General features: G+C 42.9%; 7 protein-coding genes across 8 annotated transcripts; 4 read left to right on the top strand and 3 right to left on the bottom strand.

Moving 5' to 3' along the window:
- Nucleotides 1-43467: 43467 nt before the first annotated feature.
- Nucleotides 43468-44677, bottom strand: rps29 (ribosomal protein S29). The gene is made up of 3 exons (XM_061091465.1): nucleotides 44579-44677; nucleotides 43971-44070; nucleotides 43468-43589 (listed from the first exon to the last, which is right to left on the bottom strand). The coding sequence occupies exons 1-3, from the start codon at nucleotides 44638-44640 to the stop codon at nucleotides 43581-43583; spliced, it is 171 nt and encodes a 56-aa protein (XP_060947448.1). The 5' UTR covers nucleotides 44641-44677; the 3' UTR covers nucleotides 43468-43580.
- A 2311-nt stretch (nucleotides 44678-46988) lies between these two features.
- mgat2 (alpha-1,6-mannosyl-glycoprotein 2-beta-N-acetylglucosaminyltransferase) lies at nucleotides 46989-51583 on the top strand. Its single transcript, XM_061091278.1, has 2 exons — nucleotides 46989-47132; nucleotides 49790-51583. Exon 2 carries the CDS (start codon nucleotides 50033-50035, stop codon nucleotides 51443-51445), a length of 1413 nt encoding a protein of 470 aa, XP_060947261.1. The 5' UTR covers nucleotides 46989-47132; nucleotides 49790-50032; the 3' UTR covers nucleotides 51446-51583.
- A 4659-nt stretch (nucleotides 51584-56242) lies between these two features.
- On the bottom strand, nucleotides 56243-63399 carry wdr20b (WD repeat domain 20b). Its single transcript, XM_061091705.1, has 4 exons — nucleotides 63138-63399; nucleotides 59936-60118; nucleotides 58318-59781; nucleotides 56243-58022 (listed from the first exon to the last, which is right to left on the bottom strand). The coding sequence occupies exons 1-4, from the start codon at nucleotides 63384-63386 to the stop codon at nucleotides 57966-57968; spliced, it is 1953 nt and encodes a 650-aa protein (XP_060947688.1). The 5' UTR covers nucleotides 63387-63399; the 3' UTR covers nucleotides 56243-57965.
- A 2777-nt stretch (nucleotides 63400-66176) lies between these two features.
- hsp90aa1.1 (heat shock protein 90, alpha (cytosolic), class A member 1, tandem duplicate 1) lies at nucleotides 66177-70626 on the top strand. Its single transcript, XM_061091573.1, has 11 exons — nucleotides 66177-66316; nucleotides 67185-67334; nucleotides 67425-67791; nucleotides 67910-68043; nucleotides 68166-68471; nucleotides 68569-68734; nucleotides 68837-69027; nucleotides 69137-69284; nucleotides 69403-69671; nucleotides 69779-70112; nucleotides 70193-70626. The coding sequence occupies exons 2-11, from the start codon at nucleotides 67185-67187 to the stop codon at nucleotides 70300-70302; spliced, it is 2175 nt and encodes a 724-aa protein (XP_060947556.1). The 5' UTR covers nucleotides 66177-66316; the 3' UTR covers nucleotides 70303-70626.
- A 338-nt stretch (nucleotides 70627-70964) lies between these two features.
- hsp90aa1.2 (heat shock protein 90, alpha (cytosolic), class A member 1, tandem duplicate 2) lies at nucleotides 70965-76609 on the top strand. Its single transcript, XM_061091572.1, has 11 exons — nucleotides 70965-71054; nucleotides 72596-72745; nucleotides 72958-73324; nucleotides 73446-73579; nucleotides 73721-74050; nucleotides 74151-74316; nucleotides 74470-74660; nucleotides 75096-75243; nucleotides 75336-75604; nucleotides 75703-76036; nucleotides 76147-76609. The coding sequence occupies exons 2-11, from the start codon at nucleotides 72596-72598 to the stop codon at nucleotides 76257-76259; spliced, it is 2202 nt and encodes a 733-aa protein (XP_060947555.1). The 5' UTR covers nucleotides 70965-71054; the 3' UTR covers nucleotides 76260-76609.
- A 1036-nt stretch (nucleotides 76610-77645) lies between these two features.
- Nucleotides 77646-101604, top strand: ppp2r5cb (protein phosphatase 2, regulatory subunit B', gamma b). 2 transcript variants are annotated; one of them, XM_061091021.1, is made up of 16 exons: nucleotides 77646-77744; nucleotides 78273-78332; nucleotides 80526-80688; nucleotides 93463-93662; nucleotides 96652-96762; nucleotides 96893-96985; nucleotides 97088-97218; nucleotides 97311-97370; nucleotides 97515-97623; nucleotides 97722-97775; nucleotides 98252-98422; nucleotides 98528-98655; nucleotides 98767-98868; nucleotides 99086-99158; nucleotides 99483-99599; nucleotides 100364-101604. In XM_061091021.1, the coding sequence occupies exons 1-16, from the start codon at nucleotides 77718-77720 to the stop codon at nucleotides 100496-100498; spliced, it is 1734 nt and encodes a 577-aa protein (XP_060947004.1). In that variant the 5' UTR covers nucleotides 77646-77717; the 3' UTR covers nucleotides 100499-101604. The 2 variants fall into 2 exon arrangements, with proteins under 2 accessions (XP_060947004.1, XP_060947005.1); XM_061091022.1 differs by lacking the exons at nucleotides 77646-77744; nucleotides 78273-78332; nucleotides 80526-80688 and adding an exon at nucleotides 88035-88226.
- A 20851-nt stretch (nucleotides 101605-122455) lies between these two features.
- On the bottom strand, nucleotides 122456-123650 carry LOC133024530 (thyroxine 5-deiodinase-like). The gene has a single exon (XM_061091672.1). The coding sequence runs from the start codon at nucleotides 123641-123643 to the stop codon at nucleotides 122837-122839; it is 807 nt and encodes a 268-aa protein (XP_060947655.1). The 5' UTR covers nucleotides 123644-123650; the 3' UTR covers nucleotides 122456-122836.
- Between the last annotated feature and the right edge of the window lie 20529 nt (nucleotides 123651-144179).

Raw genomic sequence — 144179 nt, 5'->3', positions numbered from 1 at the left:
GCCAACGGTGCTGCACCGCCACAGCAAGAAACACAGAGTAAACAGAAAACTTTAAAATCTGTATGGCCACGCCATGCATACTGAGTTTCATCCTTGGTGTAAACGAAGCAAATGGAGCTTGATGGAACATTGTACATATCTGAAATACATTGAGAGGATTTGACTTCTAAGCTTCAGTCACACAGATGCACACATGTGCTGAACATTGATTTGCTCAGGCTTTACAAGAATCTAGCAATGAATACATGAATACTAAACCTGAATGAAAGTGTTTTTATAGGTTGTAATTTATTTTAATTATGACTATTCAACAACCTAACCCTGCTTTGGCTTAACCACAATGTCATAGGTCTTCTGACATTAAAAAAGTTATTTCTGTGCTTAAACCTATAACCACATTGTGATTGTTTCATAATCTTGACTACATAAGGTACATAACCATGGTGAAGGTCGGGTACACATGTTGCTGTCGGGTCGTATGACAGGGTGAAGATCATAGACTGTTTGGAAATATAGAAGACAAGACTTCTCCTTAAAAGTGGAACCAAAACATCTAGATCCCAAATGCATTTCAATGTCCCTGATGTATGTCTAAGTGTTCTTTATATTCCATCTGTCAGATGGCAACATTCATATCTAAGGTAATTTTGGAGATGCGTTGTCCATCTTTATACACAGTCTACGATGGGGACATATAACCTTTATGGTGTTTTCAGGTCAAAGGTCTTGTTGCACTGTGCCTGTTGCACATCTGACAAATTCCCCATCTGGTCAAGTTCTTGCTCAACTATACAATTTGTGGTCTTAAAAATGCTAAATTGTTTAATAAACAGTAATATAGCTGGCAATATACATGTTTCCATCAATTTGAATTTATCAGGCTAAATTAAAAACATTTGAAACCCAACTTAATTGTATGGAAAGTAAACTGTCCAAAAGCTAAACACAAGGCTGGTTAATTTGGGGAAATTATTTTGGATTTCAAAAGACGGCATTGTATGAAATGCATACATTGTCTGAAACGATGCTTAACCAGAAGAACCAGATTCGGGTCTAACTAGGTCACAAACAACAGCTATTTCAGGGACAATTTATTCACATAAGTTGGAGTGTATTATAGAGGCCTGCTCAACACAAAGCAGATATTAAAACATGTGGTTTGTCCATTTGTACACAGATCGAAAGAAAAGAACATAAATGCACACTGCTGCATTTTCAAGCATATAAGAATACAGTGCTAAGGAACAGGCAAGTCCCATGGGACAGGTAATTAAGATTGTATGTTAACCACTTGATTCCCTATTGAAGTTAAGATTGGAGCTTTGGAACAAGCCATTCATAGAAAATATATTTGCCAAAGAATCTTCCTCGAAAAGCTTTCACTGCACATTTGCCATTAAATCAACCTCAACATCTAACTGTTAAATCGATACATCATCAATACCGGGACAGGAGACATTTCATTAATGCAGACAGCTTGTGTCCTGATAGATCCTCTCACTATCATAGCAGGATAATTTAATGCATTTATGCACCGCTGTGTGATTGGTATTGTAAAACCGGGGCTGGTGAACACAGGAGCCGCACATATTCCAACTGACATTAATGAGGTATCACAAATTTATCTACACACAAATGCGTTAGCGACAATCGATCAGGGCTCCTGATGGCTGTGGGACTTTGATGAATTTGTCTTGCCGGCTCAGCTGATTATCAAGCCGAGAATTGTGTTCTGCCAACGTGTCGGTGAAAAAGATGTTACTGGCGCCATGGTGGGATAGCGAGGGACGAGGAACATCTATGAACCAACTCACTATGCTAAACGTCCAACTTCACTAGTCTCATGTGTACTGTTAGCTGTTCAGTTGAGTTGAAGTGTGATACTAAACCATTGAACGTCTCATCGCTTGCCGGCCACATTAACCCTTAAAAAAATAGTTTGTTACTGCACAATGAATTCTCGGATAGGTATGCCCTAGAAGGATCGCTTGTCGGAGTCTTTGTTTCTTGAGGATTGAAGGACACATTTGTTGGCTTATTTGAAGGGGCCTGCGAAAATGGGACGGACAAAACAAACGCAACCAATCGTCGAATGCAGCCTTTGAAGGATGAAGCCAATGAATTGAGACGCAGCTAAAGTCTCAGCAGATATGAATAATTAGCTAAAAGTTAGCAGTTAGCTTAAACTTTCTTGAAAACAAAGGACATGACTTGCACATTCAATAATTATAATAAATGATCAACTTTACCAGTGTTTAACATGTGCATGCTAACAATAGACGGTTGACCAGTTAGCAAGCTCAATGAAAGAACAAGCATGTGGATATATATATATATATATATATATAATAATAATTGACCAAGTTGTATGGACTCCACTCACTTTCAAGTAGCAGACGTTATTCAGATTCAGGTGGTATAAACTGAGCTCAGATAACAGCCTCGTCTTAACTGGGAATTGACATAAGGGCTACATAAATGGAGGCACCACTGGGAAATATTTAGTATTCTATACTTTACAAATATCACCTGAAATAGATTCGGTCCATGTTTAATTATTAATTTAAAACCTTAGGCAAGCAAAACTAACTCAGCACACACAAATTACTGTAATAAAAGAGTGAGTGGAGGGTAGTAAGCAAAACTTTAAAACAACAAAGTGAAAATATGTCAATGATCCTTAACTGGTGCAAGGGTGAGGGATTGGACCCCGATCATGTTATTGAGGTTGCCAATATACCCGAAGATGCTGAAGTGGAGGATACTGAGAAGACCCTTGCGACTATAAAGGTGCTGGGGCGAGTTAAATTAAGGATGAAGCTTTTCGAACCAGCCACTGGACATTTTACTGCATACTTTGAATGCAAAGAGAGAGTAAACCTAGACACCATTCCCCCTGAAGTTGTACCAGTCAAAGGGGGGCAGCCATGGCCAATATGTGAGATAAGAAGTGCTCCACATCCTGACCAGGGTCAGCCTGGGTCTGAAGAGCCATCAAGTTCAACAGATTCTCTCATAAGAGCCATGGGGGAGTTTTTTCGAAAGTCCATGCGGCCAGCACAGGACGGAAATGCCTTTAAACGTTTGCGAGCTTTTTCTGGCATTGTGCCAACACCGGCTGGTGAAGAAAGTCTTGATACCTGGTGGGAGCAGGCTCAACTTATGGTAGAGGAATGTGATTGCTCCGACAAAGAAAAACGGAAGAGGATAATCGAGAGCTTACGGGGGCCAGCCTTTGAGATAGCACAGGCAGTAAGGTCAACTGAACCAGATGCTTCCCCTCACCACTATCTTGATGCCATGGAAAGAGCATTCGGCTGTTCAGAGTCAGGGGAAGAGCTGTACTTTGCCTTTAGATTGCTGAGACAGAATACTGGGGAAAAGCTGTCTGATTTTTTGAGAAGAATAGAGCGTCAACTTAACAAAGTGGTCCACCGTGGTGGAATATTGCCACGCCAACGAGACCGTATCCGCGTAGATCAGCTTTTGCGTGGAGCAGTTCACTCAGATCTCATGCTTTTGCAGCTACGGCTACGAGAGAAGAAAGACAACCCCCCATCGTTCCTACAGCTCTTGAACGAGATACGTGAAGAGGAACAGCAGCAGTCTCTGCGACAAAAGCCGAGCGCTATTAAAACAACTGTGAGGCAAGTGCGCACTACAGATGATGATCTGGTCACCCCTGAAATGGACTCTTTAAAATCAGAACTAGAAGAACTTAGAGCTTGTGTGTCAGCACTCACTGCCAAGCAGAAGCAGAATTCCCCACCATATCTAGAGTCCCCCGCATTTAGCCAGGCCCCTTCTAATGGCCCTGAGAGTGAGGTGCGGAAACTACAAAAAGAAGTGTCCGACTTGAAAGCTCAAATGCAAGTGATGACTGCGAACCACCGAACCCCACGGCCGCTGGAAGAGAGAGAAAGGAGGAATAGAGATGACCGAGTGGACGGGGCAAGTAGTAACAGAGCCAGTCGCATAAGATCCGAGTCAGGCACTAATGATGAGTTTTTCTGCTACCACTGTGGGGAAGATGGGCCTGTAGCTCCCCGCTGCTCAGCACCTGAAAATGCAGAAAAAGTTAAAACCAAATTGATCCGGTCACTGAAGAAACTACAAAGTGGAAACCGAGATCCCAAGAGAGGAGACATGGACTGCATAGTAAAGAACAATGATGCACAATCCTCTGGTCCCACCTGCCTCCCTGCTGGTCTAGTTGGGGAGCCCTCTATAGGTAGAACAATCATTGAAGGGCATCCCTGCTCGGTTCTGATGGACAGTGGTTCAACAGTCACCCTTGTCTTTGAGAGTTGGTATATTAAATACCTATCGCATCTTCCCATACACCCTATATCTAGTTTATCACTCTGGGGACTGAGCCAGTCTTCTTACCCTTATAAAGGATATATTGTAATGGAAGTGTCTTTTTTGGATGATGGGGAAGAGGCAGGAACAAAGACAGTCTTGGCATTAGTGTGCCCTGATCCATGTGGACCAGATCAAGCACCTGTGATTATAGGAACCAACGCCAGAAGGTTTCATCGCATACCCACTAAGGAACAAACCTCTGTCTCTAACAACAGAGCCCAGACATGGAGAGTGCAAGCAGGATCACATCAATCTGCAGTGAGAGGCAGTTATTCTGACTGGGCTGAGGATGAAGTTGGCCTATTAAAGTGGGCTGGACCAGGACCCCTCACTATTCCCCCCGGTGGGGAACGGCAAGCCATATGTAGAGCTACAGTGAGGGAATCCTATAGCCCTGGAGTGTTGATGGTAGACGCCCCGGCCAAGCTTCCAACAGGAGTTGCTTTATCCCCTTGTGTGCTGCTACCTGCTGACCTAGAGAGTGGTAATGTACCCGTACTGTTACGGAATGAATCATTGAAAATGAAAGCCATACCAAAAGGTGCCGTTATTGCCAGGATTCAAAGAGCCGATATTGTTACAGAGATTCTGAAGAACTATCCACCATCCAGCCCAATTGACCCCAACCGGTTCAGTTTCGGAGATTCACCAATACCAGAGGCCTGGCGGAACAGACTAGCAGAAAAGCTATCTCAACGCACTGGAGTGTTCTCAGTGGAGGAGTGGGACGTGGGCCTGGCTACGGGAGTCGAACATTGCATTAGAATGAATGACACAAGGCCATTTCGAGAACGTTCTCGACGCCTGGCACCCGGGGACCTTGATGACCTACGACGGCACCTGCAGGACCTACTTGCCGCCGGAATTATCAAGGAATCCCGCAGCCCATTTGCCTCACCCATCGTAGTGGCCAGGAAGAAGAGTGGAAAAATCAGAATGTGTATCGACTACCGTACCCTGAATGCAAGGACCGTTCCAGACCAATACACTGTGCCGAGAATAGATGATGCCTTAGACAGTTTGAATGGGAGCAGGTGGTTTACGGTGATAGATTTGCGAAGTGGGTATTACCAAATCAAGATGGCAAATGAAGACAAAGAGAAAACTGCCTTTATTTGCCCATTGGGATTTTACCAATTCGCATGCCTCAAGGTATTACTGGAGCTCCCGCCACTTTCCAAAGGCTGATGGAGAAAGCGGTAGGAGATATGAATCTGCTACAATGCTTAGTATACCTTGATGACATTATAATTTTTAGCCATTCCTTGGAGGAGCACGAAGAGCGCCTGTTCAAAGTGCTAGATCGATTGGAAGAATATGGCCTGAAACTCTCGTTGGATAAATGCCAGTTCTGCCAACCGAAGGTTAAGAATGTTGGCCATATTGTGTCTGAAGCTGGCATAGCCACCGATCCTGAAAAGATAAGAGCAGTTGCAGAGTGGAAGCAGCCTACTGACCTCAAGTCCCTACAGTCCTTCCTTGGATTCTGTGGGTATTATCGACGCTTCATCGCGAACTATTCTGCCATCGTCAGCCCTCTGACAGACCTTACACGAGGATACACGCCTACCCAAAAAACTAAACGTCTCAGCAAAGGGACAACCTATTTCCGGAAGTCTGAGCCATTCTCTGATCGATGGACTTCGGAATGCTCAGCAGCCTTTAACAAGATTATCCACTGTCTTACCCATGCTCCTGTTTTGGCGTTAGGGGACCCCTCAAAGCCTTACATTTTGCATGTTGATGCAAGTTTCGACGGATTGGGTGCAGTACTTAATCAACAATACCCTGAGGGTTTGCGTCCAGTGGCATTTGCAAGTCGTAAGTTGAGTGATGCAGAGCGCAACTACCCAGTCCACCAGCTTGAATTTCTCGCCCTGAAATGGGCCGTAGTTGATAAGTTCCATGATTATTTGTATGGGCTTCGATTTAACGTGAGAACAGACAACAATCCCCTCACGTATGTGCTTACATCAGCCAAGTTGAATGCCACAGGTCATCGTTGGTTAGCTGCCCTTTCCATCTATGAGTTTGGCATTCAGTACAGACCAGGGCGGGAGAATATAGATGCTGACTCCCTCTCTCGAAACGTGGTTGAAGAGGAGGGATGGATCTCACCTGAAGGGGTGAAAGCAGTCTTTAAGAAGTTGAGTGTTCCGGCACAAACAGAGACACTGATTAGTTATGCTGAACAATTAGGGATACCTCCCCAAGCCATCCCTGAGGTGTATGCATATCCGATGAAGCTGGAGATGCCTAGCTTGGAACGTCTGAGTGAAGATGAGCTTAGAGGTGCTCAAGATAGGGATGCAGCTATAGGGGCCATTAAACGTGCTATGAGAACAGGCAAATGGGCCCCTACCACCAGACTGGGTAATAGCCCAGAGGTGGTACATCTTCAGCGGGAAGGAAATAAACTGGTCTTGATGAACAAACTGCTGTACCGTAAGATTATGACAACAGCTGGCAAAGAGATTTTTCAGTTAGTCCTCCCAAAACAATTCCACTCAGTAGTCCTCAGAGCACTCCATGATGATTGCGGCCATCTGGGTACAGAACGCACCCTGGCCCTAGCCAGGGACAGGTACTACTGGCCAAGAATGGCAGTGGATGTGTCCCAGTATGTCCAAACGTGTGGACGATGCGTGACTCGGAAGACCGTGCCCCGAAAGACAGCCCCCCTTAATCAGATTACTAGCCGGGGTCCGCTGGATTTAGTCTGCATCGATTTTCTTGCCATTGAACCAGACTCCAGAGGCATTTCGAATGTTTTGGTAGTGACTGATCACTATACCCGATATGCACAGACATACATTACAAAAGATCAGCGGGCACCTACTGTGGCCAAAGTGTTAGTGGAAAAATTCTTCGTGCATTATGGGTTGCCATCTCGCATCCACTCTGATCAGGGGCGGGATTTTGAGAGTCGTCTGATAAAGGAGCTGCTGAGTATGCTGGGAATCCGAAAATCAAGAACAACGCCTTACCATCCCCAGGGCGATCCGCAGCCTGAGCGATTTAATCGCACACTCCTATCCATGTTGGGTACACTCGACTCTGCACAAAAACAAAGATGGAGCCAACATGTTGCCTTGATGGTGCATGCATATAATTGTACCCGCCACGATGCAACAGGATATTCCCCTTATTACCTCATGTTTGGGCGGGAGGCCCGTCTACCTATCGACATCTGTTTTGGCACACCCATGGAGCAACAAGGAGATCGTCACCATCAGCAGTACGTGGAAAATCTGCGGAGGGAATTGCGACGTGCTTATCAGCTGGCCGTTGATGCTGCAAATAAAAACCATCAGAAGAACAAAAGGGCCTATGACTCCAGAATACGTATTCAGCACCTTGAAGAGGGAGACCGAGTGCTGATCCGTGCCTTTGGGGGAACTGGGAAGCAAAAATTGAAGGACAAGTGGAATTCCTTCCCCTACACAGTAGTTGAGAAGTTGCCTCACTTACCTGTATATCGACTGAAACCTGAGAATGGAGTTGGAGGAGTAAAGACACTCCACCGTGACCACCTCTTACCAGTTGGCCAATTGATAAGGTTACCAGAAGTGGTTGAGGAGGCAGGTGTTCCACGCCCACCAAGGACCAGAAGAAATAGAGAAATGGAACGAGAGCCAAGGGAGGATAAAAGGGATCTGATGGATCTAGAACAGGAGACTTCAGAGTCAGAGGATGAAGAACCTTTCCAATCTTAAGTCACAATGCCAAACTTGAGTCCAACCCACACAAGGGCTCGACACCGACATGAGTCCAAAAAGCAGGAGAGTTGTTATGACCCAACTCATGCAGTGCCATGCGATGAGGAGATGTCAGAATCTGAAGAGAGCACTGAGACTGAACAGGCTCCTATCCCTCCTCAGGACATGAGGATGGACAACACCTCCTCCCAAGCAGATGATCTTGATGTGGACACCGGGACTGGTGGGGTGGAAGTGGCAGCTACCCACCACAGCAGTGATGAGGTGCAGTCAGGTTGCCGGGTTAGCAAACGGCAGGTCAAACCTGTGATTTGGTTAAGCTATGACTTACCTGATCAGCCCTCCAACCAGCCGGTGGTTGTGGTCCATAGAGGCGTTAGGATCTCCATCACCCCAGAGAGCAACGGTACCGATATATCGTGTTTCACAGTCTACCTAAAGCCCGTAGCACCAGGGCAAGGATGTATAGAGTTAAAACTAAACGAGTAAGATCAAAGGTTTAGTTATTGTAGCAGGGTGTACTTAGTGTTAAACCCATAATTGAAGGGAGTAGTATACTTACCTGTGCGTAGTGGCTTACTCGCACAATCACGTCTATGGGGACATTCAGACGTTTAGGAGGGGGAGAGTGAAGCCCGGGTATAACCTGAGGATATATATGTTCTATGGTATTAATGATGTTTTATCTAAGGTGAATAGATGCAAAGAAAATAACTGTTAATGGGGCAATAGAATATGGTTGTGCAATAATTTGTCTACAGAGTTTCAGTTATGGGTTTAAAAGAACAAAAAAGGTGGGAGTGTAGTCAATCTGGCATGCTAGGTAGGTGAAGTGGTCAGTAGTTGGTGGGAATGTCAATCACTCAAGAATGGTGACTCCTTATTGGATGGGAGGCGGGATCAGAGAGGAGACACGGGAGATGCAGGAGACAGAGAGAGAGTAGAGGAGACAGAGAGAGACGGAGTTGAAGAGACTTGAGATAAAGTGAACTTAAGAAGACGACAACAGCAGCAGTGGACAGTTAAGCCACTCTTAGATTGAGTGTAACTAAGGCTGTAGTGTTTCCTTCAGCCACCGAACGAGCACTTTATTTTATGTGTTGTTCAGAAACTAGTTAGCTAGCTCAGCACTGTAAACTGAGAGCTAGTGCTAGATAGCCACCGGGAGCAGCTCCATCAAGCTAAGAGGGACGAGTGCCGGCCAGCGACGAGGGGGTTGCTAAGCAACGGACGGCAACGGACGGCAACATCAACTGTGCACGCGGCACCAACGTGGTGGTTGTGAGTAGCCCTGGTGGGGCTAAGAAGGACACAGTAACAGGCCTGCAACGGGGGGTTTAACTGATAGTTTTTTATTTGTTATTTTCCATGCCGGCTGTTGTATTTTCTTTTATACCTGTATGCATGTCCCTGTTGTGAGAGTTGCCTGTAATTTCATGTGCCACATTGTCTAAAGTTTGTTATCCTAAGAAGAGTGTTTTGAAGTTGCTATTGTGTATGGCCTAGTTACAAATGTGAGGTGTTGTTTTATTATATTTCATTGATAAGGGAGATTTCTATTTTCATTATTGGTCTAGTGCCCATATCCATTGAGTCTGATATATAGTGCCTAAATATAGTTTCAATAGTTTTAAAACTACTAAATCTTATTTGTTGTAGCGAATCATTATTATTTAAAATACATGACTGCTTGGGTTAAATAAATCATTTGTAAATAATTGACCAAGTTGTATGGACTCCACTCACTTTCAAGTAGCAGACGTTATTCAGATTCAGGTGGTATAAACTGAGCTCAGATAACAGCCTCGTCTTAACTGGGAATTGACATAAGGGCTACATATATATTATAACAGTACTGTAATATATGAATAGAAATATTCTGCCACACTAAACACAGCAATGACTTCTCTTGGTATCATATTTGGCCAAACAAATGTTGCAAGAGGTTTTGATAACTCGTGCCTGTTGTGGTCAAAACCGATGAATTAACCTGTAAATTTCAGGCCATAAAAACAAAAACAATAGGTTGAAGAAACACTCTGCAGAGCAAATAAAGATTCCCTGCTGCATTATCACCCCCAGCAACCCCTTTCACTTACTGTACAAGCAGTCATGCGATCTATGAATATGAATATTGATTATAGCCACCTTACCATCAATTGAATTGATTCACCCTCACGACATCAATCATTCAAAGGGGCCTTTCTTTTACGATCAGGTTTTTGTGTTATCCGCACAATATCGTGGCTAAAGAGTACATGTGCTGCTTGTTCTGTCCTCTATTTTATTCTTCTATCGCTTTTTACTGTCTTTGTTTCTCTCTTTGTGCTCTTCCTTTCTTCCCCATTGCGGCTCTCCCCCCCAGCTCCCTGCTGACAGCTGGATTACCATGTATCAATGCAGTGCCAGAAACTGGCTGCCAGACAAAATCATGTTTTGTCTCATCCTTGGCTCCAGCAGCCTGATGAAGGCCACCGGCGTATGACATTGGGAACAAGAGAGAGAACGCCAGGTGTGACCGGAGACAGGAGGCCGATGTTTCCCACGCACACATGTTTGCAACATATAAGTGTGTGTGTGTGTGAACGTCACGCATTCGTCTGTATGAATACATTGTCACGATAGAAAGTGACCAGTTTTAAATCAATGAAGTGAGACTCTTATTGGCAATGTAGGATTCATTCTAAAGCTACAGCAAGTTTATGCAAATGCTAATACAGTACATCAGTATCTACATTTGTGCTTGTGGAGATCTCTGTGTATGTGCTCGCATGTGATGTCTCTTCGAAGGACTTATAAATGCGTATTGTCCCAGAGCCCAGGGTGAAATTGCACTGCGATGAGAAAGATTCTCACTGGCTCGCAGGCAGAATATTGGATTTTCCCAAAAGTCAATAAAGGGCTTGATCATTAGCGAATAAATATTCTCTTCCCTCAAAGCTATTTCAAGACTTGCAGTGTCCCTTCGCCACTGTTGCTCTTTTATTATTTACAGTGTTGTGCTGACACACACACTCTTACTGCATGTATGAGATGGAAAAGAGGTGCAAGGAGGGGGAAAGTTGGCAATAATATAGAGACAGCTCTATTAAAATGGATTACTCCCCCCCCACACACACTCTCACTCATCCTCTGCACCCCCAAAAAATAATGTATAAGATTTTTCTGCCCAAGCTTTTGCAATAGATTGTTTTTTTAATATATATAATACTGTCTCTCTGAGGAGTATGAGAGGTTATTTTGAACCATTTGGTAGATGTGAAAGAAGCAATTTGCTGAGGCGGTAAAAACTGTATCATATGGGAATATACAGTATTGCATTCATTATTTGCGGCTCATATAACCGACTCAATCAGTGACTTCTTCCTGCTGCAGCACTCTGACATAGGATATTTAGTGTTAATGCCCAATTAATGACCTACTGTGTTAAAAGTTAACACGTTTCCTCATTGATTTTTACGTTTAAACAGTATTTTGTACAACTTTGTAGTAAATCCATTACTATTCTCAACCCATAGTTCCTAGATTAATCTGTTATGAAGTTTTTTCAATTGTTCATGAATTTGTAATGAGGAAAACTTGCACACAAAACCTCTAGCTGCTGTTTATCGCCTCTGCTCTGGTGACAGACAGTGGCCGGGGGCATCATGTTTTTGGGTTGTCCATCCAATTCTTGGGAACTTAATTTCTCTGGAACGCCTTGAGGGAATCCTTTAGAATCTGGCAGAAACATTCACTTGGACTCAAAGATGAACTGAGTTTAGCTGTCAAAGGTCAAGATCACTGTGACCTCACAAAACCATTATATTGCCAACATGTTATCCTAAGAGTGCCTGGAGAGAATCATCAGAAAACATGGTTTTGTACTTTTGAACATGATATCTCAAATCTACTTATAGGGAATTCATTCAAATTTTGACCAGTTCTCAGTTGGTGTCAAAGATTAATGGATTACATTTCAGTGGTTAAAGGTCAATGGTCCCAGTGACCTCATATACATATGCAAACGAAAAATGCAGCAGTTGGCAGAGGAATAAAACGGCAGGGCTATGATTCTAGTTTTTAAGAACTTGAATGAGCTGCTGTTATTTGATTCAGATGCTCTGCAGCTCTTTTCCAATGCCCCGTGTAGCCATCCCTCTGGAACTGTGTAAAGTAACTCTGGACTTTCAGGGTCCTTCATATGAAGACATAGCCTACAGTAAAAAGCACAAATATTTAGTGGTAGAATATCGTCCTCCCTGTGGTTGAAGTAGGAGTTACAGTGTGACCTCTGCCCACTAATGACGCACGGCAACACTAGAGTTCCCCAAGTGTTTTTTCCCCGTATCAGTCGGTCTTTTGTGATTTCTCTTCTTCCATTTGCTCGGATATTGTTTCTGCTTATTTACCAAGCTCCAATCCCCTAAACCCAGACAGGCAGGAGAGGACTGATTTGTAGTCATCTGGACTTCCACACAACGTGACAGGTGTGGAAGGAAAAGAGGAGTGAATGGGAAAGAATACTTGAGTGCCTGTGCGTTTGGGATTTATATACACAGTATATACATATATATATCTGGGATATGTGCATGTCCAGCTGTGCACATCCATGTGAATATCTGTGTGCATGTGTGGGTTAGTTTATTCCACCTCTACACACCCAGCACTTTCCCAGACCAAGTTAATTGGTTTATTTATGAGGTGAGTGGCAAGAGGAGGCAAATGAAGACTTAGTACTGTTACTTATCCTGACAGAGCAGGATAGTGGAGAGATTAACTATGGGCCCAGGATACAGCGCCTGTGGATTGATGACTACTGAGCAACTGGGAGACAGTTTCAACAACTCTTAATAACTAACAAAGTCCCATGAAAAGCTTGTTACCTCCCATGAGTGCCCTCCAGTCAGAATAGCACACATCAGTTGTCGATGCTACCCACAACATGGACATCGGGAAAGTGGACGGTTTCTGCAGTTGGGGGTTTAAATTTAAAATGTGCCGGTGTGAAATCGGTTTTCTGCTTGATATTCGGAAACTCTCGTACATAATCTGCTTTAATGCCAACGTTTCTCAAAGACCTGATTACTCTATTAAAGAGTGAGGTTGTGGGTTAGAGTTTCTGCCACCGCTCTCAGCTCATCCAGTTCCTCTCTAATGGGAAACGATAATATAAAATGCTTCTCTGTCGACTGCTGCTGAGTCCCCTGAGAAACCATCCGTGGGCCAATATTGTTGTCTATATATAGGCTATGTTACACTTGGGTTACATCAACAGTTCATCACAACATCTCAAGGATTTGGCTTTACAGTTTTTCATTTTGTGCAGAGGACACACATTTGTACCTTTTAATCCTAATATACCATAACAGTCTATTGATTCTCCATGACCGTCTTTAATTTCTGCAATTAAATGGGTTAAGCCTTCAATTACTCCGGATCAGGTTTTAAGTGTCACATCATGAAACTGGTCCCGTGACGGGATATGATCTCCAAATATGATATCAGACTGAGAATCTCAGGAGACTGATAAAGTCATCCTTCTTAAATTCCCAGTTCGACTGCTCTAAGGCTTATTTCAATATATAAATCACTGATCTCCAGCTTGTTGAATGTATTTTTTTATTGTTCTATTACCATTTTATGTATCTTACTATGTGATTAATGTTAATCTAATGTAATGACTAATGTTGAACATTTCATGTTTCGTGTATATAAATACATTTGTACGTTTTTTGTAATTATAATTTCTAAGTAAGACTCAAACTTTAATGCTTTGGTTATCAATTAGAAATTATACTTATACTTTGACATCCTTTCATGGTTTAATTTGAATCTTTAATGGATCTTAAAGTGCTTCTGTTGACATATGCAGTGCTGGAAATCATTACATCGGCTTTCCTCACACCCCATCATTCAGCCTCTTCACCCCTCACCCATTCCGCCGACTCCAGTTGCAGGATGTTGTTAGCTTACTGAATCAAGGGGAGAGGGGGGGTCTGCAAGCAGCAGAGCATTTTCCTCCCCAGTTCCTCATCTCTGACTTCAAATTCTGATGCAGTTAAATAATTGTGGAAACCCTCAAATCCAGAATCAAACACAATTATTCTCTCTGTGCTCACATTATTGGCTCCAGTGCTGTATAGTTTAATTTAGATCGAATAGATGTGGAAACCCAGTGTTAGTCATGGGCAGGGTTAGGATTCTAGTATTAACTTATTGTTCTTTTCTGCTGCTGCATATTAACTGATTCATTTGTTTCTCTCTTGGTAAACCCAGACAGGTAAAGCCCTTTGAGACGTGCTTGTGATACAAATCATAGAATTGCAGAAGAAATATAGGAAATTCTGTCTGTTGATAAGGAAACTATCTCCAAAAATAAACAAGCTGAAAAACCTTTTCAGAAGCAGTCTTCATGAAGGAAGCCGTCTTTGTGGGCTGCATCGCTCTGATCTACAGACGCCTTCTGTGATCGGCATGTCCCACCCTTATTGATGTTGCTTGGCAACACAGCGAAAGTTGGACACAACAAGAAAGTTTTAACTGTACCAAATTGGACGTCTCATCGCTTGCAGACACCATGACTTGCTGGGATAGGACGGGCCAGCAAAGGATCCACCTTTTGGAGTCTTCATTTCTCCTGGACGAAAGATGCATTTTAAGGAGTCTTCAAACTGGGACATTATGACGCCGTGATGCAATTGGTCTTTAATTGCAGCCTCCGAAGGATGCAGCCCCTGAACTAAGACACAAAGGCTGTATACTTAGTCAGAGTTTTTGTGATGGTCAAACAACATCTAAAACACTGCATGTATTAATATACATAATTGCATAAACCATTTGGGCGTTTTGCAAAAGCTCCTTTTAATTTTTCCATCTTGTTTACAGCCAGGACATGCATCATCATCTGTTGGTAACCGCTGGGTGGAGATGTCACCAAATGCTGTGAAAACTATAGGATGCTATGCTGCTATTAAGATGAATACATAATGCACCTAAGATCGTAATACTCCACATGTCTTAGTTCGATAATTGGTTGTTTGGGTATGACCTTATTAGGGTTATGGTAATAATATGGTAATCGGAGACTGCAGTTTATAAGTCAGTGTCCTATTGTTTTTATCAGGTTATTATCAGAATAATGGTGTTTCTATAAACATCAGTGGGGGATGTTGCCATGGAATTAGCCCACTGGGCCACAACATTGGATGAAAATGCAGGTGACACCTTTGCTGTTTCACTTAGTAATTGTTTTTTGTGGTGCGAAAAAGGTCGGCAGTTATTTTAATATCAAAAACAGCCCCACAATCGAGCCGGGGGGGCCAGTACCAACTTTTCCCTGTTCATAATCCAGCCTAGAGGAGATCATACATCAGACCACCTGCTCATTTGACTACATGCTGCAGCAGCGGGTAATAAATAACCTCTGCTCCTGCGGTTGAAACTGGGAGTTTGACTGTGACACAAGTAATATAATGCTCCCGGGGAACCAGAGTGTCCCGGTGTCTTAATGTTTTAATGGTCCCATAATCTTTGACCATATTGTTTTAGTCGTAAATGTTACTAAAAGATATAACAAGATAGATCTTCGCACCGCTGGACTAATTTTAGACGCATTTTACGAGCTCTGTGGCATTTTATGAACTTTCAAGGGTGCTTTGCCCCGTAGGCCCGGTGCATGTCCAACCTTGACACGGACTAATACACACACTGAATTCAGTATATTAGACGGTTCATTTACAGTCCCCCGAACTGCACTTTCTTACTCGAACAAACGGCCAACAAATCAGACTCAACACTAATAAGAGTGCTTGTGGCGTGATTGAAGAGTTCCCTTTTTGAAGCGGACAACGGCAGTGTATTTAAGTTAATGCTGTTGAATAATTACCTACCCTGGTGAACAGACTCGATAGCGACCGGCGCTGTTTGCATTCAAATGATTTGCCGGCCAATTAGTCATTATGCAAGGACTTTAAGCACAGACGCTCTGGGTGAAACCATCGATCAATTTATGTCCTCGCGACGCACGTTTGCAAAACGAACAGCAGACTGGATACCAGTGGTTTACAGATGGGCGAGTATCTGAGATCTCAATGAGTGATTCGGCTGTTTGCCGCAGCGAAAAGAAAAATGGAGCAGAAGAGAGCATATCTCTTTTCACGACACTATAGTAAGAAATCTCTTTTAAATGCAGAGCCCGTCTCATCTCTTCTTGTGATTTTGTGCAGCTTGTCTTTCCTGTGCTGGAAGCCTCATCTGCATCTTGCTCCACTCAGTTGCTCGACGTACACGTTGCACGCTTGACCTTTTTGACATTTGGCAGGCATTGTTGTAACTTGTACACCTGTCACATCGTCAGTGTGCCGCAAACATCAGATGATGCACGAAACTAAACTCCCTGTCTACACTAATCTGGATATTTTGCTAAACAAATTGATTCCCTCTGCGTTTGCGCCTGTCGTCCACACGACGCAGTGCATGCACCTTTGCTTTGTGTGATGAGCTAGCTCCAGCAACAATGGCCGCTACATAATGGCTTCTCTACGTCTGATTTCCACTACTTAGTCTAATTACAAAATTGCAGTAATTTAGCCTTACCTCACCACACCATTACCCCACACCAAATGTTTCTTTGACCACAGAATTCTTTGCTAGTATTTGACGGATTGTTGTTGTAGACTATATCGCCACCTATTGGCTATGGTTGTCTATAAATATGCGTACAATATCATAACTGATCTCAAAACAACGAAAACATGTATTCGTATTTTATAGTGCCATTTATAGCAAAAATTGCGTCTTACCCCTCTGTTTGACAAGCCCTAGCCTCGACCAATGATAGACTGATATGCCAGCAATCAGAGACAAACGGAATATTGTGGCCACTAGAGGGCAGTGAAATACGACATAAGAGCAAACAGGTGATATCAGATCCTTCATGAGACAGTGATGTTCTGAGACGTAAGTTACGACATCGCCTCCATTCATGTATTATTGTGATCTTTTTTTACTTGTAAGTGGTTTCCGCCTTTGTCCTGGCAAACCTTTCCAAAGCTGCCAGGAAAGGCCTTTTGTTCAGATGCAGCCATGTTGGTGAAGTCGATGTATCAGAGTTATGTTCCTTTGTTGAGCTGCGGGAAAAGCAAGTGCTGTCAGTGCACTCTATATTCATAATAGACCAACTGCATTCAGGCGGTATAAATACACACATACACACACACATGCACACAAACACATGTACAAAATCCGGCACTTAAGAATGACACACACTCTTCAAAATATACCAAACCAGTGTCACAGGCCTCACTCATTTGCTACAAATGACTTTATAGAAAAGGTAGAGTTAGAGAGAGTAGTTATCCTCCCACTCCCTGTTCTAATGGCTTCTGATGGCTGATACATAGGAGCCGGGTAATGACATGCAAACTGCACACCGCCGAGCCAAGGTAATGGATCAAATCTATTTCCTTGTTTCATACATGCCAATTTGGAGTTGCTGGAGTGGGCTTGTTTGGCTGGAGCCAGCTACAGTAGAGCTGACAGTAATGAGCACATCAATAAGAAAACCTAAAATCTGCCCCCTCAGCCCTCCTGTCCCACACTCCTGATGAATCGAAGCCTCCCTGCAGACTTTCCCACCTCGGCCAATTTATACCGTGTGGAGCCGGAAAAGTGTTGCATCCACACGGACACATAATGGCCATAAAATGGATTTGTTTGATAACAGAGTAGGATGTAAAATTTGTAGCCTGGAACATCCCAGACATTCACGAGGCAGCGGGAAAGAGCAGTCATGACCAAGCATGTAAGTGTGTGTGCGTGCGTGTGTGTGTGTGTGTGTGTGTGTGTGTGTGAGGTACAGACATGACGCACAGACAGAGAGCCCTGTACACACAATCTGTCGTCGCCATGCAAATAATGAGGGAAAGTGACATTTCATTCCAGAATGGGCTGCCAACGGAGCGGCGGTGGCAATAAAGTCACGGCGATAATGAAATCTCAAGCAAGGGCTCAAACTGAGGTTTTGCAGCTGTATATGTGTGTGACTGTGTGCATTCATCCGCTCATGCACTCGGGCCCACTGTGGGCACATCTGAGTGAAATTAATATCTAGCCGGCGAAGCCTCCGGTGGGTTACGGCTGGGTCGGTGTCGTTCAGGGAGGCATATGCAATCAAACACACTGTAAAGGAGTGACATTTCACCTAAGCTCGCTGCCGCGTGGCCGGCTGGCAGATACAAGCACGTCAGATGGCACCTGTCAGCGCGCTCGACGGGGGAAGCAATATCACTACTTCAACTGTGCTCTGATAAATGGATTAGCTCAGATTAGCTGCTGTCCACCACGCCGGCGTCACATGGGGCGACCAAGTGCATCGAGCCTCGGGGAGGAGTTCCGGGGATGTGCTACTGGATTGTTGCCTCCACCAAGGAAGTTATGTTTTCAACTGAATGTGTCAGATATTTAACAGGATTACACAGAAGTTGACAGATTAGCACGGACAAAGTTAACTTTAGGTGAGGGTTAGGGGTGGATCCAGGACTTTTATTCCAACTTTGTTTAACCAGATTTTCTTCATTTTTTAAAGCTTTATGAAAAAAATCTGCCTGATTATACGGACTGATATTTATGAGTGTGACAGAGCGTTTGCCACCTGGGCCTACCTGCCCCTCTGGAATGGTTTTCTGGAAGAAATAAGGCTGTCTGAGATGGTGACGTCTATTAAGTCTCAGCTAAAAAGGAAAGGCATATTCCTGAATTTACTTGGGCTGTCAGGCTATTTTGGTCTTTATCTCTTTTATTATTATTATTATTTATTTAGAGTCAGGGTCTGTATTTTAACCATTTGTTTTACTTTTACAGAAGCGTGCACGCTACTGGCTGTGTGATTCTTGTTCAGTTATAGGTTTTACCACATAGTATTAATATGATTTTAAATAGGTATAACATGTATTGTTAGGATTTCAAATTTTTAACTATAGTCTGTGCTGACAGAATTCCAACCAAATAAAGCTAGAAGTAGTTTTAGCTAGATATTAGGCTTCATACAAATGATTTAATAATAACCTTAGCTGTTTGGTGTTAATAATGTACGTTAACGTGATCTCATTTCTAACTTCTGTATTAAAGCATAATTTCCTTAGCTGCATTCGACATCAGATAGAGTTCCAGGAGCTGTCCCTTCAAGGGCAAAGTCAGTATGACATTGTTTGGGTTCAGTTGTTGCAATGTTTACACAGTCAGGGTTGTTTTGATATAGCTGAAACATAATATTCTTTGCTTCCCTGGACAACAGTTTTGGCCCGTCATGGCATCTGCTGAGTCAAGGCCTTTAATGAAGTAAACAGGTTGCCTAGCAACTATAGCGTCATTGGGAGTGTCTCCCTGTTCTACTTCAGTAATCCAAATGCCAGGAGGATGGACTGCGCGTGCGCACTTCCGAGGAGGGAGGAACGAAGAACTACTGTTATAAAATGGACAGACGCCGGATGTTCGTGGCGCTCTGATACAATTAATGTACTGTAAGCCCATTGCTTTGCTGTAACCTGTTCATTGTCTCCTAAATAAATACTTTGATTGAGCAAACCGAGTTCGGCTCGTCTTCTCTTAAAGGATAAACGAAACACGCTTTAACAGTATGCATGTGATTTTGTGCTATTCAAAGAAACTTGATCGTATTCTATGCCTTCAACTCACTGTCAACCAACCTCTAAATGGAGCCTGTGCCATGGTTGAAGCTGCTCGCCTGCAGGTGACGTGCAGCATCAGTTATCATCTGCCGTCAGCTTAATGCAAATGTGAAACTTATCTCTCTTTTTGGTTGTCCCCACTTTAATAATGAGAACAATTAGGGATTCCGGTCAGGTGGCTGATTGAGCTGTTGTTATCTCCATTGAGTAAACAAGCTTTCTTTCTTCTCATCCCTCGGCTTCATTAGCAAGCACAACACACGGCTTCATCCTGGCGCTCACAAAGGCATGAATCTATACCTCAAAGTGGAGTCCAGCATAAATGGATAAACCCCTCGCGGAAAGTAGGCACAAACACAGGCTTTCATTTGGATAAAGGTTTTAAAAGGAGTGTTTGTCCCGCGGCACTGCGGCATGTTTACCCGCCTCAATCTAACTTGAGCTGAGTGAAGATCTAATCGAACTTAATCATAAAGGGATTTGAAGGATTCCTCCAGTGCTACTTTTAAAGTTTTTATAAAACACACTGAATCTCCCTGGGAATGTGAAAGAACCGGCATTTATTCACAGGGTTAGAGATAAATTATTCTCGTGCTCTACAGGGTCACATATCTTTGATTGTTCTCTATCTCTCACATGCAGAGCAACAAATAACCCCCTATGTGTAGAACAAAGCCACGTAGTCGCATATGTACAGTGTATTATATGGATGATAATCAGTTGACACAGCTTGTAGTCAGCGCTGACAAAACCCTCAGGATGTGAAAGACATCAGGAGCAACGATGAGGTCTTTATGATAAACATGAATGATACTCAGCAGAGCACATACCTCCGACAAGGCCCAATAGCCTGTTTAAATTCAATCAAGCTGCACTAAAGTGCACAAACTCATAGATATCAGTCCCCTTAATGCTCCTGAATCTTTTCATGATCCATGAATCATTTCCTGAAAGAAAAAGTGGGAAAAAGCCTGGGTTCGCCCTCATGTCCAGATCCACAGCTAATTTTAACGACTTCTCTCTTCGCCCACGTCTCATCTTTCCACCAAGTTCTGTGGGAATCCGTTCATTTACGTTATCTTGTTGACAAACCAACAAACTATTCCCAAGGAAATTATTGAAAATGTAAAAGAAAAATTGTCCAGGTTCTCGCTTAACCCATGTTGCATCTTTCCACCATTTTATATTATGTTGCTGACAAGCAAAGAAACAAACAATTTTGTTTTTCACGATTGCATTTTCTTATTTCCTGTTGTATTTTCCTATTTGCCATTTTTTACTTTTTTATTCCCGTTGTTTTTTTTATTTGCATCTTGCTTTCCTATTTCTCATCGAGTTTTCATATTTGTTTTTGTGCTTTACTATCTGTTACAGTGACGTGTGTTAAAAACCCAAATGATTTCATTGATATTCATTCAGATGAAATAAGAAACAACATTTTACCCTCACTGGCCATTTTCCACACATATGACAACAGACGTGGCTTCCTCTTTCATCACCTCAGGCCCCCCTCCCACTCTCTCTCTCCCTGTGTAAACTGGGAATGCTTTTCATGCTTCATTAACACGAGCAGTGAGTTTCCATTTAAATCCATTACTTTATTAACCTCAGCGACACACAGCGGTGATGATGTTCTCATAACCCCATTTAAGATTTCATTGCTGCTGAAATGAGCTCTGGTGTAACTCATAATGACATTTGGACCACTGTCTCTACACTTTTGGGCCTTTTTCCCCTAACGTCTGTGGCACTGATGCTTCGTTGCAGCCTGATTCGCAAACATCAGCGTTAATTCTGTATAACACAAGAGGACACCAATTCTGTATGTTCCTCATCGAGGGCTGCGAAATTGCACTCGTAAAAGAAGCAACGGCAACTCCCAGAAATGAGCAGATTTAATATCTCCAGTTGTTCGCCGGCGCCGACGATGTGAAGTCCATTTGGACGAGTCAAGGCGCAGCGGTCTCCCTCCTGATGGAGCTTGCGGAGGAAATGGCTGTAGCATTTATTGGCGGTGATAAACCTCTTACCTCTGCATTTGTGTACCCCTCACCTCTTAATAAGCTCCGTTCCTCTGAATTCCATTTGGCCACAATCAGCCACGGCGATTTCTCTCCCTCTCCAGGCTAAATTATGTCTCGTACATCATCATTTCCTTGAGCCACAGCAGAAGCTCCGAGCCGAATGAGGTTTGGGGAGGGTGTATCGAATTAATCTAAATTATTGGTTGTAGCTTGTTTGAGAAGGACTCTCACGCTGATCTCAGGTGGCGTAATGAAGTTGCAGAACCCCCCCCCTCTCGCCTCTAACACGAGACAGGACAGTTGGCAGCAGTTCATGAGTAGCATGTGTCACGGGCCCAGTTGCGTGGTCACATCCATGGTGAGGAGAGATGTGTACGTGGGTAACCCCTGATCCTCGCCCTCATAAATCTTGAACTCCATAATGTCTCCCTAATCTCGATTATAAATAACACGCTGGGGTCCACAGAGGATGAATTATTCATGTTTTACTAATGGGAGTATTTAAAGATAGTGTGTGCTGCCTCACATGTATAATGTTGACACTTACCACGTAGGAAACGTTTGGAAAAGGACTCCTGGGATGATTGCAGACAGGACTTAGCAGAGGATAACAGAACGGTCTCTGATAGGAAACAGTAATAGAGAAAGGCCAGAGCTGCCATCAGGGGAGAACATGACATGATGCTTTTTTTGTTTTACAGAACAAACTGTATGTGTAGTATAATCATTACTGTGTCATTAGGACATAATCTGTTTTCAACTGGGGGCTCCTTCTGGTTTATTCTTAAGTTTATGTTACTGGTTATGGCAATAAAGTAGGATTTTAAATGAAACAATATGAGTTGTTTTGTTTTATGACATGTTGTCCCAGGTTATACAGCCTCATGACTTTATCCTTGTAATATTACAATGTCATGGTAACAATATGACTTTTTCCTCAATAAATCATAACTTTTTTCTCAGCTAATTATGACCATATTTGGATAATATTATGATTTTAGTCTCTTTAATATATATGACCTTCCCCTCCTTAAATTCTTACTTTATTTTCATAATATTGTGACTTTTTTCAAATAAAATTATCACGTCAGTTTTTTTCATTAGTTTATGACTTTATTCTCATACTATTTATTCTTGTGATATTAGGACTTTATTCTTAAAACCGTTTTTCTACAATATGGTCCTAATGCTCTGTTTATTGTTGTTTATTTGTTTATTTAGAAGGATCCCCATTAGCTCTACCCTAAGACAGAGCTACTTTTAGTGGGGTCCACATTTAAGACATACAGATATCAAACATTTAAAACATACATTACAATACCAATATCAAAGCGTGCAGCCTTGTTCTGTACTAGCTGTAATCATACAGGTCTTTCATGGTGGCATTTGCCCATACTATCTGGCAATAATCCAGCTGTGACAGAACAAGAGATCTAACTACCAGTATTCTTAGATCAGGTGTAAGATGATTTCTACATCGTCTGACTACAGCCAGTGCTTTGCCTATTTTATTGACAATAGTGTCAATATGCTTTGACCAGGAAAGTTTATCATCTAGGGCAGGGGTGGGCAAACTTTTTGACTCGCGGGCCACAATGGGTTCTAAAATTTGACAGAGGGGCCGGGCCAGGAACAGATGGATGGAGTGTTTTTGTGAACTAATGTAAATGACATGGAAAAATCATTACATGAAAGGATTTGGCCTTTACCAAGTACCAAAGCAATTTTTTGCAAGGCCATTTAACAAAAAAACGCCTTCAGAGAAAGGCTTGCTAGCCTTTGCTATTTCGAATGCCCCCCAAAAAACATGCCTTGGTAGATGACTCTTAAATCGCAGTTTGTCTGTGAAAAAAAATGTTGCTGAGTCTGTAAATTAGTCGCCAACCTCTGAGCTGCAGCCACCCGTTCTTGCGTTGACTGCTTGCTAGCGTAGTTAGCATGCTTTGTAGCAAAGTGACAGCTGATGTTGTACTCCCTGAAAACTGCGACAGTTTCTCGGCATATCAGGCATACAGCCTTCGATTGGACTTCAGTGAAAATAGTATTTTGTTGTCAACTGCGTGTTAAACACTCGGCACTCATTGTCCACTTTTCGTTTCCTTGATCCTCTCATTTTACAGAAGGGCTCACAGGGCAAAGGGGAAAAAGGGAAGGGAGATCATGTGCCCTTTCAAGCCCTATACACCACACTCCCGGGCAAATTTAATTTAGCTGACGCTTTTATCCAAAGCTACTTACAATAAGTGCATCAACCCCGAGGGTTCAAACCCAGAACAACAAGAATCAAGAAAGTATGATCTCTTCCTGAATAAAGCAAAACTACAAACTGCTATAAGTACGAACCATTTAAGTGCTACTAAATTGATGGTTTAAAAAAAAAAAAAAAATTAACATTTTTTTTTTTTTAAATTACATTTTTTTTTTTTTTTTTATTAATTTGGAAAAGTTCGGCGGGCCGGATTAAAAAGCCCAACGGGCCGTATATGGCCCGCGGGCCGTACTTTGCCCATGTCTGATCTAGGGTGACTCCCCATAGCTTGGTTACCTTTACTTGTTTGATGGATGTTCCATCTATGAACAGTCTAAGCTCTGGCTCTGCTCTAAGAGAATGATTTGACCCGAAGATGATGCTTTTTGTTTTAGCTAAGTTGAGAACCATCTTCTTTTCAAGGACCCACTTTCCAATGGAACTTAGCTCCCTGTTTAGGATGACTGTCAGTTCTTCTGCTGTACGTCTTAATACTTGAGGTAAATCATTAGTGAAGATACATAAGTGGGCCTAGACAAAATCCCTGTGGAATTCCACTTTCCACCAGCACACTGTCCGAGTGACTTCCATTAAAGAAGACTCTCTGAGATCTATTTAATAGATAACTTCCCATCCAGGTAGCTGCAGATGGTTTAAAGCCATAGCACACCAGTTTTTCCAGAAGAAGCTTATGTTCAAGGAGATCAAATGCTGCTGTAAAATCCGGACTGCTCCACATAGCATTTTGTTGTCTAGATCTCTGTACCAGTCATCTGACATTTGCGTCAGTGCTGTGCATGTTGAGTGTCCCTTTCTGTAAGCATGCTGGTACTTTGTTAACAGATTATTAACTGAGAAGTATTCCTGTATTTGATCAAATACAGCCTTCTAAAGAATCTTACTCAGTGCTGGTAACAGGCTTATTGGACGACAATTCGGGCCACTAAATTATGTTTTCTTATCTTTAGGCAGGGGAATCATTTTAGCTTCTTTCCAGGCTTGAGGAAAGATTGATAGTTTCAGACTGGTGTTTAGTATATGACAGATTGGCTGTGCAACATAATCTACAGCTATTCCAATCAGTTTACCATCTATCCCATCCATCCCTGGTTGTTTGTCACCACATGCCACTTTCATCAGCCAAGCCACTGTTTCCACTGTTAGTTCACTAAACTCAAACTGGCAAAGTTTGTCCTTCATATAGTCTTGGATGTTGATAATGGTTGAACTGTTGTCAGCCCTCTGTGATGATTCTTTCCTTAATGTATTTACCTTGCTTCTGAAAAAATTATTCAAGTGATCTGCAATTTCTTTGGGTTTTGTGATAAAGGTACCCCCACTTTCAATGAATGTAGGTTGTGGAGAGGTGTTTCTTCCCATTATACCATTAAGCACACTCCAAAGCTTTTTGGGGTCATTCTTTGTCCTGATTAATTGCAAAGCATAATATTGTTTCTTTTTCGTTTGATTAAGTTTTGTAACTTGATTTCTCAGTTTACAGTAGTTTTCTCTGTCTTTAGTACAACCACTATTCTGTGCCTTTTCCTTGGCCTGATTACGCTGAGACATATAGCCTTTTAGTTCCACATCAACCCATGGCGCCCTACAAGTCCTCACTGTCACTTTTCTAACAGGTGCATGTTTATCAATCATCTGGTTCTTTTGCATTGTAGACCTTAGACCAACATATATTTCTGACCTCTTCCAGGAAGGCTTCCTCAGAAAAACCTCTGTAGGACCTTTTATAGATAACTCTAGATCTAGCTTTGGGAACCTTAATTTTCCTTGCTACCACTACAATATTGTGGTCACTTCATCCTATTGGGACTGATACAGCCTTGGTAGATTAGTCATCTACACTCAGATAAATGGGATCAATACAAGATGCTGTGTTGATGCCCTTGTTGTTTGTGCTTAGTCGTGTTGGTTGTGTAACCACTTGTTTCAAACAGCATGCATCAGTTATGGTGGCCAGTTGGTTCTTTAAGGAACAGTTGGGCGATAGCCAGTCAATATTTATATCTCCAGTAAAAACAATTTCCATACTCAAATCATACATCTTATCCAGCATCTCACCCATGGCTTCTAAGTAGTGTTGATCTGAACTTGGTGGCCTGTAGCAGCAGCCCACCAAGATAGGTTTAATATGGGGCAGGTTCACCTGAAGCCATAGCACCTCAATTTCATCATACATAATATCCTCCCTAACTTTCACTGGAAGATGGTTTTGAACATAAAAAGCAACACCTCCCCCATATCTGTTTCTGTCCTTTCTTTATAGATTATACCCTTGTATGCCCACAGCCTCATCCTCAAAAGTGTCATCCAGATGGGTTTCTGATATTGCAAGTATGTTAATTGAGTTTAACATCAACAAGTCAATAATTTCATGCACTTTGTTCCTTAAGCTACAACTATTCAGTTGAGCAATCTTCAAACTTTTCTTTGGGAGTGAAGCAGCAATAGAGATGAAATATGTGTGCCAACTCTTATGTCTCAGATTCTTACAGCTGTTGCGATGAAGAACATTTTACAGCAGTGGCGTCCTCATCGATATATTCTGATTAAAAAAAACAGATTTTATAATTCACATGGTTTTGTCTATAACATTTCTTCTCTAATCAAAACACCCCTTCACCATATTTCTTCTCCTTGACTGAGCAAGAGAAAGAACAACCCCTCCAGCACATGGTGCTTGGAGCATGACAATTGGGTTTGGTTGTTATCTTCTGCTGTGTTTGGCCAATTGGCAGCTCACAACCTAGCAGAATGGATGGAGATGGGGACCTCATGTGACTGTTGAAGAGCTCTTGATATATTTCATGCACGAAACATATATCTGACCTCTTGCAGGGAAAATCCAGGGGGAACGAAATAGGGGGGGAAATTGCCTTTATGTGAAGAAAACCTCCTCTACCATTGCGTCTCGTCGACTTTCATTCAGGCACTTTTGGGGGTTGATTTCATGGAAGAAAACTTCCAGAATTTCACATTTTACACAAACTAAATGTACTGTTGGGCTCCAGATGCTGCTGAAAATCATTGTAGGAGACAGAGCAGAAATATGAAACTCCAAACTGAAACAGAAACATGAGGGTTGATGAGAGTGGAACACGAGGATGGAAATACCTTGAGGGCAAAACAGATCAAACTGCCCTGATGCCTGAGATCTCAGGTGCCCCAAAAGACCCAACTTCACTTTATTAGATTAATTCAACGTTTGAAGGACACATATACAATAGGTGTATTTATATATTATACACCATAATCAAAGACTGCATATAGAGATGGAACCTTCGCAAAAGTGAAGCAGAAGTCCCTTGATTGCCCCCTGGTGGCTGACTGCAGTAAGAGTTATCAACCACCTCCTTTATGTTAGTAGGAGAAACATTAGCCGAACTAAAAAGATGGTTTGTAAGTTTGGTTTTAACATTAACATCTTGATCCCACCTCCTGCATGCAAGTGGCCGTCCCAAAAACCGTTTACATATCAAATGCCTTTTCTATCCCACTGATTTACGCATATTTTTTAATTTTGTTCTGGTTTGGCTTTAATTGTTTGTGATTGTTCGAGGGTACGTATCAACGCGACCTCGATACTTTGGTTCCATCCCCAGATTGCTCCTGCCCACATCGGCGCAAGATGGCGGCATTCGTATGGAGGAGATTTTGGCTTCATTTGTGTAACAGGAAGTATAGATATGTCGTCCATCTTTATATTCAGGTTGTAACAGAAAGAGTATGAAGGTATGCGATGATTCAACCTTTATCTAACATCTTGTGCTATCTAGCTGAATTTATATAACACAATTATGCAAATCTAACTTGTTTCTATCTCAAAGTCTGCGGCTGTCATGTTTCCGTCTCATACAGCACCATTTGGTCAGGGAGTGGAACAAAACTCTTCACCTCAGCTATTTCTCTCCATGGGAGCAGGATTACTGCGGATTGTTTCGGGCAGGAAAACAAGACTCTCCCATCTGGCTCGGATCTTTGTCAGAAATCAAACTGCGGCCTCAGCGGAGGGTTTGTGCTTCTGTTTTGCCCCGAAGCAGCTTTGAGGAAGTGTACATAAACCGGTGATTGATATGGAAAGACCGAAGTAGTGGGGTATAGAGCGAGAGAGCGGCGAAGACAAACCCGGATTATCAAAGCGGAGAGTGGGGAACAGGCTGTACATGCGTTGCTTTTCTTTAAATCACTTACGGAAATGAGACTATAGGAAAATTCCCTGAACCTTTAGTCTCTGGCCCACGGTGATCCTCCCTGACATTTATGGAATTATGAGAAGACTGCAGAATGTCAGACTATCTATTTGTAGGTTTGCCCAGAGTGCATTTGTGTACACTATACTCACCCGTTGTCTACACGTAACACACATGCATTTAAAACATACACACTTCCACAGTAGGAGGAACACACACACATAGACTGTTCCTCTTTGCCCTGCATAACAAAAAATGACCTATTTTGTTTCGTGCACTGTGAAGCTGCAGACAGAGTTTGGATGAATGGAGGGAGCTCTCACTGTTCTTTGAGCCGGGGCGCAGGAGCATGCTGAGCGTTACCGTGATTTGCTGTGACAGCCGGGCCTGAGTGCAACATTCATTTAAAGCACGAAGTGGGCTTTGTCCATTTGTTTCTGTTGCTGTGGGTGTGTGTGGGTGGGTGTGTGCCGGATACAAGATTAACGTCCTGTGCGTTTCCCAGCCAGGTGGACAGTGTCTTCTTTGAAATGACAGATGAGCTCAGAGAACATCTACATATCATGCTCAGCCCGACTGATGAGGAGTCTGAGTGGGAGCGAGAAGGAGAAATCCCTGTAGCTCGGGATCTTGGACTTAATAATTTCATGAGAGGCTGAACACTGTGAGAATTACACCCGACAGACAGGAGCGCCTGTTTATTTTCAGCACCAGTCAGGTGGGGTTTCGCTCGCCCAGGCATCACTGTCTCACTGCTTTTTCAGGGTCAGACAACACAAGAGCTGTGTTATTTTCTCCATTTTGTGCCCATCTGTTTAACATTGAACATTACTTACACCGTCAGCACATCCTGGCACAGTGTGTTTCCCAGGCACCGGTGGAACTATAGTGCCCCAGAAACCTGTGTATTTACACTGCTATCTTCTCTCATTTGTCCACAGATCCATTTAAAGGTGTTTATACTCCTGTTGGGGCTGAACAATATATTAAACCTTTGATTCGTTCATGGTTTTATATGCAAACAACTGGAGAAATGTGGAGGTGGTTAGCAAACACAAAAATGAGAAATCTTGCATTTTGTGAGCTACATGCCACATGGGTGTCAGTGTTTGCTAAATTCGTATTTATTTGAGGTTACAAGTGTTGTTTTCTCTGTTCAAATCATAATCTGCCTGTTTGGAAGGGTTTGTTCTCTTGTCCTGTGTGAAAGCTCCAGAGCTACTCTAGAATTATTCCTTGTCATTAGTGAGTCCTCCTCAAACTGTTCTACAATATACTGTCACTTGTTATTGTTTGTGTGTTGGACGTCGTGTGAAGAGCTAAGTTAGAAAACGTTGTGTTCATCCTACCTGGTTTATCTACAATGAAGTCTTAGTCTGTGTTTTGTATAAAATCAAACAGAATTTGCTTTATTAATGTTCACTTGTGTGGCTTTTGATCGATGTCTTCAGACCCAAGTTAACACGTTTTCAAAATAAAAGCTCAGTAATCAAGCTCGATATAAAGCTTTACAGCAAAACAAGTGTTGTGCTTTTACTTCAAAGGCAAGTTAGCTAAAGAGGGAGTAACTCTTTGAAAGTTGGTGCCATGACATGAATGTCTGTGTCCGCCGGTTTGGTGAAATAAAAATAATCCAAGTGATTAAGTGGGTCAGCTATCATTGGTTGCAGGCTGCCAGCTGCCAATGATATCAACTCGGTCCACAGACAAAAGGTATGTTGCTCCGCCCCCCTGACATTTACAGAGCAGTGCTGGTCTGTTTAATAACATTATTTTTATTATATTGAACGTATACCATGCATAAATCACACCAAAATCAGCACAGTACTTCCCCGGGCAATCTTCAATACACGTGCCAAGTGTGAATCGGATAAGATGAATGGTTCATGAGATATAAGTTCCACATACAAACAGACAGACGTTTGTGGGATTAGTTGGAAGATGGGTGGGAAATCTGTGATCAGCGTTATGTGAGCTACAAGGCAGTCACACCCGGGTGCAAATGTTCACTAAATTCCTATTTACTCTCCCGCCTCTTGTGTCTCCAATCTCAGTCTGCCTCATATGAAGCACTTTAAATTGCCTTCATGTTTGAATGCCTCTCTATAAATACGATTCCCTTGCCTGCCCGGCTTTGTTTGTGCCAGTATGTCTGAATTCTTCAACCTTTCTATCTCTCGTGGCACCGACCGTGTCCGCGGCTACCACAGCCATTTGTTATGCAGGTTCACGAGATCAAGTGGGTGTTTGTCATTCGCCGACACACTCCTTCACAGTGGCTGGCTGCCTGTCTCCCTCTGATACCACGGCGAAGACAGAGCGGCGTGACACAGGCCGCGGCCGTCTGCCGAGCGGAGAGGGAACGCACAGAGGGCCGCTGCTCGTATGTTGCTCCGTTTTGCTCCAACATTACATTGATTCGATGTCGAGATGGTCAGGCAGAGGGTTTTTGCTACAGAGGCTCGGATCCTTTGTAAGTCATGCGGAGGCTGCTCGTGCAGATAAGGGAGGAAGAGGACAGGGTTTTCTCACACACACACACACACATACACACATACACACTCACACACTCACACACTCACACACACACACGCATTGACAGTCACGGCAGGCGTGAGAGTGACCTCACAAATGGTGATGAGGTCATTACAGCTGACACAGCCCGGGCCCGGAGCCAGGAGACTGTGGAAACAGAAGAGAGTACAGCGTGTTCTTTGGAAAAGGCCAGAGGTCGGGACGTGCTCGTCCTCGGCTGCGGATACAGAGGAACGGGGGGGGCGGGGGGGCGGGCGGGCGGATGACATCACGGCGGGCCACTCGCGGTAACTCACAGACACTAATTACGGTTTCCACCTCCTGCTCTCACTCAGTTTGACTCCTCTCCACCTCGCCGCTGACATTTCCACCTGGCGACATTTTGACAATCTCTCTCAAATCTCTCGTTCTCTCTTGCTTGAACTTTTTCTCTCACCTCTCTGTGTGTTGGCGTGTCTCCCGCTTTCTCTCTCTTACACTCACTCACACACACACACACACACACACACACACACACACACACACACTGACACACACACACACACACACACACACACACACACACACACACTCACACTCACACACACACACACACTCACACACACACACGCACACACACACACACACTCACACACACACACACACACATATATCTTTCATGCAATAATTAAGTACTACAGCAATAATTTACTCTCACCTAAGTTGCCGTCATCTTTCCCCTCAGTGGACCCTTTTCCTTTTTTTGCAAACCAAATTCTCAGCTCCTGTCAGAGCACGGGAGCAACTGTGAACTGTGTCTGGAGGAAATGGACTCGATAACACGCTGACACTTGAAGGGACAAAAAGGCATTTGGGTAAATCTAGGCCCTGGTGAGGTGAGGTCTGTTGAGGGGATGATTCGCTCCTCATCCAGAGGTGGAGCGGTTTCACGCCGGAGAAGCAGGATGTGGAAGGATGAGGCGGCGGCGAGAAGCGGAGAATGCAACAAGTAAACTTTGAGGAGAGAGAGGTGAGCAATGGGGGGGGGGGGGGGGGGGGGTGGGGTGGTTTCTGTTTACACTCCCGGTTGGCTCCTCTCGGTTTGCCTGATATGAAGAAGCCTTGGCAGAGCAGTCAGCCAGAAGCCGGCACACCTGAGGAGTAAACATGACGGATGCTGATAGACCCTGACACCGCCTGATAAGCACTCTCCCCCCCCCACCCCCGATCCCCCAGCGCTGTCCACAGTGGTGCAGAAACCTTATCACGCCATGCACCATGCCAGGCCTGCCTCTCCCCCCCCTGACAGCGCCACCGCCGCACTCACCACTCGGCCACCCCCCTCCTGTAGCGTGACGCGGGGCCAGGCGCACTTGATCCCAGTGGGGGCCTGGAAACCACACTTGACTCCCACGATTATTCATTTTATCTCGGTAACCGGCATGTTTTGTTAACATCCTGCGGCTTGATTGAGCATCGCTCCGAAGCCGAGAGCAACGACGTAGGAGGAGATCGTAGACAGAGAGGATCGTGAATGATAAGATGCCAACATTACACCTGGTATATATGGAAATTGGCTAATAAAGATATCTGTATAAAATGATGTATAGGTTGATAAATACTCAGATCAGATCAGCTTGTCTCTGTGAAATATTAAGTAGAGAGGCAGTGGAAGTGTTACTCCTACTACCTGTGCAGAAAACTGAAGAAACACTTCTGGAAGAACATGCAATAGTGACCTAACCTGTCAGTGGGTCCGTTTTACCGAGGACCAAGTTCCTGATGCAACTCAGAACCAAAGGTGGTTTGATAAAAGTGTGTTTTTATGCTTCTGCAGACTTGACACCCACCTGCTGTACACACTGCCAGGGTTAATCCAGTGTTGGACCACAGAGACCAGGTCTGCTGCACGGTTATAAAGAATCAATTTCATTTGCAGTCCTCGTCTTTATTCTTACCTCTGCCAAAGAGATACTTTTTTCCCTCCTGTCCATTTGTTTGTCCGAAGGATTGTGCAAAAGTTGCAGAAGAAATTTTCAGGAAATTTGTTGGAAGGATGGGACATGAGCCAAGAAGGAAATCATACAGATTTGACCAAAGGGCTTTCTGTGTGTCTTTGTGTACAAGTAAAATGGAGCGCTCACTTTGTGCGTACTCACTGTTGCCTTGTGTAATGAGCAAGCAGCAGGAACCAAAAAAACAAAGGCAAAACCAAACAAAAAGGTTTTGTTACCTTGAATGAAACAGTAGATTCTCTCTGGGTTTGAAAATTGTTGGAAACCTTTTGAATAATGTACGTGCACAAGTCAACAACATATATAACACAGATCAAGTTGTTTTTAGACATTTTAATGAAGAAATATTACATGTTATTTCTTAGACATTGCAAGCTGTTTAGACATTTTCACTAATTTCCCAGGGAATAGTTCATGCATCGAGATGAAATAAATTAAGGAAATATTCAGGGAATTAAAATCTTTGAGTGTGTAGAATTTGGTGCAGCTTGATTGAATAAAAGGAACACAGTTTTAAAAAGTAATAAATGTATCTTGTTGACTGCATTTACTGTAACTGGAGAAAACCAGTGGCCGCATCAATTATCTGGTCGTGAAAGTTTAAACAGACTTTAGCATGAATCCATAACATCTCCTAACTCTTGGTGTTGCTCACTGGTCCTCGTTAAAATGCTTATACCTTCCATTGGCCGGTCTCCACTGATGCCTCTATCTGTTTTTACACACACACCGAATCAATTTTGTACCGGGATCCAACTGATCCCTATCGCTCTCAATTACCAATCAGACTGTGGTGTGCTGATACCCTGCAGCCTCTAAATCTGTGGACTCCGCATCGTGTTAACTGGTATCGGATCCTCCGGTGGGCGGACAGGCTGGAATCAATAAAGGCAGAGAGGATCCCAGAGCAGCGGTAGCACGCGGCAGAGAGTGGGCAGGTCAGGCCGCCGCGGGCGAACAGACGGAGGAATCCACTGGGACTGACGCGTCTCCGCACTCAACAACAATGTGCTTTCAAATCCTTTTTCTGCGTGACTTCTTAATCCTGTCCTTCGCAACGCTGTGGGCAAGAAACCACTTTGCTGTAACCGAGTGATTTAACCCCTCCAGATCCCTGAAGTCGCCGAAAGTATATAAAGTTATGAGCAGTTTCTGTCAATAAAAAATGCCCAAAGAGTATATACCACGGTGTTGAGTAATAAATAGAGGAAGTTTACGTAACCTCTCATCTAAAGCACTGTTCTCCACGAGAACCTGTTATTACAGCTTTGAAAATGCTCATGAATCCTCTCTGACAGGCAGTCTGTGGAAAGACGTCCTCTCAACACATCCATAAAGGGAGGCTTTCATTTAAAAAACACAAACATCATCAGCGGTGAGTGCTGTGAGGTCAAAGTGGGCCGTTCATGCAGAGAATGTACCCGAAAAAAACACTTGTGGATCTGCATTTCAAATGCGGCTCTGAGTGGCGACTAGCTGTGCCTGTAAAAAAAAAAAATGTAAACGCTCGAGCAAAGGACAAAGGTGAGAAATCTCATAACGACGCTCAACTTCCTGTGCGTCTGCGTCGTGAAAGGCAGCGGTTGGATCGGGATTTCTAAAAGCAGAGCAGGGGAGAGGAGGCAACTGTGAAACTTAGATGACTCAAAGTCTGCATTAGACAAAAGAAATCCATTCTGCACCACCCGCTATTTCACTCAAGAGGAAAATGGCCCTCACTGCAGCGAAGGATAAGGACTGTGTGTCATATTTAATGCCAGTCATTTTCTGACATGTTGGTCGGTCCGCAGAGATGTTGTGCGTAATAGCCAGAGGCGTAATGGTTGTGGTAGGAGTGCAGTTAATAAAAAAAGTAAGTGAGGAGGACCAGAGCTGGAAAAGTCTGCTGCTCTCTGTGGCTGGTATCACTCGCTGTGATCAGCTCTGGCTCGCCCGCGTGTTCATCCCCCGGGAAACAGAGCCGCATCCGTCACATTGTCACGCGGCAAATTGTCCTGCGTCTGAATTACCTTCGTCAAACGTTGAAACCGGGGGATGACGGATTAGATGGAAACATACAGCTCCACCGGCAGACGTAGTTGTCACGGAAACCAGCGACCAAACACGTGTGACAGCTCCTTCGTCCCGTTGTGGCGTGAGTGGAGAGAAAGCTCGGCCGGGCTGCGTCAGAGCGTGGCGACTGGCAAAGAAACGCCTCAGAACCGGAGGCACAGCAGAAAGAATTAGTGACTGCTAATAAGATCAGTAGGTGGCAGCTGCTCACTTGCTATCTCAAACATCTGTTTATCCGATCAAACGACGCAGGAACCCAGAGGAGGGCGAATCCTTATCGTGCCCCTGTTACCCAAAATGGAAATTACACATCAATCCCTCATCTCGGCATCTTCTTCCTCTGCGGCTGACGTGAGACCCCCGCTTCTTAATGATATGCACTCCGGTACAATGCGCATGCAAATTGTGTTAAATATTCATATTCCACTCAGGCTGTCTCCGATATTTCATAAATGGGTTCCTGTGATAGTGTTAGCGCGGGTCATATGCAGGCCGCGCATTGTGATTTTAAAAGGTTAACACCCGAAACCAGTGTACGGACGAGATTGGCAGACGTGGTTACGGCCGGATATCTCCACACGGCATTAAGGGTTATGGTTATGTGTGTTCTCTCTCGAAGGCATATATGGAAACACGCCGTATACTGTAGGTGCATGACCGTAATGGGGGATTACGACGAAACAGCAGAGCGGCAAGGTAAAAGTATACGGTGTGATTTCTCCGGCTATGACCTGTGCGAGAAATAAATTACAATGCTGACAGAACATCACATCCTCCTAGCCCGGGGAGAGCCGCGAGACGAGGTCCCTCCGTGACACCATTTCTCTGCGGATTGTTAAATGCCACTATTTGATCTTTTCCATTTAGGAGTAGTAATTTCTTCCACCCCCCTTTCCCCCCTAAGCGCTGTGCTGTGCTAGGCTACGTATGGCAGAGCAGTCAGACAGCAGACCTCCACCGTCGTCTTCATGCCGTGAGTCACCCGGGCCGAGTTTGCCGTTGTTTAACCTGCTTTGACTTTCAAACGTGTGACTAATGCCTTCCTCTTTTTTCATCATTAGGTAATGAAAACAGACTGGAAATGAAGACTGATAATGGTTTTATCTGCAAAAATGCCACCGTTTTCCCTCGTTCTTCCTTCACCTTTCATGTATTGCCTCGGCCAACTTGACTCCACAGACTCCTCCTCTTCGTATTCACCCAGCCGACAGCCGGGAGATGTCGAACACAGAGCAAAGATCAGGGCTATCGGTTTGAACATCTTTGTGTTTGATTTCTTTCTTATGTGTGCCTGTGTGTGTGTGTGTGCGTGTGTGTGTGTTTGGCGAAGGCTGCTCTCCCACTGTGTCTGCCCTATGCTGGGCTCCTTTTTTTTTCACTTCAAATGGCGCGGCGGCGTGGCCTATTCAATTAGATCTGCCTGCAGCTGACAGCCTGATCAAGGTTGCTTCTTACCATTCTGCATCTCTCTCATTTCTCTCCCCACTGGGACTGAAGAGCTCCCTCCCCAGAGAGGCCTCACGTCTCATCACCTTCCTCTGCTCCTGCCTCCTCGCTCGCTCTCTCTCTCTGCCGCGTGACGGTGCAACGCTGCCCCTGCAGGCGTGAATCGGTTTCGCAGCGTCTCCTCACCGGGGTGTAGGCAAAAGCAGACAGTGATTTATCGACTGCGCTATTCGACTGGAGAGTGATGGGGCCATATATGAGATGTTGAATCCCACCAGCTACAGTGAGGAGAACTATCAGGCGTCTGCTGAGATGACTGAAGTAATAAGTGATGTTCGGGTTGCAGCTTTCATCTGTTCATGTTAAAAAAAAAAACAATACTCGCTGCAGCCAGTGCTTTGAAAGAAAACATCCACCTGTCTTTTTAATGGTGCATCAGCTGTGTTTGATGGATTCAGTTGCATGCACGGCGTGATCCAGGAAATTAACTGATAGCATGCGGGATCCTTTGATCTATCAGTCGGATTTGGAGAGCAACGCTCGTCTCTGGATCACAACTCTCAAACCCTCAAGGATCAGCATGTTTTTATCAAGATGAAACCTAGAGATCGTAAGTCGGGCCTTCGTATTCCCTCATTTGGATAATTTCGGATCTCTTTTCATCTTTTTAAGACAACAGAGTCGACATAAATCAACACGGCAGCCAGACTCGTCCACGAATCTGATAAAAGAGAGTATATCCCTGTAGTGACTGTGGCTTCTATTCATACACTTCCACTCGATTTTAGAATTGAGTTAAAACATTTTATTGCTGACTATGAAGGCCCATTCTGGACTTCAATCCTTTGACCTGATTCCACAGAGGCTCCCACTCTTTGGCTCCATCTCCCTGAGGAGATTCGTCAGTTAAACTCCATATCCTCTTAAATGAAATGTCCCTCTTGAAGACACATTTTTATAGGTGTGCTATAATATAGTTCTGATCATACTGTCCATTTCAATCATTTTATAACCTATATCTTATATTGTTTTTACTCTTTTACTCGTCTGTAAAGATCATTTCAGATTTCTGATCTTCCAATTGCTTTTAAATGGTTTTCATTGTTTCCTCATTGACTGTTTCCTTTTTAACTTGCTAATCGCCTTGTAACTGTGTTCAAAAGTCGCTTTAAAGATAAAGTTTTCTGTCATTACTTCACTTGTGAGAATTACACAGTTGCTGAGAGGTATTTGAGTGCAGATACTCCACCTGACTCTGAAGTGAGGTGACACATTCTTCAGTCCTCGAGCAGATCCCAGCTATTAATATTCATTATGTAATTTCTTTGTTTATACAGTACAGCTGTTTGAGCTTCAGGGTTCGATACACTGCTCTCAGGTCTGTTGACTCCGAGGGTGTGATCAACATACAGGCGAAGGGAATTAGGTCCATTCTTCACCCAGTGAGCTAAATTCTGATTTATTCTTTTTTATAATTTATATTAGCTATTAGGCAATTTTACTTATAATCCATGAGTTTCTTTCTCATTCTCTGTATTTTTCATAACATCTTTGAATGTCATCTCCAGGAACTTCATGTTATCTCAGTTCCTGAAATGTTTAAACATTCATTAAAAGCTGCGGTTCCAAGTCTGAGACGCAAGACGAGGCTGGTTTCAACTTTCATCTCGTTCTTTTACAGGCAAATACCAACGGAAGAGTGTAGGCGTTTTGACAAAGTTCTCCTTAAATTAAATTTTTCCCATTCTGTACATTTATTGGTTTTACTTCATTGACTCTCTTTTCTTTTGTTGGTGGTGTTCCTGCCTGCCATCTTCTTGCCATATCATCACAAGTAGTTTTGCTATGATCCAGTGGAACTCAGGGTTTTAACCTAGAATAGACCATTTATATTGAAATACTATTTACATCAGGAGCGGGTCCTCTGTACGGAGGCAGCCATGTTTTCTACAGTAGCTCACACTGGACAAACTAAACACTTTTTGAGTTTTCATGACAACTGAAGGCAACCAGAGGTTTGGAAGGGGATGGTCAGGAGAGGGGTATTCAGCTGCAACCTGAAACTCTTCACCACTAGGTGTCAGTATATTCTGCACATTGACCGTTTAAGTTCTTGATGCAAGAAAGTAACAAAAAACACTCACTGAACGGATTTCAACCTCTTCTGGACTAGAAAACACATCCTAGTAGATCCTCTTACACGGCAGCCATTTTGACCTGTCACAGCAGGTAAAGAGCAAGTGTAACTAACAACACTAATAGTGGCTCTGTTCCATGTAAATGTCCTTGTAAGCTTCATTGAGCCAAACTGCAACAGGACGACGGAACTAGCTCACCTATAACGTAGAACAGCCACCATGAGTGTTATTAATAACACGTGTGCCCGTGCCGCGACAAATCAACCATGAAACAGTCATATGCTTTTACTTTGGCGAGTCTTTCACGGGCTGCTGGCAATACCGACTCTTCATCATTTCACGTGTCATTAGCCCGAAGATAGATGGACTGCACGTTCCTCTGTGGTGCGATATGGACCCCACAGTCGACTGGGGGGGGAATAAAGTCCGGACCGTGCTCAGCAGCTGGAGCGAGCCTCTGTTTTCCTGTTCTTCCCTTGAAATCTTCAGAGAAATGAATGTTTGCTCAAGTCATCTAAAGCTAAATTCAGGAGGCTTATGCCACGGCGGTTTGAGAGTTAGCAGCTACTTGACTGGAACAACTGAGTCAGCCAGGTGCTCTGTACTGGGCGGTAATAAAGCGTCTGTGCCGTGCACGTCTAACGTCTCAGGGGGGGGCCTTAGAAACAGCGGGAAAACCCTGCAGTCTGCTAATTTTTGTGGCTAACGGCATATTACTAAAAATAGAATAAATGGATGTATTTTTTTAGATTGTTTTAGCCATCATACTCACTAATGCCCGAAGGGGCATCATGAAGAAAACATCGGGTAATTACTAAGTGCTGCTTACACTATAGTCTCTGTATAATTTCACAATGAGAATAAACTGCTCCTTTATTTACTGATGCTCATTTTTTAAATGAAACTCTCTTTCCGTTATTCGTTCTTCCGCTGGCTGCAGAATTTGTTTTATTCGATTTTCTTTCTTTCTTTTCGCTATGACTCAGTCGACGCTGACCCCACTCAATCAAAACTAATGGAGAGCTTTGGATGAGGCCTGTGTTTGTTCACAGCACTTTTTAGGGAACCTTGTTCCAAGAAGTAGCTCTTTTGGTCCAACAATTGAAAACAGGCAATTCCACGGGGATGTTTCCATGCCAACTGTGCACCACAGCATTTGCGGCCCACTTATTTTCCCTATGATCTTGGAGATGGATGTGAGCCCTCGGCCTGAGCAGCGCTGAGACGTTGGGTCCAAGGCCTTCACATGGGCGGTCACCTCTTATTGCTCGGACTGTAGCGTCTCATTCAGGTTCGCTTTCTATGTTGAGATGTGCTTATAACCACAAGTTGAGCACACAGTAATGTGATTATATTAGGAAGCTTGTTAAAGCTCAGCATGAGCAACTGATGGTCCCAACATGGACGTCCCCCCTGGAGCTTGTTATTCACTCAGGGCCAAAAACATGGGAGCGCTCCTGTCTCAACAACAAGGACCAACCAAACTTTATTATCTGTATTTGAAAATTAACAAAGCCATATTATTTGTGTTGAGAAAATCTCAAAAGATGATTTACCATGTGACCTTGGTAGCTCACTGGTTATCATGTTGTTAGCCCACAGCTTTCAGCTTCGTGCTTTAGTCTAATGGCCTTCACACTTACTGATGTCATTAGTCTATCCCTGGCTGAGCAGGAAATTTCAAAAGTTTAAGGGAACATATGAAAGAACATAAAGTACATAAAAGCTTCAGTCAAGTTGCATTATGGGAACTGTGGGATCCAGCTTTTGGCACTTATCATAGACTAAAGTGACCTCTGCATCTGCTGCCTCAATATCCACCATCTTTTTGTTGTTGGTGTTTTATTTGCCTCTGTGACCCCCCCGACCTTACTGAGTGGCTGTGCTAAATCACTGGAAAACCTTTTAAGCCCTTTTCCTTTTTAACAGGTAAAAGCTGTTTTCAAAAAAAAAAACTCTGATAAACTAAATGTATAACAGATCAAGTAAGTGAAAATGGTGAAAAAAAGTCAACATATTTGATCAAGTCATTGGCAAAATGGCTGAGTTTAAATTTGGATTATGATAAGAAACATAACTGTTATTAAAGCTCATGTAACTACATGTTAGGTTGGTGTATAAATACGCAGTGATTGTATGTGAATCATGTGTATCTGTTAGCAGGCTGAGGAGTTATTCTGCCCCCATGTGGCCAAAACAAAGACGTGTTTATACAAAAATGTGTTACCATTTTGTTTATGTTTTTCTATTTATAAAGACTTGCCAGAGTTGTGCGCTCTGAGGGCCATTCTAGTATTTAGACAGCGATGGAAAACATAACTTTAAATCAATGGCAATATTACCACATGTCAGTAAGATTTATAAATAAGCATGTGTCTCCAACTTATCAAGGTGATAGTATGTATGCATATGCCAGTTGAGGAGTTCTCCTGCCCTCATGTGGCAAACAAAAGTCATATGTTCATGCAAAAATGTGGTTAGAAACAGAATTTGCCTGTTAAGAGACTGATGTGTTGCCATTATCTGAAAGTTGGATCCAGCCTTGATTGCGTCTCAGAGGTGGAACTGTAGCTTTTAATGAATGTTTAAACGTTTCAGGAAGGAACGACTGTCATAACAAGTCGTTCCCCAAGATGATTCTGGAAGAAGATTTTGGACAAACCTACTGAGAAGGAGAAAGAAACTCAGAGTTAATTTCACATTCAAACTTTAAATTTGATTTGACTGGTTCCTTGATTTTGTTCATCTTTTTTTTTCTTCACAAGTGGCGTATGTCAATTGCAGCAAACTGAAGTAGCAAATGCAATCATGACTTGGGAAATTGTTTCATATATTCTTTTCTTGCAACACATAGACTAGCTTTTCCTCTGTTATTTAAATACAGCAGTTTTTTTATAGAAAGTTCCTAAAAGGGCTGAGTTTGGATGAAACAAACGTCTCATCCTGTCTTATCAGTCAGTTGTCTTGATGCTGTCGCTCCGAGGAGGCAGAATAACAAGAGCATTAATACACAGCTGGGACTGAGACTGAGGCGAACATCAAAGACAACACCTTCCACCCGCCTGCAGAGCGGACTGATGCAGCACTCGTGTGTTCAATTCCCTGTCCAAACAGATGCAGCCTCCACCAGCCTGTGTTCACACCAACTCCTTTTTATGCATATGAGTGAGTGCTTACACAACACAATACATACATATTTGATGCACACAGACATCGTGCACCCAGCAAAGCACCCAGCCTCACAGACTGTGCTTCCATCTCGAGCTTTTCATGGGATAATGAAATTTGACTCCTCACATTATGAATAGCTTGCTGGATCTAATATGTAAAGTACGTCCTCCTCTGCATGTCATATGTATCCGTTTCCTGTTGGTTCATCATACATGTCATTTCCTCAGCACTTGTTATTTTTGGACACACATTACTTCTTCTGTGCATCATCATAAAAGATACTGCCTCTGCGATTCTGCACACCTGAGATTGTACGCCTATGTTTGTTAAACCTCCCCTTTGCTGTACTTATGGTTCATTTGTGTGGCCTTGGTTTAAACAGGAGAAAACATCAAACCTGTGACACATGATTTAAACGTATGAATCAAAATAAATGTCAAATTATTTGTAAAATTAAAATCCTATTAACAGTTTATATAGATGACATGAGTCAAATATTTTCATTTTCATTATTTTCACATCATCTACCTGTGAATTAATTTCTTAACTGTTTTCCATGTGGCCAACAAGCCTTTTAATTAAACTTCCATAAACATAACTGATAGTGGATAAAACGAAATAGGTGATTGCAGTAATGCCATTTCTAAGTGCTATTGTGCAACACTTTCCATTGTCACCAGCCCTGCATCATGAATGTGAAGTCATGCTGCCATCTAGTGCTTCAACCTTCTGTGTTTACGCCAGAGGAAAAATAAAAATGACTTCAGTAAATCCTCAACAATGTCTATATACGGATCATCTGCAGAATCCCACCTGCCACGCTGCTGCTGCTGAGCTGATTCATTATTTAAAGTTTGGTAACCCAAGTCACTGGCACGATGCAATTAGCCACACTGCAGGGGACCTTCCGATTTCATTAATTTTGAATGAGACCAATATCTCAGCGTGTCGCCAATTTCTGGGATGTAAAGGGGGCCATGTTGTTTCATGTGGATCCACGCTGACTTGGAAATGAATCTCTTTATCTAATAAAAGTTAATCAGTTCTTTCGTGCACTGCAGTTTATATTGATGCAGTCTCCGTGATCAGTATCACAACTTAATTTCTTGTACAGAGTCAAAGCAAATCAATTTGTAAGACTTGTGTATGAAATATGCCTATTTGATCACAAATTTGAGATACGTTTAAATATTGTATACTGGTATGGATTGGTTCCAGTTTTATTGGAAGAAACTATCCATCTCTTACTTGTTCTTCTGTGTAATACCCCTTACGTATTCTCTTACTTGAGTGCCCACAGAGAGCAGCTCGACGGTGTGCAGACCCTAAATAGTGTCGCTGCTGAGTAATAAGAGAAAAACACCTTTTAAGATGTGATGCTACACAAGTTTAAAAAAACACCCTGTCCTTAAAGTAAAGCTATGTGGCAACAGGCCAGACAATGTGCCGTCATTACTATTTATATGCATCAAGACCCATCACAGCATCTAAATCAACACCATTAACAAATAGCTTAGTAGAAATATGTGGACCAGGTCAGGTAGATAGAAATGGAACCATAGACAAACTATTCCAGTAGCACCCATGTTTTGACTTTCACGTACAGTGGTTCTTCTAACTTATTTTCTATGATCTAAACCGTATACAAATAGACCCATCAAGTTACGTATAACTTCTCAAATTGTTGTTCACAGCACACTCATAACATCCTTTAGGAATTTTATGTCTTAGATATGTATATCTCTATCAGCGATTCACATTTTTAGTATTTTAGATAAGTCACTACTTTTATATTGTGACACTCAACTATATCCTCAGTTCCCATCTTTCCTGCATTTCACCAACCAGTACCACCATGTCTGTGTAACGTGCAGAGAGCGATGCATAAACACACAAAACAATTAAGGTTTGGACAAAAAAACACATTTATTTTCAGTGCTGAATTATCCCCATCGTCTCGGCCGGTGCTCCAGAGATCCGATGACCCATCTGAGGACGCGTCGGCACAAGAGATCTAGTCCATCTGCGTGAACAGAAGAATAAAGGCATCAATAATGACATCAAAGACGGCTGTTCCTAGAAATTCATAGGATCAGACAATCTACTTTAGACTGATAATCAGCCAAACTCTTTACTAGGAGGCTGGGTTTTAGCAAATGTACACACAAATCAATTCTCAAGAGCAGATTTCCAACAAATAAATTGTACGTTTCAAAAGGTTTCTTACAGTCAAAGATTTTACAAATCAACACTACAAAGGAACTCGAGATGTCACTGTTGACAGGGAATCTCTACGACTTCCTCAAAGCTTGGCGGCAGCCTTCACCAACCCCAATGACGACAGATGCTGCTTAACGTAACACAGAAACAGATCATACGTTTTTAAATGGTCAGTAGTTGTTACCTTGACGAAGCCGATGTCTTTAGCGTACTGCCTGAAGCACTGGCGGCACATGTTCAGCCCGTATTTACGGATGAGACCGTGTCTGTTCGAGCAAACCCGGCTGAAAGAGAAAAGGAAACAAGGGATCGGTTAATTATTCATATTAACAGTAGAGTTATGACTGCAGCTTCCATTCATCCAGCTACACAGAGGGATGTGCACAACAGGTCGACACCGGGTAGGATCGCTGTGCTCCAGCCCGATCACAGAGGCTAACGCTAGCTTAGCTCAACTCAGAATTTGGAGTTTAACAAGTTAGCAGCGCGGTGCTAAGAGACCGGATGCACATTGAACACCCGCGTCTCTTGGTTTTCACAACACACACCGACTTAATTTCAGCGGGGGAAGCTTCATTTCGACTACCGTGCGCGGCGGCCTCCACACCGCTGTAGCACCGCTAAGCTAACTCGATGCTAACGCAGCCTCCGCCGCCATGTTGGCTGTGTATCCGCTCCCATGCGGTGGGAGTCCGCGGCTAAATTACCAAGTATCCGAGTCAACAAACACATTCAACCCGGATATTTCCTGTTCATAAGAGGATGTTTAACCGATTCACGCTCAGAACTGACCAGGAACGGGATCCCTGACCGAACTTTCTGGGGTGACTCCAGTACAGCTGCTGGTGGCCCATCTTGTCTCTTTCGCTCGGATTTCGGAAAGGAAGAATGAAGGCCGCGCATGCGCCAATGAAGGGTCCACGCGAGCTGTTTCCGGCTGTGCAGTCTGAGTATGCCGCCCCCTGCTGGCGGAGATGACAGAGACAGCCTTTAGGGGGCGCTACATGCTGCTGTAAACACAGAGTCAGTGATGAAAGGAGGATTTTAGTTCATCCAGGAATCAAACTGTAGTTGCTGCTGTCGTCATCCTATCCGGGGTCAACTGATTATTTGTATGACTGTGAGAGAAGATTAGAAGTAGTGAATTAACATTTATCTATAATAATATATTCACAACTCAGTTTAAAAACCCAAGTTAAAGGTATAGTTTAACGCCCAAATGAAAATTAACTCATTATCTACAACTAGACCGAGGGAGGGGTGAGTGAAGTGTGTGAGTCCAAGAAATACTTTTGGAGTTTCAGGGTTAAACAGCATTACAGCCAAATCAAAAAATTGAAGTAAACAGTAACCCATTCTTCAAAGGTAAAATGCCTCCATACTACAATGTGGTGTCATCCAAGTGTTCAGAACCCCGACATTTAAATTAGAAACCATGTTTTTGGCCTACATGTCCTCTGATATCCTCTGGAGCCAGGTTCGTGCGTAGTTCTCAAAGGACATTTAGGCTACAAACATGATTCAAATTAGGCCTTTTGAATTTGAATACTTCATTGTGTTGGATTTGGGTGTTCTCGTTTTAACAACAACCTGCCCGGGACTGCAGGTGAAAATTAATCTAGGAGACTAATTCTGGAACATTTATATGAACCATGAATTAATCTACACTGTCCCTTTTAAATGAAAAACAACAACAAAGAAAAACCAAGAAGACAAACAAAAACTATATATTCTTCATACATTTAGATCTTTAGTAGGGCTGATTTGAAAACACTGTGACTTGTGTTTTTGACCATTTTCAATTTGACAATATAAGCAACACACTCAACATCTAAGTAGCACAACGTACAGTATAAGTACCCAACATATTAAATGCTCAAGTGACGTATAATTTAACATAGTACGCAGTCAAAAAGCAGAGGATAGATAGGTATGAACTGCAGGGTATGATTTGACCAAATTGTATTACCCAAACTCCTTCAGGCAAAAGTAAAAAATTCTAGTGTCATGACGGATGATTCGGAAAAATTTATTCATTTATATTGTTTTTGTGAAAGATTTAATCTTTTACAAATTCACACAAACACACTTTACGAGTATTAGAAGTAGCACAGCTGGGGGAGAACAAGGCAACACCTGGAGCAGCTCCATAGACAGTGAATAATGGACCAACCCCCAGGTCACTGTGAAAGCACCCATGGAGATTTAAATAGGAAATAATTTCTCATTCACAGCTGTGAACCCAATAAGATTTAAATGTTAAATGTAACTTGAAATTGTCCTCCATTTAAAGTACTGTTGCTCTGGTTTCCAGTTTAGGTGAACAGCTGTTGGTACTGACCAGCAGCTCTGAAAAATCATGTGTGAGTATAGCTTTCGTGCTGTCTTTCAGACTCATAGGTCCATATCCGTAGAAAAAATAGAAATGCATAAATAACATACTGTTACTACTACTACTGAAGAACAGCACAGTATACAAAATAAAAGACAGTATACGTCAAACATCCATCAAAGCTTTGCGATAAAATATTAAAAGAAAGAGATTCCTATTGACTACAAATCAAAATTATTTATTGAAATATGAATTTATCCTGTAATTGATCTTGTTTGAACTTTGCTTTGAAAAGAGTGTGTTATTGTCATTATCATTATTATTATTAAAAGTGGGATATGTATGAAATCCCCTTGTTGTGAGGATCAGGGCTTGCTCTTGGAAGCTGAACCAAAATTCCCAGTACATTATTACATATCATTTTTATTATTAGCATATGGCACCTGAAGCTTTTTTAATTATTAAAAATCTATTTCAAACATGTTAATAATAAAAAGGACTCATACAAACAAGTGAAAAAAGTATTATTCATAAACTGACGAGGGAAAAAAATCAAGGGCTTCATGGTTTAATCAACATAATCGAAAAGGAGTGAGAAGAAATAAAACGTATTCAATCCCACCCCTTCTCCATAACTCATGAAAAAATAATTATGTTATACTTAATCCAGTTTCCTTTAATACAGTAACTAAGTGAGCTCTGAATGGGTCTTGACTCTGTTTCAGGGCTGGTTTCTTATTTAGATATACACCAACCCTTGTTGTGTGTGTGTTAGTGATCAGACAGGAAACACACGACGTGATGGAGGAAAAATCCTGAATCATATTTGGGTGTCTCGGGTGCCCCCCTCTGGACCGGTGCATTGTGGGACAGCGGCAGGAGCAGGCAGTGGTTCCGTGTTTGGGGGTCTGAACAGCGGCTAGCTTCGAGTCGCGTTCCCCGAGCAGCCCGCCGGACGGAATGGAGGAGAGCGGGAATCCAGCGTCCACGTTCCAACAACTACTCCAGTTCTAGGTAAATATGGCGTTTGTGTGCCCGCAGCTGGGGTCTGGTCGTGGGGGGAGGAGGAGTTGTTGACGAGGCTCGCTGCGCGGTGGACGGAGGCTGCCAAGGCAAGTTGCTAACGGAGGCTAACTCACAGCTAGCATCTTCATGGATGCTCGTCGTGGGGTCTTCTGAAAAGAAAGGGACCGACACGGCTGCTTCTCTCCGGCTTCGTGTCGGTGACGGTAACGGGTTGTCACGTTAAAATGGACGGAGGCTGTGTCCGTGGTGTGTGTGTCTGTGGTGTGTGTGTGTGTGTCGGTACTGACAGCGGCACATCCAAGACAGTAGACCTCAGCGCTGCGGGGGCTTCAAGTGAAACATGACAGATGTAAACGAGCCGAGGAAACACGACTGATGCGGACAGAGAGAGGATAAAACCCCTGGGATGATGGTTAAATAAAGAGTGGAGACAACCGCTGACATCCCTGCTGCAGGATGCACGTTTCAATCGATCCATCAAGCTGTAAATATACAGATAAAACATAAAGGCACAAGCTGTGAAGGTCTGATTGGGTAGATCTGGAATCTAATCTACAATACTCCTTAGAGAGAGAGAGAGAGAGAGAGTCTAAATCAAGTATTTCTATGTTAAAGTGCATGTTAGCTTGTAGCATTAGATTGTCTTTGTGTTAAATAACAGCCATCAGGAAGGTTTCTTATTGGGGCTGAATCATTTGTTCAAAAATGGCATCAGGATATCAGTCGATATCGATAATTATCATGATAAGATGAGATAATCCTTTATTAGTCCCTCAATGGGGAAATGTGCCGTCATACAGCAGCAAGAGTCATAAATAGGCATCAGTGAGTAATTAAACGTCACTTAAGTGTAATGGTAATGATACTTAAGTTTATGGAAACATACAAAATATGAATGGAATAGAAACGAATGTACAGAGTGTAAAAAACAGAAATTTGTCACATTGTTTTGTTGAGTTTAAAGTGGGGCTGTGCAATGAAGCAATATCAAAAATGATCAACAATATCTTTCATTGATGGCAATGTAACATAGGTTCACTATATATCAAACTAATGCTTATGCATAGGAGTATAATGCACATGATTAATCAAACTCGGATTTGTTAAATGTTTTGCTGTTTATCGAGTGTTTGTCATTCTCTGCTAACAATCTGTTTTTACCTTTAAAATAAATAATAATGTGAAAGTTATTGGATATCAACCACAAGCCCTAGTTTAAAGATGGATTTTTGCTCCTGAGTGAAGGTTGTGGTTTTAAACTCTTCTTAATGTGAAGAAAATTACAAACTTGATCAACAGCAAAATATTTAACACATGGGAGTTTTGTGTTATACCTCCTCACTGTGCTTGCACGATGCGATACTTATTGATATTTTATGGCCCAGCCCCAGTATTTATTCATGATATCCCAGTCTCCTTTGGTGTGTCAGGCCTGCACCAGGCAGTGTTGGATCCACACTCAGAGCAGTCAGCTGAGGGGTGTGCAGGCAGAGAGGAGGCCGATGATGACCGGGGGTCAGAGAGGAGACCACTAACTTTATAACAAATGAGATGTGGAGGCTTGTTCAGCTGATCTGAGCAGAAAGGACAAATCAATATTTACAAAGCAGTCAACAACAGAGATTTACGCCCAAGGAAATAAGCATGTATTGAGCTATTATCAACATTGACAATAAGACTAAAGAGTGAGAGTATTGTGATGGTTGGGGGGGGGGGGGTTTAGCAGTAAGTGAAAGTCCAGCGTGATTCATGCGTTGAATAATTTATGGTGTTTTTTTTTAATATTGGATTTTCGTGCAAAATGAAGTTAGAACTCTTTTTGCTTATGCACTTCCAGTAAGGATGGACAATTATATGTTGTTTATTTTAAATTAAATCATATAAACCTCTATTGTTAACATGTTGTCATGATACAAAATATCAGTTTTTCAATATTATGACTAAAAGAAAACTAAACTTAATTAAAAATATTTATTGTTGAACAATGTTGTACATCAAATGATACTATTTACATGCATTAATTGAAAACTTCAGGAAGCAGCAGTTTGAGGAAATAATCGTAACTTGATGGCCAATAACTTCCCTGACATCTCATGGTTTTCTTCTCTGAATTAAGTTAGTGTTTCAGTCGTCATGGAAATGGGTTAGTCGTCGACTTAGTCTGGGTTGTTGAAGTAAGATTATTCATCAATTATCTGTTGAAAAACAAGTGCCACACCCTTTTCCGCCATGAAATGTTCAGACTCATTTAATGTATAAAACATCTCTGACACCAAAATAAGAGAGTATATGCAGTTTTTTTAATATATGGATTAATCGCAGAAAAAGTTATATTACTTTTCCTATTGCTAGAAGAGGAATCTGCCTCTCTTTTCTTTTCCATTCCTCCGGTTCATTGGTGATGGAGAACCAAATGAGAAAGACGTTCATCCAGGTGTAGCGTTTCCATCACTGCCGATCAGTGCCGATAAAAACCTGTGTCTACTTCTGAGTCATTTGACCCGGGAGTGAATGCTGATTGAATCAACATCAGTTTTTTTTACATGTATGTAATTTGCCATGTTATGATATGATGTGTAATTAGAAAACAATGCTAATGATTTAGGCCATCACTCTAAGTTTTTCCTGTTTTATTTTTCATCCAGGTGGTTCATGCACACTGCAACCCTGCTGCCTCCCAGCACCGGTCACGCCTTATGGAAGATTCATTCACCACCAATGACATTCCAGTGGGAAATCCATGTTTACAGCAACTGTTCATTTTGCCAACAATTAGCCTCATCACAGCTTCTGTTTAATCAAGCCTGATTCCCGTGCAAAGCACCAACACCTCCACGCAACCCTCCACAATCAAGTTCTCTCCCTTCGCAAGAGGCTGAGCCCCTACCATGAGATTCCGGGTCTACAAGAGGAAGGTGGTGATACTGACTCTGGTGGTTGTCGTCTGTGGCCTAGCTTTCTGGAGCAGTGGAAGGCAGAAAAAGAACGACGCTGCATCAATCCCCAAGGAGGTGGAGACGGCGAAGAAAGGCAGCAGCAGCAGCAGCAGCAGCAGCAGTAGCAGCATCAAAAACAATATCCAGGTGCAAGTCACGCCCGCAGTGAGCCGGGCACCTGCTCCACCTCCTGTTGTACAAGTAAATGACACACATCCGGAAAAAGTAAAGGATAAAGAGAAGATCCCCAAGCCAGAGGTAGATAACGCCACTTTAGTCTACCGTGGCATCGTCTTCCAGCTGAACTTTGACCAGACAATAAGAAATGAGGAGAAGTTTAAGACCTCGCGACAGAAAGACAGTCTTGTCGTGGTGGTTCAGGTCCACAATCGACCAGACTACCTAAAGCTATTAGTGGACAGTTTGCGGAAAGCTAAAGGTGTGGACAGCATACTGCTGATATTCAGCCATGACTTCTGGTCCCCTGAGATAAATAAAGTGGTGGCTTCTGTTGACTTCTGTCAAGTCCTTCAGATCTTCTTTCCCTTCAGCATCCAGCTGTACCCACAGGAGTTCCCAGGTCACGACCCCAAGGACTGCCCCAGAGACATTTCCAGAGACGACGCCTTAACCCTGGGATGCATCAACGCAGAGTACCCCGACTCATTCGGTCACTACCGCGAGGCCAAGTTCTCCCAGACCAAGCACCACTGGTGGTGGAAGCTGCACTTTGTATGGGACAGGGTCCGGGTTCTCAAGGACCACAAGGGTCTGGTCTTGCTGATCGAAGAGGACCACTACGTGTCTCCGGACTTTATCCACCTCTTAAAGCTGATGTCCGCTCTGAAGCGGGAGCAGTGCACAGACTGTGACATCCTCACACTTGGAAGCTACAGCCACATTGGCTACTCCAGCAAAGCAAACAAGGTGGAGGTGAAGGCGTGGAAGTCCACGGAGCACAACATGGGGATGGCTCTGTGCAGAGACACATACCAGAAGCTCATCAAGTGCACCGACACCTTCTGCACGTACGACGACTACAACTGGGACTGGTCCTTGCAGCACTTGACCGTGTCCTGCCTGCCCTCTTACTGGAAGGTAATGGTGAGCGAGGCGCCACGGATTTTCCACGCCGGCGACTGCGGGATGCATCACAAGAAGGCTTCGTGCATGCCCCTCAGCCAGAAAACCAAGATAGAAAACATCCTACAGAGCAGCGGGAACCAGCTGTTCCCAAAGAGCCTGCTGATCGCGAAGAGACTGCCAGCCAACGGGGCCGGGGGGGTGGCGCCGCACGTGAAAAACGGGGGCTGGGGAGATATCAGGGACCATGAACTCTGCAAGAGTTACGTCCGATTACAGTGACCTTAATTGCTACTAATTATATATTATTGTCTCTTTTGCATCCTCTAAAGAAAAAAGCCTTTTAAAAGTAAATCTTTATGGAATATTCTTCATATTGCCTGTTTTATTGGACTGTTCTAAATAAAGACGAATGTTGGATTTTTGGCCTCTTGAACAGAAATATGACTTAACAGTGAATTATTTATGCAACTCTGGGAAAATCCACTTTGGTTTGCAACTAGTAATCGACAAATATATATTAAGCAAGGCTTTCAGATTACAATATCAGTTACTTCAAGTTGACAATAATGTAGAACATGGTAAATCAGAAGGAGCAGGCAAGAGCTCATTAGGGCAGTCATAAATTTGGGGGGAATCTGTGGACTTAGGATTCCCACTGCGCGTGCATAATTCATTTGAAGTTATTCATATCGCACAAATTTGCTGAGATCAAAAGAGATCCCCGGAGACACCTTGTTCCATTTAAATAATCCCCCACTTAGCCGATCTTGCAACAGGTTTCTCCACCACAAGGGTCTCATTACTCCTGTGGCTGCAGAAGGACACAACATTTATACACACCGGCGATATTTCAATGACAAGACAAACAGAGGAGTAGTGTTTTCATCATGTCAGGTTCCACATAGGGAGCATCATTATTGGTTTTATTTTATCGCACTGTCCGTGGTAATAGGTCTTTGGTGCAGAGGTATTTATTTCACAGAACCCGGAGAGCTCCCAGGACACCAATACAACTTCGTCTTAGCCGTTGTTGCCACTGCAGACACATTTTCATTGGAAGTGTTTGGACCGCAGCTCAGTATCGACACTTTCCGCCGAGGCCCGAGCTCAGTGGCTGCTCTGAAGCTGCATTGATTCCCCATCCCCCCCCTCCCAGCCTGCTCCGCCAACGTCTAACAATCGGTTCTGCACACTGTTCACAATCTGGAGCATCTGCAAAGTTATCGCTGACTGGCCTCTCCGTACAGTACATATTAAATATCTCTGGCAGACTCTGCTGCAGGCCCTTTCTTAATATAAGGCATACAGTATATCCCGAGCACTTAACTGAGAGCTGTTTCCACACCACAGCGGCTCACACTGACAAAGCCCAACAAAGCATCCTCTGTGAATCTCTGCCGGGCAAGAAGTCCCGTTTTATTCTCCATCTCGTGAACTTTTAATTCCTAATGCGTTGTGAAGACGCGATGCTGGGCCCGTTCAAGCTGAGGTCATGTGACAAGTCAAATTGTGCAGCTGCTCCCACGATGGAGGCTCAGTAATTGGGCCTGCACCTCGGGGGACGCGGCCCAGAATAGAATTGAGAATAGGAGGAAGTGGCACGGCGCTCTCGTTCCTGGTGACGAATGGTTAACTGATGCTGGAGCCCTTGAAACAGTAGCGTGCTGTTGCCACTGAAACCACGCTCTACTTAGATTGTTTGAGGTCAAAGGAAAAGGAAAAAGAAACACAAAGACGTGTGTGTTTAAAATGTTTTACTGGGTCAGTTTCTGCACTGTCCATTCATCAGTGAACCTAAAGCTATGGAGCTCATTTAGTTAGGGAGACAATCAGAACATATTGAACACTGACAAAGATAAATAAAGCAATAATTTCAGTATAACAAAGAAATATATTCACTATTTTAATTGTATAAAACTGTAAAAAAGCACAAGGTATCCTCTGTTATAATATCTACTTAATCATTGACTAGTGATACGCCGCAGTTTTAATTTATTTTTCTGAATTAATTAATTCATATTTACATTATACTTAGTTCCAGTTGTCGGAAATAAGCTACTGGATTTTTTTATTAGGGGTAAATTGAACCATGACTTGGCAGCGACTCTGGTAGATTTCATCTTTTCAGACCGTGAGTGGAGTTAAAAACTTGGCTTGATTACATATTTTAAAACACACACACACACACACAGACGTCGGCTGCTTAGACAATTATTTTCCATCAACCTGGACGTGACTTTAACTTCAACTGCAGACAGGTCTATCGTGACAACAGCAGTGCGTCTGGCAGCTGATGAGAATGACTATTTGTGGGTGGAGAACAAAACTCGAGCTAAAAGTCGAAGGAATACCGGACCTGGTTGCAAAATCATGACTCCAATAACTGGCTGGTTTGCTTAAAAGGTAACAATGTAGTAATAAGTGTAATACTCCCTAATTAAATAGCCAATAAATCAGTTGAAAAGTAAATGCCCAGTTGAAGTTGATTTAGCGCCCCCTGTGGGTTCCAGACATCTGTGCACCTTTAAACCCTCTAATAATTTTGGCCCTATCTCAAATTATTTCAAGTTTTTTAAGCACCAAAAATGAATAAGGAAATTAGACTGAAGTACAAGCTCCCCTGTTTTCCAGTATCATCTAACACAAGTCATTTCTTTGTGTCTGATCTCACTATTAGTCTGGCAATTTCATAATCTGACTAATGCCTATTTGTTCCTTCCATCGAATCCATCAGTGACGCATGCTTAATTCCATGCATTCATTTTATCTCCATCCACTATCTTAAACCCTCACTTTTTTTCTTTCTTGCAACACATCAACTGCAGCTCATTCTCCAGGCTTTTAGCTGTTGTAGCATATCAATCATCATCATAGCAGACATTTTCCTACGTCAACATATCTCGGGGTCAATATGTGGAGGCATGCAGACGAGGGAATTGCATCACACCGAGAAAATGATTAAAGCGGGCCTCGCACGAGAGACGGGATTCTCTCTCTTTCTGCGTCTATTGAATTCCTGTCGAGTGGGACCCGTTTCCCCCGAGGATGGCAGACTAATGCAGCCGTTTCTGTGTACGCCATGGCAGTTATTCAAACGGCCACCGGGATGAGAGGGGGGTTGGCCGGGCTTGTGAAAATGAATAAATGTGGTCATCAAGGTGTAGATTAGAGGAAACAAGACCAGAGAATATATAGGATTATAATCAGTATGATGGTGCTTTAGAAGACATCTCTCAAAACACTGATCTAATACCAAGATGGCGCCTCAGACAGACGCCTTGGTGCACACTGGTTCTCGTTTTCCTGAACACCTCCGGGACTCTGAGGCGAGCTGATTAGATTGTAGCCGACCCCTCCGACCCTGGATGGATAACACCGAAGGCCACTTCCCTTTGGCAGGCGGCTGTGAGCCATCAGGACCAAAACCATTTATTTCCCCCAACTGCTGCTGACCTCATCAACGAGGCCCCGGGACCCCATCACTCCCCGGTATAAACATCCACGCCCAGGACTTACCTTGGCCAAAAGCGGCCATAATGTACATACTTCAAATTTGTAAACAATAAACATCCATCATTTTTATTGCACAATCCTTTTTCTAAGCCTGATTCTGACACTGATCCTGATTGATGGCCGCTCCACACTGATGCGAGCGGCCCAGGGGAGAGCAGAGAGTCAGTCGGAACCTGTCCAGGGTTGAGTGACACCCTGACAGGATGAGCCTCTCTCTCTCTCTCTCTCTTTCTCTCGCTCTCTCTCCTGATCACACCTCCCACCCCTCACGCTGAGGCCGCAGGCTGCTAATGGCCGTGAGTGCTAGTGTTTCTTCCAAAAGTGACTCATAAATTATGGAGGAGCAGTTTTACTTCCCGCTTGGAGCATAAAGTATATATAAGGGAGCAAGATGAAGCGGTGGGAATACATTTATAAAGGGGTAGGGGTGGGGGGGGGCAGGATGTACATATAGACATATGCATGTTTTCCCTGTTTGATCCAGTGAAAGCTGATCAAATGTAAGTTAAGTGCTTGCATTTGTCCAAGCAATGCTGCACCCAGCTGGCCAACAGGAGCACTAACATGCAGGGATGCTGAGACAAAGTTGATGTTATGACATCATGATAAATGCAGAGCTGCAACAAAATCCACTTTTATGTATAATTTTAAATGTCTACATCTTGTAGCAGACTTCACACAACAATATACATTAAACTTGGCTTTAAGGCTATTAGAAAAATATCTAATCGATTATAACCTCCATTCAAATCTTTTCACATCACAGCGTGAAAGTTCATTTAATAAGGAAGGGGCATAAAACAGTCAGAAGCAATTCTTGCTTAGTTTAGTATCAAGTGAATAATATATATATTAGATTTTAACATATTAGATTTCTTCCATTACTTGTTATTGGCCTTGGTTGCATATTGAGTAAACCCAATTTATTTCAATAGTTTAACAACTCAAGGTGAATGTTGTATTCAGCTGTACATAGAATGAAGTCACCTTTAATAGCTCGTCACTGGTAAACCACTACAAAATTTCCCCTTAACCTTTGCACAAACCACACCTGTGTCTCTTGTTTAATCAAATTCTGTGACTCTGTTTACATGGACACCGACATTAGTCTGAATAAGAACCTGTTATGTAAAACAGCACTATCTGATTGTTTTGATAAGGTCATACTCGGAATAGGCAATAATCAAATTAAGTCTTCTGGAGTCTTTCAATCTTAGTTGCATTATGTCAACATGTAGCTTTTAGGTCTTTAGTAGAACAGCTTAATGGAATATTCCCTGCATTTCCGACAATGACGTTTAATGACTTCATTATCAGACTCTGTTTGAAAATATCAGCAACTCATGGAAACCTAATTTAAATGGGTTATTAAGAATATGGTAAATAGTTGGAACATTGGTGTCTATTTAACATAGTCATAGTCATAATCTTGTGTGTTGGATGTGACCTCTGCTCTCAATTGAAGGGAAACATGGAGGTATATTCACAGTGTAACACACAAACATGGTTTTCATGTGGTGATTACTTTATCATCACTCTGAAATAATGAACACAGTCAGAACTTTTAAGTCTGTCAAAGCTGTTTTAATAGGCGTCACATGGAGGAAAAGGCTCCTACTAGTTTTAAAATCCTCACTCTTCCTTTTGCGGGTGCTTGAAACAAACCACCCCCCCCACACACACACACTCCCAAGCACTCATCTACCATCCGGTGCTGAAATCAGTCAGTCGCTGTTCAACACAGTGTCAAAAAGAGCTTTGTTCACAAGTTCAGCATCAGTTCAGTTAATTATTACTCACGACGACAGGAGTCACAGAGTTCAGCCCTGTCTGCAGAACATGGTTGTCAGTCTTATTCGTTAGTTCAAGTGAATTCACACGCACGTCGATAGATGGGACTAGTGCTAACGGGCGAGCGTTAGTTTTCCTGTGGTTTACCTGAGCTCAGAGTGATGGCTGAATGAGACCGCTGCGTCTGCGCCGACCCGCCTACGTCGTGAAAGGAATCTGCAGCGACAGGCTAGCTAGCATTCAGCACTACCTGTTAGATAAGATTTCATAGATCTCTTATACCAAACGTTTCATTAATAAAAAATACACCTGAATTCTCTTTATGTACAACAGAAAAGAAACATTTTCACCTGCATATTCAAGATTCTTTAATATTAGGTATAGATTTTTCTGTATTAGAAATATCACTATTTTCTGAAATGAGGGTCTTTCAACTAATGTCATGATGGTTTCACCCAAAAAAATCATTGAAGTACAATATTTACATATAATACAGGGCCCATTTAATCTGAAACAATATTAAAATAAATGTTCAATAGATACAAATGTTTTTTTTTAAATTCTATTTATATTTCAACCTTGTCAGGGGAGTCCTTACACACTCCAAAAATGTAAAGCCATTCTCCTCTAACTATTAAGTGCAAACAATTTTTTTTTCCACGTAAAAAACTAGGATTGCAGGATCCAGCGTTGAGACAGGAGGCGACAACGCGCCGTTTCCTCAAGTGCTTCCAAAACTGTCCAAAAAACTATATCGCTCATCCTCCACTGTCATGATTTCAATAATGGGGAAAAAAAGAAAAAAAAAGAATCTGTGCAAAATACACTTTTTAAGTGTGATACCTCTGACTGAAATATTTCATTTCTAAGGGAAGTAAAACAAAAAGTTTCAGTCTCTCTTGAGCAGGTGTTGAAAGGAATGTGGCTGCACGAGGGATCACCCAGGAGGTTAGAGAAGGAAAGAGACCTGATGTTGAGGATATGCTGCTGCTCTAAAAACAACCCCTCCTCACATTCCCTTTATCTGTGAATGCAGGTGAAGAAACAGGTACGACCAAATTAAACGCCACAGGTAAGGTTGAGGCGTTACCACGATGCTTGGCCGTCTTTTCAGAACTACAGGCACAAAGCCTCGGGTACATTTGTTAATTTCAGATTAGATAGGACTAGATATGACCGTGGATGTAACAGTGAGTCCCTTTCATAAACCTCCTGGATGATTTAGAGCTCGCCCTCCTACTTCCAATTACACCCTTTCCACCCCCCGACACACTAGGAGGTCAAGTTTCTAACCCTGGCTCGGCCCACGTCGGATAATCTGATCACAAGCAGGAACACAAAAGAGGGCATCTGGGTGGTTTAAGGATGAGAATGAGGGTGACACTGGAGGTCGTGTGGTGTGTGACAGTGTGTGGAGAAGCGCTGCCGGGGCCGTGGCCTTGGTCATCCCCGTCTCGGCTGCATGGAGCTGTCATTAGCAGCACCAGCACTGGGGCTATACTACTGTTCCACTGGGGGAGTTGGCTGGGTTGTTTTGAGATGATTGCAATCCCTGCGGAGAGACAGATAACACACAATGATAACAAACAACAGCGTAATGTGAATGTCATACAAGCGGCAGAATTGTGAGGCCATGAGGTTTACTGTCGGAAGAGGATGTGCGCGCGTACTGCGATCTCAACAAAGCTGAGGTTGTTTTTTTTTTAGTGTGAATCTGAAATAACCGAGACCGAAAACACAGTGGCGTTAACGGCTTCGGCCCTGCCGCGAGGAAAATTCCTAGTACTAGAAGCAATGTGAGTCGAGAGGTGTCACATGACAGTGTCCTCGAGAGGCCTGTCACTCACCACTTTCCCCGGCCTAGCCCATGTGCAAACGAAACCCTCCTGACAGGCTGTTACCAGACAGTCCTCAAGGAAGATTAACACAGTGAGTCTCTCGTGAGCGATCTTCTTGCACACCAGCGGCTCGAGCAGTGGCACCTCGTCCATGCGCGGGCACAGCGTCGTGCCCAGAGTCTTGGCCGCGTCGGCCTTCGCCGTCCGCGTGGAGCTGAGCTGGTTGAGCTTGTCGCTGCTCTTGCTGCTGATGTGACCCATGCTGTGGTTCCGTTTGTGGTCCTTCTCGTGGCGCTCCTTGCGCGAATCGTGCAGCGACAGCGTCGCGAACTTGCTGACCCCGGTGGCGATGAAAGCGCTGTCGATGATGCTGTTGCCCTTGGTGGATGCGGTGGTGGTGGTGCTGCTGTTGCTGCTGCCCGTGTGACTGTTGGGGGTGCTGCCCCCTGCCGGGTTGGAGGAGTGTGGCAAGCTGTTGGACCGAGGCAGGGTGCTGGGGAGGGAGTTGGGTGTGTTACCACTGGAGCTGCTGTTGCTCACATTGTCTTTACCATTGGTACCACTGGGATTAGTGGTGGTAGTGGCGGTGGTTGTGGTGGTGGCGGTGGTGGGGGTGGATACAGTAGTAGTAGTAGTAGTAGTAGTAGTAGTAGTTTGTCCAGTGGCTGGAGGGCTTGTGGCACTCATAACATTAGTGTGAGTCCTTGTGCGAGACAAAGGAAGGTGAGGGAAGAGGATGTCCTCTGTGAGGTCCCACAGACACAGCTGAGTGTCCTGCCCCACTGAGCCGAACCTGTAGGTCACACTCACAGGCCGACTGTCTGTAGAGTTCCTCTTAGAGAGCCGAGAGTGAGCGCTGTTCGCTCGGTCCCTGCCCGCACCAAAGTTTATCTGCTCATGAAACTCCTCGTCACTCCCGCTGAACTCGGCGGGGGGGTCCCCGTCCTCCACGCTGGTGGTACAGTGGTCAAACGCCACCACGCTCACCCACGACTTGTGGCCGTGCCCCCGTGCGATCACTCTGCAGTCTGAAAACGACCACACCGTCACCAGGTCGTCCTCCCCTCCCGCCACGATGTAGCGTCCGTCGGGGCTCCAGCACACGCACAGCAAGCCACCGAAGTAGCTCTTCATCGTCCCGTGGAGCTCTGCGGCGTCGAAGCCAAACACCCGCAGGAAGCCGTCCTGGCTCGCACAAGCCAGAAACTTGCCATCCGGGGAGAAGGCAAACTCATTGAGCGCACCTTCACCCACTGTCCAGCGGAGTAGCGGGTTACGAGCCGACTTGCTCTTGCAGGTGTGCACGGCATAGTTTTCACCCTGCTTGAGGAGCTGGTAGTGAGGCGCCGTCGTGCCACAGGTGTTCTCCACGTTGTACAAGTACAGGCTGCCGCTGGAGTGAGCCACCAGGAACAGACTCTCTGAACCAGGAACCCATCTTACACACGTTACTCTCGACTTGTCTATAAGTCTCTGGGGGGGAAGAGGGAGAAACGAAGACAGAAAGAAAAGAGACAAAAAGGTCAGCCAGTTATTCCATCACTGAAATAATAGTAGTTTGATTTGATTAATCAAACCATAAGGTAATGTTGGTATTTGCTCTTTGATAACGCTGACTAAAACCCACCTCTTCATTGAAGAGTTTGCTGGTTTCCTTCTTTATTGGGTCTATGAGCTGCACCTGACCAGCTGAGAAGCCCACCAGCAGGGAGACGCTCTCTGCTGTCGCTGTGAGGGGGTTGAAGTCATGACACGTGGGCTGCGTTCCTTTATATATCCTCTTGTCAATGGGCTTACTAAGATCAGCGGCCTGGAATGATAACAAATGCAAACAGATGAGTACATTTTAAAATAATCATTTTTTGATTTGCTGCAGTAGACAAAAAACACAAAAGGTACACCACAGGTTATGTAGATTGAAACTAATCCTGGTCGCGATTTATTCAATAAGTGACTGAGGTTACATCTAGTTAATGTAGGGCCGGGCGATATAAATCAAATCACATTACTCCTTGCAGGTCAACAAGTGACTGATCCTCTGATGTTTTCTCATCACTCCCACTTAGAAATGATCTCTATAAAACCTGCTTGATTCATATTTATGTTCCTGTATATACGTTGCATCGCTTCTTCTGCAACAATGAAGTTAAAACACCTTGTGTCATCATCTGCAGGAGGAACTTCAATCATGTCTGCAGGAGTGTGTGTATATGTTTGTGTGTCTGCTCATCTCTGTCCCTCTTCAAACACAAACTGATAATCACATTTATTTAGTTATTAATCAATGGTGACGCATCATGACTCGTTGTGGTCACTTTGTCCCCGATTTCCTGACTGTGCGCGTCACGTTAGGTCTCATGTTGTGTAGCAGGTTACAACACGTGCTTCCTAAACTATCATGAACTAAAGCAAAGCGAAAATCACAAGCGAATCAAACAAACACAAACAATAAGCTTCAGTGCTGTTTGTGTCCTAATAACTTCTGATCAGTGCTGGTGTGTTTTGTTAAAGTGTAGTGTGTGCAGGTCAGAGGGGGAGTGAGGAGGAAGCAGACTCCGACAGGAGACACAGACACAGGACGACCAGACCTATTAATGAGCGTCTGTCCTGATCCTGAAGCAGCACTGGTTAGAATTATTCAGCAGTGGACAACCGCTAAAACAGTGAACGTAGCGGAAAACATCAATCAATTAGGTTGAGTAACTGCATCGATGCAGAGTCGTCCACCTCTGTGCGGGAGCCAAACATTAACACGTGTGCTGCTGCTTCTCCATCGCTCTCTGCTGTGTGGGTCAACCTAACTTGACGTGGCTGTAACTCTATTCCGGACACATGATTGGGTCGGCGCGGTGCTATTCTCATTATCATTGGCTGTTTGTGCTGTCTGTCAAAACATGGATGGAATGAGTTGTATCAACGTTGTATCGACCATGTCTTATATTTCTGTCAAGGAAAAGTTATATCACGATTATTATCTTCATCGCTTTATCGCCCAGTCCTAAGTTGATGTAAATCAAACATGACACTGTGAAGCTTTAAGAAATTAAAATGGTGTTTTAAGTTTGTCAAAGGAGTACAGCAGGATATTATCCTTTAAGTGTGTGCCACCAAAAACAATATTTGAACAGTAGTGTTAATCGGAATATATGCAATACAAATTTGATTCTTGCTTTTTATTGCGGCAACTCTCTTGTGGTGTATTTTTGGAACATTACAGAAAAGCTTGTAAGTGTTTTCAGAGCAAGACAGCTCTAAATAAAATAAGGAACTTGGACGGATTTCAAACAGGCGTGCAAGAAATAAGTTAATTCTGCTTAACAGCTATCTAAGCTCTTTTTGTTAAAGAAAAATAATTCAGGAACAGTTAACTCTTCAAATGACCTGAAGTGTAATTCAAGACATCGATATTTGTACTTTGCACAAATATCTCTAGGAAGCTGCACAGCACAGATAAATGTATGGAAATCCTCAATGAGGGGGAAAGTTATTTGAAAACTATTTTGTGCCATATTTCACTACACTTCCGTTCCCCTCAGTTAGCAATTGAGTGATTATTTCAGCATGTCCACAGTTCAACCCCCTGGCAGAAGTGAATTTGTGAATAGTGAACTATTAAGCTGATATTTCATTTTAACTCTCTTTCTTTTTAGAATGTTTGGGATTCAAACCAGTGATTCTTGGGGGCAGCTCACAACTCCCAGGCTCCTCTACACACATATCAAAGTGTATTTGAGTATGACATTGAACACTAAATTGATCCTAGTGTGTGAAAGGGTGAATAATAAGAATAAGAAAAATAAAAGTGTTTTGTCCAGGCAATTAAAACTGGCTACGTAAAACTAATTGTGCTTGAAAGGTGTCAATTTTCACGCAGTTCTTCAGGGTATATACCATATTTTATATATAGATAAATTAGACAATAACTTACTGTTTTGTCAACTCATATTGTCCTTTATGATATTTACATAGATAAACTTGTACAGCAACATTTAAATAACACTCTGCTACTCATCAGCATTCAAAACAACCCTGGACTAACTTGTACAATGCTTTTGAAAGCAGATGTTTACTGTATTTTTACTGTATCAAATGATTTCCAACCACTGTCTCGGGCTGGTTTGACACCAGCTCTACAAAAGGGAGGAATGTCAAATCATTGGCAGTTGTTCTGATCGTTTCTACGATTGGATAAGATCGTATCTCACAGGATTTCAGGCTTCGGGGGGATTGACCACAACATCATCACCGCTGTCAATGCGCTGCCACTGCAATGGCATCACCGCTGTGTCCGAGCCACAGAGTGGATCACACTGCACTACATTCATACCCCGACAGTAGACTGCTCTCATTGTTACATCACAACTGTCTTCCAGTGTGAACTATCGGGGGGGAGGGAGGGGGGGACACTGAAGCTGTCACCGCTGCTGAGCACTGTTGACAACTTGTGCAGATGTGGAACCATGCAAAGAAGGAGGGTAAACAAACGCATCATGTACGACATGACACGACGAACACCCCCCCCCCCCCCCCTCCCGGTCCCTCGGGTCACTCGTGTCACAGATGGTCACACACCGACCACCCCGAACCACCGGAGGGACCGTGAAGTGCACACGAGTCCCACCGAGGCAGAGACAACAACTGTGGCGATGTTAGCTAACGAAGCTAATTAGCTCCTAACTTAGCTAGGTCTGCTACATGGCCTTGCCTGCGCACTTCAATGACAGGAGCCCCGGGGGTTGACAGCGGCGGGGCGGCGCGCCGGGAGACCCCGAGCGGGCCGGCGGCTCCCGGGCACCGCGGGCTCCGTGGCCCCGGTGGAGGGTGTTTACCTTTCTCACGCCTTTGTAGATATAAAAGTAGAGTTCCCGGCCCACATTGAAACAGATCCTGTCGCCGTTGCCGGACTGGTCGTTCACGTTGACGAAGGAGACCTTGACGGGGTTGGAGCCCTGCGAGTTGAAAGGCACCCGGTTCGGCCGGCTGTACTCGGAGTGAGTGAGGAGTTTGTAGACGCCTTCCCGAGTGGTGAACTGAGTTTTAATTTCGTTCATCTCCTTCCCTCCTCCCTCCGCCGCCATCTTGGAAACTTGCGTTCATCCTTGTCCGATCCCCGGATGTTGGCGACTGCGCATGTGCGAGAGCGCCGGAGCCCAGCAGCCATGCGTACAGAGAAATAAAGAGTCCGAGTCAAAACTATAAATGTAAACATACTTACCCTTCATACACGATCATAATACAAATGAATAAAATTAAAGTAGATAAATTGGCAGTAAAAATACACCTATTTTTTTGTATATTAATAAAAATTAAAAAATATATAAGAATCTGTAATTATGATTGAATGGCATGCAAATTGTCTACGGAATTTTATCAACCATGTTTTTTTGTACATTTTAAACATTGGTGAAATAATAATAATTAAAATTACTCCAGAATACGTACATATTCACCACTTTCTGATTTTCTCTCCTACCGTTTGGTGTTCAGGCTCTTATAATAATAATAATGGCCCGAGCACATGCTTTTGTGAGAATTTGAGGGCTTTGATCTGTTGTTGAATACTTCGATGTTGTCACTGCAGGAGTGGGGTTGTTTGTTGACGGCTCAGCATCAAAGGATTCATGGTCCATGTATGTCTGAGATACAGAACATCGTGTTTTGATGGCGTGTAATCAAACTTGGACGCCAAGCCAATTAATTTGCCAGAAGAAAAAAAATGAATCCTTACAATTTCAATAGGGCCTCCCACGGTTTCCTACTGCTCAGTGCTCGGGCCCTAATAATAACTTTATTTTTACAGCTCTTATCTATAAGTGGGGCAGGGCAGTCTTCCTCTAACCAGAAGGTTGGTAGTTCGATCCCAGTCTTCCTCGTCTGCATGCCGAAGTGTCCTTGGGCAAGATACTGAACCCAAAATTGCCCCTCATAGAAAAAAAGAGGTGAATGGCAAAAATAAATATTGTAAAAACGCTTTCAGTGGTCAAGACTAAAAGTGCAATATAAATACATTTCGGAATTTTAAACAAGGTTATAAAGTGCTTTACAAATTACATGGCAATAAAAACAAATGAAAAAAAAGGCAATCAAATATGATGGATATATTCAATTTAATTAATATTATAGTCCAGAACTTAAATATTAAAGAAAAACAAGAATTATATGTGAATTTAAGAACACAACTCCCCGTAAATTAAAATGAATACATTTTAGATGACTATTATTTAAATTTTAATTATAATAGACTAGTAGGCTATTATTTATGTACCTACAGTCTAAAGTTAAGCCTCCTAAAGACCAAATCTAGTTCAATAATAACTAAATAAAATAATTAACAGGGGACATAATGTTCTAAAGAATTGTAATTGAACCTCAGAGGCCTTTGCTGTAATCAGATTATTGAAGAGTTGTCCCGGGATACAACCTATAAATGCACCATCCATCCTAAAATCCAGAAATATCCATTTGTTTATGAACACACATCTCACACATGCACAGTTCCCATTTTAATCTAGCAAACTATGTAAACTATTGGGAATGTGTCTCTCTGTGTCAGAGAATATCACCTTGCAGTGATTGCGACAGTTCTCCATGTTTCTCACTTACACGGACAGTCAAGCTTCTAGTAGTGTTTGCTGTCCAACTGGAAACATTTTGATTACGTAACAGTTTTGGCAAGTGTCACACACTGCCACCTTCTGGCCAGATGAAGTCACCATCACCCACAGTGGACCAGAGAGTTCTAGTCTTGTGTTTTACAGAAGGCTGAGTTTACTGCGTGGTGAATTCATTTAGGTACATGGCAAGTTTCATCAAAATTATTATTCACAAATTCACAAAATTTAGCAACGTGCCATTTGTATTCCCTGTATGATAGAATTCCCCAGGTTCCCTTTTATAGCCGTACCGTACACAAGTGCAGAAAGCTCAGTCATGTTTCTTTTAACGAAGAAATATCCGCAAAAGTATTTGGTAATACTGATACAGGGTTCATGCCCTCATGTTGTCCCCAGATTCCATCACTGTAAAGCCATGTGCCATACATGTGTAGCTTTATTGTAATGGTCAATAGAATTCCTCTTGTACATGGTATCTGGCAAATCCCCCAGATAAGGGCCTATTTCTGGGAACTTTTAAAATATCTTATCTCACCTTGTCAGTTGTCAATGGACAACTGCAAACTGAATATCAGATAAGCTAAGCATACATTTAAAGAGAGAACATGCTTTTGTTACTGTGGCCCATTTACTGTTTAACATGTTGTGATGGCTATGTTTGTTTTGTATAATCTCCAGTCACTGATGCCGGCCATGAGATTATCAGAACCACCTAGTACAAATAAATTATTGTCAAACCGGGATAATAAAGTTTCTTACTCTTCTCAGGGTTTAGTTTCATTCTAGGTGAATCTCGGCCACTGTTCGATTTGCAGCACATTAGCTGTTCTCTTCCCTGAAACATTTCAGCCCAATTTTGCACACCAAAAAAAGACCAGAGCATGCCTAATGGTCTTTATATGTGTGTGTCCTGTGGGGCACAACGACAGCAGCTGATAGCAAAGCCAATGCACAGCTGTGACGCTTACGAGCGGGGGTGCAGGGCCTACCAGCCGGACAAGCTATCAGGGAAGCTCTCATTGTGATTGACAGGCACTCCTTGTGACTCTGCGGCCCTATAAGGACACATAAACTTTAGGACTCTGCTGTCTCACTCACCAACACCCCCACCCCCTTCCAGGCCTTTCCCTGAAACCCCCCCTTACTGTCGCAAATGTATCTTCTAGAAGCTTCTGAATGGGAGCTTCGAGAAACCACCCCCAGAAGTATAAAAAGACACCGGCAAGTTGTGTTCTTTTCAGACAATCACAAGTGACTCGCCAGATAACACACCAAGAGAAACTTCCTGCCCTCAGGAGAAGCAACGTGCACATTGGGGACTTTTCAAGAAGAGAAGACCGGCTCAGTGATTCATTTGACTGCCAGAAATCAAAGGAGACAAGATCACCCTCAAGGTAATTACAATCGACTGCTGATCTTTCTTTGACATTACACTTGTGCTTTAAATGAGAATTGCAAAATATGCGTAATATCCGGTATATTTGGTGTGTAATCGGTGGAAACACAATGAGGCAGAGAGGCATAAACATTTCCTACTCAATCAGGTTACATACGAAATACAACAATGACATGATAAAAAGCGCAAAAACGAATTATATTTAACTTAATTCAGATGTTTAATGCAAGTTATTAATTTGGAAGTATAGCGTCTTTACCAGCAGGGTCTTTGTGAGTCTGTGAGGCGTAAGGAGCACATGGCAGGAAGGGTGACCCTGAGTGTGAGAGTAATGGCGAATGGGCAGAAGACCAGTTGGCACAAAGAGTAGATGCAGCACATTTCCATCTTGGAGCAGTCAAATGAGCCTTGTTTAAAAAAACAAAAAAAAAAACAAATTCATTTGAATACAGTCGAAACCAAATGTATCACAGTCTTGAGTGGACTGTATGTAAAACCAAACTTAATTAGTCTTTTATACTTTTAACTGCAAGCCAATACTCATTCCTTTCACACAGAGGTGTAAAATGACACATGTTGCATGTAGCCCTTTTGGGGGGGGGGGGGGGCATTGGAGCTCCACCCATTTTCCCAAATGGCAAGTCCTTGATTGACAGAAGAAGCATGTGTTCATCTAGCACCCCACCCCCTAACGCCATGAGGCTGTCTGCGACAAAAGGGGGAAGAGATTTCAAATATCACACTTGGAGATTATTTCCAAGATACTTAGTAGTAATAAATTAAAACTTGATTTCAGAGCAACGTAGCAGAATGAGATGAGAGGTATATTTAAGATTTTATTTAACTTAACATGTGTGTTCTGTTAGATGCCTGAGAAAGCTGGGCACGTGATGGAGGAGGAAGCCGAGACCTTCGCCTTCCAGGCTGAGATTGCTCAGCTTATGTCCCTTATTATCAACACTTTCTACTCAAACAAAGAGATCTTCCTCAGAGAGCTCATCTCCAACTCCTCAGATGTAAGTACACTCAGCATTTTATCACCACTGTAAAAAATATGTATATCTTGTGAATATCCAATTTTTAACTCACTTGTCCTTTCTTGTTAGGCCTTGGACAAAATCCGATATGAAAGCTTGACAGACCCCAGCAGAATGGAGTCCTGCAAGGACCTGAAGATCGAAATCAGACCTGACCTGCATGCTCGCACCCTCACCCTCATGGACACAGGTATCGGCATGACCAAGGCCGACTTGATCAACAACCTGGGCACAATCGCCAAGTCTGGCACCAAGGCCTTCATGGAGGCTCTGCAGGCTGGGGCCGACATCTCCATGATCGGCCAGTTCGGCGTGGGTTTCTACTCCGCCTACCTGGTGGCCGAGAGGGTGACAGTCATCACCAAGCACAATGATGACGAGCAGTACCTTTGGGAGTCTTCAGCTGGAGGCTCATTCACAGTCAAAGTTGATCCTGGTGAGTTTTATTTCCCTTACTGATATATTTCTGCATTTAACAATTTACATGATTAATCTTATTAGACACATTTCCTGGCACTGCTCTCATCAATGATTATATCTATTTTTTATTTTAGGAGAGTCCATTGGCAGAGGCACAAAAGTGATCCTTCACCTCAAGGAGGATCAGACAGAGTACTGTGAGGAGAAGCGCGTCAAAGAAGTTGTGAAGAAGCACTCGCAGTTCATTGGCTACCCTATCACACTTTTTGTAAGTTCTTCGAACAGCCCTAAATGTATTACCAATCAAATTTAAGACCTGATAATACATTTTTAACCGTGATAGTGACACACAAAAAAATCTCAAACTCCCTTTCTTTTTATGTACTTAAGGTGGAGAAGACAAGGGAAAAAGAAGTGGACCTTGAGGAAGGAGAGAAGGAAGAAGAAGTCGAGAAAGACGCCGCTGAGAACAAGGACACACCAAAGATCGAGGATGTCGGCTCTGACGAGGACGAGGACTCCAAGGACGGCCAGAACAAGAGGAAGAAGAAGGTCAAGGAAAAGTACATTGACGCTCAGGAGCTGAACAAGACCAAGCCTATCTGGACCCGAAACGCTGATGACATCACCAATGAAGAGTATGGAGAATTCTACAAGAGTCTCACCAACGACTGGGAGGACCACCTGGCTGTCAAGGTGAGCTAAATTTACTTACGACAAAACAGTGCAGTGTATTTTATTGTTATAATCGCATATTTTCGGAATAAATTCAAACCTTTTTATCTTCACTCAGCATTTCTCAGTGGAGGGTCAGCTCGAGTTCCGCGCCTTGCTCTTTGTGCCCAGAAGAGCTTCATTCGATCTCTTTGAAAACAAGAAGAAGAGGAACAACATCAAGCTTTATGTGCGCAGGGTCTTCATCATGGACAACTGTGAAGAGCTGATTCCAGAGTACCTCAGTAAGTCATGTATTATCACTACATTTGACTGATTTCCCGATATGAAAACTAGGCATCCTCTTCACGTCTTTCGGTGGCTAAACATTTATTATCTTCATTCAGATTTCATCAAGGGTGTGGTGGACTCCGAGGATCTGCCCCTGAACATCTCCAGAGAGATGCTGCAGCAGAGCAAGATCCTGAAGGTCATCCGCAAGAACCTGGTCAAGAAGTGCCTGGACCTTTTCACTGAACTCTCCGAGGACAAGGAAAACTACAAAAAATACTACGAGCAGTTCTCCAAGAACATCAAGGTAATTTGATCCATCTTCTTCATTCATTTCTTTTACCTTCAGATGAAATATTTTAAGGTCACGTTTAAGTTGATTTGCAATTTAAGTAACACACAGTTTTGTGTTTTAGCTTGGCATCCACGAGGATTCACAGAACAGGAAGAAGCTGTCTGAGATGCTGCGCTACTTCACCTCCACCTCTGGAGATGAGGTGGTTTCCCTAAAGGACTACGTTTCTCGCATGAAGGAGAACCAGAAGCACATCTACTACATCACAGGTGAGCTATTCAAATTCACAGATTTCTTTTCTTGAGCTTTTGGTTAATGTTTCTCACACACTTGGTATTATAATTATATTAACATATGGATGCAATGAATTCAAATCACCGTTCACAGGCGAGACCAAAGACCAGGTGGCCAACTCCTCTTTCGTTGAGCGCCTTCGCAAAGCCGGCCTGGAGGTCATCTACATGATCGAGCCCATTGATGAGTACTGTGTCCAGCAGCTGAAGGAGTACGACGGCAAGAGCCTGATTTCAGTGACCAAGGAAGGTCTGGAGCTGCCTGAGGATGATGACGAGAAGAAGAAGCAGGAGGAGCTCAAGAATAAGTTTGAGAACCTCTGCAAAACCATGAAGGACATCCTGGACAAGAAGATTGAGAAGGTAACGGACAGGGCAGATTAATTATATCATCTAGGTTCCAGTAAAAAAAATTCTATGGCTAATTTTGTATGATCGTGACAATAATACCAAATTTTCATTACTGACAGGTCACAGTCTCCAACCGCCTGGTCTCCTCCCCCTGCTGCATCGTTACCAGCACCTATGGTTGGACGGCCAACATGGAGAGGATCATGAAGTCTCAGGCCCTGAGGGACAACTCCACCATGGGCTACATGACAGCCAAGAAGCACCTGGAGATCAACCCCATGCACCCGATCGTCGAGACCTTGAGGGTGAAGGCAGATGTTGACAAGAACGACAAGGCCGTTAAGGACCTGGTCATCCTCTTGTTCGAGACCGCCCTGCTATCTTCAGGATTCACACTGGACGACCCACAGACGCACGCCAACCGCATCTACAGAATGATCAAGCTTGGTCTTGGTACGTTTTTTGCTTTTACTCGTCTTATTGTACAATAATCAGAGTCTTTGTGTTTGCTAACTAATGAATTTCCCTCTCAGGCATTGATGACGATGACTCCGCAGTGGAGGACATCATCCAGCCTGCCGATGAGGACATGCCAGTCTTGGAAGGCGACGAGGACACATCAAGAATGGAGGAAGTCGACTAAAAAAAAAAAAAAATGACACTTGTGTCTCTTTCCTGCTTTGTTAATTTTTATTTTTGTAAGATATGTTGCGTCTTCAAACTGACATTTCATCCTAACACACCTCGAGCAGTAGCCTATTAACGCGTCAATAGGAGTTAATCACTGGAATTATGGAGGCCACAGTGTGGTTGACTCATTTTATCAGCTGCTTACATATGGAACTACTGGAAGCCATTAAGAGTCATATAAAGTCACTGTGGATTTGACTTGTGTCTCTTTTTGTTACAGGCACATTTTTTTAATGATATGCATTCAAATTTGTAATAAAATCTATTTCAGAAATAGGATTTGTGATCTGACTGAGTCTGTTGTGATGGATGTCGTAGTTTTGTTCGGTTCCTGCAAACTAATAATTCCAATATTATCATTATTATAGATTCAGAAGTAGTGAATCTAATCGCAACTCATCCTGTTGATCTGGAAGTTTCTTAAATTTCCAGTGAACACACTCATGCCGGTTTCAGTTTCCAAACCCGGAACAAACAGGCTTCTCCATCCTTTAATCCCGCCTCCTCAAGCCAATAAGCAACAGGGAGGGCGTGTTCTCAGTCGTGATCGACATCTCAGCGGGCCTATGGGCTGTGCGGGGAAGATTCCAGATGGTTCTGGAAAGCTCAGGATTTCTCGACAGCTCGGGGAGAAGAGTATTAATCCTCTTCCTCCGTCGCCACTAGAACCGACCTCCGCACATTTCTCACTCCTCCAGGCACAAGGTAAATGATACATTTTTATGATGCCGGCTCAATAACAGAGATACTAAATATGACTTACTCTGACATCCATGCTAGAATAGTTGTTTTGTAGCTGTTCTCATCGAAGCTTGTACTTTGCAATATGACGATGGCGTGCATGGAATTAAATAATGTAGAGGTTCAGATTAAGACTGTCATAAACTCGGGTCTGACATTTTTAGTTTTTCCACATTTTGACATGTCATGTGAATGTCAGAGATTTATAATTGACGTGTCAGCTTTATTGGCACGTTAGACAAACTTCTCCCAGCTTCATCCTGGAGACAGTTTCCAGCCTCATCACCCTGAGTCTCCCCCGGCAGCAGCCACATGGACCACATGCTGCACTTGTCAGGCAGGAGCTCCTCAACCTAATGAATCCTAATCAGATTTCCTGAGCAGATTTGTCTCTGATCTGTTCATCCATCCATCCATCCATCCGTCCGGTGTAGTGTAGGTCAGTCAATTCTCCTCGGATAGTCAAGAGGAGGAGCTTGTGATTCCTGTGGAAGCTTCTAGAGAGCTGTTTTTGGTGATGGTACCTTCTAGAAACTTGCATTTCGCCTCGAAAACCGACAGGTGGAGTCGTTCTGTTCCTGCTGATGTCAATATGCAATTCAAGCCCCGTGCTGATCCCTGATCGAACGATAAATAATCGTGTCAATAACATCTATTAACGACTGAGGTCCCAGCTGTCAATCTCCTAATAGTGTTTCAGACTTTCTATATAACAGACTGCCATCCACATGCTTTTTATTTGTATTGCATTTGCGGCTGTCCAGAAAAAAGAAAAAAAAATGATGTACGCATTATATAATTTCCTTGAAGGCAGAAGCAGGGGGATTTAGTCAAAGATGGATTACAGAGAGGTGGAGGGGTGACCTGCACAGTCTGTCACACCACCTGTCTGCAGGAGCAACACATGCTCACACTTAACCTGACATCAGTGAGGAGCACCTCAGTGCAACTTCCTGTAACTGATATTAGATTAGATATTACACAGTGTCAAATGGATGCACGTTCTGTAACATCCGAACCATGTACTAACGACAAGAGGCATTGTATTAACACTAAGGCGATTAGTGAGATCTGTGGTTCACGGTGACATTTAGTCCATTATATAATATTGTAGGGTACAACTCTTCACGACTTGAATATAACCTGAGGGGGATTGGCACGGCTCCTTAATGGTCTGCCAGTGTGGTGACTCACTGTGCCGCAGCAACGAATGAACACGGTCATGCACACAGGACCTTACAATGTCTGGTTAATGGCAAAAATGAGACGAGACCAGACAGAAGTAGGTGGTTCAATTTTAGTCTCATGAAAGCATGCAGAGGTGGTATTGATTATGGCAATGCAGTTAGCTTTCTAATCTTAGTTCAAGAACTGTGCAAGGATAAAATTGCACTACAGGCAGAAAGCTGATAGGAAGTACTCCTGTGTTGCAGGTATTTTCATTTGTATTCTATGATTTATGCACATTATAAAAAGCTATATATTTATTTGTCTTCTTTTCTCAGATGCCTGAATCACATGACCAACCAATGGAGGAGGAGGCTGAGACCTTTGCCTTCCAGGCTGAGATCGCTCAGTTGATGTCCCTGATCATCAACACTTTCTATTCCAATAAAGAAATCTTCCTTAGGGAGCTCATCTCCAACTCCTCAGATGTGAGTTTGTCATAGTATTAGTCCAAAGCCTAATATCTTAATCTAATGTGCAAAACATGTGGGTTGAACTTGTTTTAAGAAAGTAAAGTTAAATGTAAAGGCATAGTAATAGGCTGATAACAAGGAATTAAAGATGATAAAAACTTACAAACAACTTAAAATGCACTTAACATTTAATGGACAATATGTCTTTTTCTTTTTTTAACCTCCAGGCTCTTGACAAAATCCGCTATGAGAGTCTCACTGACCCCACCAAGCTGGACAATGGCAAGGACCTCAAGATCGAAATAATCCCCAACAAAGAGGAACGCACCCTGACCCTGATCGACACAGGCATAGGTATGACCAAGGCCGACCTGATTAATAATCTTGGCACAATCGCAAAATCTGGAACAAAGGCCTTCATGGAGGCTCTTCAGGCTGGAGCCGACATCTCCATGATCGGCCAGTTTGGTGTGGGTTTCTACTCGGCCTTCCTGGTGGCCGAGAGGGTGACGGTCATCACCAAGCATAATGATGACGAGCAGTACGTCTGGGAATCCTCTGCTGGCGGCTCATTCACAGTGCTAGTGGACAACGGTAAGAAATGTAGCTCCCATTGTTTTGTAATGAATAAACAGTTGTGTTTTTACAATCCAAGGAATAAAAGGTGCTATGGTTATCTCTGTACCTTGCACTAACCTGTCTGTTCTCTGTGCAGCTGAACCAATGCTTCGTGGCACTAAGGTGATCCTGCACCTGAAAGAAGACCAGTTAGAATACATTGAGGAGAAAAGAGTCAAAGAGATTGTGAAGAAGCATTCCCAGTTCATTGGCTACCCCATCACACTTTTTGTAAGTACTCATTGAAACTCATAAACAGATTGCGTTCTTACTTAAATTGACATCTAAATTAACTGCTGTTTTAAATGACATTGTTTTAACAACAGATGTCTAAAAATCTGTTTTTTCACGATTGAATCATTATTTCTTTAGGTGGAGAAAGAGCGAGACAAGGAAGTGAGTGACGACGAGGCAGAGGAGGAGGAGAAGGAGGAGAAGGAGAAAGAAAAGGAAAAGGACGAGGACGAGGACGAGGACAAGCCCGAGATTGAGGACGTTGGGTCAGATGAGGAGCATGACCACGACAAGTCTTGCGACAAGAAGAAGAAGAAGAAGAAGATCAAGGAGAAGTATATTGACCAGGAGGAGCTGAACAAGACCAAACCCCTGTGGACCCGAAACCCAGATGACATCACTAATGAGGAGTACGGAGAGTTCTACAAGAGCCTTACCAATGACTGGGAGGACCACCTGGCTGTCAAGGTAGGTTTTCACTTGAAAATGCAAACGTTTTTCATGTTTTAATATAATAATATTATCGAATGTGAAAACTGACAGGAATATCAACTGATTTCCCCCGCAGCACTTCTCAGTAGAGGGTCAGCTGGAATTCCGGGCCCTGCTCTTTGTGCCTCGCCGCGCCCCTTTCGACCTCTTTGAGAACAAGAAGAAAAAGAACAACATTAAACTGTACGTGCGCAGGGTCTTCATCATGGACAACTGCGAGGAGCTCATCCCTGAGTACCTCAGTGAGTATTAACCCAAGGCTGGAATGACTAATAGCTTGAGCACTCTGTTCAAAGATCAAATAAGCAGCTGATATTATTTCTCTAATGAATAAATACATCATCTTAGAAATGTTGTTGTGTTGCTGACGAGGTTGTTTGTATCTATCCCGGCAGATTTCGTTAAGGGTGTGGTGGACTCCGAGGATTTGCCCCTGAACATCTCCAGAGAGACGCTGCAGCAGAGCAAGATCCTAAAGGTCATCCGCAAGAACCTGGTCAAGAAGTGCATGGAACTTTTCACTGAACTGGCCGAGGACAAGGACAACTACAAAAAGTACTATGAGCAGTTCTCCAAGAACATCAAGGTCAGCGTCCTCCTCTTGCACTGTGCAAGCTGCATGTTTTTTATAATCTTTTCTCTTTAAAATATTTGCCAGCAACTTAGTGTTAAACCCTGCACTGCCAGGGTTTGATACTTTGTTAATGTGATCTGAGAGAAACCCAAATATAATTTGAGTTAAACCAGGGTGCCTGCTATTGCTTCAAGTGCAAAGCTTGAAAGAACCATTGGAATTTCAGCTAATCGTCACCTTTGTTCGTCTGACCTTTTACTCATTAGCCATCTGTCTGATCCTTAGGCCATATTGTCACAGTGAAAAGACTTGAATGCAGCCCCTCACTGCTATCCTCTGTTTAAATGTAGGCACTGTGAAAGTCAATGATTACACCTAATAGGCCTACAATAGTAATTTGCTTCTAACTGCAGGGTGCTAACAGTTACGTGATTTCTTTATTTTTAGCTTGGCATCCACGAGGATTCACAGAACAGGAAGAGGCTGTCTGAGCTGCTGCGCTACTACACCTCCGCCTCTGGAGACGAGATGGTTTCTCTGAAGGACTACGTCACACGCATGAAAGATTCTCAGAAACACATCTATTACATCACAGGTGAGGATGAACTCTAATTTAGTTTCAAATCAAGTCAACTGAGTGCTTGTCATATTAGATTATATTACAGCATTTCCATATCTGTATTGCAGGTGAGACCAAAGACCAGGTGGCCAACTCCGCCTTTGTGGAGCGGCTGCGCAAAGCCGGCCTGGAGGTCATCTACATGATCGAGCCCATAGATGAGTACTGTGTCCAGCAGCTGAAGGAGTTCGAGGGCAAGAACCTGGTGTCAGTGACCAAGGAGGGCCTGGAGCTGCCTGAGGATGATGACGAGAAGAAGAACCAGGAGGAGAAGAAGTCGCAGTTCGAGAACCTGTGCAAGATCATGAAGGACATCTTGGAGAAGAAGGTGGAGAAGGTGAGCAGATGAAAACATTAAAAAAAAAAGTCATACAACCCATATTGCTGTGCAGTAAAATAAGATGATGGCATTAATTTTTGTTGTGGTCCACACAGGTCACAGTCTCCAACCGACTGGTCTCCTCCCCCTGCTGCATCGTCACAAGCACTTATGGCTGGACAGCCAACATGGAGAGGATCATGAAGGCCCAGGCCCTGAGAGATAACTCCACCATGGGCTACATGGCTGCCAAAAAGCACCTTGAGATCAACCCTGACCACCCCATCGTGGAGACCCTGAGGCAGAAGGCAGAGGCTGATAAGAACGATAAGTCGGTGAAGGATTTGGTCATCCTGCTCTTCGAGACCGCCCTGCTCTCCTCAGGATTCACTTTGGACGACCCGCAGACTCACTCCAATCGCATCTACAGGATGATCAAGCTGGGTCTCGGTTAGTGTCTATGTTACAAGTTATGGCTGCTAAACTATCATTCAATGTGTTTGATATTCTTATTTAATATAACCTGGCTCCACTGACTCATCATCCTCTTTTTCTTCTAGGTATTGATGAAGATGACCTGATATCAGATGAGCCCACTGTTGCTCCCACCGAGGACATGCCGCCTCTGGAAGGTGACGATGAGGACACATCCAGGATGGAGGAGGTGGACTAAGTCTGCTTCTATTGCCCGCTATCGTTAAGAAGTAGTGTACTTTAAAATAAATTACAAGTTTAATGTTGTAAATGAGCTTGGAAAGTCCCCCTCCTCAATCTCTTTTTGACCAAGTTCACTTCATTTCCCCTCAAATTACCATATGCAGTTGAGAGCCATTCCCTTTAGAACTTAATTTTCTAAGTTGTCAGTTTTTGTATCTTAAGTTTTATCGATGCGTTTCTTTTTTTTTTGTATTTATTGACATTCCAATGTTCTTTGTGTGTTCTTTCATTAATTGTAAATAATGCAAATTGATACGGTTCTTTGCAAAAGTGGGACCCATAAATAAAAGTTTATCATGTTAACAAGCCCTGTTTTGTCGTACTTAGTGAACATAAAAATAAAAGGTACTTATTAAGCGATAACATAAACACACTGATGAATATTAGTCCCTTAAATATACTTGGATTCTTTCAGCTAGACTTGTGTATTATTCCTATTGGTGAAAATGTCAAAAGAAATTTCCTATCTCACAATGTTCAAAAAATGAGAATAAAATCCTAGACCTGCCCCCATATCTGGATCAGAACACAAATGAATGGTTTCTTCCCTGACCCATACCACATCCTGTCACCAAATTTTTTGGAAATGTGAAAAAAAAACACTGATGATAACGTTACCTCATTGCTGAAGGTAATGCACTACATATAATTGTGTTCAAATAAAATATTTCCAGCAAAAATAAATTTAAGGGATAATTCCACAAACAATTTAAATTCACTCGTTACGTTCTCACCACTATGCTGATGGAGGGGTGGGTGAAGTGTTTGAGTCTACAGCTACAGTGGTGGCCATTTTATTCAATTGTTATTGATTTGGCTGCCCCGCTGTTTACCACTGAAACTCCAGAAGTGTTTTGTGGACTCAAACACATCACCCACCCCTCCCTATCCATCGGCATATTGGTGAAATGGGGGAATTTTCATATTTGGGGGACTATCCCTTTAACACAATTGCACTGACAAATGTTTAAAGTGGGATGAAAGATATGGTGAATCAATCTGTGGAGCTGCCCTGCAGGGGGTGGGGCTGATTTTATTCTATACAGAAGTAGAGATGATGTTATATATAAAGGCTGCACCCCCCTACAAACCTTAGTTGGCATGATCCCCCCCCAGCCGAGTCATCTCCAGAGCTTTCCCTTTTTATTATTTTTTTACAAAGGTATCGCCCAGTGCCTAAAACACAGCTTGAATGCCTGCTGTCACGTGTTGTAGTAGCAGCTGCCGCCAGCAGGGGTCCCCCGCAGCGCAGCGTGTAAAACCTGTGACGTCGGGGTGGGTCAGCTGACAGGCCGCAAGCCAATCACGGAGCGAGGAGGGTCTGAGCCGCCCTGCGGTTCGGTGCCCGGAGAGTTGTCCAGGTTTCTGGTCGTGGAGGATCCGAGCGAGGAGCGAGGGCGGAGACGCTTCTACGATGCCGAACAAAACCAAGAAGGACAAGGTGAGAGTCCCCGGAGCCTGAAGCACCGTAGGAGAAACTCTGCCTGCGGTTTTTTCTCACCGTATTTATCCATGGGTCGGTGTCAGTAGGAAACATTTTAGCTGCAGCATCACATTAGCCGAGGAGCAGCTAGCCGCAATCTTACAAACATGTTAGCACCTGGTGCGCTAGCTCAATTAAGAAACCGTTATGCCGGTGTGAGTTCACTTTGAGTGAATGTGACAGCACGGGTGAGCTGGGGTCGCTCTGGGTTGTCTCCCGTGTTGTCAGCCCGGGGTTCGGAGCTGAATTCCCGGGTAACGTGAGCTAGCTTCCAGGAGAATTGCTCATTGAAGAGTGAGAGACTGGGTGGGCAGGCGCTATATTTAGCCGGGGATTTGTGCACAGCGGCGGCGGAGGCACACTTGCAGACTGCTGGTTGATGTTGTCAATCTGCTTATGCCAAGATGACCTCAGCACTTACACTTTTCTTTTTCTCTCTTTCTTTCTCTCTTTCTTTCTCTCTCTCTCCCTTTCTCTTTCTTTCAGGAGACCCCTAAATCTACCAAAGTGGGCAAGAGTGGAGGACAGGAGAATTCCGAGCATGAGGTAGGCTGATGCAGGAAAACCTCATGAGGCACTAACCATAGAACAGTGGGTCAAGTTCAAATGCCTCCGATGCTGCTGCACCATAGACAGCCCAGTGTGTGTAGGGCATCGTGGCTGTTTGAGGAAGGAGTGCATTGTCAGAATCAACACGCCCAATCCCTGCGTTATCAGTAACCACTGCAGAGCTCGGATGTGATTCTGTTCAAACATGGGGATGTTCAGATAGGATAAGATCATGCCCTCCAAACCTTAATGTATCATACCCATGATTTAACGTCTTGGTGATATGGTAGAAATACCATATACAGTTATATTTCATAGCTTATATGACCTTGCAATATCCCACAGTAGTAGTAGCTAAAATTGGGTCAAGACCCTGGACTGATTGCAAGTGTATCACAGGGCCAACAACCGTTCACTTAATCATTTACAGGTATGGTCAATTCAAAGCCTCCAATTAACAGAATCAACCTCTGGACTTTAGGAGGAAGCTAGAGTACCTGGAGAAGACCAATAAAGACAAGGGAAGGACATTCAAACTCCATTCAAACTCCATGCAAAAAGGCCCCTTGGCTAAAAAAAACCCTCGTTGTGTGGTGACAGGGCTAAAATGTAGTAATTTTCCTTGAAACAGTACTCATGTTCTTTAGACTATAGTCCGTGCCCTTATGACAGTGTTTGGCTCCTGTGCAGTTTTCCACCATTAACAAACCCCAAGTGGGGCCTCATTTCTGTTGTCCTGCTCCTGGTAGCCAGTGATGAACTGTTCCACCTGTCCCCTAGTGGAGTGGGTTCTCGCATAGAGGATAAACAATCTGTGGGATTGGCAATGTTGCCCACGCACGAATATGTCTTGTAGCTTTAATTCCATGTAGTGAGGAAGGATTATCACATGTACAAGGTTGGTGTCCTCTTAATCCCAATTTCATTTGTAATATCCTGTTTGTTATCAGGCCTCTGGTGGACTGTACAGGATTCATTGATAGGACTGGGTTGTACCCGCACCATGGTTTTCCTTCTCCTGCTGTTTCTTGTTAACATGGTGCTAAATGATTTGTGGATGACTTGAGTTGACGGGAGCCAGCCAATCAAATTCACGAGTGGCTCACCGCTATTTGAATTGCCAGAAGAAAAATAACAGGCATCAAAACACTTTATTTCCCCTAAAACATTTATCTTATTTAAACACTTTGCCTCAAAGCAATAAAAGTTATAAAGAATTTGGATAGGTCTTGTTTCCTTGTTGACCCTTGCTTTGTTTTCTCTCCGAAGCTTTGTTATCAGCTCCCTGCCCGGTTCATGCAGGGCAATAATCCTGCATGATTTATTCCGAGCAGCCATGTCGCAGATCCACTAATGCAGCAGCCTTGTGTCAAATTGCAATCAGTGGGCTCTGAGCTGTTGACACCACCTCCCACCATTTATATTGTCTCATATACAGTGTTGTATGAAACTGAAGGGAAGCAGGAGGGCTTCATCTGCTGTGTTAGGAAGCCACAACTGTGATGAAGTACAGTCTGAGCATTGAATTAGAAAATAATTGACAGATGTCTCTTTTTTTTCTTAATGAATTTATGAGTACAGAGTTAATTCCTGTCTTTGTATTACATTAGTATGTAATCTAGTCCATAACAGCTTAGCTGAGCGTGATTTCCCACTTTGCCTCGACAGCTTGCTCGCAGCCCAGCCTAAGCTGCTGCCTTGCAGCGCTGCAGACTGTGGCCAACTTTATCTGGGTCTTAAATGAATTTGATGAAACTCCTGTGACGTAGACGGTGACAGCTCCACAGCTGCATCTGCTGGAATAAGCTCTGTGTCGAAGTGTGTTTTTCAGGGGATTTTTTGGAGAAACATGGTTGGATTGCTCAAAGGAATCATGATAATTTACACTGTATAGATATATATATATATATATATATATGTATAGTGTCTGTACATTGGGTAAATGGAAGTCTATGACCCTAGTTACATAATGCAAGGTTCTGTCTTATTGAATAAATGGAGACACATTGTATATAATTAAAATGCCGATAAAGCATACAGCAGCCAAACTGCTTAGCCGGTGGCTCCGTGCACACAGTTTCATCAGATCCATAAAGAGATACTCTTTCACACTGTGTGCGCCACAGTTCAGCATGCGCCTGCTCTTACCTCACTGTCACTAATGTGCCCTTTTTTTTCCGGTTTCAACAGAGCTCGAACAGGAAGGCTAGCAATAGCGTTCCTCCCACCACTCAGCTGCTAAAGGGGAAACAGCCAGGTTCCCAGACGCCTGTCAAAAAGGACAAAAGGCAGAGCTCCTCTCGCTTCAGCTTGAGCAACAACAGAGAGCTGCAGAAACTGCCAGCTTTCAAAGGTATTTACCTGTACAATTCCTTGGTTCTGTCACCTAATCACCTTATGAAGTAATTACCCAGTGCCCTAGGATTTTGAGTTGTCGTCTGCACGTATTGTGCCGCTGTTTCCAGGCTGGAGCATTTTGTGGTTGAGGAGTTTCAGACAAAATGCTTTTTTTGGGTTTAGAAGCCTTGAGGAGGACTTTCTTTAGTTAGGTTTATAAAATAGATGAGTTGGGTGCGTGAGTAGGTAAGAGAATACTGTTCTCTCCACAAAGTGCAATGTTCACATACAACAACACACTCAGCTGAAATGAATACTGAAACGTCTATGAACATCCCCGTCTGCATCACCCTCATTTTAATACTAAGCTGAGCATGACATTACGCAATCCATGGAAACAAACAGAGGACGTACATGGGATGGACTTTGCGCTGGATTTAGCCCAAGTGTCTATATTTAGTTGTAATCCATGAGATAAAGCTTTAATTCCATGGTCCTTGTGTTTCAGGATGTTACCAGTGACCAGACAAGCAGTGTCTGTCCTTCCCTCCCCTTCCCTTTTGTAGAAATATTGGGTGGATCTTTGCAAATGCATATTGTTAATATATCATTTACTTTACTGTGAGCTCGGTTTCAGCAGAGCACCAGATTGAAAAGCAAGGACTGGACACTGCTGCTCTGCCTCTGGCCATATTGTCTATGCATGTGTCTGTGTATCCATGCATGAATACACACAACGATGCCGGCCACTGCCCTTTCCCAGCTAACTTGGCAGTGAACTGAAAAAACTCATTACATTATGGTCTGTATTTATATAGCCATTCACCCAGTCACACACACATTCATACAGTGCGTCTATGGGCGGCATTTTTTTTTCTATGAGGGGCAATTAAGGGTTCAGTATCTTGCCCGAGGACACTTTGGCATGCAGATTGGGATCGAACCGCCGACCTTCTTCTACCCCCACTCAGCCACAGCCGCCTGCCCCCAATGGAGTATTAAATACATGTACAAATACAAAAACTGTTTTTCTATATGACAGTGGCTACTTGACAGAGTCAACTGCTTTGTGGAATAACGTATTTATCAGTGCAATATATAGTTATATTAGTTCTCTGTCTAGTATAAATTATGAAAACTCAAAGGAAATGAAGAAAAAACAACCAGCAGCACTTTTCTAATCGAACAAAGGATACAAATCTCTCCGTTTCAACTCCCATCATAACTTTGCATTTCAGTAAGCGAAGCAGAGTTAAAAAGCTTTGTCACTGGCAGTGATGCTTGGGAATTTCATCTCAAAGACGAATAATTTGAAAAAAAACAAGTTACACAAATACCCCCATCTCACAAAGAGATAAGGAACTTGTCTGTGTTAGCCTACTGTTTCCCATTGATTAGTTAGACCATGGCAGCCTGTCGCAGTCTAATTTGTCCCACTAATTCATTTTATTTTATACTTCTCCTAATAACATAAAGATCTCTCACATAGTGTTCAGCGCTGTTTCTTTATTGCTGAATCTTGCGCAGCATATTTATTTGCTCAGTCTCTCTCGCCCCCACCGCTCTCGCCCCCTGCTCGCTTTCTCTCGCAAATTTATTAAATGAATGTGAACAATATCACAGAAAAAAGGAAAATAAAAATAGTGTGTTTGTGAGTGGGTGAGTCTGTGTGTGTGTGTTCTGTCCTTCACCCTCAGACTGAGAAAATAAATCCCAGCTCTTACTTTTCACCACCGCCGTTACTTGTTTGCTGTATTTTCTACAGCCAAGCAACCAACTGCAAATAGAAAATCTGCCTTCTTTTTACACCGGCAGACACATGACCATTGTACACGACTTGTCATGTGAAATGCATTTTCGCGTGTGTTAGTATGGATAGAGATGACTTGTGATATGGAGCTAAAACGCTTGTCTGGACAGAGAAGGATCTTATTTAAAAAGCGTTCTATAATGATCGCATATACGTGTGTATGTAGCCTTGGGCTGTGACATGCAGTAACATAACTTGCTGCTGCTATAGCACTGACCCTATTTTCTCCAAGCAGATTTAGCATTTTAGTCTCTTTAATGTTAAACTATCAAATCTAACATTTGAAATTTATAAGAAAATCTTAGTTTTAACATGCTGCTGTATCTCCTGGAGGCAGCCAGGTCTGTGTGTGTCTGCCAGTCTCTTTGTTCAGGCTGTGATCCCCGAGTCTGTACAGTTTCTGATCAGTGACGCTAGTCGGATAATCTACTACCGTGCCCTTTCTGTTTAGAGCCAAATGGCACTGTGGGCGGCTGTGGAACTAACCGGAAAGTCAATAATTCGATCCACAGCTCCCCCAGTCAGCATGTGGAACTGCATGTCTAAACCCAAACTGCCTGATGTGTGAATGGATGAGCGACAGAGAAATGCTATATATAGAGGCACTATATATAGAAGCGCTGTGCGAATGTGTGTGTGAATAGGTGAATATGACTCATAGGGTAAAGTGCTTTACTTGGTTGAGACTAGAAGGGGAAATATAACTGCAGGTTTTGTTGAATAGTTAATGTAATAATATCCGTCTCTTCTAAAGCCTGAAGCCTCAGGATCAGCTGACTGAGGGGACTCTCGCTCACGCTCTCATAAACACATCTATCTATCTTGTAATTCCGGAAATCTCCGTCTCCCATATGTGGAATGCAAATATCGAGAATCGTTCATCTCATCGGCTTCACACTTTGATGTGTGTTGTCGAAGCCGTGTTGAAGTCTGTGGGATTTGGTTTCACAACCTAATAAGGCGCAATAATGAGAATGAACTGAGTAAACAGGAAACCAGCGCTCTGTAGCAGCAGGGGCCGGGGCTCATCAATGCGAGTCACGTAGTCGATCATGACAACAGCGCGTTCACCACAATAGCAGCAGCAACAACTGATTCTCCAGCTCCGGGTTTCTGCATACTGAGTCTAGCTTCACTGGACTTTGAATAAACAGGTGAACACTTTAACAGTTTCAAAAAGAAAGCTGTAACAAGCATTACCACAGGCCAAGCTAACAGCCCAGTCCAAACATGCAAGTTTAGAACAGGTGCTGCACAAGTTGACTACAGATCCTGCTGCATCAGTGGCCCGTTGCATCACACAAAAAGTCCCTTCTTACCGTCCTCGGCTGGAACACAGAAGTTTGCAAAAAGCAGTTTTCCATTTTCACACCCACGCCCTCCTTTTTCTTTATTTAGTTTTCTTTGCAGCTCTTTAAGTGTGCTTACTCTACTTCCAGTGAGCCTCCTGCGAGTTAAGGATGCGATCCTCTTTAGGGATCATTGTTGATGTTCAAATATTCGATCGCTTTTTTTTTTGAGACATGGCTAATGGAGCAAAATGTAGGAACTGTAGCAGCTGTGGTGTTATCGTGAACCATTGAGTTTTTACTTTTGGTTTCTAAATAATGGACACAAGAAGAACTATACCTTTGCCTTGGTCCTGGTTAGCCATTACCCCCGGGCTGCGGCAGGCATAACTTAATTTCTGATAAAGGCTGCTCACTTCCCACACCCCAGTGAGAACTTTGATAACATTCCTCAAAACATTATCCCACAGTGGCCCGGTAGATGTTATCACTCAGTCCTGTCCAAACAGGCTTCGCGCTTGGCCTGTTTTTATTCCAGGCATGTTCACCTCCTCCTGATGGAAACACATGTCCGCGAGCCTCTCCCGCAGAGCCACAAGGTTGAGGTGAGGATGAAAAACCCTGACCATAAGGCAGGCCTTTCCCATGAGTCCACCAAATGGACTTGTTGTGACTCCAGAGTACATTTAAACTCCTGCAGCTTTCGGGTTTGGACGCACAACAGTTTAATTGCTTTCTGTCGAACGCTTCATATGGCGAGAGCCTGTTTCAGACTGGGTTTTATAAGGCTTAGGAAAAGTACACAAATCAGGAATTTTGTGTACTGGTTAAATGTTTGCTGGAGATTTTCTCACCGATGAAAGTAAAGAGAAGATAAGTCTTCTACAGGTGCCTGTTGATTTCCTTCTGGTCTCACTCTAGAATATTACTTGCCAAAAAGCACAGGACGACAGTTGTTCTCTGTATGTGTTCTCTTTACAGCAGGAGCTGTTCTGCACGAACCCTTGGCCTCAAAGGGTTTGTCGCCATCTGGTGTTTAGAGAATGAGAAATGATTTTTCCTCTCTGGAACTAAATATATCAATAATTTCTAAATACACCATAATTTAACCCTTTTATTATCACTGTACTAAAAAGCAGCGTGAGATGTGAAATCTAGCTTCTAAAGTCACTCTGTCATTTGTGGGTATTGATTTAATGCTGATTTTTAAAAAGGGATGAGCAGCACTCTCCTATCCGCTGTAGCTCTCTTTCACACACACACACACAAACACATTAACCCGTGTGTGAAAATCAGATTGACCAGAGGCAGCAGCAGGAGAAATCTCCTCTGTGCCTATGGACAATTATAACTTTAAATTTATTTTACAATCTTTGACAGGCGGCAGAATATGGCATCAATTCAGCAGATACCACTAACATCCAGTTGTCATTAGTTGAGGGAAAAGTTAGGAGCCCTTGTTTGATGCAGCTGATGCAGGGTACAACTCCCTATGTCTGGTTCATGCAACAAGCAGTCGTCAGGTCTCAGCAGACAGGCAGTCCTCAGCCTAACACCGGCCCTACTCTGCAAGGGTGTACAGTGTTTGAGGTGCTCTCTACAATATCTTTCTTTTTGTGAGTAATAACAGAGTCAAAAGAGGAATTATATACAGAACAAATAGTCAATGACCTCATCTGGTTGACTTGAAGAGGAAAATTTGTGTCCCAGAATAATACTGCGGATATGAAGCCAGGAATCTGTTTTTCATGTGAAAGTAGTAAAGTAATGCCTTAATAATAAACATGATGTCTCATTTGATTTGATCATCTGCTGTTAGTCAGCAGATAAATGATAATTAATTCAGGATAACGTTAAGCTGTGTTTCTGCCATTGGAAGCTGCTTAACGGGAAAATTAGGTTCAGCGCCTTTTAAAAGCACGTGTGTCCTCATGCTGCATGGATTGGTCTTTTTCTCCAAATAGATTCAAGCCGTAGGCATTTATTACTGGGGGCCATGACATTGAAAATCAGCAGACCTCAATGAAATGAGCCACACCACTGTGTATTTTACGCTGGCCTACTCCTATCTCTGATGAATGTAGAGAAAGATTGACTATGAGCAAACATCCCGTACAGACTCATGATGCCTCACAGGTTTGTTCTCTTTCTGCAGCCAGAATATCAAAGACACTGTAAAATGCACAAGCCCGATGAATGCATGTGGCAAGGGAGCATTTGGATCGTATTTGTAACAAGCGTCTGTATTTAGCGTTATCTTGTCTCGGTCAGAACAACAGGTCTTTAGATGGGAGGTTGCCTCATGACTCTGGAATAGAAAGGCAAGAAAGAGCCCTTTATATGCTCAGATTAGTCCCTGCTGCTGAAATGCCCCATTATTGTATATAAGAGGACCAGACAGACTGGGTGTTTGACTTCATTTGTGCTGCTAAATTGTGTTTGGGGACAAGATCATTATGTTGCGGATGTACTCATTCGTATTCGTACAGTGTAGCCTAGTTTAAGATGTTTTTCTAGCTGGCTGACAAATATAAATGACTTGTTTACAGGGTCCTGCCACTGCAGCGAAAGCAAACAAAAGCAAGCCTGAAACTGAGGAGAGTTTAATGTAGATGTGACATCCCGACTCGTACCACCCCCCCCAACACGTCCTGCAAATAATGCATTTCTGGAAATGCGTTCTATGAAGTGACTGTAGACAACTACAATTCAGTAATTGAGCTGCACAATTGTGGATAAAGAGTCGTGGTAGATAGAGAGATAGGTACAGTTACGCAAAACTTGATTTATAGCAGAATACATGAATACATCTTGTTCTCAACTCTATCAGGGGGATTTCCCTCTGCACAATTTGAGTTTATTTCTCAATTTCTCCTCCCACCATTTGTCTCCAGTGCCGATGTCTCCCACTTCTTTATTTAACTCACTGCCAGTTTCTACGACGTGGTGGAAAATCGCGTTGTCATTGGTTGAGAGGAAAGTTGGGGATGCTTGTTTTGTTGCAACTGATGTCCCCATTGAGAAAATAGCATTAAATTACCGCCAAGTCAAAGTGAATGTTTGACCTAAAAACACATGGCTTTCTTTGGAAAACTGTACATGTCGTCCAACTGTGGGATACAAAAGTGTTTCTATTTATCTTGTCCGAAGGTCTATTGACAGCTACATCTGCTGGACAAAGGAAACATTATATGCAACACATAATAAATTCAGCAGCATAAAACTGATATGAATTGGACTTTGTTCATCAAGCACTATATAACTGAACTTCATCAGTCCTTACATATTACACAGGCAAAGTAAAGAAATGGGAAAAAAACAGTTTTGTGTGTTACCTTTATATAATGTTGACAAACACTTACAATCACCGAATTGCTCAAATTCATTTAGTAAATTATTTTTAGACATATCTTTTCTTGAAATGTCAAATAATGCTCCTTTCTTGCACAGCTTTAGCAGCGCTGTGTTTTGTCTCCGGCGCTGCTGAGGCCGACAGTGTGCTGCTCACCGCACATGCACATCCTGTGTTGCTCACATTGGGACTTCCTGCCTTCCTGTTTCTCTGTCACATACACCTGGGCCCGGGCTGTACTCCTGGAGAGCCATCTGTCATGCAAAAACAGACACACATTCACACAAAGGGAGCTCACACATACAGGCGGTCACACAGGTACAAAGGGCTTTTATCTGACAAGCTGCATTTGGCACTCTCTTGTCTCATTACCTATAGTATAGTTTTCCTGTTTTGAGGTGTTTTATATTAAAGAAAAACATCTATAAGCTTGCCTTTAGCCAGTATTCTTAAAACTTGTGGTTACATGTGAACTTTGTGTATTTAACTTTGTTGGATTGGATTCTAGAGTTTTTCATTTGTGGTATTAGAGTTTGTTGTTATAGGCTGCCAGTGTGATATCACCTTACCCCTCCTCTGATCTGATTCTTATAAGCTGCTCACGTATTGGGTGGGATTGTGTATTTCCTGGTCCTATTCTTAAAATTCTCTATTTATATACATTTCATCACAGGCTGTGGGGAAATCGGATCTGTGGTTTGTGTTTTAAAACTCCTGACAGATGTAGCTGCTCTCGCTCCAATCACAGTCACTGTCCCTCCCCTTCTCCCCACTCAGCCCACCAGCCAATCCCCTCCCTCATGTTTATTTATTCTGACAGCCAGCCCATGTGACTGCGTCCGGCCAACCGGGCGGCTGCAGTGGGGGATGACATCACTAACTAGCTGGTTCCCTCCAGCAGCAGGGGAGCTTCATTTTCTGCTCGGAGTGTTGGTGCTAAAATGGAGGCTGGCTCCTCGCCTTAGCCTGGGCTGCCTTGTTCCCCCCTGCCTCCTGCCTCAGCTCACTAATGCTGGCATGTGCTAGAGCTGCCAGCGGGATGGTTCTGGATGCACCCAGCTCCAATGGGCCTTTCCAGCCTGTGGCCCTCATGCATTTCAGAGGTGAGAATAGGAAATCTGCCTCCTCTGCTGCTCTGTGCTCCTGATTTTTTTTTTCTTTTTCAAGGGATGATGGGCAAGAATGTTGTTTTCATGTAGTAACTGCAGCTGCTAATTTGGATGTCATAGGGGAAGATGTCTTTGCCAGGTGACTTTTGTAAAAGTTACTGCAAGAGTCTGGGCACATTTATCTGGTGTTTGTAGCACGACTATTTTCGGAAGAGGAAGCAGGGGATTGTGTTTGTGTGTCAGCGAGGAAGGGTTTCTGCCAAGACATTGCATAGCTTGGCTTCAGCCGGGGAGGGAGGGTGGGAGAGTGCTAGTTTGGAGTCTCCCCATCCCCCATCATGACTGGAGATGTCATAAGAAGTGAGGTCAAAGCTTGTTGTCAATTTGTGTGGGTCTGTAACGGTGCAAGTTTGCCGTTGCTGAATTTCCGGTAGTTTTTTTTAGTTACTGACTTATCAGACAAAGCTTGAACCTGGGAGCTACAACAAGTGTGCTAGGATGAGTGTGGAAAACAGAAACTGACACTTAATGAATTCTGGGAGTGTTACTGAATGTTACACTGTCAGAAATGAAAAGCTAATATTTGTGTTTTGTTTTATTTAATTCAAACTTTCTCTAGAAACAAATCTGGCAGTGTTCATTTAACATAAAGGCTGTTATAGCACACGCATACCACTGCCATGAGATGTGAGTTTCATGTTGTGACATGCATGTGTTGACAACGGTTTTATAATGTTAAAAAGCAAAGGGGTACTTAAATTCAAATAATAGCAAATAGCTACCTGTCCCAATTTTCTTTGGTTGGACCGATTCTACATTCACCCAGAGTTTGCACTAAGTTTTTTCTGTCACTGGTGCTACAGTTACATTAGTTGATAATATATGCAGCAGTAAATGTCATGAGATTGGAGATGTGTTCTTCAGAGCAATTTGTTTCCGTGACTGGTTTCCTGTGTGCAAGCTGGAGCCCTTAGATGAGTAAAGGTTATTTGCCCATCCATGCAGAGAGGTCCGTGTGAAGTCGGCAGTTGCACAGCATGACTTTTAATATTTCAGGCCTGCTCAGAAACCCTAGGGCTGTTGTGTAACAGGAGCTGCCAGACCTCTAAGCACTCGGGGGCTGATGAGATGAGGTGTTCACGGTCTAACCTATATTTCAGCATCAGAGTATCAGGTACACACCACTTCCATATACAGGTGTGCTTGACCTAAAGTTTCCCTACTGAGGGTTTAGGGCCCTTACTGATAAAACCAGTGAATTATTCTGTGTTAATTTTGTGTGTCTACATGTGTTTTAATTTGCATACATTTGGAGAGCTTTTGACATTGAAATGTTCTGCCTTCCCGTTTGTGCTAGAGTTGAGCAGGTTGAGTCGATAGTACACCTCTGGACACAAAGTTGTGTGCTTTTTCCTTAGAAAGGTTACATGGCTTAGTAATAAGTGCTTCATGTTTGAAAAAAAATTGTATATACTCACATAAATGGAAAGGGGAAATATGAAACGCATCCCCATTACTGTTCTCTGTGGATGTGACTTTCAAATCTCAGGGGTGAACTCAATTCCCACTTGATTGACCTATTAATGCTCTGAATTAGATCCTGTTTGTGGCCAGTAGTTTGGTTAGAGAGAATGAAACATGACTTCAGTGTAGAGCTACTTTGACTCCTTGTTTCTGCAGAAGCAAACATCAAGTATCCACCACCTCTGGAAACGGAAGCTTTAAAAGCTGAAGTGCGCTGTTTCAGTGCAATTATAAAGAAATGGTTATTAAATAGGTAAAACTCTTGACATTTCCAGGTAGCACACAGGCAGCTGGATGTGGAATCGCATGTTGAATACCGGCAGTGCTGCTGTGACTCACGAATGTGGAGGTGTAGGGAAGTCCGTCTGATGATGCCGTTCATCCAGGATCCGGCGCTCGTCTGTGTGGGTGTTTGCACAACCTACACTTCTGCAGCTCTTAAAACTGAGTCATTTCATCAGTGTACAGTAAATACATTTTTAACTGGTCTCATCTCTTATTTTAGTTACAAATTATTATATATTTAAATATTTTTTGTGGTCATTGTTTTTATTTATTGCAAACGAAAAGGTTTGTCAACTGGAATTATGTGGGATTGTTTTTACAGACATGTTAAATGTTTTTTGTGCTAAAGGCAGATTACACAAATGATGAATACAAAATGTTGCGTAAACTGAGGTTTCCAGGAAAAATGAGGTCATTCTGTGTATAGAGGAGTGTGCATGCACATGCAAGTCATATGAGTCAGTTTATGTAGAGATTTATGTATGCATCTATTATGCATCTGTTTTATGTTCATAGGAAAGCACCTAAAGAAAACTGGAAGCTGCCTTTTAGGGCCAAGATTTAATACGGGGGGTTTTGTTAACTCTTATTTTGTTTGTGGTTAACTTGTGTGAATAACATGGCGTCAGTTGCAGTTACATAATTTAACATAATCAATTATTTTGGCCTAACTGTCTTGTAGAGTCAGAAAAACAGAAAATCAGATTTGCCCAATGTCTCTGCCCGAAGTTCTAACTGTTTTCTACAATCTGACCCCAGGGTTCACTGACTGAATTTGATCTGTTTGTTTTTTATATATTATGTTATGCTACAATAAGTTGACTTGTGGCATTCACAGGCTGATCTCTGCTTATTTATTTATATTTCAAAAGGACATATTCTTTTCATAGAGTCAACCCACTCTTTAAAACAACATCGACTAGACAATTTCCCGTGTCCCAGTATCCTTCTACATCCTGTTGTTGGAACCAGACGGACCCATAACCTCTCTCCTTCATTCAGACAGGCTGATCTTTGCTAACACAGGTTTCTGTAAGAATTCAAAATCCTCAATGATTTTCTTTTTCATTTTAATAAGGCCAGTAGCCCTATTACACTTTCTTGTACTTTTGTGGTCCGACGTTAGGTTGTGTTTTTCTGTGTCCTTTGGGACAGTTCTAGCCTAATTGTGCAACAACAACCTGACAACACCACAGTCTTAGTAATTAGTGGGGCACACTGCATCCCCTTGGGCAGTGAGAAACTGTCACTTAAATATTTTCTGACATTTTATAGACAAAACGATTGATTGCTTAACCGAGAATTTGTTCTATAATACTTAATAGGCATGATTGATAATGATAATAATTTCTAGGCACAGCCCCAGCACAACGGCATTTTGTATTATGATGTAGAAAGTACTGACTAATTGGTTTGGAGTTCCTTCTCTTTACTCCCTGTTGGTATCTTCCATGTTTAACAAGGTCAGACGGGCCGACGCGTCTCGTGGTCGCAGCTCTTACGCTCAGCAAATCGCCAGCATATGATTCCAGGGAAGCAGCAGCAGTCTGCTTTCATCACTGTATAGCAGTGTTCAGCCCCTCGTCCAAAGTCCTGTCTCTGTCTGTGGTCACCATGGCGACGCACAGTACACATGATGATTGTTCATCAGGAGTTTGATCATCTTAGGCAAATTGATTAGCTCCTGGGTTGCTTGTGTACATTTACATTTTGAGCAAATTGGGCTTAACACACAGTTTGTTCAATAATATTCAAAAATTCAGACAAGGCTTGACACTTTGCTCCGCTTGTCTGGTGCCTCCTCAGATTTGTCATAACTTCCTTCCATGATACACAGATTACAAACAGCTTCACCTTTGATTGTTATTTTGCCATATCCGATGTAAAACCCCAAATACTTTGCTTCTCCGATGCTCTGGTTTCATGATTGTCTTTGCCTGCTAGCGTACTTCATTTTCAAAGCAATATCAACGTAACATTACTGACTTAGTTTACTGATAGGTCGAGAGAACATGCAGTAGGTCAAGCTGTGTTCACCCTTTCAAAGGAACCAACTACTTCTGATGCGCTTGTAGACTGTATATGTTTTTCACGGGTCATTAAACCTGCCCTTTCTCAACAATACCCAAAAACTGGCAAGAACCAGAAGGAGAGTGCCCATTGTAGTTTGTGTCAAATCCTTGCAGCGGTTACCAGTTAGGGTTTAGCATTGTTTTGATATTCTTGCTTCGACAGCAGTATATACACTGTAGCTGTACAGCTTGTTTGTCTGAAACGTTCTGAGTGTTGGAGTAGGGAAAGCCCTCTGGGTCCTCTGAGACTTGTACCAGTTTCAAAGTGCAGGAAAACATCATTGTGCTTCTGTATTTAGCTTCTGTGCGCCGAGCTGCCTGCTCTGCATCAGTGTGCGAGGGTTGATGAACATCTTTATACATTTTCACATACACCCAAACTTACCTTTTTAGCCTTTTTATATAATTTTTTTTTCTCATTTTCCTGACAAATAGTTTATGCAATTGATCATATATTTGAGTTGAGTGAGGGATTTATGCTTGTCATTGATTCATTAGCTGTTGTGTGTTATGATGCAATCGGCTGGAGACTGCAGTCAGTAGACTGGAGGTTGTCTCATTGACGGTTGTGTGTGCTGTAGTGACAAAAACATGTAATGATTTTTAAATTGCAGGTTAGTGATTGAACACAGACAGGTGTGGCCCCGTATTGCTCCAGGCGTTACTCAGAGCCTAATGCATCATTGACGTGGTGGTGACACTGTCGTTTTAAAGGCTAAATTATTGATTGATAAAGTCTTTGAATGAAGTCTCACTAGATGAGCGCCACAGTAGCAAAACACGGCTGAACTCAACACGATTAACTCTTAAAGCCTGGTTATCAGTGAGTGCTTGAAAACATAGAAAAAGCTTTGTACATTGATTGTTGATCAATCAAAAAATGTTGCAAAGCATAGAAGCCATTACCTCCTATGAGCACAGCATTTTTCTGCAACATCTATAAAAGATTGTTCAGGAGCAACGGCATCATTTAAGTGTTTTCCTTTATATAGAACGCTTTCTTACCTGGTGTGTATTCATCTGGTTGTGGATTTTATTTCCTGTGTACTTATCTGTAGCATTGCATTGATAGCTAGCATGGCACATTAGCACAAAAGCTGGCTATGCTGTGGGTTGTTATGACAAACACAAGTGTTAGTGCAGTGTTTGTAGTGGGATAAAACATTATGGTTGATCCGTGTTTCAGTTTGGCTGACACTTTCTTTGACAGTGTGATTAACTTGAATTTACAATTTCACTTCTGTTCAATTTTCAGTAAAATAAACGTTCTGCACTTGTGTGTTGAAAGTGAAATCTGAACACACTCTTGCATCTTTTAATTTCCGTGTTCCTCCTTTTCTCTCCCGTAGACGTTCCACCTGCAGAGCAGGAGAAGCTCTTCATCCAGAAGTTGCGGCAGTGCTGCGTCCTCTTCGATTTTGTCTCCGACCCACTGAGCGACTTGAAATGGAAGGAGGTGAAACGGGCAGCGCTCAGCGAGATGGTGGAGTACATCACCCACAACAGAAACGTAATCACCGAACCCATCTACCCGGAGGTGGTTCATGTGGTCAGTATCCAAACAGGGTGAATTAGGGACTTGGATTTGTGATTGGCCTTCACATTGAACAAAGTTGACAATCAATGACGGTATTTTGTTTTTGAACTATTGAATGTTTCATAATAGAAAAATCTGTTGAGCCGTCGGTATGCTCTACATCAGTCAATGAATTGTGTTGAGAAAATTAAGCCAATTTCCTTCACAATGTGAACTCAGACTTCTCTCTGTGAGGGTCCAGAATGGACTGTGTGTTAGTTATGTCTCGGTTGCTGTTGCAGGTTTGTGTGGATTCAGATTAGTGAGTAATAGCAACAATACGTTTGTATCTACTCCTGTTTTAAAAGAGATGGTTTCTACTTTCACTAATGTTAAAATCCTATCCAATCCTTAAATACGATAGGTAGTGCATTTTGACAAAGGAACAAACATATAATAAACGTCACACTTGCTTCTACGAGTCTTTTGTGCGGATACGGCTGTGAGTTGCATTCTTTCCTGTTCTACCTCATTAATGTCTTGTGGTCAAGACTGGTGCACCAGATTGTTACAGTGCACCAGTTTTTCATAACCCATGTTGTGACTTTACAATCAGATTACAAACAGTTTTAATCAAGACACGTCTCATAGCATAGATTACCGTTTTTATAGGTTTTATCTTAACACAGCATCTCAAGTAGTATCAAACATAAAAATGTTTTATCTGTTATTCAATTTTAGCATTTATTTTATCACCACGGTTCTCCCACAACTGAGTGCCTCTCTTTATTTAGATTAGCATCCATAATATATTATCTCATATTATTAGTTACAGCAGGACGGTGAATTGCTCAGTTATATGTTGATGAGAGTTACCATGTGTATCTGAGGTGACAGGAAGTTTCTCTTCTTGTCGATGAAGTTCTAAGACTGTGACTAAACCTTTACAAGACATCTCACTCTATAAGCTGTACTTATTGCTTTAATAATGCAACAATGTCCTGAATAATCCGGAAATGGTTAAGAAGCTGCCTCATTCTATATCCTGTGGGCTTTATTCTTGCGCTACGGGTTTTGGACGCACCCACGGCCAATAGTGCTTCCTGGTTTCAGACCCTGTAAGTCTTTATTAGTTCCTCTCTCACTAAGTGGAATGAAACTCACATGAGCATCACTGACCTCCGTTAGAATCCAAACATCCACGTCACATAAACCTGATTCAATCCTTTAAATAATTGGTGAACCATTAAGTGACTCATTTGTTATGTTTCCCTCAAGTGGTCAGTGGGTGCTATTTATTTAATTAGCCCTCATTCATTACCATTGCAGGTCTGTAGATGTGAGCTGTTGTCAGTATGGCTTTCACTGAGCTGCCGCTGTATATTTTTTAGAGACCTGTCCCCATTGAGGTTGTGGCCTGGCTGCGTTCAAGGTGTCAGGTTTGCTTTCCCAAGCCAGATAATTAAAAGGGCTTTGATGTTAATCAAAGACCAGCCTCAATGCCACACGGTAAACTGCAGACGATCAAGGTGCAAATTTCGCCCCATCGGTGTCGCCGTGGCTTCATTTGATCAGTGCAGCAGAAAATGCAACAGAGCTGCCAAATCAGCATGAAAATATATTCTTAATCCCCGCAGCCCCTTTCCACTGCCCCCTTAAAGACGAGGGCGCTTTGAAGCCAACTGACCGCTTTCATCATCAAAGTATGGAGATTGACACGACAGACACTTTTATAGCCATTGAGAGTGTATTCTTACGTTAAGGCCGCATGCATTATTCTCTCCCATGAACCCTCGCTCTGTCAGAGCACGTTTGATGCCTCTGCGTCGAGGCTCTAGAACAACATTTTGGCCGACCTTTGGTTGACACAACACTAGTTGCTCCATTAGTTCTATTCCCTGGGGGGATGTAAGAAATGGTTTCTGCTTAGAATATAAACACAATGGTGAGTGACTGTTCTGACCTCTTGATGACTGCTCTCTGGAGGGAGCGTCCAAGCGTGCTGTCTGGAAAGTGATAATGGACTCAGAGGGAAAATGGACAGATGCTTCCTAGTTTTGGGAATTGTAAAGGAAAGAAGCTCTTATCACTACCCAGCACAAGAGAGAAGATTGGTTTATCTTCTTAACATACATACAATATGTGGAGTGTAAAAATAAACCAGTTTACATATAGAACATTGTACCAGTGTGTCTTTAAACTTTGTGTTCTTACTGTGGTCTGTGCATTAAAATAACCTGGATATCTCACACTCTTAGTCCTTTGTCCATGGAAATGTTTCTTGACAGAGCCGCATGGAGTTTTTGTTGTCTGTTGTATCACAGCCCATCGATTATTTGTCTTATTTGCTTGTCAAATACTGGGTGACGGATTTCAGAATTCCTCATTCAGTATCATTGTTTCCGCTGTCAGGTGTGTTTTAGAAGCAAACACTCGACTCGACCAGACCAAACTGAGCAGCGGGGGGTCATGTTTACTAGGGTTTAATAATAGCAGCTGTTACCTTTCACTATGTCTCAGTAGAAAGCTAAACACAGTATGACATGTGATAATAGGTCAGTGCACAGGGGGGGTGCCTAATAAATTAAACTAATTATGCTTTCGTCACTTGTTTATGTGTAACTGTTGAAAAACAAAGATCATGCCCTTTGCTTCCTATGTTTACCTTCACTGTCTGTCCCTCCACCAACATTCATAGAGAGCAGCAGTTGTCTGATTTCACTTCAAGAGGCTTTTCTTTCTTCATTTGTTCTTCATTTGTAATTTCCAAGGCATCAACTGGAACGTAATTGTATTTCAAATAATCAATACTTTTCTTTTATTTACTTGATTTGATATCAGTGGATTAAAAGACACGTCAGGGTCTGCATGTTTAATTTTAATGGGCTTTTTTCTTTTTCACTATAAACCTTTTTGGATATAGTTTAATATAGTTAGATATTAGGTCCTTAGTTGAAACATGGCATCATGAGTCATTTGTCTTAATTGTAAATTAACAAATCTCTCTTTGTTTGTTCCCCAGTTTTCTGTGAACATGTTTCGAACGCTGCCACCGTCATCCAACCCCACGGGGGCTGAGTTTGACCCAGAGGAGGATGAGCCGACGTTAGAGGCCGCATGGCCACATCTACAGGTACACATGCACACATGGACACACAGACGTGTACTCCAGGAGAATGTTTTATTCATTCACTGTTGACTGGCAAGAATAAATCCAATCGGCTTTCTTTCAAATCTGTGAACGTCTCGCTTCTCCTCCACAGCTCGTCTATGAATTCATCCTACGTTTCTTAGAGTCACCTGACTTTCAACCAAACATAGCCAAAAAGTATATTGACCAGAAGTTTGTAATGCAGGTAAGTGCACAATGATTTGTGTTTTTTCATTGTAAACCTTTGTGTCTTTGGTTCTATGTAGTATTTGTTATTGGTGTATAAGCAGCTTTTTCTTGTGCTTAGCTCTTAGATCTGTTTGACAGTGAAGACCCAAGGGAAAGAGATTTTTTAAAGACCACTCTTCATCGCATCTATGGCAAGTTCCTGGGCCTGCGAGCGTACATTAGGAAACAGATAAATAACATATTTTATAGGTGAGTGCTGAGTAGTCGATTTGGACATATTATTGTTGCGTGTTTTGCTGTTGAACTTGGTGAACTCATTGTTTCTGGTTACTGTTTTTCAGTTTCATTTATGAGACTGAACATCATAATGGAATAGCAGAATTACTGGAAATATTAGGCAGGTAAGAAGCAGTTCTTTGCATTCTTCATTTCCAGTAACTGTCATAATGATGCACATGCAGTAGGTACCCTAATGTTTCCAAGTCAATTGGAGTGGAGCTCTACTACAGCACTTATTTCCTTTATGACCATCTCTCTCCTTACAGCATAATCAATGGATTTGCATTACCATTGAAAGAAGAGCACAAGATATTCCTCCTGAAAGTTCTGCTGCCTTTACACAAAGTCAAGTCACTTAGTGTATATCACCCACAGGTACATGTCTTGTCAATGTTGCATCATACTTCAGTCTTTATAATACTGCCGTTTTGTTAGAAGTGGAACACTCACTGCATGTTTTCTTTCTCCCGCAGCTGGCCTACTGTGTAGTACAGTTCCTAGAAAAGGACAGCACCCTCACAGAACCGGTGAGACTTGATTTATAAACGTTGTTACGTTGTTAATATTGTTGATTGAATTTCCCCTCAGTATCCGTGCTGTTCAAGAAACCACTTAGAACAGTACGGACCTGAGGAGTCCGTCGGCCGAGTCGTGTTTGCATTCGATAATTCCATTTGTGTTTCAAGTTGTAATTTGACTTACCAGGTACTCACCCTATTATTTAGCTAGTCACGAAAAATACATCAAGCAGTATTTTCATTATGTCTTCAAAAGCAGAACAACTAACTAACTTTGAAACCATTAAAGTCAGATCAAGTACCTACTTTTTTATTTATATGTACATGTACAAACACACACATATAGCAGTTTGTGGTTTTCTAAATGTGTTGCTTATTGTATCTGTGGTGTCTTATTTACTTAACAGTAGTCAGCTGTCCAAACATTTGCCGTTAATAAGCCTGTAACTGGGTGCATGTCTGTCTGTCTGTGTGTGTGCGTGCAGACAGTGATGGCTTTGTTGAAGTACTGGCCAAAGACCCACAGTCCAAAAGAGGTCATGTTCCTCAACGAGCTGGAGGAGATCCTGGACGTCATCGAGCCGTCAGAGTTTGTTAAGGTCATGGAGCCGCTCTTCAGACAGCTGGCCAAGTGTGTGTCCAGCCCCCACTTTCAGGTCTGACATCTATTCCAAAACATGAATGTGTGTTTTTAGTGTATTTGTTGCAACATAAAATGTCTAAATAAATCTGTAACCTGATGTGATCTGATGTGTCATTAGGTAGCGGAGCGAGCTCTGTACTACTGGAACAATGAGTACATTATGAGTCTGATCAGTGACAATGCCGCCAAGATCCTGCCAATCATGTTCCCGGCCCTTTACCGCAACTCCAAGACCCACTGGAACAAGTGAGTCACTCCACTGGCTTTGCCCTGTGTGTGTGTCTGTCTGATGATGGGTGTTGATGATAGTTAAGAACATGAATTAAGAGACAAGTGGTTGTGTTTGTATGTCTGTAGGACCATCCACGGGCTGATCTACAACGCTCTGAAACTCTTCATGGAGATGAACCAGAAGCTCTTTGATGACTGCACCCAGCAGTTCAGGGCAGAGAAGAGCAAGTAAGTCACAAGTGAGGTGTCATGTATGGATTTCCAGAGCAGCCTCAGGAATGTTTGTCTTATTACACTGTTACACACGATTAAAAACATCATATAGATATCATTAGAAATGGACCAAAACTGAACCAAAATCTCCTGAAAGGCAGATTTCTGTGTATGATGGGTGAATTTTTCTTAAGTTTCCTTTAATGATGTTTGTTTTGTTTTTTGGTTTTAGAGAGAAAGCTAAATGGAAGGAGAGAGACGAATCGTGGCTGAAGATTGAGAATCTCGCAAAGTCAAACCCACAGGTGAGTAAGATATTTTAAACCAAGCAGATCTGCTGTAGATATCTTACTGACTGATTCATTTCAAGAATTGCCTCTTTAACTGTAATCTTGCAAGCCACATTTATGTTTATGTGATTACAATCAGCAACTGCTTCAGATCAACATAACCAAAATATGCTTCTATTCTTGTTCTATGGAAACCTCTTGGGTTCATGTAGCATGAGAAGAAAGCTCTTTGATTGACCAAAGACTTGAAATCAAAGGCTGCAATGACTGAACACACCAAAGAGGTTGCACGAGTGGTTGAGGTGCTAACTGACATTTCCTTCTCTTCTCTCCGTTCAGTTTATGACGTACGTTGACTCAGTGGGCTCAGGCAGTCCAATGGACATGGAGACAGACGGACCCCTGCTGGACGATGTCAACATGCTAAAGAAAGCAGTCGTGGAGGAAGCGACACAGGTGAGGAATGGTGTGTCAGTGTGTAGTGACTATGAATAAGTGAATATGCATACGTGTCTTTTGCTGAAGTAGGTTTGAGTTCAGGCACTTAGCTAGGAGGGGTGGGGGGGTGGGGGGGGGGGAGCCCAGCTACATGAACGTCCATCGAAGTGTATTTGATAATAATAATAAAAGATGTTATCAGTCCGAGAGAACGGTTATCTAGGAGACGATCTCCTCTTGCTCACAGATATTCAGATGTGGTTTGACCACCACTCACACATTTCAGGCTATTTCAGGTTATGTTGCATAGCCGGAGGAAAAACAGTCACCTGCATCCCATGAATAATTTCATTTGTCAAGAGGACAAAGATACGTGGGTCACATGATTCACACCAGGCGTCTTCCTGCTGCTTAGTCAAACAGGGACAAACCAGGAGAATTTTAGATTGTTTGAGATCAATAATATTTGCCTGTGAATGTAATCATGCTCTTTTTTTTCTTTTCCTTTTTCATTCTGTATCTTGCAGTGTGAGGTTTGTTTATGTAAGGATCTTTACTTTGGTCTTGCAGCATCAGTGCGACGCGTGGATCAGACATGTTTTCTTTTTTGTGTGTCGAAAGTGTGAGACCAGTGTGCGTGCGAAGGCAGTTGTGTTTTCTGTTTGTCTTGGGAGAGATTAATGTGGCACATTTCTGTTTCTCATGGCAGGCAGGAGTTAGATGTGTGTGAAGCAGGGCTGGAGAGAAAGCTTCTAAACCCCACTCTGTCTCCATGTGTCCAGATCCAGAAAGACCAGAGGAGAGAGCGCCCATTGATGCGAAGGAAATCCGAGCTCCCCAGGGACATCTGCACGGTCACGGCCCTGGAGCTGCACCGGAGAGCCGATGAGATCATGACCACGCACGACGGCCACTGAGAGACCCCCCCCCCCCGGGATCCACCATAAACCAGCAGCAGCATCCACAGAGGAACCCCAGGCCCAAGGCGGGCCCGCACAATGACAAGACATCTGGCATCTCAGTCCAGCCCAGCACAACACAGAAGTGAAACAGTCCCTGCTCCCCCCCCGACACAGAAAATGTGTAAAGCCCATCGAGGGCCTGATTCAGCTTTCAGACAAGCGGCGCCCTGTCCCTACTGATCCCTGCCCCACCCACCCCACCTGGTGGTTGTCCAGCAGAGACGTCCCTGGACGCTCCCGCACGACCACGACACGCACCTTGAACTTCACCCCCAAGACACTGTGTCCTTCTCTCCTCTCCTTCTGTTGTTCTCTCTCTTTTTTGTCCTGTCCTCTCAACCTGTTGTGTTTTCCGGGGTGCTGTGCTGCCCCCTTCTGGTCATTTCTCTCAGGTGTTCTGTTCTCTGTATGCGTGCGTGTGAGCTGTCTTCTCTTCTTGCCTCTTCTTTATAGATGTCAGGTGCTTGTACAAATTAAAACGTACTTCTTTGGTTTATTTAAAAGAAAAAAAATGCATCATCTGATGAAAAAATGACGGTTGTTTCTATAAACTAAATAATAGCTACTCTAATAACATAACGCTCTTTATATATATATTTTTTCCGACATAGTATATTAGGAGCTTCACATTAAAACACACTTCCCATCTGTACAGCTCCTCAGTACGGCATTTTAAATTTTTTTCTCGTTTGCTGTGAGGATTAATTGATTGGTCTGTTAATCATATGTATGTTCCTGCGCAGAAGCGTCACTCGGTGCAAACTTCTCTCAATAATTCAGCTCCTGTATTTAAGAAAAACAATCCTTTTAATTGTGTAGGCAATAAGTCAGCATGGGCCGTGGCGCGTGTCCGGAAGTTGCTTCGTGTTCAATCTGTCGTCGGGATGAGTCCGGCTCAGGCCCGGCTTTGCAGCAACAGTTGCATGAGAGGGGGGCAGATTGTGGGATTTATTTTGGGCTCCGCGTTCGTGTTCAGCTATTGCAGGAGCGCGTGTTCCACGGCCATCAGCATTCAGTACAAGTCACTGTCATTCATGTGAGGCTAAGGAGAGGTCAGAGTCTGAGTCTGAGTCGCTCGCCTGGGAGTCACACGGAGTGGCTGTGTGTCGAGAGATGGCCACCAGGGGCAGACAATGTGCTGAGAGCCGTGTCTTTTTGTACTCTTCTCAAGCAAGACCCTTTTATTTATAAAACACTTGTCAGAGATTAGACTGCGTCATGGGTGAGGTGTGTTTGGTTTGAAGAGGTCAAACATGAGCCTTTCTTTTCACAGTGCCTTTTATAGTCTAAAGGGATTTTTGCTCAACTGAGAATCGAGTAGTAGCATTGACGAAAAAATGCCAGATCATTCAAAAATAATATGACATTCAAAAACAAGGACACACGTTTAAACCCGCACTCTGCACACCTCGGGCCCCTCGGACTCCAGCACACGCCTTGTTCAAGCTGCAAAGTCCATTTTGTGGTTTAACGCTCGAGCGGAGAAGCAGAGTGGTCGCCCCCAAACCTCTTCAGCAATGAAGCACTTCCTGATAAAACTTGAAAAGAAAATAGAAACGCAGATGAAAAAAAACAAACAAGCAAACTCCTAAAGAACTGAATTCTGTGATGCTGTCTGTGTTGGTGTGTGTGAGGGGTCGCCTCCCCTGTGTGCCTGTGGATAAGAGCTAGCCCCCCTCCCGCCTCTCGCCCTTCCTCTCCCCTCCCTGTTAAAAGCCGAGTGCTATCCTGTAGGGCATCTGGTTGTTCTGCTCCTGGATGCTTGCAACTTCTTGTTTTTGTTGTGGGTTTGATTCCTCCTTTCGCCCGCAGAACCTCTCTGTCAGTGTTTCAACTGAATGTGCAAATTGTAAATATTACTGCAGTCACGTTGTTCAGTTCTCTCCATGTTTGTCTTGAAGAACAACATTCACCAAAGGGCTTTCTTAAAGAAAAAAACAAAACCTCATCCCCTTGTTCCCGGCGTATTACAGTGGATCTGCTGACCTCTGATTGTTGGTGTTAAGGCCAGTTTATACTTCAGCCTTGGATCAACTCCATGAGTACGCTGTGGCTTCATAGCCTACGACATAGTCTAGGAAGAAATATAACTATTTGGATCATAACGATGGAGATGGACACAACTCGTGATTGGTCCACTCGGGAGCCAACTCGTCCACGTCTCTCAGTGACCCGCCTCAGACGTCTTCTCTCGTCTCTGTCATTCAACATCTATTTCCTCCAACTCCAAAAAATGGCGACTGAAAATGAGCAAATCATGTTGGAGCGTGCACCATAGACTGACTATATAAATGATGGACACATGAAGCAAAAATATCCTGGATACGGGTGACGCCATCTTGTGCTTTAAAGCCATTTGGAGCCAGTGTCTGTGCAGTAGTGACTGTGCTATGGAGCCACGGTATTTAGGCCCACCATTGCTTTTGTCAATCAAGTCGTTTTTGCCATTTTTATAGCATCAAATAAGTAATTAAAAACAAACTTATCAGAAACATGAGCACTTAAATCAATGTGATAAGGACTACCTATAATGACAGAAACCATCTTTATCATGTACTTGACGCCAGGGGGCGATCACGCTGATTTGGCTTCACTTTTGGGGAGCTGCCATGCCATCCATCTTTTATAGAGCCTTGAGACACATAGGGACCTCATGTTCAGTGTCAACCACTGATGAAGACTTGGCGTCGATCCTCTGCTGAAGTTCAAACTTCTGCGTCTCATTGGTGACTGTTGTTCTTCTTGCAATGGCTTTAATATTGGCTTCTTTGGAGCTCTCTTCATTTTACATAAGCTTTGTTTTCTTTTTCTCGGAGAAGAATGATTATTGCAAGTGTCCTTTAGTAAATATCTCATACTAAATGGCTTCATTTAATATTGTACATATAATGTACTTTTATTTTATGTTATAACTATTATTCAATGGTAGATTTCATATTTTGTACAAAATGTCACGTGTACAGAATACAGAGGTTGTTAGCAACTGCAGACGGTTGGTATGTGGCACAGACTTCAACACATGTGACAATTTACATTTAGAAAAACCATGTAGAATTTGGATAGTTTTTTATCTACTGTAATCAACATCTTTTCCGTTTTTGTTTTCCACTTTCAGACATGTGTTGAGATCCTACATACATGAGCTCTTTGTGTGTGCTTTTATCCAAATCTCCAGTGGTGTACATCTATCTATATACAGCAAATAAAGAGAACATGTGAGTTTTATATTTTCATCCTAAGAAAACTGTTCTGTGAGTCGTTATTAGTTTATTTCAAGATGTCTGCCTTTTATCCTTGCAGCGCTCTTGATGTACATCAGCCCAGGTTTGGCCCGGATGGCCTTTTTTAGAGGGTTATTAATCAAAAAAACACACATTGCGATCTGGAGAGGTGGTGTTTTTGTGTCCGTCAGGTTACCACCATCATGTTACTCCATCAAGAGAAAGGAGGAGGAGACGTAGATGGAGGAAAATTGCTGCTGCAGTGGACACAAAAAGATTGTAATTCTAATCTTTCTCTGAAACCACTTCATGACAGTAACAACTATGAAGCTGCTTTAAGTCTGTATAATGTTGAAGGAACAGGACCAACGCTCGGTTAGACATCATGTAAGAACAATCTGTTTGGATAACCACAAGGCTGCAGACAGAATCTTAACCATTCAGTTAAACTTTAAACAAAAATGTACTTAATATAGATGTGTTGTTACAGCTTGTAGTCAATCAATCACTGTGAAAGTCAAACGAACAGCAAGTCAAGGTTGTGCCAGTGATGTTGACTCTGAAGTGTAAAAGGAGAAAAAAGCCACAGCTGATAAGTCTGTTTTTACCTTTTTACAGCAAAATTTAATAACTAACTCAATATTTAGAAATCTGAATGGTTGAAGCTTGTATCGGGTCTAAATTCAAATTTTTTTCAAAAAATGCGGTTTATAGTAATTTGACATTATTAAAATCCTAAATTTCAAGATTTTAAAATATTCTATTTGAAGACTTTAATCCTTCAAAATTGAGAAACTAAAATGATAATGCAGTCGTTTGCTGCCACCTGCTGGACAAATGTAGTATAGAACATTGAAAATGATAAGCACCCCCGATGATTCTCATTTATTTAACATTTATCCTAATCACGACTGTAGTGTGGAGTTAAATTCTTGTTTTTATCAGTTTACTGTCCACATATTATCAGAGAAGTTTCAAGGCAACAGAGGTAAACAATAAAAACACAATATATAATGTCAAGTGAGAGAATCTTCATGAAGCTGGAGGCTTACTTTCTTTTCTCAAAACTTGTAACTAATATGTTAGTACGTATGTGCTAACTCATCATGTCCCTGTCTCCCAGCTGTTATGTAATGTTACACACACACACACACACACACACACACACACACACACACACACACACACACACACACACACACACACACACACACACACACACACACACACACACACACACACACACACACACACACACACACACACGAACAGGCCTGATTCTATTTGACCTGTTGCTTCTTGTATAAGCAGCTGTTGTCATGTGAAACCTCACAGCACTTGGACGAGGACACACGAGCAGTTCATTCACCGCTGCAGAAGCCGCCTCTGACACCGTGATTCATTCATACTTTTATCAAATCTGAAGGAAGCTACCGGCTCTCTCCTGAGGACATGTTGCTAGGTGCTGCCATCGGCCAAACTGGCTCGTCTGAGGTCACTTAAGTTCCCTCTATTCATGCGAACACCACGGGGAGGTCTGGCACCCGCCCACCCCCTTGTGTCTAGCACCCCTGCTGGGATCCCAGCTGAACCCAGATGAACCTGCAGGGCTTTGGAAAACAAACACAACCGCACTTATTGCACCTCTGCAGCACAAATATTGGGCTGCCGGTGATGACGCAGTGGAAAATTCAATATTGTATCTTTGATTGATTCCACAAATTGATATTGGACACATTTAGATTATGGAATTACTTTCATCTCTGTTTATTTGATTTCCTGGATTCGCCCCGGTCGCATTCTGCAGAATCTATTTTTCAGGGTCGAACCTAAATTTCTGTATTTACTGTAAACGAGCAAAATGTCACAGAATAACAGGCCCTGTCTCTACGTGACTGCCCTAATGAGGAGGCAGATTGTCTCCCACCAACACCCCCAATTTGCTTCATTATAGAGACATTGTACCCCAATTATAAGAGAAAGTACTCCTCTGGGCTGGATGCGTCACTGAGTATCAAAGTACGTCAGTGTTTTTTTATTTGTGGGTCCTCTGCTTTCAGATGAGGTCACATGGGTTTGTTGTCTCTGCCTGCGGTGACAGTTGGAGTGCTGGGCTTTGTCGTCCTGAACCGTCTTGTTGCTTTTTGGAATATTACTTGTGTGTTTTGATCAGGATGGTCTGACAGCCTTCTATGACTGTCAACGACTTGCTGTGCAAACCCACCCTGTTCCTTTCCTCTCCTCTCATCTCTCCTCTTCTTCTCCTCCTCCTCTCTCTTCCTGTATTCTCTTCTCCTCTATTCTCTTCACCTCTCTTCTTCTCTCCTCACCTCTCTTCTTTTCTCTTCTCTGTTCTTCTATTTTCTTCTCCTCTCCTTTCTCCTCTCCTCCTCTCCTCTTCTTCTCCTCCTCTCTTTTCACCTCTTCTTCTCTCCTCTCTTCACCTCTCTTCTTTTCTCTTCTCTGTTCTTCTCTTTTCTTCTCCTCTCCTTTCTCCTCTCCTCCTCTCCTCTTCTTCTCCTCCTCTCCTCTCTTTTCCTCTCCTCTTTTCACATCTTCTTCTCTTCTCTCTTCACATCTCTTCTCTTTTCTTCTCCTCTCCTCTCCTCTCTTCTCCTCTCCTCTCTTCACCTCTCTTCTCTTGTCTTTTCTTCCCCTTTCCTCTCCTCTCCTCTCCTTCTCTCTCCTCTCCTCTCTTCAGCTCTCTTCTCTTGTCTTTTCTTCCCCTCTCCTCTCCTCTCTTCAGCTCTCTTCTCTTGTCTTTTCTTCCCCTCTCCTCTCCTCTCCTCTCTTCACCTCTCTTCTTCTCCTCTCTCCTCCTCTCCTCTCCTCTCCTCCTCTCTCCTCTCCTCTCTTCAGCTCTCTTCTCTTGTCTTTTCTTCCCCTCTCCTCTCCTCTCTTCAGCTCTCTTCTCTTGTCTTTTCTTCCCATCTCCTCTCCTCTCTTCACCTCTCTTCTTCTCCTCTCCTCTCCCCGCCGGCCTTGCAACCAAAACACATCTTGTCACGACAGGAGATGTCAGAATCCATCGCTATGGAAACAGTGCTCAAAAGTTTGTGAGTGTCGACCCCCATTGTGACTGCATCCAATCAGATTTTGGGAGAAAAAGCTTTACTGTGTGGGTACGTTTGTGTGGATCCGATTGTGTGTGTGTGTGTGTGTGTGTGTGTGTGTGTGTGTGTGTGTGTGTGTGTGTGTGTGTGTGTGTGTGTGTGTGTGTGTCTGTGTGTCTGTGTGTCTGTGTGTGTGTGTGTGTGTTTCTGGAGGGGGTGTATTTACGAGCAATGGGAGCCAAGTGGGAGGAAGGTGACTCATCACACCGCCCCAGGGGTCTGAGATCTGGGCCCTGGCTCCCTGGTCTCGCATCCACCTCCTCATCTGTCCTCTTCTGCCTCCTCAGTGGCACCTGAGCTCCTCTCAGGGAAACTGTCGAGTCACCCCTCGCACCTCTTCCTCCCCTCGGCCTCCTCCCGCCCCACCACCTCCGAGATACAGGGTTGTTTCGGGGCGCGGCCCAAGTCCTGGTTTTCTTTTGATGCTTGACACTCGGCTTCAAAGTCCCTCTCATCAAAGCAGGACATTTGGGATCAGGCCCAGCAGCTCGGCATCCTGCCCTGTGCACACAAGAGAGGGCGAGAGACAGAGAGAGAGAGGTGCCTCATGGAGCTACTCCCCCCCCCCCTTGAGCTTCATCTGGCTTCAACAAAGCCAACGTCCTTACAGGGAGCTCGACGAGACAAAGTTAATACATCTACTCTTTAATGCTCAAAACATGCTGACAGTGGTTGTTCTCTCAGGGGAAAAACAAGATGTGAAGAAGAACAAAACTAAGCTACAGATAAAACAATGAGAATACGGAACGCGATTGTTTTGACAACTGAGGCAAAGTAGATTTAATGTAAATACAATCTTACGTGTATGTGTTTCCAAACTATTTTAAAATGCATAACATACATTTGACATCATATTTCTCTTCATGTATGACTATTTGTTTTGCTCAAGAAACTTCGAATGGTTTTGTGTTTTGTTTTTTTTCAACATTGATTTCCTTAAGAGCAAGCCAGCGTCTTTTTATGCAACCCAAAGACAACCATATGTTCTTCTGCACTTAGAAAGCGTGTCCATATGTGGGAATATACAACTTCATTGTTAGATGACACCAAATTCTATACTCTGACCTTTAAGAGAATAAAACGTGTTTTAAGTAATGAGGTTTGGAGGAAATACAGCTTATTTAATGACACAGACTCATTTAGTGCTAAACAATGCAAGTTTTTCCCGAAGCTTCTCTGACTCTGATTCCAAGCAAAAACATAGTGACTCCAGCACCTTGTGCTGATTGAAACATGATAGTGAGTGAAACAGTTCAGTGGGGCCATGGCATCTACAGTACATCTGTGGTTGCAGGAGCATGCATACTCTTATTTTGAAAAGACAGTTGGAAACCCAAGAAATGCATATCATATTTTAAGTTAATATTTTGGTTTTCAAGACCGTGAAAGCATTTTGTATTGACATTGAAACGCTAATAGGGTTTCCAGAGTGTCCTGCTGCAGTCAATTTGAAGAATAAGCTCTAAGTCATTTCAGAAACATCCCTGACTCACTCGGTTCTTTTAAACAGATATCAAAGAACAATCTGATTTTGGGGTATTTCATTGAATCAATCTGGAGACAAAGTTTTGATTAAGGCTTTTACAGAATTGGTAGAGACAAACATTATCCCTTATTTTTATAAAAACAGAATTCAAGTTTGTACATAAGGATTTAAACATTTAACCCAACCCCAGTTGACCCAAGTGCTGTTTAACAAATGGCAGCCTCAGAAGAGAGGACCCACTCCAGATGTAAATATAAAGTATATCAATATAAAGGGCCCATTCCGGGGTAAAGAAAACGAAAAATTTCGTACAATTTCAATGAAACGCACTAGTGAAAACATCACTAGGATTATTTTACATTCAATTTCTACCAAAAGATCCCTTTTTTTTTATCTGCTTTTGGAGAAGTTTCTAGATAATTAAGGAGCTTAATGAAAGTCCACCAACACAGACTGGTTGCACATGGGTCATGCTGTGATCAGGATGGAGGCGGCTCAGGTATAATCAGGCTACAAGCTGTGGTGTCGGATAAAGACGAAAACCTGAGTTCTCTTCCAAACCTAAATGCCACTTCTATTGCCTGATAACAAGTTTATTATCTGAGAAAAACCTGTGGAGTGTTGACATGTTCCTTTACCCAAAGAACATGTGTTTGTGTGAGTGCTCCACGTGAACGCTCATGCTTTTGTGTGTGTGTGCGCACTTTTGGGATATGGAACTTTGGTAACCTCTCCTGCGGTAATCCTGCTGCCTGTCAGTCTGGGTATAATGGAACCATACACTTCTCCACTGTGCCTGTCTGGAACACACATACACACACGTACACACACACACATGCACACACACAAACAACCTTTATTATCTTCCAGTATCTGGGCCACCTGGGGACAACCTCATTGTCTGCTGAAGCCACACAGACACATAAGCGCTCTGTCTGTACAAGGGACCCAGATAACTGTCTGACATACGTGGGACAGATGAACCCGGGCGGCCTAGACACACGGCAGCCTCACTTGACCGTCTGGAGCCCCGTGGCTCTCAGCACTCTGTGTCAGGACGCACATGGGAGAGCGGGAAACAATGGCCTCTATTTTGGAAATAAGATCAGGCAGACTGAGAAAAACTGGGGAGCGATGGGCACCAGTCAGGCAGAGAGACACACGCGGAGGTCTTTCACACTCTTCACGCCCTTTTTGCACTCGGCCGAGCAACAGACGGATGCGCAGAGTGTGAGGGAGGCAACCTTCAGCAGGAGTGGATGTTCACATGAGAGGTTTCATCTCAGCAGCTCGGGTGGATGGTTTCTTGCTCAGCGTGTGCATGGGTGCGCTGGGGTTGTTTTAGCACCTTCTTTTCGTGACCAACAAGCAGTCGGGTCTCAGTCAAACAGTGCAATCTGACCGAGTGTATTGAATTTGGTGGAAGAGTGATAATCTGTTGGATGTTGACCCCTCAATATGGATCGTGTTGTTGTTCTAATGCCTCAAGATAATAATAATAGGTCATGGATATTTTCTTGCATCTCCACGTGTCGCGTAAACAAGTAAGAATGTGTCGATGGAGGGGGGGTTGAAGTGTTTGAGTCAACAAAACACTTTCGGAGTTTCAGGGGTGAACACCGTCACAGCCAAATCTGAGACAATTTATATGAATGGTGATCACTCTTCAGACTTAATAAAGCAACAGAAAAATACTTAAAACGCCTCCATGCTGCTCCCTTGGTTTCATCCGAGTGTCTGTCAGCCCCGAAATTCAAATCCGACTCAAAACTTTTTCATGTTTAGAGCCTAAATCCTCTGTGATCCTATGAAGAATGCAGCAGGACATTGTCTGGGTCAGACACTTTATTACTTTTTTACTGGAGGGGCACAGAGAGTGCACACAGTCCCCTCATGACTTTAAGTTCACTAGATCTGGGTTTTGATTTGGATCTGCACCAAATTACATACGCTCATATATATAAGTCCCCCGAACATGCCATGCCAGCCATGGATTTTCAGCGAAATCCATTATTTGTTCTCTGAGAAATCAATTGGAAAATGCTCTTAATGAAAAATAATTTCCTGGATACGCACCAACAGTTAACTGGTTCTTTCCTGACTCGCATCACATCCTTCCCCCAAGTTTCATGGTGATCGTTCCGGTAATTGTTGCGTAATCGCGGAAACCAACAGTCCGACAAACAAACAACACAGACGTAAAACATAATCCGTTTGGCAGAGGTAGCAGAGGTGGTTTCTGGGTAGAGCAGCAGGATGTGATTTATAAACTCCACTGATGAAATCACATGTTTTTGTTGACAGCACATTGACACTGACGTCTGCCCTGATCCCTAAAAGCTCTCGAGACTCGTCGTCTTTCCAACTTGTCTACATGTATGCTCCTCTTTTTCATCCTGAGATACTTCTCCGTCATGTTTTATAAACGTCATCAACTTGCTCGCTCACTGTAAATTCTCCATACATGTTCCTGCTGTATTCCTACACGGACCCGCTCTGACATTTTCTAGGGGGGCCGGTGGGAAATGTTCGCCGCAAACCGACATTTGCATTAAAATTTCAGGAAAATGCCTTTGAATATAAGTGCACATCTGAAAGCAGCCTTACACACTGAGATTTATTCTCATGTTTAAGACAAATCCACTGGAAACAGAGTCGAGGGCCATTTGCATGTATGTGAGTTCCCTGGAATAACAACATCCACACTGAAAACCCTGTGTTTGATACAATCATTATTTAAGTGGAACTACGACCAGAGAAAAGCGACTGATAATCAGATTTTGTGAAACAGGAGTGGCCTCGACTGGGTCAGTGAATAAATCTGTTTGTGTTGTTCTGGTCTAAATATAGAGTTTGGATGATTTTTCCCCTGATTTTCTGTGAAGCCAGAAGGGAAGTGAAATGCCAGATTACCAGTTAAGGAGGAGAAAGGATCAGTATTTGATCATCAGATTCTTTGACAGTGGGCATGCCTGCATGCACGGCACCACAACAGTGGGTCCATTGATCCCATGAAATCCCCTCCTGATGGTCGGGTGTCCCGCTTTGGTCTTTCCACACACTGTCTCCACCAAGAAGAGATGATTAAGTAAAATGTCAATTTGCTTTTTAAATACAACACCCATTTCAATCTCTACGGGGAAAAGTGGGATCACCTGCATCTACTGAAACATGAGCAGGATTTATATGAATGGAGGAGGAGGCCTGTATGTAGGAAACACTGTGCAGCACAGGTCAATCTGTGTAGTGACGGGTGTTAGATTGACTTAGAAATAGGAATGTGTTGTGAATAGGGTTGCAAAATTCCGGGAATATTCAAAGTTGGAAACTTTCCATGGGAATTAACGGGAATTAACGGGAATTAACGGGAATATATGGGAATATACGGGAATTAACAGGAATTAACGGGTTTTAACGGGAATAAACTGGAAATGTTGTGGGTAATTTATACTAACTGTATTTACCTTGTCATATACAGACATAAATATAAACATTTTGTTTTGTTATAGGCTGATTTGAGCCCTGAGGAAACTTTGGGCACTTGACTATATGCTTCTGCATCGTTGTGTCATTCTTAACATATGTCTTTGCACAGTGTTTGCAAATGTACACAGCCTTTCCTTCTACATTGGATGGGGTGAAATGTCTCCACACATGAGATAGTGCACGTGGCATTGTTCTGTAGAATAAGATGAGAAAAAAGTTTGTAAAAAAACACTAATGCAATGCCAGAGATATAAATAGTTAGTCAAACAATTGGAATCGTCTGTGAAAATATTTTACAATTGATGGATAAATGAATGGAAATAGGCTAGAATAACAGATGAACAATCCTCAATCAGCATGCTAATACCTTTTTCCCCAGTAATATCATCGAAACTTACTGACTAGTCCTGTACACTACAGCAGGCCTCAATAGCCCTGCTGTAATGTCCAGGATGCTGGGAATTATCTGTGCATGTGATGGAAGAATGCACAGTGGAGGGTTGAAATTCAACGTGCAGCGTGTGCTGCATTCCATACATCTCTAAAATAGAGTTTTGAATGATGTTTTTATTGCTCAGCGTTTAATTTGCGTAGTGTTTTTTTTTCAAAATTCCCCAAATTCCCGAGCTTAACGTCCCATGGAAACTTTCCGCCCCTTTGCAACCCTAGTTGTGAATGATGTTTGTTGTTCCCTGACCAGCATGACAATCGTAATCCTGGAGGCAGAAAGCGTTGAACTCACTCAATAAGAAACAAATCCTCGAGCCAGAATCTTGTTCGTACGGTGGGTTAACACCAGAGCCCCGGGGAAATTAGGCAAGCGGCCTATCAAACTGAACTAATTTGTCATTCTTATGAAACATCTGTCAGTCATGCACAGCCGGGGAAGCTCGAACAGATCTCCCCAGTTTCTTTGAACTCACATGCTCATCAGCTGTTGCGACTCTGGCGTTTCTCACAATGTGCGAGTGAAGTTAAAGCTCTGTGTGAATGAGTCTGCTGTAGAACTGCAGCTTCTGTTTTGGGGGGGTTACTCACCCAAACAGAATGAGGCTGAAGCGGTTGCAACAGGACAAAGTTTACTCTCCCATCCATCCATCCATCCATAGTTTGGCTTCTGGCTCCTTCACTCCACCCGCCCACCAGAGGTCCTCAGACCTTCCCCCTGGTCAGTCCACCTCACTGCCACATCCCCTTCCTCACTTGTCTCATATTCACATGTGAGTAGCAGTCGTATTAAAGTTCCTTCACAGCACCTGCCTCCCTGTGTGTCTGGTCCAGTGCTACTATCATAACATTAGATGAGGAGTTGCCCTGTCCTTTAGCTTATTGTTAGCAAGTTTCTGAACATTTATTGTAGTTTTTCAACTATTTCTGATCCATTTCTTGTTGTTTATCTGCTTCTTCAGGTTCAGAGGATTGTGTGCAAATCGGATTTTTCCCATTAAAACGAGTGCTGGAGGAGACAGGCTTTATCTGTGACAAGTGGAGAGTCGGATGGATGTGCATGGTCTTGAGCAAAGTGACTTACCCAACCTTAGTAATGATTTAATGATTTTCTCAACGGGGGAGTGATTAATAAAACAGGGAGATGTAATCTCAGATTCAGTTTTTAAAGGGATACTGCTCTTAGAAAAGAAAACTCTCTTGGGAACAACTGGTGGGTGGGCTGGGAGCAGAGGAAGGGGGCCTGGAACAGCTAACTAATAATACATAATCCAGCAAAACTGCTGGTTCCAGGTCTGAAGTTTGGAGCTGACATAGCAACGGAAAGCTGGACTCTGGCTCCTGATTGGTGCGTTCGAAGTGATCGTTGGACTGAGGACGAAGGACATCCTCAATCAGTGTTTTATCCTTGCCTGACATCACCTGACCAAATCAATTTTGCAGATAGCTCCGAGACCTTTTGTACATTTTCAGCTTACAGGGGCTGTGATCAATGTGTAAACAGACTATTGTGACAATAACAATTTGTCTCATAGGGCTTAACAAGGTGCAACATCATCTGTTCTTAACCGTCAACAAGAGTAAGGAGAAACTACTCAAAAACCCTTTAACAGGGGAAAGAAACGTAGAAACCTCATTGAGCCACATGTGAGGGATCCGAGTCCCACGAGGGAAAGAAGTGGGACTCGGATGCTGTATTGTTGTTTTTTCCTCATTTAGAGAAAATATGCCGTCCAGTCATTTTAATTCTGTCTTCAACAGACTTCTCTTAACCAGTGGACGCCATCTTGCTTGTTAACTTCGGTAGCACTCCCATTGGACCATTGGGTTCAACAGCTGGGATTGGTCCAACCATTTTCAGGAAGGAAACACACACACACACACCTTGACACTGCTTCTATTTGCTGTAGGCGATCACAGTCTCTCAGGTTCTGTTCATGGTCATCAACACTAATGGGACCAAGCTCGTCATGGTGTGTCCAAAACTTCAGGGCATTGCATTGACTCATATTTCCTCCCTGCTGTAATCCTTCAACCCTTAACAAAGTATTAATGCAGTAGATATTCAATACAGACTAAATGTTTGTCCCTCATTGGGAGTGCATTGTAATGTGATGAGGTGAACAGATTTTTAATCGTCCAACGTTGTGATGACTGCAGAAGACAGAAGTGCAGTAAACAGATTTGCATTCGCAGCTCAGCGGTATAAGCGTCTGCAAAGCCAATAGGTGGTATTCCCACTACTGAGCAGATCCACACGTCATGAGTGCAGAGCCGTGCGTCACACAGGGCCCGCAGTGTGCAGCACAGCGCTGAGGCTCTGAGGTGGGGGGGGGGGATGGGAGTGAGGAGAAGTTGGAGGGGAGCGGTGAACGTCAGGCTGCTCTTTTGATCTCGCCTATATCATCTTATGGTATTCATCTGACTGAATACTTCACCTCTGAGCAGGAGGATGAGAGGAGGGATGATGCCGCAGCTACATGAAGCTCAGTCTGACTTCTCGTTATTAAAACCTCTTCTCTTGTTATGGGATCAGGAGGAAAAGTGAGAGTCTTAGCTGTTTGACCAAAGCTTTGTTTTTGAGAGCAGTGCCCCGTGACATCTGCAACGGCCAGATCGCCGGATAAATTGATCTCATAGCAACCACGTCGCCATGGCAACCAGGATACAGATGCCATGTTGAGGTGATATGCAGAGTGACTGGCTGCCGGGCTGGCATTTTTTCCATTCGAAGGGAAAAAAAACAAAACATAACTGAATGATTCATCTAGTTTCCATCCCTAAATTATTGTCCGCATCACTGTCCACCCACCATTTCCTGCCTGTTCATTGGACTTAAATCAGTTTTAACCATTTCTCCAGCAGCCTCCTCTTCGCTGTGGATCAGTGATGATGGTGAAAGTTGCTGAGCTTTGTAACTATATTGAAGTATTTATCCCTCATACAAAACAATGAGCTGAATAACAGTTTCAGCCTAAGTGGTGTAACGACATAGTGGTGTAACATATTGGCATTGAAATTGAATGTAGATTGCAAGTCAATGTTATCAAACATCTATCTTTCAACTGCAATGAAGAAATAAGATATGATAATTAAACAGATTTACGTTTGTGGTTCAATTAAAAGAAAAATAACCACATATACATTTTATGTTTGATTCTATGCATATCCAACCCACTCTTCCAAAATGTTGGAAGAGTGGGAAAACTGTTATCGATAATGGCGCAAACATATATGCTATTATTATTATGAAAGTTATTATAGTTATCATTATTATTATTTAAGTTACCATAGCTTCTTAAGAAATTACAGATCTATCACATAATTAAAATGTTCATCTTCAGGTAATTTCCCCACTTAAAAAAGTTTTGCATATCAGTAGTTTTTATTAGTTTCAACAATAGACTGTCCATTTAAATTGAAAAATGTATTTTGAAGTGTACGTATTTTGACTTAGTTTGGTCAATGTCCCATCCGCTCATATTTTCGAGTGTGTCTTCGAGCAACACACATGCCCATATATACATTGAAGGAGTTAGTTGTGTGTGTAAACATTCCTCGGCTCCATGCTGGTTACAAAGAGATGAAACACAATCCTCTCCTTGTTGTGTGCTCAGCTTCAGCACATTTTCACTATCACTCTGCAGCAGCTCAGCAAGGAAAACACCGGGCGTGCTTTTATGTTGATGTTTAGAGTTCAAACATGCTGTGGAAACACCATGATGTTTATTTCTGTTTGGTTGAGGTGGAAAAATTGATGTATGGATACAAAAAAAAAAATCCACTCAGAGCAATGGAAACGGACGTCCATCCGTGAAGCCTGTGGTTTGAACTCCAATCAAGCTTTGGGTTCCTATGAAGAAATGAGAACATGGCAGAGACTGGAACATTCTTTGAATTAATACATGAAAGAAAACATAAATGCCACATTTCCATCATGTTTTCCACGTAGTTCTCCTTTAATTTGAGCTTTGACTGGTGCTCCCTTAGTTACGTGATGTCCTTGTGCCCTCAAAAGCAAAATGGCTCAACCTATAGAAGGTCGAAGTGCAAACCAAATAGCATTTTCCTTTGCACATATTATGGAAATTTGGTTAAAATATAGCTAGCTATATGATTATGGAAACTGCTGACTGGAGAAACAGGTAAATCCTTAACTCAGACTGCTGAGGACTGCGGAATTTGTCCCTCATCTATTAACTGTTCTATACGTAGCATTAAGAAATCCCTTGTTATTAATGACACGTGCCTGCTCACACTCCGTGGGTAAGTGTGAGTGAGCATTGGCCAAATCAGTGACATGACGTAACCATGACTGAATGTGATCAGGCTTCATGTTGATGGTGCCAGCGGTGCGGTTCCCAGACGCTTGTTTGTCCAGCTACTGCACCCCCACCTCCGATGCAGTTAAACGTCCACTATCTGAGTTACTCTTCTACCTTAGGAATGTGCCTATAGGCAGCCTTGCTGGTGCAGCTTTCCACAGTGATGCATGGGTTAAAAGAGTTTGAGACCGAGGAGAAGATCGACTTGCTGATATAATGTCAGGTTCATGCTGGAAGGTATGTCATGTATAAACAATGGTAGAGATACGGGAAGAATGTATGGCGACAGAAAGAGGGAAGCAAGGAACTTAAAGCTAACTATAGAGACACTTGCACTTCCAACTTGGCTTCTTCAAGACATAGGGAGATTCTTGGACGGCCCAACAGTAACTTTCTCTGTTCCAATTACATTTAGAAAGAATTCTGAGTCCTCCTGTTTCGAATCAAGATAATTTTTCTAACTGCCAAGCTGGTGCAGTGTGACATCACATCATGGACACCACCCATGATGTGTTCTGAAGATACCAGCAGAACCATGTGAATGTATATATATAAAGACCAAAATGACTTTGACCAGGTCAAGTGCATTAATCGAAATCTCGCGGAGAGATAGGGAGTGCAGCCGAGATAATGGAATTCCGCAATAAAGGATTCGATGAAATTGCCATTTCAGAATGAGTGTCCTCATCACCAGCCTTGACATCATTCTAATCTAAAGCATCGCTCCCAGAGGATGGCTTCTTTGTGTGACGCTCACGACCCGTTCTAGGTTATATCCCCCCCGACACCCTGAGCAGAGCAGGATGACGCACGGTGCCTCATGGGCCACTTTGCATTCAGAGCCTGCTCGAAAATCTGAAATAGCAAAACCCCTGGTGGATCTGACCAAGACGTTCATTATGGACCACAGCAGCTCAGTGGCAGCAACATTTAATGATCTCTGCACAGTGTTGCTGTTTCACCTCATCACACCAGGCAGGGTTCGCATTCTTCAAGCTCAAGCTGATCAATTCTTATTGAAGAAGCAGCATGAGAAAGGAAAGGCTCAGTACAGAAACAGCTAGTCCAGGAGTTTAGACTCCTGCTGTATTTTGTACTTTGCCGATTGCCAGATCTGAAGGATGAAGGTTTCTCTGTGATATGGAGAAAGATCGGGGATTTAGATCTGTAGCATGATATACTGTTACCTCTCGTATGTTGGAAAATGCCTATAATGTAACATTAAGCCACGGTCCCACTCATGATATTTTTAAATTTTAAATCAAACGAGGCTTCCCATGACTTCTAATTCTTTTCCATCTACATTTCAGCATTAGTTTAATTTCAGCTTGGCCTCCTTCCTTTAGATTAAGTTGCTGTCACTTACTGAATCGTACCCGCTCACCATAGAGCAACAAAGGGCCATTGTGGCATGGAATGGAAAAGAGGAACCATTTTCCGAATTGAAAAGTGCATTGAAGCTGTTTAAAGGTAAGACTGTTACATATTGTTGCGTTAATAGTTGTATATGTGGTAAATGGGCTAAAATGCTCTTACATCTGATTCCGCTGCTGCCACTGTATAGTAAACCTGCTCGACATTGGTTATTTGTATGCTGTACTTCTCGAAATGCCTTGACTACACCTAAAGCTAACCGGTCATAGAGAATGAGCTTTGCTTGGAGCAGATGACTTTGGAAAGAAATCCTGGGCCAGATGTCCGCCTGTTGCAGAAAATCACATCAAAGCTCCAGAGCCGTTTGTCTCCTGAGCTTCGGCTTCACAGTGATTACTTTCACATTTGTTTACTTGGTTATTCAAATTAACATCTGACTGTCTAACGTTACATAACAAGGGCAGACAATAAGGTAAAGCATAATACGCTTATCCCTTTGTAGGAATGTACTGCTGATCATAATCAGACAACATTGTGTCTTCTCTGGTGAGTCTCCCTGTTAGAAATATGTCATCACAGCCCCTATGGTTCTCCCAGTCTCAATATTATTGCTTGTGTGGCGTGCACAGCTTATGCAACTCGGTCTCAACCCCCTAGTGTTAATGTATTGCCTGCTCTATTCATTATTAATGTACAGTATGCTCATATGCTGCCTGTACGTTTCTATATGGTACATCACATACGACTTCTCTCTGAGGAACAGATATCCTCGCTCCACAATGTGCAGACTTGAATTTCATTAAATCTCCTTCTTGTTCAGCACAGATGTGTTTCAGCTGTAGCGTGTCTGAACCCACCTTGTCCAACTCTCAGCACCTGTACCAAGCTTATTGTACTTTCACAACAAGGCTAACCTCTCTCTCTCTCTCTCTCTCTCTCTCTCTCTCTCTCTCTCTCTCTCTCTCTCTCTCTCTCTCTCTCTCTCTCTCTCTCTCTCTCTTTCTTTCTCTCTCTCTCTATCTCTCTCTCTTTCTCTCTCTCTCTCCCTCTCTCTCTCTCCAATAAACAGTAAACTGTAAAGTGTGTCATGGTGTCTCTCCTCGCGGACACGCTGTCCTGAGAACCTTGTTTTTCAACATCATATGACTTCAAGGGCTCGCAGCTAAATTTAAAGTCATGGGATGGGCCAGATGAGAAGATTTCATTTGAACCAGCAGTGGCGCTTCTACCTCGTGTGGTGCCCGGGATCCCTTTCGCCCTATTCTAATAGTGTGCGAAATTTTCTTCCAATGTTATGTAAGGTATCTGGATACAACCAACAGAACATTGTTTCCCTTTGTGTAATGACATAACGAGCAGTACAGGCTAATAATAAATGTCATACTAGCCTATTTCTTTGCAAACATAATATGATTCATTGTAAAAGAGAGGGAATAGCTCACAATGGAGGAAGGTAAAGTACTTGTAGACAAATACTGTACCTGAGCACACAGCTGACATACCTGTACTTTTCTCTCAGGTTTGTGGAGACACTTACCTGCTGTGGCTGGAACTAGGATTGAAAAAAACAAAACAAAGAGCTGACAGATACTAAAATGCATAATACAACTGAAAGGATCTGTGATGGGTTTTAATTATTTGTGAATTCAAGGGAGCGTTTCTATGCTTGTCAATTTCATCAATAGTTAATATTCAACATATTAATGAATGTTGCTTTCAGAAGACAAAGTGTAATTTCGGAAAAATGCATGACATAATATTGCCATTATATATATCCTATTTGGGGCATTTTGTTGTAATTGATATTTTACAATCCTAGGTTGCACTACCTTGGACTTTCCCAGCATGCTATGAGAGGGATTATGAGCTGAGTCTTATTCAACAGGTATTGACTGAAATTACATTTCATAATACAGGATCTGTCTTTAAAGATGTTCTCGCTAATTCTGCTTGTGCCTGTTTGCCTGGGAGATAAATACACAATTTAATGCCCAAAATGGATACACATCAAATCTCACTAAAGTCTTATAGAAGTCTACACAAAAGATATTGGGATAAAAAGATACAGTTATCCGTTTTTGACAAATAGGATAGGATAAGAAAATCTATCCTGTTCATTATGTTTTTTTATTTCATTTCATTGCAACAAGCTGCCACCAATGCAATAACATGGATAATGTTTGATAACGATAAAAATGATTTCCCCAATAGAAGCATATACTTGAAAGTGATACCTTGAAACTTTGTAACTGACCAAGAAGAGAAGCAAACATGTGATCATTTGTTTGATTTATTGAGAAAGATGGACACAACTGAAAGAAAATGACAGGCAGGTAACGGTAGCAAAAAGTCATAATTTTTTTTACATTAGTGACAAAAAAGAAATAAAGGAAAAACAAAACTCAGTGAGCAAAGACAGTGGAAAGGGAGGAGAGGTTGGCAGATCATTTAGCCAAAGGCGAGATGTTGTGTCTGTAATGTGACACGACTCACACCACAGACGAGAGGGAACAGACACATGTCGGTCGGGTTTTGTGACTCGTGAGAATTGCTGTCGAAGAAACCGCCGTCCCCTGGAGTCATTCCCCCGGCACAGGAACAGAACGTTATCACAGGCGCCTCTTCTGTACATCTCCAATGTCTTCTATTCAAGTGTGAAGTGAGCTTACGTCAACACACAACGCGTACCACAGTGGACACAAATATAATTCAGAGATCCCTCAGAGCAGATGGGTTAAGATGGTTTCACCTATTTCCATCACAAATCTGCCACTTTTGAGAGTTTTCTCCATAAAGTTTTACTTGTTTGCGGCATGTTTGAAGACCACGACACAGATTTCTGTTAAATTCCTGCAACAAGGCCGGTGAAAAGTCTAAATTATGCATTTTTTAGGTGCTTTGATACAAAGAGATGTCGATTTAAAGATACCATTTGTGCCTGAGGAAGATGTTTCATGTGGGGAATCACAGCTTTGAGGTTCTCTGACTTTTCCCCCACGTCATCGATCAGTGCCAGGTCAGCACAGAAACTTTCAAAAGTTCTTTGGTCCGACATCACGGATTGACTGAGCCTTTTTCTTTTTATCACTTCAACACTGTGTTTGATCCTGAAGGCCTGTAATTGATTTAGACAGGGCGGAGGTTTAGATGAGGACAGACTTTTCTTTTTCTCTCTCTCTCTCTCATATCTCTCTTTGAAACAGTGAAGGAGTTGTGAGGATGAAGAAGAGGAAGAGGAGGCCCGGGGTCGAGCGAGTCAGTCGTCAATGCTCTAACTGCATGACGCTTGTACATTTAGACGAAGCCTGATTGGACCTGAGGACATTTAAAAAGCACATGGCAGAGGGAGACCAGGCCCACGTGGGATCTTCAGTAATCACATTGCTCTCTTTTCCTAATTGTGTATGGCAGAGGTGTCTCGTGTGTGTATGTGTGAATTCCTGCTTGTGTAGGTGCACATATACAGTGGCTTTGCGGAGGAGGAGGCGAAGGGGAGTGTGTTTCAATGATGACAAAGGGAGAAAGAGTTAAAGATAGACAGATTAAAGGCGCAGCATCGCACCTCGTGGCGCTCAGAAGAAAACAATGTGACGTGTCTCACTTTATCCAATGAGTTGCCAGAAAAAAACAAACATGGCATAAACATAGCCGACATTAAATAAGCACCAGCTGTCAGAATCTGACCTTTCTGGCCCGATTCACTAAACCCCCTGAACGTAACGTGAAGAGGCCCTCATCTTCTCTATTACACACTTCCACACAGACTGACACAAAAAGGGATCTCTAGCCTTCCTTATTAGGCTAAGTCTTGGCTGAGAGTGGGTTAATTAAGCATTAATGCTTCACTAATGAGTCACAAGGAGCATTCAAATCTGCTGCTGTAAATGATGCAGCCCCTATATAACAGCTGATCACTTGAATAGGCCTGAATCTGAGAAGGGAACAAAGACAGTAAATCCTCTAAACAATTATGAAACACTGAAAACTGCATGGTGCAACCAACAAAACTGGCATTCACTCAAATGTCTTTCATAAATCCATCCATTTTTCCTTGTGTGTCATTGTTACTCACAATAAAAAAGACACACACACAAAGAATAAAAGACCAAAGGAAGAACTCGAACTTGTGTTGGTTCCACAGTCGACAGCACGTCATGGATGAGTGATCTGGACATTTATTAGAAACAAAAGTTGCAGTTACACATCGTGGTCAACATGTTACACACATGGGTTTGTGGCGCATGGAGGAGGAGGAGGAGGAGGAAGTACTTCCCCGTTAATATGGATCCGCTCCCGGTGTCGAGGAAAAGATCAGTGTCGGTTCTCTGGCTGCGCCTTTTAAAAACCGACCTTCATAGAAACACCGAGAGAGGAGCGAGATATTAACATGAGCGCGCGCACACACACACACACACACACACACACACACACACACACACACACACACACACACACACACACACACACACACACACACACTGTAGAAAAATAGAGTGATTACTTATTGAATCCACTTTCAACTGATCCAAGACTTTTGCATACAAAAAAAAAGGGAAATAAACTCGCTATGGGCAATTAATCAATTGAGTTCGACACAAGCACAATAAGTCAATGTATCAATGTATCAATAGATCAGCCTACAGCCCGGGGAGAGGCTTCAGCCTGAGTCCGGTGTCTGTCTCTCTGTCTTTTACGAGTGAGACTTTATGTCTTTTACGCATGAGAAATAAACCGACTCAACGTGTCCTGTGGGAACACTTGATAGCAGCATCTGGTAGTTTGCACTTCGGGCTATGGATCGGGCAGAGCAGGGTGGGGGGGAGGGGGTTCAGCATCCTCAGCTACACATGGAGCACCGGCGTCCGGGACTCCGCCAGGTCGCTCCTGTACCGCTGCAGCCAGTCCCTGAGGCCGGAGATCTGGTAGCCCTCCGGCCCGCGGCCCCCCTGGTACACCACCCGCGCGTCCCTCACGATGTACAGTCTCTCGAAGTAGGCTCCGTACGCGGCGTTGGACGAGTTGTCCATGTTGTCCACCACCACGCTGCTGCCGGGCACCTCGCCCAGCAGCAGCCGGGCGGCGCGGAGCCGGTCCTCCAGGCAGCGGTGCCGGGGGATCTGGTGCGGCGCGTCCGAGCTCACCCAGCCGTCGGACGGGTGCGCCTCCTCGATGTAGACCACCACGAAGTCCGCCACGTCCGCGTACTGGCTCACGACGCGCCGGAACGCGGCCAGGCGCGTCATGAACGGCGGTCAGGAGCAGCTGCCGAAGTTCAGCACCAGGGGTCTCCTGCCCGTCATGCAGTCCAGGATCCGCACCGGCGGCCCCCCCTGCGCCAGCACCACCTCGGTGTTGGGCGCCGCGCGCCCCAGGTGCGCGGACTTGAAGAGGTCCAGCCGCTGGCCGTACCACACGGCGCGCAGGGACTCCAGGGTGAACATCCGGTTGGAGTCGGACACGCACACCGGGGGGTCGTCCGGGCCCTCCTGCTGCCCCCCCATCCTCAGCAGCACTTTCCTCCGGATGCACAGGAAGTCCAGGAGCCAGAGCATGACGGCGGCCAGCAGGAACCGGGGCAGCAGCATCAGGCACAGCGCGGCGTGCTTCAGCGCCCTCGCCATCTGGACCCCGCCGGAGTCGTGCATCATCTCTCCTTCACACACCCCCCCCACCCACCACCACCACCACCAGCACCACCACCAAAGACGATGGGATGCGACTGGAGCCGGCGAGAGAGAGAGAGCAACTGGTGTTCAGTCACCTTTCCCCATTGGAGAAACTATCTGACGCACACAGGCGCTCTTTTTATAGGTACAGCAAGCATTTGAATAATGGAAAAAAAAAAAGGAGGAAAAAAAACACGCCTCCGGTACCCGCACCGCCCACTCACATGGTGGGGATTACCTCCCATCAACTCCTGGGCTTCAGACATCCAGGGACACAGTCTGGATCACAGTGTCCTGTCCACATGTCAGGACACAACGTGACAGCATGTGGACACACTCGCTCCGCAGCAGCTGGACGGGACTGCAGCAGGACGCACAGATGCTCCTGGAAGTCGGGGGACAACAGGGGGACACATTTGACTTCACGTCATTTTTCTCTCTGCCTGTGAACTCGGAGCTCTGTGGAAACGGGCTGCAGGAGCCGCCGCGGCCACTAGACGGCGCTGGTTTCACACACACCGCGAAGACCTGGGATGAGTCTTTCGGTGATCTGCCTCAGAGCTCACCCAACACCCGGAGGGGGAGAGAGAGAGAGGCAGCGTGAACCTGCCACCTCCAATTTCATAACATATCACCTTATCAATAAATTTAAGTTGAGTTTTTTTTCTTATGACCACCTTTGATAAAGCAATGACACAAATATTGGTAATTTCTCTTGTGTATTTATTGTTGCGATTGCACCTTGACGACCTGGCAAACAGGCGTCTTCAGCCTCAAACGCTGGAGTAAAGGTCAAACAAAATACAATAGCAGAGAAATATTGCCTTGTGTTTTATAATCTCATCTAATCTGCTGAGACACAAAGCGATGACAGTTTGGTCTTAACCATGACCTCAGCCATATTACCTCACCTTGAAACTTTCCACTTGTTCACAGGTGTGGACAGGAGGGCACACATACTGTACATGTGACGGTTGACCTGTCAGTGCAGGCGTGTCCCTGACTTTCCAGCCTGACCCCCAAACCCCTCCCTGCCACTGTGTGTGTGTGTTTTTTATTTCCTTTTATCGAAAACAGTCATACAGTACATCACATCCAATCATTTTTAACATGAAATTAGGTGCCACGGGTACAAGTCTTAGGTTAGTGGGGTAAACTGTCCATGTGTGTCTCGGGCCCAAGCCATCAGGATCCAGCAGAGGTGTAAAGTAACGAATTTCATTTACTCACAGTTACTGTAATTGAGTAGTTTTTTTGTGTACTTTGTAATTTTTTGAGTAGTTTTTGAAATGGGTAATTTTACTTTTACTTAAGTAGATTTTGACGGAAGTATTGTACTTCGCTACATTGGAAATTACATCCGTTACTGAGTAAAAAAAAAACATGGTTCAAGGCAAGGTCATGTGGTTCATGTCTTGACTTGTCCTACCAAAAGTTCTTAAATGTTGTGTTGACATGTTAAATGTTTAATGTTTGACATGTTTAATGTCATTACACTTATATTTGTAAAGATTCTCCTTTAATTAAAAATAACTGTTTTTGGATTTGATTTATGACCCCTTGTCCTTTTTTGCACTGTATAGGAGCGGCCCCCATCAAGTTGGAAGTAACTAAGTAACTTTTACTTAAAGTACATTTTAAATGAAATACTTTTTACTTTTACTTGAGTAGATTTGTCGATGGGTACTTTTACTTGTACTTAAGTCAAATTTCATCAAAGTAAAGGTACTTTTACTTGAGTACAATATTTCAGTACTTTTTACACCTCTGGGATCCAGGCATATCAGAATTAAGTTACTCATTAACATTGTCCACAAACACAGTACATCTCACATAACATTACATCAAGAGAAGTGTGTGTGTGTTTTAATCCACGTCCTTCTTGTCCCCTCCTGTCTTTCTCTATCTGTGGGGCTTTATTATACACACATGTATAATAAAGCCTATTATCGTCAACAGAAACTACCTCGTTACTATGGATATTTTAGTTTTTTAATGCGGGTTGTTATCCCAATCGGCAGATACTTATATCAGAGAAACGGAGGGGATGCTGACCCTAAAAGCAGACGGCGGCACTGAGAAAGTAGCACTCAGAGGTGGAGGGAGATGTAAGGACAACAGAGAGAGGAGAGTAGATTTATATAAGGGAGGAAAGTGGCATCTGGAGGCAGCAGACGAGGGGGAGAAGGGAGGAGGCAGATGTGTGAAGAGCTCCTTCATCACGTCGCAGAGAAAAAGGAGAGTACTCGAAGAGGTGGTGCAGTCCTCTGATGTATGATATGTCTGGGCCATGTGCGGACATACCACAGACAGATTAATTTGTACTTGAGACATATAAGCACTCCACAAGTCTGAGGATGCACGCTGAATCACAAGGGAGCAATTTTGACTCACCCTCTCACCTGGATAAAAGAAACGGCTCCAACATAAATCAGCAGGAAACACACGGCATAGAGCAGGAAATAAACTAAAGGCTTTAAATCGTGGGTCACACTATCGCCCAGATATGATTAACGTTGCATTCAAGTGGTTGCTGAGATGTGAGAATGCGGCATTATCACTAAACCTGAAGTCCTCTGGGGCAAGAAGCAAACAGTCCGATGATCAGAAAAGCCAATAGCTTAGATTGAGTTCACAAAAGATTTACTGTCTGTGAGCCTCCATGTCATCGAGGACCCTGGACAGCAACCTCCCTGTGTCCCTGATATCACTCATTACAGAGATTCTAACTGTCTTAATTATTTAAACACAAACTAGACAAAATGTAACTAACCCTAACCCTAACCAACCAGCCAGCCAACTATACAGCCAACCAACCAACCAGCCAGCCAACTATACAACTTACTCACCAACCAGCCAGCCAACTATACAACCAACCCACCAACCAGCCAGCCAACTATACAGCAAACCAACCAACCAGCCAGCCAACTATACAGCCAACCAACCAACCAGCCAGCCAACTATACAACCAACCCACCAACCAGCCAGCCAACTATACAGCCAACCAACCAACCAGCCAGCCAACTATACAGCCAACCAACCAACCAGCCAGCCAACTATACATCCAACCTACCAACCAGCCACCCAGCCAAACAGCCAACCATACAGCCAACCACACAGCCAACCAACCAACCAACCAACCCACCAACCATACAGCCAACCAACCACCAAACAACCACTCAACTGAACAGCCAACCCACCAACCAGCCAAGGGACCAACCAACCAGCCAACCAACCAACCAACCAGTCGACTATACAGCCAACCAACAAACCAACCAGTCGACTATACAGCCAACCAACCCACCAACCAGCCAAACAGCCAAACATACAGCCAACCAACTAACCAACCGACCAACCTGGGTGTTGATGTGGTTATTGTAGGAACTCTGACATCATATGAACGTCACATAAACCAGATTATCTAAACAGCTTAAAATAAAACACTGCCATTATGAGAAGTATCCTTATGTTCCGTCTTGCTGACATATAGATAATGAGATGGATGCATTTCTCATATCCATACACTAAAGGCTATTTATTCCCAGCGTTGGATATGTAGGTGTCATTGCTATTTTCAACCCAGCCGATTTTACCTTTTTCTTAAGGGGTACATTATCACCCCCCCCCCCACTGTTGCCATTCTTCTTGTTTTCAGAAAATCTCAATTCATGTGTCCTCTAATAAATGAGTAGGACCGTTTCATCATTTGATAATGACGTATCTCATGACGTACATAAAGGCAGCACAAATGAGCCTTGACTATAAAGAAACAGCTTAACAGGTGGTAATACTAAACACGGCTTTATTTGAGAGTAACAAAATCCATCCTTGAGCACCTCTAAAGTTCACTAATTGACACAATGCATGACAATACAGTGCTGTTGCTACAGGGAACCAGTGTAAACTGCATCTGGCCAAGAGATAATCCACCACATGGCCCTATAAAACCATTACGTGTTGTTTGGTCACATTAAACAAACAAGACTCATTATAACATCTTTATTAGTGAGCTTCACAGGGGCTTAGGTTTTTTGTTACCTTTGGACAAAGCAAGGCTATAGCTGCTTCTTCCAATGTTTCCAATCTTTGTGCTAAGCTAAGCTAACCGACTGGTTTCTCATCTTGACACTGGAAAAAGAGAGACTTGTACAGAACTCCAAACTGACTCCATAATTGTTGCATGGATGTTTCAGATTTGCGCAAATGGTCCATGAGGCAGTTTTAAAAGCGAAATTGGAGTTCGGTCCTTGGCCTTGTTTTTCATTATTTACCACTTTAAGGACCCAGCACTCAGTAATCGTGGTATTAATGAGAGTTGAGTGTTGGAACTTATTTTTATTCTCACACTTTAAGAGTAGAACAGGCCAAGAGGACACAGGCAGTATGATTATCGGACACATTGTTCGTTAGTGGTTAATACATGATAAATATAGTGGGCAGAAATCCTCATTGTACAGTGAGAGTGTATTCGTGGAAGTGGGTCGAAGTTGAACCAGAAAGTTGTTCTATAAACCATGACGAGCTGCTTTTGTGTTTTCTCCTCCAGATCCACGTGGCTCGCCTTGAGGGCAACTTCCAAACTGTCTGCTCGCTACGACTGCTGTTGTGTCTTGTTTTGCTTCTTTTTAGGAATTAACACATGGATACAGAACCATTGGCCAAACCCTTGGAAAGTAGGATTTAAGACCTAACAAAATTCAATAACTCTTTACAACACACACACACACACACACACACTTCTTTGAGGCCGACACCTGCAATCACAGCACAAGGCGTTCAGGCCGACTGGAGGCACCTGGGACTGTTCAGCAGCTGTGGGACTGGAGGCCTATGATGGTTTCGCAGAACTAATAACAAACCAGATGTGCAACAACTACATGTCTCAACTACTTTTACACGCACAACTGCAAGTAGAAAGTGATCCCAGGCGCTTTCCACTAGGATTGGAGTGTGAATATGTTTACAATTACTGCACAACATCTAACACTAAGCAGAATAAGTAGCATTTAGGAGGTTAACATTTTATTAACAAAAGCCTAATTGTCATCAAAACAATGCGACTATCAGCTCACTGGATTTATCTCAAGGTTAAACGATGAGAAAACTAGAATTGTACTCAGTGGAGAGAAGTCAAAAGAATTCTTCATACTAATTTGTAGCTCTTATAGCAGTAAAATAAAATAAAAAACAGTGGATATGAAAAACCAATGTAACATTTACTCAGTATGAATACCTGCTCAAGAGGAATATAATTGACGCAATGTTATATAGCAACACAAAATATGTCAAGCGTAAAGCTAAAGGTTAAACAACAGTACACAACAAGTTAAAACAAATATTTAAATAAAAAATTATGGATGGATAAAAAGGCAGGTAGACAGATAAAAAGCAATGAAAACATAACCTCCTCTGTTAAAGTAATTACATAATTCTTAGTATTGATCTCATTCAGAGAATGGGAACTATCCTGAATGGAATACATTATATTATCTTTAAATGTCATGAGATAGTCGCTGCTGAAGTGGTTTAACTGTTGTCCTGTGATAGCGTGGAACACCAACAACTCTGACATTTGAAAATGAAAACTTTGGTCCTGGGGTTGCACGAACATTTACGAAAAAGCACTAGAGCGTATATTTGGTTGTGATGATCAAAGTTCTGAAAAAAAAAAAAAGGGTTGACAGAAAATTTTCCATTGAAATGGAAGTGAGTCAGATGCTGATGTGCAAATGAACGACCCCTCAAGCAGCTAAAATCCAGCAAACTAATGAACTGAACTAATGAGATACTGTGCTGTCTCACGAAGCCTGTCCTTCTAACTCCAGCATGGCCACTCCGTTCAATTCATCCCAGTCTTAACATGATCTGGATTTACAAGATGACGCACATTTGTTTGTGTAAAGGCTTAGCATATGACAGCAATAAGAAAGGGACTTGATTAGTTTGAACACTTGTTGCAGAGGGAAGGCGTTGATCTAATTGTTCTTAACTGAACATGGACTAACCCAGAGGAGTTTCTTATCCGATGCAATATCACACTAATGATGCAATTTGGACTGCAGGACATAGAAGTGCTGCCAAACAAATCGTTTACCTTAAACGCGAGGAACGTCACCCGCCCAAGCCCAAAGTGTCTGATCTGAGTCTGTAATAGAGCAACAGTTTAACAGCCAGTCCTCTATAATGAGGAGTTCTCTCCACACAGCGCTCTGTTAAACTGCTGCTGTGATCTGGATTAGACCACTGGCGTCGTTTGGTTGTTTACACCCAGGCTAAAATGAAGAAAAGACCATGTGTGCTGGCTGGCTTGCCGACAACTCCTGGTCAGCGTTGGATTCTCTGGGCCGAATCTGATTTTCTTGGAACCACTAGGACTTCTCAGATCAGCGCGAGTTCAGCCCAGTGTGAACAAAACGGCTCCAGAGGCTGTCGCAGAAAGTTTAAGCTTAAGCTCATTAACCCTAGAGAGGAATGTCAACATACAGACACTCAACAAGTCATGGATCCCTTAAATCACAGGGCCTATCCACGCATACACACACACGTGCACACATGTGCACACACGTGCACACACATGCACACACTTGACCGCTGAATACCTTTTAAGCACATGATTACAAAGGCAACAGAAGGACTGGGACACTGATTTACACTGATTACACAAGTCCCCTTGGGTGCTTCAACCCAGACGCTCAATCAGCTTTATCATCCAGAAACCCTTATTCAGCTTTAGTCAGCAAGTCTGACAATCTTTTTTTCTAAATTAGAATGAATTTGTGTCATTGTAGTGTGGTTGTGCATATAGACAATAATATTAAATAAATACAACACAACAAATCTACCTACTGATTCCTCAAACATCTGTCTGTCTGTATATATGTGGAACGTAACATCTCGTGAACAGTCCATCTTATCAACTTCACACTTGGCATGTGTATTTAAAATCGACCGAAAAAAGTGCAGTGTCGAGTTTGGTGTGATTTGGAAACAGAATACATTCAATATTAATAGAAATTGAATAAGCAGCGCTCTTTAGCAGTCTGTGGGAGTTGAACATGTCCTCCTCCATGTCCTCGGATAAACTACGGCCCAAAATCACTTCCCTGATTCTTTTTTAAAGTAAATAATTCAAACTAATATATGAACCACACACGTGAAAGGTAATAAATAACTCTGACTACGCAATCTTCACTGCAGATAAACCAGGTAGGATGAACACAAAGTTTTTTCTAACTTCCCTCTGCACAATTAGACTGTTTATAAAAAGTCCTGCACACAACGTCCAGCACACAAACAATAAAAAGTGAAAGTTTGTTCTAGAACAGTTTGAGGTGGACTCACTAACGACAAGGAATAATAATGAAGTAGCCCCGGAGCTTTAACACAGGACAAGAGAACAGCCCATCCCAAACAGGCAGGTTCAAACGGCCTATTTTAAAAAGTAAAATAAATAAATCATAAAAGATGCTAGAGAGGAACAGGAATAAAAAAATTCACTATTTCATAGTTCATTAGAGTTTATCTCATAAAACGTTTGCTTAAAAAGCTAATTTAGGCAGCATTTAAATTGTGTAAATTCTCCTTTCTTTTTAAACATCTTACTCTGTCACCACAGTCCCACAGCTCCTGCTACTTTTCACGCTGTCAACCGCCAGCTTCACAAGTCTAGCTCGATGAAGCACTGGTGGTCTGAACCTCGATCCTGTTGTTTTCTGAGATTTTTCTCTTTTTTTTTTTGCTGAAATAAAACTGCTGGAACCCTGCTTTCATTAGACACAGCCTGGATCTTGGCATGGGAGCGCAGGTCATACAAGGACATCCCAGAATAGGAAAAACAGCCCGGACAGAGCCTCCAGCTAAGCACTAAGAGTGGCAGGATTCCAGACGAAACCGTTACACTACACTGGCCGCTGGAGAGTCACTGAGTACACACTCAAGTCCCAGGTACGACACGCACCTGTTATTGCAACTATACTTTTAACTTTCTGTGATGCCATTGTGATGATATAAGTTTCACAAGGAGGTAAAGTTACAACAAAAGGCACTTTTGACTATTCATGGTTCAAATTCAGCCTTGTCTCTTATGCTTGTCAAGCATTCTATTAGGTTTGTAGTTACTAAGCAACCGACATGTAGTCCCTCTCAGGCTAATCCTTGCAGGCTGCTGTGGCTGCATGGAGCCTTCGATGCACACTGATACATCACCTCGGATCACCAGCGTCCTTTGTTTGCAAGAGCAGCGCTGATACACCAAACGTCACGTCCTAAAAGAGGCACGGCTCCACGCGGCTCGGCCATCTAGCCTCTGCAAAATAACCAATCTGTGGTATTGATAAAGAGTCGGCGCCGGGAAGGTAGGCCTGTTTTACACCGTGTTCCTTCCTGCGGTTTATCAGCGTAATCAGAAATGAGCCTCTTTTGACTTTTTACCACAAACACAACCAAAACCAAGCAGATGAAGTCGGGACAGAGTGCGTCAGCTGAGGCTGGATGTGATACTGTTGTGTACATGACGCAACTCTTCTCAAAACCACAAGCATAGGGTTAATATCCAGGAGGGGTTTCCAATTTCCACGTATTGAAGCTACTTTCTTATTTGGATTTTGACGGGACATTCAGTCATGTTTTGCTCATTTACAAACCTTTGCCAGGGATAGTGCTGGTCTCGAAGGATGCTTGTTATTAAAGCACGATAACAAAGTCTTTCTTTGGATACGTTTTCCTGGGATTGAGTGTTTACGTGACCCACCTGGAAAACAGAACTACGAATGAGAACAAAACTGAATTCACATGTTCTTCTTTTCATGTTGCCAACAGGTTTTAATTAAAGCAAACCCTCCATGTATCATGAATGTTCAATCACTATTAAAATTAAAGGAATGATGAGATAACAATCGTAAAAAAAAGAAATTGTTTGGATTTGCCTTGTACATGTGTTTTAGAATTCTACACACACACAGTGTATACAGTAAAAGCACATTACTCAATTTAAAAGCTTAACATTTTGTTAAATATACTTAACTCATTAGAGTGGTATCAATGTGGTATCAGGCCATGATGCAGCACCTATAGAGTTTACTAATGCACACGTTACATATTGTTTTTTTAATATATACTATAAGTATATAGTTAAGTGTGAAAAGGACACGTTATGTTTTATGGGGAAAGGGTCAGGCTAGCTGAGCTAAGCTAACCTGCTGCATGTTTATTGTACATTAGAGTGATATCAGTGTTCTCATCCAACCCAGACTGTGAATTCCTTTCAGTTAAAAGATTAATGTGGGTTTTTTTTCGAGTAAGAAAACCCTACTTTTTCCTTATGTGTATGTCCTTGAACTGTAAATGAACTGATTTATAGGCCCGTCTTTACAGTTTCTGCTCCTCCAGAGCCGACACCGCAGACAGCGTTAAGACCATAATCATTCAAATCTGACGTCTTATCACAGCCATATATTAAAGTGATGTAGGAGCCGCACTTATCTTAACACAGTATATTTAGAATAGGATAATATAGATCTGTGTTATACATCACTATAACGAATAGTGAGTATTTGAATGTTCTCCTCAGCTTGAAAAGTGTTATTTAGAACAAAACTCCTTTCGTATGCTATAGTTATATGTATACTATATACAAATATATGCTATATAGTTTTCTATCTGATAAAAACACAGAAATACATTTGATATAAGTAACAAAGTGGAAAATATTCAATATATAGTACCTTAAAATATAGTGGAGCACCCATATATAAAAATGTTTGTTGACTGTACTGAAATAGAATTTGTGAAACCCTGATGTGCCTTATAACTAATTTCTTTGCTACTAAATGTATATTCTGTTTGCTAACATTTAAAGTAAACGTTTAAATGTACTACATTTCTGTGGAACCAATTTGTGTTTTGATAAACAGCTAAAGATAAGTTTAGGAGACAGATGCATTGCTTGTTGTTTTCCCATCACTTGTTAAAACAGCAGGAACTAAGTTTTATTTGGGCTTATTTGGCTGTTTCAATGCATTTCACCTCTAAAAATAAAGTCTGTTCTTTTAATGATGGATGAAACATTAAATATTCAAATGTGTCATTGATTTAACTGCCTTTAACCTCATGCAGTTGCTGGTTTTGTGTGAGTATTTGCCAAGGCTCCACATGCCTTCAAATTTGAAAGGAATGAAATTGAAGATATTTCTTTTATCTATGACAATTCAGTTTTTTTTCCAATTTGATCCTCTGCCCCTCGTCTGTGTAAATTTCAGCTGTACACTTGTGTTTTTAGAATCAGTTTAATCTTTGGTCCTGTTATCATGAGCGGACCCCGAACTGTCAATTAACAACATGTAACATATAGTAAACAGTGCACCGGGAAAGCTTTGTACTTTAAGAGCAGAATATCCTTCAGGAGCGGTGTTGAGCAAAGTTTTGCATAATTCATGGCTCACTTCTCTGCTCACTCCTGAACTGTTTTCACCTCACATGACCTGAGCTCCGGTTTATGTGGCTGAGGGATCACAGACTCACACAGAGCTGGAGCTGGAGCTGAGCTGCTAAACTCACTCCAGTATGAAGGATTTTTCTTTCGTGGAAGCAATTTCAACGTCGACATGTCTTGGTTTGTTAAATGTTAATAGCAACACGGAATAGTACAAGGAGAACACAAGCAGCAGTGCAGCTTTTGTTTGCATTTGTCTTTCTTTCTTATGAATGTATTTATACAGCCCTAAATCCTTACAAAAATGATCTCAGGGCACTTTTGTTATAGAGCAGGCCTAGATCGTATATTTTTACAGCGACTCAACAATCCCTCAGTAATGGAGGCGTGGAAAATGGAGAGAGACCTCAAACCGAACAGGCTCCGGGTTGGTGGACATTCAAAATCCTTATCTGACGTGAACCCACCGAAAATATCCAGAAGTTGGATCACAACATTGCCTTATTAAGAAAGCACATATGTGAGGAACGTAGCAGGGTCAGACCTATGGGTCAGACGTGTTCACAACATCAGGAACATTTCTGGAACAATCAGGCCAGAGTCAATGCTGATCATTTTCCTTCTGGCTTGCTCCTTTGTTGCATCACTCTGCTGCAAACTCTCATGCATTGAGCCCTTTATCCTCCCATGTGAGAATTTGTACATTTAAGCAAAGTAGCAGCAGCATCAACAGATCCCTGCACTCTCTGGTGGAGCAGGAAATAATAATGACTCTGTGGGCGAGCAACTAACCCATCGAACATGTGTGAAACACAGTTGGGAGAGAGCCAGACCCATTATATCAAATGACAGTGTTACTGTAGGTAGCATGCTATACACCAAATCTTAAAAGCAAAGGGTGAGGGAACAAACACATATTACAATAGGTAATTATGTAATGTTATGAACTGAATGTGTAAGATTGTTGTCCTGGCACACACAGAGCTAAGTTTCCAAACATCTGCAAATGCTGAGTTGTCTACTGTCTGTGATATATTCTACCTAAGGACAGGATTTTTGACCGATACTGCACAAACAAATAAATTCTACTTCTAGGTGATAAATAAAATTGGGCTCAAGGTGCAAGATCACATTGGTTGTACAAGAACAATCGTGCAAAAAAATTTCAGTAAAATCGAGTAAGTTATAAAGCAATGGGGTTAATTTATAAAAGAAAAAAACAATAATAATGATAACAAGATAATTATACAGTAATTTAATAAAATGTGTATAAACCAGGAAATATAAACCCCTCCGAGTCATATTACAAGGTGTCAGGATAATAGGATGTTCAATTTTGATTTGATCTAACAAGGTGTTGAATTTCTATTTCTATTTCTATTACACGGTCGAGCAAGTGCAGGCACGTGGAGCCATTTGTCTCAGCTGAGGAATGCAACTTGATATGCCGCCATGTGAGAAGGAGAAGTGGAGCGGCAGAGTGACGGAACATTTTGTCTGCACAGTCACCTGCTTAACTGAATGATTGGCTTCAACAAAATGTGTAGCTTCCCTGTTCCCACACAGTACCTACACTTTGCTCTTTCCGTAGCCTCATCTTCAACTCGAGCGTGAATCTTTCCCACATTGTCCATGTTCGAACAAATTTTGAAACTTTACCTCTGGAATCCTCCTCAAAGTTCTTGTTGGATTTGAAAGCTGATACCTGCCTCCTCGTCCAACTACAAGCTAAACTTTCCAAAGATCCCGGCAGTTTTTTGTTACCTTCAAATATATTGTTCATTTATCACATAGGTCTGACATCGTCCCTACTAGTTTTAAAACTGCTGCGGTTAAACCTTTACATTCATGCTGCTCCTGTACGCTTTAGTCTTGGAATGTTAGGTTTACACCCGCTGTTCACGCTAATATGGAGTGCCAAAAGTGGGGGAAATTGAAAACACTGCTGGCCCTGTTTCAGTCTGAAAACTCTGAAGCTGTGTTGTGGTATGGATGATTGGTGGAAAGGGAGATGATGTGAGATGAGGGTGTGGTCACCCACTCTGCTTCCCGATTGGTTCATAGTGGCCAAGACCCGACGACCAGGGATGATGGCAGAAGATAGTGACCGTTCCACCTTGTTGAAGAAAAGAAGTCGCTGGTTTTACTTACAATAAGTGCATTCAACCATGAGGGTACAAACCCAGAACAACAAGAATCGAGAAAGTACCATTTTCTTCAAGAAAGCCAAACTACATAATTTGACCATGTCCTGGATGTAGGCTGGGCCCGAGCCATTTGCAGTACAGTACGCAAGGGAGCGGAGGAGCGGAGTAGTGTGAGTGAATGCTGCTGCCTTCTGGATAAGCTGCAGAGGTCGGGTGGCACTAGCAGGTAGACCTGCCAGGAGGGAGTTACAATAGTCTAGGCTTGAGATGACCAGAACCTGCACCGCCTTCTGAGTGAGAAGGGGACGTATTCTCCGAATGTTGTGCAGCATGTATCTAGAGGAACTTGTTGTTGCAGTAATTTTGGCAGTAAGGGAGAGTTGATTGTGGAGTTGATTGGTTCCAGAAGTCTGGGTGGGGGCTTAGACGGAGTTGTCAAAGTTAATTGTCAGGTCATGGATGGGAGAGCCTTTTCCTGGAAGCAAAAGTAGTTCAGTCTTGTCAAGTTAGATTATCAGGTGATTTACAGACATCCCATTAGAGATGTCAGACAGGCAGAGATTCGTGCTGCTACCTGTGTTTCAGATTGGTAAAAAGAGAGGATTAGTTGGGTGTCATCAGCATAGCTGTGGTAGGAAAAGCCATGTGAGTAAAGGACGGAGCCGAGAGAGTTGGTGTTCAGATAGAAGAGGAGGGGATCCAGTAGTGAGAGGACAAGGTCAGACACAGATCCTCTCCAAGTTACCCAGTAAGTGCGGTCGTTGAGGTAGGATGAGAGCAGGGAGAGAGCAGAGTCCCAGATGCCCAGGTCCTGGAGGGAGGTTACCAAGGTAAGAACTTGATTGGGAGGCAGGGGGTTGAAAGAGGAAAGCAAAGGGGATGAAGATGAAGATGAAGGTGATGGAAATGGAAATGTAGTTACAGAAGGTGGATTAGAAAATGAGGAGGGTATGTCATCTATCTTTTTAGTAAAGTAGAGAAAGATGGAGAACAGCTTTTAGGGAAAATTAGGATTGAATTCTAGTTTGGAAAAAACAATTTGACTTTATTTTATTGGTTTCCTGGATTTACCATTATACAGTTGTTGGATTTGTACGTAACTGTTATGTCGAAAACCAATCAAGTTGCCATCACTTTTATTTATAAATTCCACAAATATCCTGCCTCCCTCCCCTCAACAGGAAGACGTGGAATATCCCTCAGTGGCTAACATGAGCACAAGCTTTGTGGAGATGAGTTTACTGCTCCTCCTCACCCTCCAGCCCGGGATCTGGTTCTGGCTCCGCCTCAGGGAGCTCGTGTGTGGACACTCCAAGAGGATGGGCTGAAAAAAAGTGGCTGTGGAATGAATCAAACTTTGTGGGACTTTTTTTTAAACATGCAGCAAATGTCGCTTTTGCCAAGATGAGGAAAAAAATACAACAAATCAAAATGACCAGTCAGTGAATGGAAACTGAAGGAATGAGGGAGATGTGTCCTGCTAAAATGGAGATGGCTGAAAACAACCCCCTCATATACTCAGCAACACTGGAGAGACACACATGGATATAGCTGACTGAATTTCACAATTTACACAATTCAAAGCACAGTGTCTCGTGTTCACCTACCTGATACCTGATATTCACCATGAGAAAAGCATGCAGCGCCTCAGTCATCTACACTGATGAAGCTAAATTGAATTTACTAAATTTTATTATGTGAAGTGGCTGGTAACAGGTAACACTTAAGGCCAATTTACGGTTCTGCGTTTTTGAAAAAACGGACAGATAAGACCGCCCTATCCGTCGTGAAACGCCCTCTCCGAGCGCTACGGAGAGCTTTTCGTACAGGTCTGATTTTTCTAACTTCTCCGTGTTGTGTCGGAGACCCGACCGACAGCTCTTGGCTGTGATTGGTCCGCGAACGACATAATTTCCGTATGACATCATTTCCGTACGACGTCATTTCTGTTCGACGTCATTTCCGGACCTGTAACTTCCTGATTCACAATAAACACAACTACGATTCTACGATTAATGTGACGTGTATGTTAAGCCAGCGGAGTTGTCCGGCTGACGGTGGCTCGTTCGAGCACTGAGGGCATGTGTGTACGGTCACAGACGGTTATAACGAGCTTTCAAAACAGCGCTAGCAGGCTAGGCTAGCGGGCTAGGCTAGCCACCATGCTAACTGCGGTGGTAACAGTGCAAGAACCCGCCGTCACGACTTTAATTCCAATTCTATCATGACACTGTTTCTATAATACCGCCAGGTTAGAAGCAAACACTGGTTAGTGTCGGGAGTCCCTGCTGATTGTGTGTGGAAGCTGGGAGGGGAGCTAGCTTCAAGCTACACGGAGCTTCAAGCTGTGGAATCAGCAACACAGTTCGGAAACAAGACCGGGGAACCGCTGCACTAAGAAACGATAACATCAGCATCTTGACCCGCTGGGTGTCACTTTATTTAGTTCTGTTAGTTGCCATGGTTCAGTGTGTGGGAGATAAGCTAACAGATGTAAATAGAGACACGTGGACTTCTTCTTCCCAAATGGGGTAGGCTTCTCTGAGCTCGTCTTCCGTTGCGCCACCTATGGGTTTGGCGGTGAATTTTTTTCTACGTACAGTGGTCGGATTAGTAAAAATCAAAAAGACTCTTCGCCCCCCGTGGAGCCCTCTCCGAGAAACGGAGAACGTAGAAGTATATAAGAGCCTTTACAAGGGTCAGTTTCCATTTTCTATTAGTTCATGTCTTTACAAAGGCATCTGGAAAGGACTCCATGGTGATTCCAGGTGTGATGCTACTAAAAAGCCCTTTGCTTGTTCGTGCAAATGTAAATCTCGTTTTTTATAGTCATCGTAAAGTGGAACAGTAAAAAAAACAGCTTCTGTTCCTATAGTGCACGTGATCTCCGACTCCTCAGATAACCTCCTCCAGCTCTTTCTCTGAGGTAAGTACCACAGGTCAGACTAACTTGCTTCACAAACAACATTTCCCCCTGAGCTATCAGAACTACAAGTTCCTGCCTCCAGGCACTTCCTCACATGCATAAACTGTCAAGGGCAAACGTTACTGCATGCTGTATAAACACGGCTGTGCTGGAGTAGATGTTGGCCTGGGGGATAGAGAGGCTGTGAAACTTTTCCCAGGGTATAAGAATGTTAATTGCACATGAGTCACAACAGTAAGGTGAAAAAAGTAACACTGTGTCACTGACATGATGAGATATGAAACTGTGATGATGTAAAGCGTTTTCACAACTGATAGTTCAAACCATGGTCAGAACCAAGGTTCATGTCTTTGTTACAATGTTTACATTTGATCTGGTTAGTTTTGGTCTACATTTTAACTTAGGGAAACGCCCTGTAGACATTTGTATGACACACATATGTCGTCGGGCATGTGTCTGACATCAGCAGTTGTATTTGCTAACTTTTGCATTAAAAGTATTGTTTTCATCTGAATGGAGAAACTGACTGAACCAGTTAGTTGACTTTGTTGATTCCACTGCCACTGTAATGTCATTACGTTGTAGCTACAAGCAAAAAGGACATCCTTGTCAATCAATCATGCCCTGGCTCAGATTATCCATATACATTTCCGAGGCACCTTTCACACCTGATATCAAACTGAAAGGTCAGAGGGTCCGGACCAAACAAGGTAGAAAGCTAAGATGCAGATGCCAGCAGGTCGATGCAGCTGCCTAAAATGACAAAATTATCATATGAGCACAATTTTCCTAAACAGCATTTACCTACTATCTATTCATACCATGTATAATCTTTGGACTGATTGAGTATTTGTGTCAAATAAACATATACTTTATGTAATAATCTTTTATAGTGTGACCTTTTCTTTTGCATTTCGTAGACCCCCTTTTCTTTTGCTGTGTTTCTTTTTCTGTTCTGTAAGAAACAGGAAGAAAACTTCCTGGGCTCACTTTCTTCTGCAGTGCAGACAAAAAGTATATAAACCTTATATATATAAAGAGAGAGAGAGAGAGAGAGAATCCAATTTCTCCACACTTGGCTGTATTTTCTCCAACGGTTGTGCTTCAAGGAATCTTACCTGCATTGACACAGATATTGTGCTAAAGCAGGGATGCCAGGGTGAAATTGGACAGGGGGCCAGATTTTTTCAAGCAAGACCTCAGCGGGCCGGATTACACTTTCGGACTGAAAAGGCCAAACACTGACTCAACACATGGATAGGTAGGTTATTTGAAATTATTCATGAAGGCCTACACATCAATAAGAAATTGCATCGGCACCAAAATAGCCTCACAATGAGGCCTAAAATTACATAGCCTAAAGCAGGAGACAGTTACCCTCTAAAAACGTTACATTTTCCTATCCATGCAAGTAGCCTACATTTATAAATTAGAAATGCAACAAAATAGACTAGGTGCCAACAAAACACATTTCCTATAAATAACACAAGTGTAAACTGTTAATTACTTTTATTATATTTATTGAAGGCTTGCACATGAAAACAAGTCAATGCAAAATAACGCCAATTAAAAGAAGGCCAGGCCAAGTAGGCCTAAACGAGTCACAGAAAGAAAGCGCCAGAATAAAGTAGTCCAACATTAGACCATGTGATTGAATATCCAGTAGGAATTAGTAAAACAAAACGGTTCTTGAAAAAATAGGCAAATATGAACTATCTAAAAACTAAATTGGCTCAATAACAGATGAGGCACATTAACTTTGCCAGTCATCACCAGTCACCAACCCATATTTCCACACACCCATGTGCCTTTATGGCACTAGCCTGGCTATCAGTCAACCCCAGCCCCTTTTATTCCCTCCCCCCCATATCACACTGGAAATTATAAAATATATCATACTCTCTGTATATTCTTTGTATACATAAGTCTATATACACATATTTATACATGTGTACATGTTATAATTACTATTATTATATCACTATTACTATTATTATATATACTGTTGCTGCCATTATTACTATATACTGCTTTTATATTGGTATAATTACTATCATATATAAATATATATTATGTTATATACTATATATACTGTACTATTCTTATATACTGTCTAACAATAACATTACCATCAGTTTTTTATTCTTTCTACCTCAATATTTTTTATTTTATTGTATTGTATTGTATTTTTGTATTTTATTGTATTACCTACCTACCTACCTACCTACCTACCTACCTACCTACCTACCTACCTACCTACCTACCTACCTACCTACCTACCTACCTACCTACCTACCTACCTACCTACCTACCTACCTACCTACCTACACACACTCGTCTTCTCCCTCCACTTCCTCATTCACCCCTGACACGCCAACGAACCAGCCAATGAGAGCCTGTCATCCCACACAGCCATTGGTCAAGAACTGTCACATGTCCGACCCCGACCTATTCACAGACACTCAGGACATCTCAGTACTTATTCAACACGGTGTACTTAGCGGAACATTCATAACAACCACATATCAAGCAGTCAAACAGAACAGAACTCAACTATCAGTTCGTTACATATGTATTAAAATAAAACGAACCTTCGTGTGTATCTCGACATTTGGAGAATACGGCTTGCTGTTTCTGTAGCGATGATGCTAGCTCGTTTAGCTTTTGAGTCCGGAGTTGCCCTGTGTACTCGCTGTATTTCTCGGCGTGGGTCTCGTAGTGTTGTTTGATGTTGTACTCCTTTAGTACAGCCACTTGTTGACGACAGATAAGACACACGGGTTTGCCTCCTACTTCCCAAAAGAAATAATTTTCTCTCCATCTATCCTGAAAGATGCGAGCTTCAGTGTCGACCTTCCTCTTCTTTGACAACATCTCGATCAGCACTACCGGCGCTGCTGCAGCTGAGGCGGGCAGCAGCAACAGACCAACTAACGGAGTCCACCGAAAATTTTAATTTTTTTTTAAATTCCATCAAAATTAAATTAAAATTTATATTCTCCCCTTATCACCCTCGGGCCGGATGTGATGTACAGTCGGGCCGGGTCCGGCCCGCGGGCCGTAACCCTGGCATCACTGTGCTAAAGCAAAAGGTGCGTCACTTATGACACTCCATTATTATATAAATCAGTTTCTACTACTGTCAGGTTTTCAATACTTTTCATCATGAAATCTTTAGCTGAACTTCGCCTGCTTTTGTTGTGATCATCCTGTGTTTCTGAGCCTCGGGGGGGCATCCCTGACAGGCTGCAGCGTCTTCAGATGTTCACTGCCTTTATGAAACCAGAGGATGAGTGCCGAATGCTGAGCAGCCTCGCTTAGCACAACACCAAGCCAGAGGCTGTTTATACTGCTGTTACTATGGAGATATGCCCCCCCCTGCTCTGTGTTATGTAATAAAGTTTTAAAATTCATCTTTCTGAGGATGAAAGAGCAGCAAGCGTCAAACCCCCTCAGATGGGGAGTGATACAGAAAGTGCTCTCTAATCCATCAAGGTTGTTTATGATCTAAACTTGCTTTCCAGTTCATTATTGCAACACATTCACTTCTTATCCATTCACTTCCACTGACGAGGATGTATGAATTCATTTGTTTTTGTTTATATGGTTAATATCCTCGGCTCTGGAAACTTACAGCATGACACAGAGAAAAGTATGAAGCTGCAGCAGTGTCTTCTAATGCACAGGTGAGACAGGAGGTCTATAAGGTGAATATATATATATATATATATATATATATATATATTTTATTTTAATTTCTATTTTTAATTTTTGATATTGTATTTTATACTATTTTATTCAAATTTCAAGTGTTTTTGGTTGTAATATTTTGAGCATTGCTAGAAGAGAGCCTGTGACTCAAGCATTTCATTGCCAGCGACTGCTTAATGTTATTGTTGTGCGTTTAATAAACTCTTGTTGTGCGTTTAATAAACTCTTGAATCTTGAATCCACGATTAAAATGTTAACTCTGTGAATTCTCATACAATTTTCAAGCAGTTTGCTTTGATACGAACCTCAGATGTGTACATATGACACAACAAGCTTTTCCTCATTAAAGATTAAGGCTTTCATGCAAAAAAACGTGATCTTTTGGAGATGATAATGTAGTAATATTTCAGACAAATATCTAAATTCATTGAAAAAAGACAAAGTTACAACAAACACTGTTATATATGTTTAGTATAGGCTTCATAAGGTTGAGGACTTTTACACATTGACAGCAAAGTATATATATATATATATATATATATATATATATATATATATATATATATATATATATATATATATATACTTTAGGCTGTATATAGGAGGAGGCTGGATACCAACGTCTCTGTCATGGTCCACATTGTCCATTTCTACGGACAATTATTTACACTTCAGCTCAATCGGACGATCAGACTCTGTTGCATGTCCGTTCCAAATGATTCGGACATTTGCTTTCTCACATACGGCTCCTCTGGGTGATGTGCAGACATGTTCAGGGTGCTTGTGTGAAAGCAGATGGCCTTGTGTTTTCACACATGATACAACACAAATTATCACATTTCAAAGACTGGTTGCTGGGGATAACACAGTATTTAGAAGCTATTGAGCAGCTGCTCCACAGCGGGAGGGGTTAAAGAATTACTCATCAGTGCTTTAAGGAATAAATTACTGATATGTGTTCTCTGACAAAATGATGGACGACCTAAAAAAATTGTTCCCACTCCCTTATCCTCCATCGTTGTTTCCTTTTAACTATCACTCTGGGTTTGTGCCTGGGTGAACATTGGTGAGAATGTGTTAAACAGGAGGAGTCACTCTGAGCCTTTTTTTTAAATCTAACAGCAGGAACTGGCTCTTACGCTCGGGAGAAGCTTCAGGAAAGAGGGAGGGGGCCCGGAGACCGGCGCAGAAGCACCAGGGTCATACGAGGCCAGGGTGTCTCAGAGGAACAATGACAGGGTACAAGGCAAAGCTCTGGGGGGGGAGGCGTGAATGGGATGGGTGATGTAAAAAAAAAAGTGACGG

The sequence above is a fragment of the Limanda limanda genome, chromosome 18 (genome assembly GCF_963576545.1).
Source record: "Limanda limanda chromosome 18, fLimLim1.1, whole genome shotgun sequence".
Classification (NCBI taxonomy): Eukaryota; Metazoa; Chordata; class Actinopteri; order Pleuronectiformes; family Pleuronectidae; genus Limanda; species Limanda limanda.
Note: the sequence above shows the minus strand (reverse complement) of the source record. Positions and strands in the feature narration are given on the sequence as shown.

Bases quoted from the DNA above. Each gene is read 5' to 3' on its own strand.
- hsp90aa1.2 (XM_061091572.1), top strand. From the start codon at position 72,596: ATGCCTGAATCACATGACCAACCAATGGAGGAGGAGGCTGAGACCTTT. The intron at 74,661-75,095 runs GTCAGCGTCCTC...CTTTATTTTTAG, and splicing joins AGTTCTCCAAGAACATCAAG to CTTGGCATCCACGAGGATTC. The intron at 76,037-76,146 runs GTTAGTGTCTAT...TTTTTCTTCTAG, and splicing joins GATGATCAAGCTGGGTCTCG to GTATTGATGAAGATGACCTG.
- wdr20b (XM_061091705.1), bottom strand. From the start codon at position 63,386: ATGGCGGCGGAGGGAGGAGGGAAGGAGATGAACGAAATTAAAACTCAG. The intron at 60,119-63,137 runs GTAAACACCCTC...TTATCATTCCAG, and splicing joins TCTACAAAGGCGTGAGAAAG to GCCGCTGATCTTAGTAAGCC. The intron at 58,023-58,317 runs GTGAGTGACAGG...GTCTCTCCGCAG, and splicing joins GGGCTAGGCCGGGGAAAGTG to GGATTGCAATCATCTCAAAA.
- ppp2r5cb (XM_061091021.1), top strand. From the start codon at position 77,718: ATGCCGAACAAAACCAAGAAGGACAAG. The intron at 78,333-80,525 runs GTAGGCTGATGC...CGGTTTCAACAG, and splicing joins AGGAGAATTCCGAGCATGAG to AGCTCGAACAGGAAGGCTAG. The intron at 97,219-97,310 runs GTGAGTGCTGAG...ACTGTTTTTCAG, and splicing joins ATAAATAACATATTTTATAG to TTTCATTTATGAGACTGAAC.
- mgat2 (XM_061091278.1), top strand. From the start codon at position 50,033: ATGAGATTCCGGGTCTACAAGAGGAAGGTGGTGATACTGACTCTGGTG.
- rps29 (XM_061091465.1), bottom strand. From the start codon at position 44,640: ATGGGCCACCAGCAGCTGTACTGGAGTCACCCCAGAAAGTTCGGTCAG. The intron at 44,071-44,578 runs GTCAGTTCTGAG...TTTCTCTTTCAG, and splicing joins GGTCAGGGATCCCGTTCCTG to CCGGGTTTGCTCGAACAGAC.
- hsp90aa1.1 (XM_061091573.1), top strand. From the start codon at position 67,185: ATGCCTGAGAAAGCTGGGCACGTGATGGAGGAGGAAGCCGAGACCTTC. The intron at 69,028-69,136 runs GTAATTTGATCC...TTTGTGTTTTAG, and splicing joins AGTTCTCCAAGAACATCAAG to CTTGGCATCCACGAGGATTC. The intron at 69,285-69,402 runs GTGAGCTATTCA...CACCGTTCACAG, and splicing joins GCACATCTACTACATCACAG to GCGAGACCAAAGACCAGGTG.